The sequence below is a fragment of the Artemia sp. Qi Xiang Cuo genome, chromosome 8 (genome assembly GCF_049724085.1).
Source record: "Artemia sp. Qi Xiang Cuo chromosome 8, ASM4972408v1, whole genome shotgun sequence".
Lineage (NCBI taxonomy): Eukaryota > Metazoa > Arthropoda > Branchiopoda > Anostraca > Artemiidae > Artemia > Artemia sp. Qi Xiang Cuo.
In genome coordinates this window covers 52,087,291-52,231,469 of record NC_142801.1, presented here as the reverse complement: position 1 = coordinate 52,231,469, position 144,179 = coordinate 52,087,291, and the positions used below count along the sequence as shown (strand labels likewise).

The window sequence follows — 144,179 nt, the reverse complement described above, 5'->3', positions numbered from 1 at the left end:
ATACTATAACTTTTCCTATATTCTAAAGAAATTTTTTTTTATCTTCAAGGAAAATAATCTGTGGAAGCTTTTTATTTTCTCTGTAGAAATTAGAATTGAATTGTGTTTTATGCTAAAATTCAGAATAGAACTTGAATTTTTTTATCTTCTATGAAAAATTTGGAACAGTATTTAAAATTTTTTCATCTCTTTGAGAAAAATCTGAACTGAAGTGGAAACTTTTTATATTATTGTATTTTGGGAAAATAGAATTGATCAATAACTTATTTCATTTTCATTGAGAAAATTCAGAATCGAAGTTGAACTTTTCTTCTTCCGGGAAAATATTTGGAACAGAACTTTAAATTTTTTCATCTCTTTGAGAAAAGTCGGAATTGAATTTAAGAAAATTTTGAATTAAAGTGAAATTTTTTATCTTCATAGAAAATAATCTAAATCATAGTATAACTTTTCATATCTTCTACGGAAAAATTTAGAACGGAACTTTAAATTTTTTATGTCTTGGTGAACTTAAAACTGAAGTGTAATCTTTTTATTTTATCTGGAGAAATTATAATTGAATTATTTTATTTTTTAAAATTCAGAAGAGAACTTGAACTTTTCTATCTTCTAAGAAGAATTTGGAACAGTATTTTAAATTTTTTCATCTCTTTGAGAAAAATCTGAATTGAAGTGTAAAATTTTATATTATTTTGGGAAAATAGAATTGATCAATAACTTATTTTATTTTCATTGAGAAAATTCAGAATCGAAGTTGAACTTTTCTTCTTCCGGGAAAATATTTGGAACAGAACTTTAAATTTTTTCATCTCTTCGAGAAAGGTCGGAATTGAATTTAAGAAAATTTAGAATTAAAGTGGAGCTCCTTATCTTCATGGAAAATAATCTGTGGAAGCTTTTATTTTCTCTGAAGAAATTAGAATTGAATTGTGTTCTTTGGTAAAATTCAGAAGAGAACTTGAACTTTTCTATCTTCTATGACAAATTTGGAACAGTATTTAAAAATTTTTCATCTATTTGAGAAAAATCTGAACTTTAGTGGAAACTTTTTATATTATTTTGGGAAAATAGAATTGATCAATAACTTATTTCATTTTCATTGAGAAAATTCAGAATCGAAGTTGAACTTTTCTTCTTCCGGGAAAATATTTGGAACAGAACTTTAAATTTTTTCATCTCTTTGAGAAAGGTCGGAATTGAATTTAAGAAAATTTAGAATTAAAGTGAAACTTGTTATATTAATAGAAAATACTCACAATTATAGCATACCTTTTCCTACCTTCTACGGAAAAATTTACAAGTGAAATTTAAATTTTTCATGTCTCGGTGAACTTAAAACTGAAGTGGGAGCTTTTTATTTTATCTTGTGAAATTGGAATTGAATTATGTTCTTTGGTAAAATTCAGAAGAGAACTTGAATTTTTCTATATTCAATGAAAAATTTAGAACAGTATTTTAAATTTTTTCATCTGTTTGAGAAAAATCTGAATTGAAGTGGAAAATTTTACGTTATATTAGAAAAATAGAATTCATATGGGCACACACAAAAAAACTTACACACACAAAAAAACATAAACACACACAAAAAATTACACACACAAAAAAACTTAAACACACACAAAAACTTACACACACACACAAAAACTTACACACACACAAAAACTTACACACACACAAAAACTAAAACACACACATAAACTTACACACACACAAAAAAAAATACAAACACACACAAAAACTTAAACACACACAAAAAATAACACAAACAAAAAAAATTACACACACAAGAAAAAACTTACAAACACACAAAAACTTACACACACACAAAAACTTACACACAAAAAAAAACTTACACACACACAAAAAACTTACACACACAAAAAAAAATACACACACACAAAAAACTTAAACACAAACAAAAACTTACACAAACAAAAAAAACTTACACACACACAAAATCTTACACACACAAAAAAAACTAACACACACATAAAAAATAACACAAACACAAAAAAACTTACACAGACACACAAAAAAACTTACACACACACAAAAAACTTACACAAACATATAAACTAACACACACACAAAAACTAACACACACAAAAAAACTAAGACACACACACAAAAAAACTTACACACACACACAAAAACTTACACACAAACACAAAAAATGACACACACACAACAACTTACACTAACACAAAAACTTAAACACACACACAAACTTACACACACACACAAATTTACACAAAAACTTACACACACACAAAAAAACTTACACACACACAAAAACTTACACACACACAAAAAAATTAAAAAAAAAAAAAAACTAACAAACAAAAAGAATATTACACACAAACAAAAAAAATCACAAACACAAAAAAATATACACACAAAAACTAACACAAACAAAAAAAATAACAAACACACAAAAAATTTAACACACAAAAAAACTTACACACACACACAAAAAACTAACACACACAAAAAATTAAACACACACACAAAAAATTACACACACAAAAAAAATCAAAAACAAACAAAAAATAACACACACAAAAAATTACACACACACAATGACTTACACACACACACACACACACACAAAACTTACAAACACAAAAACTTACAAACACACAAAAACAATAACAAACACATAAAACTTACAAACACACAAATACTTCCAAACACATACAAAATAACACACACACAAAAAAACTTACACACACACACAAACAAAAACAAAAACACAAAAACATAATATCACAAAAAACAATACGAAGACAAAAAAAATTACACACACACACAAAAAATTACACACACACACAATAAAAATAACACACACAAAGAAAATTAGATACACAAAGAAAACTTACACACACACAAAAACTGACATACACACAAAAACTTACACACACACAAAAACTTACACACAAACAAAAAACTTACATACACAAAAAAAACTTACACACACACAAAACTTAAAAACACACAAAAAAATAACACAAAAAAAAAAACTAAAACAAAAACACAAAAAACTTACACACACACAAAACTTAAACACAAAAAAAAAATTTCAAACACACAAAAAATTACACACACACAAAAAAAAATACAAACACACACAAAAAATTACACACACACACAAAACTTACACACACACACACAAAAACTTATACACACACACAAACACTTACACACAGAAAAACTTACATATACATAAAAACTTACACAAAACTTACACACAAACAAAAAAACTTACACACACACAAAAACTTGCACACACACAAAAACTTACACACACTCACACACACACACAGAAACTTACACACACACAAAAACTTACAGACACACACAAAAAAAACTTACACACACAAAAAAACTTACGCACACACAAAAAAACTTACACACACACAAAAACTTACACACACACAAAAACTTACACACACACAAAAACTTACACACACACAAAGAGAAACTTACACACACAAACAAACTAACACAAACACACAGAGAAACTTACACACACATAAAAGCTTACACACACACAAAAACTAATACAAACCCAAAAACTTAAACACAAACATAACATAAATTACACACACACAAAAACATTAACACAAACAAAAAAAATTAATAAAAAACAAAATATTACACACACACAATTTCATACACACACACAAATACTTAATCAAAAACAAAATATTACCCACAAATACTTACACACAAAAAAAAACTTACAAACACAAAAAAAATTACAAGAAAACAAAAAAATACACACACACAAAAACTTACACACACACAAAAACATTCACACACAAAGAAAATTACACACACATAAAAACTTACACACACACAAAAACTTACACACACACAAAAACTTAAACACACAAAAAAACTTACACACAAACAAAAAAACTTACAAACACACAAACAAATACACAAAAAAAATATTACACACACACAAAAACTTACATACACACAAAATATTACACACACACAAAAACATACACACACACACAAAAAACTTCTATACACACAAAAAACATACACACACACAAAAACTGCCAGACACAAAAAAAACATACAAACACATAAAAACTTACACACAAAAAAACTTACACACACACAAAAACCTACACACACACACACACTTACACATACACAAAAAATAACACACATAAACTTACACACACACACAAAAACTTACACACAAAAACTAACACACACACACACAAACTTACACACATAAAACTTGCACACACAAAAACTTACACACACACACAAAAACTTAAACTCACACACAAAAACTTACACACACAAAAACTTACACAAACACAAAAAAACTGACACACACAAAAAATTACACGCACACATAAAAACAAGAACATACACACATAAACTTGCACAAACATAAAAACTTACACACACATAAAAACTTAAACACACACAAAAAATTACACACATAAAAACTTACACACACACAAAAAAAACTTACACACACACACAAAAACTTACACACACACAAAAACTTACACACACACACAAATTTACACACAGACAAAAACTTACACATACACAAAAACTTACCCACACACAAAAAAAAACTTAGACACACATAAAAACTTACACACACACACACAAAACTTACACACACATAAAAACATACACACACACACAGAAACTTACACACACACAAAAACACACACAAACACACACACACAAAAACTTACACACACAAAAAAAACTTACACACACAAAAACTTACAAACACAAACAAAAATATAGAAACACACAAAAACTTACACACATAAACTGACACACACAAAAACTTACACACACAAAAAAACTTACACACACACACACACACAAAAAAAACTTACACACACATAAAAACTTAAACACACAAAAAAAAACTTACACACACAAAAATACTAACACACACACACAAAAACTAACACACACACACAAAAACTTACACACACAGAAACTTACACACACACAACAACCAACACAAACACAAACAGAAACTTACAAACACATAAAAACTTACACACACAAAAACTTACAAACACACAAAAAACAAACACACAAAAATCAACATACACACACAAAATAATTACACACACACACAAAAAAATACACACACACACACACAAAAACTTGCACACACACAAAAACTTACACACATACAAAAAAAACTTACACACACATAAAAAACTTATAAAGTAAAGTTGTGTGTGAAAAGGATTGGTACTTCAACTTGTAAAATGCGTTTATGTAGGACATTAAGAAAATAATTGTTTCTGAAATGCCCGTTGAAAAGCATCGCTTGGTCTTTGATCGTTCAAAAATCTCTAAGGTAATGTTGTGTGTGAAAAGGTTGTGTACTTCAACTTGTAAATTGAGCGCAGAAGTGACATTAATAAAAGAACTGGCTCTGAAATGCCTTTGAAAAGTATTGCTTGCTGTTGGAGCATTCTAAAAAGCAGTATAGTAAAGTTGTGGGTGAAAAGGATGGGATACTTCAACTTGTAAAACGGGTTTAGGATGGACATTAAGAAAATAACTTGTTCTGAAAAGATATAATAAAGCCTTAAAATAGTATTAAAAATTGGGGACTCTGGGGCGTTGGGGACGCGAGGGGCCCTTTGGGGCGAGGGGGAACCTTTGCGGACGGGGGGCTTCTTTCAGGGTTGGGGTAGGGGGATCTGAGCCCTTTGGGGTTGGGGTAGAGGATCTCACGACACTGTTCAAATGGAACTTGTGTATTATAACGACCACAGAGTTTCACCCTCAAATCCTCTTCTAAAACCTCTTCTAAAATCATCTTTTAAAATGTCTCTAACTGTTTCGCTGAAATAATTCCCGAAAATGTCTAAAACGGTTTCGCCCAAATAACCCCTAAACGTAATTTCAGCGTGTTCCTTTTTTTGGCATCCCTGTGCTGTCACATTTCAAATTACTAGGAAACCCTTTCCCGCGCTAATCTCTTCATCTCTAAGATCAAAACATTCGCCCGGAAACAATTCTCCTGGAAGAACTCCAAAGACATTAATAAATATTCGCCTGGAAACAATTCTCCTTGGAAATACATCAAAGACATTAATAGACTTCGCCTGGAAACAATTTCTCGGAAACGTGTTCTCCCTGGGGATTCCATGCCCATATATGGTGTACTCGTGGGACTGACAGCACAGGTGTTCTCCCTAGGGACTCTATGCCCATATATGGTGTGGGATTGGGACTGACAGCACAGGTGTTCTCCCTAGGGACTCTATGCCCATATAAGGAGCCCTGTTCGCGAGTCAATAAGGCCTTTCTACTAATGAGAACATTTCATAACTTACATGCCTCTCCCCACGAACTGTGGGAGGTCACTTTACCCCTAAAGGCATAGTAATTGGGACTTTCAACTATGTTGGACAAAACGACTATCTCAAAATTTTTATCGGATAGCTTGGGGGAAAAGGAGCGTGGGAAGGGGGCTAGTTGCCTTCCCTCCAGTCTTTCTGGTCACTTAAAAAGGGCACTAGAATTTCCGTTACAACATACCCTCTTCTGATCTTTTAGGACCATTATTTCAATATGATCACCCTTGAAAGAAGAAATAAAGAAAATAGAAAAATAAACACGCATCCGTGATCTTTCTTCTGACAAAAAAAAAAATGCAAAATTCCACATTTTTGTGTATAGGAGCTTGAAACTTCTACAGTGGGGTTCTTTGATGTGCTGAATCTTATGGCGTGGTTTCAATTAAGATTCCTTGACTCTTAGGGATGTACCCCCTTTTTTTGAAAATCAGGGCAGTTTTCTCAGGCTCGTAACCTTTGATGGGGAACACTAAACTTGATCATTTGTATATTTATATAATTTATATAATTTATATAAACACAATTTATATAATTTATATAATTTATATTTGTATATTTATATAATTTATATACATTTGGAATCAGCATAATAAGCTGATTGTTTTGATGTATCTATTGATCAGGGGCGTCATTTAGGAGAGGCTGGATGGGGCTATAGCCCCCTTTGATTTTAGGAGGGGCCCCAAATCAGTAGTCACAAGTATATTGATTTGATCTTAAGTTAGACGAAATTGTGTTTTCAATTAAAACAAATTCGTTTCTAATAGAGGTGTACTTCACAACAATCTATTGTGAGCTTCATTCCCAAAGTAATATATTTGTTATTCCTATTTCATATTTCATGACACATTTTTATTGTCTTGTTGTAAAAGCCACGGTGCCCGAATTCCAGTACAATAAAACAAGAGGACCCAGAATCCGTAACAAAATTATAAATTTCAGTTACGCTATTCTGGGGCAGTGATCCCTTTTATATTGCGTAATATGTACTTTTTGTTCCCTTGAGCATGTTCTTGAATCTGTTCTGAATTGTGTTGAATTGTCCTGAAATATAGGTCTTTGACGATTAAGACAGTAAAAATCAGGACGTCAGACCAGTTATTTTTTTACGATTTCAGGAAAGATAAGAAATAAATTTATTATATAAAAGGACAATTGAAAGAATCGATAAAAATAATGAAGGACAGTACCTAATCTTGCATACCCAAGATTATAACAAAATGAAAATATGGAAAAAGTACAATAATAGGAATAATAGGACAGTTAAAAAGAAATTGTATACCAACAATCAAAGACCAATATTTCTACTTCACAATTGAAAGGCCTTATCAATGGGGGGGGAGGACTTGGCTTGATCCAACTTATGAAAAAGGAGAGAAAACATAAAAAAAAGAGACCTGCCAATTGGTGTCAATTCAAGAAAATTTTGGATGGGGTGGGGGTGAATTTACTGTTTGACACCTAGAAGGGCGGGGGGGCAAATTTGTTTTTTTTCCAATTTTTATATGAAAATATGAAGCCAGCGTCATAAGCAGCCACATTCAGGTATACAAGCTGGTATTAAAACAGTTGCACCACATGCAATTTACATTCACCGCCGTGCTCATAGACTCAGCCTTGTATTGGGTGATTGCATTTAGAACTTGAGACGAATGGCATTTTTCTTTTTCATTCTTCAAGAGCTGTATTGTTTTATCGCGAAGAGCAATATTCACTACCAACTGTTTATTAATACTCAGAAATCTGCTGGCATAACTGTTCTTCAGTTGAAGAAATCATCTTGCCTACTACAAAATTGGTATACTGATGTATATTGGTGACCAAAGTACTGAACAGATACAACTGTATTTTGGCTGTTTCATCAATTACCAAAACATTCTTCCGACGTGGGCTCAGGCCCAGTCTTCAGTCTTCAGATATTTGAATTTATATTTACACTCCATTTAGCGGAATTTTTTTTCCACAATATCTCTGTTTGAGCAGCTGCAGGTGGTAAAGTCTAGAGCTACTGGTCTTACTGCAGCTACGCGAGATAAAATTATCGACATGTACACTGAAAAAGCTTTTGATGTAATGTTTCATAAAGCAAAAGAATTTTCTCGCGAGTATTGCATCGCTGAAGACCTTTTACAAAATTTTCAGAATTCTGGTTCCTCATGAAAAAGACCAAAGCTTGCACAGTAAGTAGCTTCCAGCTTACCTGATTTTGTAACTGTGTCGACTTCGGGAAACAGTGACCATGCTGAAGTGAAATAATCAACTAAAGATGCTTTCAGAAGGGATTATTTTCTTGCGATAGACAGATTGTGCTGTAAGTTTGACAGCCGCTTCACGAATGCTCTTTTACTGTTAGAGTCAATATCTGCGTTAGATCTTGATCCGCCGCATTTTCTCAATACGAGCTGATTAGCTAGTCTAGCAGCGCATTACAAAGATGGTTGCATTGAAACAACACTGTTTGCCTTGAAAACAGATCTTGTGAGAAGATAAATCGACTCCTTAGGAAATTAAATTAAAAAAAAAGTTTTTTTAACTGAAAGTAAGAAGCGACATTAAAGCTTAAAACGAACAGAAATTATTCCGTATATGGAAGGGGCTGTCCCCTCCTCAATGCCTCGCTCTTTACGTTAAAGTTTTTTATTGTTTTAAAAATAGAGTTGTCAGAAAGAGTCTAAAATTAGCGTAAAGAGCGAGGCGTTGAGGAGGGGACAGCCCCTTTTATATACGGAATAATTTCTGTTCGTTTAGTGTTTTAATGTCACTCCTTACTTTCAGTTAAAAATAAATTTGTTTTTTTAAATTTAATTTTTGAAAAGTTTTTATTTAGCGCAAGTTTTGCTTTTTGCTCACCGTACATGAATAATTGAAATGAAATTTGCATATTAATTTTACTTTTTTTTTAGTTAGATGGCTTTCTCGAAAGTTGTTTAATTTTATTTAAGAACGTTTTTACTAGTAATAAATATACGTAACTTACGAGTTAACTTACGTAGCGAACTTCTATATTAATATATTTTTAATACGTATATTAGGAGGTCACCCCCTAGTCAATACCTCGCTCTTTACGCTAAAGTTCAAATTTTTTACCAATTCTTTAAGAATTATCCTTTAATCACAAAGGCCGCTTCATTAAAATAGACAGCTCCTATGAAAGTACTAAAAAATCTTTAGCATAAAGAACGAGGTATTGACTAGGGGGCGAACCCAATCATATACGTAATAACTTCTGTTCGTTTTAAGTTTTGATGTTGCTCCTTACTTTCAGTTGAAAAATTTGTTTTTATTTATTTAATTTCTGATCGTTTTTTAAATAATGCTGGGAAATCCGGTGCCCCCTTCATAGCAGTTTCCCTTCCCCGATGAGAAATTCCTCCATGGAAACATCCTCCCATGTAGCCCCCGACCAGCCCCCCCACTACCAGAAAAAATCCCCCCTGAAAACGTCTGTATACATCCCAATAACCAATACTAGCCTATATGTAAACGTTGGGTAAAGTTCATAACCTGCTGCCCTTCCCTCGGGGACTGTGGGGGACTAAGTCATCCTCAAAGACATAGTTACTGTATTTTCGACCATGCTGAACAAAATGGCTATCTCAAAATTTTGATTGGGTGACTTTGGGAAAAAATGAGCGTGGGAGGAGGCCTAATTGCCCTCTATTTTTTTAATTACTTAAAAGGGGCACTTTATCTTTTAATTCCCGTTCGAATGAGCCCTCCCGCGATATTCTAGTACCACTAGATCAATACGATCAGCCCTGGAGAAAAAAAAAAAAAAAAAAAAAAAAAAAAAAAAAAAAACACGCATCCGTGATCTTTCTTCTGGCAAAAAACACAAAATTCCACATTTTAACAGATAGGAGCTTGAAACCTCTACAGCAGGGTTCTCTGATACGCCGAATCTGATCGTGTGGTATTCATGAAGGTTCTATAACTTTTATGGGGCGTTTCTCCCTTTTTTCGAAGATAAGGCAAATATTCTCAGGTGCGTATCTTTTGACGGGTAAAACTAAACTTTTGATGAAATTTATATATTTGAGCTTAGCATAGAAATCTTATTCTTTTGATGTATCTATTGGTTTCAAAATTCCGTTTATAGAGTTTCGGTTACTATTGAGCCGGGTCGCTCCTTACTTTCCATTCGATACCACGAACTGTTTGATCGGCCAAAATATCTCTTAGAACTTTAATGTTGATAGCATATTCTGAAGTTTTGAAAATGATACAAATCTTCATTGCTCTGCCTATCACAACGGATTGTAATGAGATTCTTTTCTAAATTAAGCGTGATTAAAATCTATTTAAGATCAACAATGGGGGACGAAAGGCTCAGGGATCTGACGTTGAGTCACCATCTAATGGTTCTATTACAATGATTAAATAAAAAAAACAAGTTTTTTTTCAACTGAAAGTAAGGAGCAACAATAAAACTTAAAACGAACAGAAATGATTCCATATTTGAGGCGAAAACCCCCTCCCCAAACCATCAATCTTCACCCTAAAGTTTTTTAGTACCTTTTTCCTGTTTTAATGAAACGGCTCTTGTATTTCAGGAGTCGTTCTCAGAGATTTGGGACAAAAAGTCAAACTTCAGCGTAAAGAGTGAGATATCGAGGAGGGGAAAGCCCTCTCATATACGAAAAACTCTATTAGTTTTAATTTTTAATGTTGCTGCTTACTTCCAGTTGAAGAAAAACTTTTTTTGTTTAATTTCTGATCGCTATTCAAATCATGCCTGGAAATCTGGGGAGGGGTCCTGAGGTACATAGGAGGGGGTAGCCCACCTAATAATTAGAATAATTTCTGTTTGTTTTAAGGTTCAATGTTGCTCCTAACCTTCAGTTAAAAAAAATTCTTTAATTTCTGATTTTTTTTAAATAATGCCGGGAAATATGACTCACCCTTCACCGAGAACTTCCTCCAAGGAAAGCTCTTCCTGTGTAAAACCACCCCTCAGAAAATTCCCCTGGACAATTCCCTCTTCGCTGAAAATCCCTCCGGAAAATTTTCTCCGCACAATTCTGACTGGATAATTCTCCTTAGTCTACTTTCATTTGAAACAAAAATTGTTTTTATTTAATTTCTAATCGTTTTTCGATCATACTGGAAATCCCCCCTCTGCTGAAATTTTTCCGGGAAATCAATCCCCCCGCGCAATGGAAAGTATCTTCCTTGGATAATTCCTCCTTGGAGAATTTCCCTTGCGGGAATCCCCCCCCCCCACACAGACAAATCTCCCAGACTATTCCAACCTCACTGAAAATATCCTTCGGAACCTTCGCGCATGCAAGATTGAGTCGCTTAAGAGAAAGTAAGAAAAAAAAATTCATATAGAAAATCTGGCAAATTACCCCGGTGTAAAATTTCCCTTGGAAAGTCCAGCACCAGAAACTTCGTTCCTATGGAAAATTCTCCCCGTGAAGCCCCCCCCCCCAAAAAAAAAAATTGTCTGTTTACCTCACATCCCAATAACAAATACTATATGCAAACAATGGGCAAATTTCATAACTTACAGCTCTTTCCGCAGGGGCTGTAGGGGGTCATGTCATCCCAAAAGGCATAGCTGTTGGGCATTAAAACTATGCAGAAGAAAATAGCTATCTCATAACTTATATCGGTTGACTTTGGGATAAAAAGGGGCGTGGGAGGGGGATTAGTTGCCCTCCGATATTTTGGCTACTTAAAAATGGTTAATGTAATTTTTTATTTCTTTTCGAATAAGCCCTCTCCCGATCGTCTAGGACCATTCGTTTGATACAACTATCCTTTGGAAAAGCAAACAAACAAACAAAAAGACAAAAAATCCTGATCAAAAAGACAAAAAATAAAGGATCCTACATTTTTGAAAATGAGAGATGGAAACCTCTACATTAGGGTTCTCTTGTAGGGTGCTACAGTAGAGTACGCTGAACCTGGAGAGCTGATTTTTATTAAGATTCCTTGACTTCCTCTTGATGTTTCCCCCTTTTTTTGAAAATCAGGCAAATTTTCTCCGAGTTGTACCTTTGATGGTAACATTAAACTTAATGAATTTTATTTCAAATCAGCATTAAAAGCCAATTTTTTGATGTATCTATTGTATCCATTTCTTAGAGTTTCGGTTACATATGGCCGAGTCGCTCCTTCTTGCACTTTTCGTTACTACAAACTATTTGATAATAATAACAAAAACCCACAATAATTGAGTAAAACAAAGGAATTTAACAATATTAAATATTATAATTTTAATAATGATTAAGACAAAAACTAGTTTTGTTAACTTGAAGTAAAGACCAACATTAAAACTAAAAAAGAACAGAAAGTATTCTGTATGTAAAGGGTTTGCCCCCACTTTAATACCTTGCTCTTCACGCTAAAGTTTTAGCAGTTTTAAAAAAGCTTCCTATTCTAATTAAACAGCCTTCTGTTACAGGAACTGTTGTTAAGAAATTTGGAAAAACAGTCAAACTTCAGCGTAAAGAGCAAGATACTGAGGATAGGGGCAACCCTTTCATATACGGAATAATTTCTGTTCGTTTTAAGTTTTGATGTAGCTCCTTACTTTAAGTTTAAAAAATTTGATTTCTAGAGGTTTTCCAAATAATGCCAGTAAATTTGGCTCACCCTCCGTGAAAAATTGCCTTCCCTCACGGGAAAATCTTCCGTGGAAAGTTCCTCCCATGTAAAATACACCCCACCCGTAGAATTCACTTTGGATAATCCCATTCTGGCTGAAAATCTCCCCTTCCCCCCCGTAAAATTTCATGCGGACTATTTAGCCTGGAAAATTCTCCTTAGCATACTTTCATTTTAAAAAGACTTTAATTTGTAATCGTTTTTCTGATCACTCCGGAAATGTTTTCCCAGGAATCTGAATCCGTAAAATTTTTTTCCCGGAAAATCTCTACATGCAAAACTGAATTGGCAAAGAGAAAGTAAGACAAATAAAAATAATTATATACAGAAATTCTTTTAATTACACCCAGCATGAAATTTCCCCTCGAAAGCTCACCCCCCAAATATTTCCCTTCCAACGGAAAATTCCCCCCATGGAAACCCACCAAAAGCACAAAATCCCCCCCCCCCAAAAAAAAGATGCATGTATACTTCCCAATAACAAGTAATATATGCAAACAATGAACAAATTTCATAACTTACAGGCTTTTCCCAGAGGTGGTGGGGTCATGATACCCCAAAAGGCATAGCTATTGGACCTTCTTGAATTTTCTCAGGCTCGTAGCTTTTGATGGGTAACGCTAAACTTAATGAATCTTATATATTTGGAATCAACATAATAAGCCAATTCTTTTATGCATCCAATGATATCAAAATTCTGTGTTTAAGAGTTTCGGTTACTATTGAGCCGAGTCGCTTCAAGCAGGCTATTACGAGACTACAGTGTTTTTTTTTTTTTTTTATGAAAAAGAGGAAAAACATACAAATCGATAGAAAGTAGAAAAGAAAATTTGCGTAGAGCAATGCATGACAACAAAAACAGGCAAATCGTAGGAAAATTCCGACAAAATTACAATGGCGTCAACACGGGAAGGGTAGCAGGGGTTGTCCTATGCCATCTAGATTTTATGCCCTACCCCCAAAGATTGAGGTATTTTCGTTGAAAATACCTTATTTAGTATTTTCATTGAAAGTTGCTATAGCCTACGTTTGCCCCTCTAGATCTTGAAAAATATAACCCCCTCTAAAATTTCAGTAATATGATGCAATGATAAATCACAACCCTGATGAACAAAGTTGTGATTAAATCACAAATAATGATTGACTAACACCGAACTTTAGCAAAATAGTAATCGTTGTAACAGTTGCATTAACAATTAGAATAATAGATCAACAATTCAGGTAAGGAAAATTATATGAATGTTAGTATTTGTCACTACTTTCTACTTACTAAAGTCTAAATAAAGAAGGGATTTCCGTCGCTGGGTACCCTTAAAACTTACTTGATAGCAATGACATATAAATTATAGCTAAGATTTTAACAAATACATTTATTTCAAGTCCCTTTATTAGTTAACATAAACCTGCTAGTAATTTCATCTACAGGTTTTATTAGACAGACGATGAAAGGATAAAAGAAAAGTGACTTGCGTAACCAGCCATGTTGTAAAACTTGTGCTGATGTACTCGTTTTTCCACTTCATTATTGACAATAAATATTTTGTTAAAGTACATATTTTGCCAATGATTTACCATTTACTTTTTTGCAACAATGATGAAGAAATTAAGTCCTCCTTTTTCAAGGCCAAACACCTTTTTGGTAAGGGAGAGGGGATACTGCTTTATAAAACATTTCCAGGAATGGAGTTGCAAAAAAAAAAATTCAGAAAAAATTCGTAGTTTTCTAAATGTTCCTCTAATTTCCTTGTTATGTGTATTTTGGGTTTTCCTGGAAACGGGCCTGCTTCATTGCTCATAGGTGGGGTCGAAGTCATTCTAATATGGATGATCGCCTCTGCATTCCGTGGGCCTGCCAACGTAAACATAAGTTATCTTTTTGGACCTTTTTATTATTTTTTTGGATCATCGTTTTCTTAATGGCGGAGTTCAAGAAGGGGGACTTTGTTGCTATGAAGATCACACAAGAATTTGAGCTTTTCGACATTTTAAGAATTTTTTACCACCAGAATCTTCGTCAAGTTCAAAGGCTTTTGTATATACCTCACTTGAACTTACTTGATCTTGAATAACTCGGTCCGTTACTTTGGACGGGAGCCAGAGGAAAATTTTATTGGTAGATCGTAAGACAAAGCTCAAAGCTCAGCTACCTGGTGACTAGACACCATTTATCCAAGGTTCAAATGGAGCCATTAAATGAAATTTAGCTTGAGACCGCGCGTGAAAGGACCAAGAACACCTGCATCTAAGGTTTTGAGATGGTGGAAACCATGTGATGGAAAAGTAAGAAAAAGCAATGCCAATTTTCATGCAGAAAGAAATACATCTTGAATTAAGGTGAGTTTCGTGATTATTAAGCGAAAGGGATGACGATTGTCTTTTGAACACTGGCAATGCTTCCATAAGTGTTCTAAAGCCAACAAAAAATTCTCGTCGTTCATCCAGCCAGACGGTCTGGGAGGCCATGGAAGCCAGGTGGATCTCATTGTATTATCTCATGCTTGAATTTTTTCGTGGGAAAATAAAAACCAGCCTGAGGTAATAGACCATCCCCTGGCCATCACCCTATGTTCAGTGTTGCTAAATTTTGAAGAAAACGCCCGTCGCCGATCGCAATGTTGCCGTGATTACAGTGTTGCAGTGATTACGGTTTGGCCAAATTTTGTCTCCTATAATCTAAAGAACTATTAAAAATAATTTAACACAATTACTTCAGAACAGGGAAGATTCTAAGGAGTCAGACACTATTTTTAGGGACTAAACTATATCTCTTTGAATAGTAGCTCATTTTAAAGTGTTATAAATGGGTTAGAAGTGACCTAAAGCGTCATAAAAGACCTAAGGTGCTTATTAGTGATCTAAAATGTTTATAAGTGATATAAGGGATTTAGAAGTGACCTAAAGTGCTTATGACTGATCTAAAGCGTTTATAAGTGATATAAAGGGTTTAGAAGTGTTCTAAAGAGTTTTAAAAGACCTAAAGCGCTTATGAGCGAAGTGCTTATGAGTGATCTAAAATATTTATAAGTGATATAAAAGGGTTAGAAGTGACCTAAAGCGTTATAAAAGACTTAATGTGTTTGTGAGCTAAAGTGTTTAGAAGTGATCTAAAAAATTATAAAAGACACAAAGTGCTTATGAACGATCTAAAACAGTTTAGAATTGACCTAAAGCGTTATAAAAGACCTAAAGCGCTTATGAGTCGTCTGAATCGTTTAAAAGTGATATAAAAGGATTAGAAGTGAATAAAAGCATCATAGAAGCGACCTAAAGACCTAAAGTGTATATGAGCGATCTAAAGCTTTTATAAGTGATATAAAGGTTTTAGTAGTGACCTATAGTGCTTTTGAGTGATCTGAAGCGTTTATAAGTGACACAAAGTGTTTACAAGTGACCTAAAGCGTTATTAAAGACCTAAAACGCTTATGAGCGATCTAAAGCGTTTATAAGTTGTATAAAGGGATTAGAAGGGATTTAAAGCGTTATAAAAGACCTAAAGTACTTATAAGCGATCTCTTTCTCTCTCTCTGTCTCTTGCTATCACTCTCTCTCCCTCTCTCCCACTATCTCTCTCTCTCACTATCTATCTCTTTTTCACTGTCTCACACTCTCTCTCTATTTCTCTCTCTTTCTTTCTATCTCTTTCGCTCTCTCTCTCCCCCTCTCTCTCTATCCATTTATCTATTTATCTCTCTCTCTCTCACTATCTCTCTTTAAAACTGTTAAGCACACTTATAAACCCTTTATATCACTTATAAACGCTTTAGATCACTCACAAGCACTTTAAGTCTTTAATAACACTTTAGATTGTAAGATTGCCCTAATTTTAGGACTAGAAACTCAATCTGATTGTTGCTCTAAGCAGGCTCTGGGTGAACTTATCTCTCTAAACTTTCCTTCTGAGCGTTTTTAAATTCTATTTATAAATCTTTCTTTCCAGAGATCTTAAAGTAACAATCAGTCAATTGGTAACGTGATAAACTGAGGCGATTTAGTTCTTTCGTACTCAAAAATCAGGTGATAACTAAACTTTATTATTAAATTCGATAAAAAATGACAAATGTTGTAGTTCTACTTATTATAAACCCTTCCAATAGCTCTCTTCAGGGTTGGCTAATCTTATATTGTGTGTGTGTCCGTCATCCAGTAGGTTTCCTTTATTATCCACACCGTTCACCGAGAAAAAAGAATTTTCTTGTTTAGGGCTACCGAAGATTTCTTATTGAACAAGTTGCACTTGAATAGCTAGTTAAGGCTTGGATCCTGGGGTATTAAAATCCTTTACTAAATTGGTTAAAGACACTAAATTGGAAAAGGGTATAGCCTACAACCAACAATTTCTACTCCCTGTTTTGAGTTTTGCGCCTTAAACCTTATGTTATTCTAAGTTGGTTCCACTAATTATGTGCTTCTGGGAAGGCACACTTGAGTTCTTAAATTTTATTAATCGCAAAGTATTTTTATCCTTAACAGACTAGGCCTTAACTAAAAATGGAAATATAAAGATGAAACTATGAAGTCTTCAACCGAAATGAAATAAAAATATAACAAGAATCTTGAGTTATTTACCAGGATGATCTCCGCCGTTTGCTATAATCTAATAAATTTTAATTAGATCACGTATCTATTAATTAATCAGAATATATCTGAAAACTATCTTAAATTATCCGAGAGAACTCAACGCTCTAATAAACCAAATGGGTAAGTTCCCAAAAGGGAAAATACACCTCTGACTAAAGTTAGGGCCAAAGAGGGTAACTCAAAGGATTTAATAAACAACTTAATCCAACACAGAAATAGGGTTTTCTCGATTTAGTCAAAAGTGACGAAAAGGTTTAATATTATTATTTTAACTTTACATTTAAATAAACTGAGACAAGGCAGGTACTTGCTGTAATTAGTTAAAAAGGCTACATAATTTCGGAGACCATTTAAGCAAATTTGAAATAGTCACTTTATTTCTGATCTATTGGAGCAAAGGGGATTCCAACTTTTACTGAAATTGAGTTACTAAACTGATACAAAAATAAGGCCACCTTACGGTCTACCCCACTTTAAATCTTAGCATAATTTTTTTTTTCAAAGTTATAAAAGAAAAGAAACACAAACTCACTAGGAATAATTGTAATTCAATTTCTCCTTGTTCTATTTCTGCTTGGAACCCCCGAGACGTTTGGTCTCGATAATCTGTCCAGAATTTTTAATTTTTTTTAATATCAGTCCTACTTAAAGGAGTCCTATTATAGATATAAAGAGTGGAATATTGAAAGTCAATGTCCAATATGTTGTTACATGTTTCCATTTTTTCTTCTTGCAAGGAAACTCGTATTTGCCTCAGTTCATCCAGGCCAATGGTTGAACTAAACCTATTCTGAAATTAAATAGAAAGTAAATATTCAATTTTGTCTACCTAATGTAGTAGAGTTTTTGCGAAGTTCTCAATCACAATCCTTATGAGTTTGTGCGGATATTTTTAACCTACGGTTTCTTTCCCTGTAGTTTTCGCGGTATCCGAAATCAAACCCTGCCCCTGTGCTGCAAAACAGAGACCAATAACTCTACGATTACTTTAAGGTTAAAATTGAGCATCAAGTTTAATAAAAAGAAACACATTAATTGACCTATATGAACAACTGAATTTTAATTTTATTATTTGGGCTAATTTCAACATTTTTTCACAATTTTGTGGAGTGACCATTCAATGCGAAGTTTTAAGGCAGATATTTTTAAAATTAGAAGAGACGGAAGCTTAGTAGCTTTAGTCCTTTATGCTTAATTAGGCAAAGTTATAGAGGACTAGTAAAGGTAGAAAAACACTTAATGACAAATTGGTATTTATACAAGCTTTTCAAACTATGCTACAGGAGTTTCAGTTTTTCGCTTCTGTAATTCCAGCGTGGTGTTAAATCAAGGAAAATCGTCGCTCAGTCATAAGTCTTGCCTGTTATTGACATTTATGACTGTACTGTGCCGAGGATATTATAAATATTATTCCAAATTGTAAGTGAACTCGCGAAAGAGTATTTAAAGGTGTAAAAAAATTCTCTAACAATGTAAGATTTAAAAAGCCAAGCGCAGAAAACGAATACATCCTAAGAGAAAAAATATTGTACCAGTTCTCTATTTTAAAGAATGCGATGTATTGAGGACCGAAAATAGAATTTTGAACCTTCCGAAAATTCTGAACTCAACTTTTTTTGTCGGAGACAGAAAAATCACAAATTATTACCAGTTTAAGTTGGTGTGCGGCTACATTACAAGGAGTTCTTTTATATAATTTCTGTAATCCGTATCCTATATTTGACGGATATTCGCCTATGGGTATTGTGTTCTAATCTCAGCAATATTCTAAATTTTATGGGCAGTGCGTTTACTCTCATCAATGCTTTTTAGATGGTGCTACTACTATATTTTTAACAATGTGCATTGTAATTTATCTAAGGTCTTGACAGCTATCATTTGTGCCCCTAAATAAAGGCCTGAATGTATGACATGGATGACTCCATTAGCTAGTTTTCCTTTGTAAAATGATCTTACAGTGATATGTCTGTTTTCTTTGTCGGAATCCCTTATTGCTTACAACAAGCCATCCACAGGAACCAAATGGAGATCGCCTAACCTTTTTAAAAGGATTCTAACAAAAAAGGACTCTTTCCTTACCCAAATTAAAGATTTCTTGTTCCAAGCACTACCTAAAATGTCAAATCTCGGAATTTTTTCGATATCCTGCGGCTCACCCCTCTTGGCGTCTAGGTCTGTGGGTGTGTCAGACCCATCCCATTTATCTTTACCAGCAACTCCTTCCTGAGTGCTTGTTTTCGCAAATTCTACCAGCCGAACTTGTCTTTCTCTCTGTGATTCACCCCTCTCAGTGTCTAGATCCGTGGCTGTTTCAAATCCAATCCTATCCTCCATGCCAGCATTCCTTCCCGAATGCTGGTCTTTACAACCAGAAAGTTTCTTCCACAGGATTCAGTTTCATTCCCCTCTAAAACTGCCCCACCTTTGGTTTCACACGTGTTTGGACCGACTGTTCCTACTCCAACCTCACCCAGTTTGCCATGAATAGATTCAGAGGTCAAGTATATATTCCTGCCAAGCCCGTTCCCTCTCATAGAAGGAAGATCTCCTTCAGTAGTCTTATTTCCGAATACACCCTTTCTGATGTTTTGTTCGCCACGGGAATGCTTGAACTAAGTAATATTGACCCTCCCAGTCAACCCAGTCTGGCTACACTCTTTCTTCGTACCCTCCTTAAGCTTCTCATTTTTCATAAGCATCTTGGACAGCTTTTAAGCTTACTGGTGCATTTTCTAATTTCACTATTTTCATTACTTCTACTCCAATCTCTCGACCTTCTGTTTGGAGTTTTTCTCTTTCCTCCTTACTTATACAAAAAAAAAAAAAAAAAAATCAAAGACTCGTAAGAAAAAAAGAAAAAAATAAATAAATACAAGTAAACACTGTCAAAATTACTACTCAAATCAACACCATTCCAAACTTACTACTCAAATGAACACTGTTTATGTAAACCTTTACGTCACTGCTAGGCCAGAAAACAAGCGCCAGACAACTGAACACACATTTTCTTGGGAGGTAAAGAGGACTAAATTGGACAAAAATTATAAATTTTATTTACCCCCCCCCCTTAAACGAAAGTTGCAACGAACTTAAGTACCGCTGACACCAGTTGTAATATTGCCCTACTTTTAGGACTAGAAACTCAGTCTGATTGTTGGTCTAAGCAGGCTCTGGATGAACTTATACCTCTACACTTTCCTTCTGAACGTTTTTAGTTTCTATTTATAAGTCTTTCTTCCCAGAGATCTTAAAATAACAATCAGTAAATTGGTAGCGTGATAAACTGAGGCGATTTAGTTCTTTCGTACTCAAAAATCAGGTGATAACTAAACTTTATTATTAAATTAAGTAAAAAGAAGAAACGTTGTGATTATCATTATTAAAGCCCTTCTAATAGCTCTCTTCAGGGTTGGCTAATCTTATATTGTTTGAGTGTGTCCGTCGTCCAGGAGGTTTCCTTTATTATCCACACCGTTCACAAAGAAAAAGGATTATTTTTAAGTTAAGGGCTATCGAATATTTCTAATTGAAAGAGTTACACTTGAGTAGCTAGTCAAGGTTTGGGTCCTGGGGAATTAAAATCTTTTAATTCAAATTATTGCTTCTAAGGTTAGCCAAAACTCGGAATACTCATACTTGATTAGATACTAATTTATCAGTTTTACCCATAACGAGGTAAGTTCTAATTTATTTCTTTTAAAAAGATTTCGTGTTTTTTGGACCTTTGATAAACTTTAACTTCAACAGGGAAAACCCTTGATTGAATTTCCCTAGACAGAAAGGACTTAAAATTCTTAGTTTGATAATATTATTCTTCTTTTTTCCTAGCCTCTCTGTATAACAGCGAGACCAACTATCTGTATCTAGAGTTAGCACAGGATTAACGAAATGAAAGAACGGCCAAAAAGGGGAATAAGGTTCTCTTCCGTATACCGTCGGAGAATCCATAACGAGGTAAGAAAAATTATTGTCTAGGGAACTCCAATTTCTGCGTGTGATCTACTTTATAAATACTGTGTCTTAGTTCCGTGAAACACTAAACTGAGAAAAGATATACAACCAACAATTTCTACTCCCTACTTTGAGTTTCCCGCCTTAAACCTTATGTTATTCTATTTTGGTTCACTAATTATATGCTTTTGGGGAGGCACACTTGAGTTCTTAAAATTTGTTAATCGCAAAGTATTTTTATCATTTACAGACTAGGCCTTAACTAAAAATGGGAATATAAAGACGAAACTATGAAACCCTCAACCAAAATGAAATAAAAATTTAACAAGAATCTTGAGCTATTTACAAGAGCGATTTCCACCGTTTGCTATAATCTAATCAATTTTAATTTATTCATACGCCCTTTTGACAACCTGCATGCTCATAGTGAGTTTTGGTTCAGTTTAACGTCTCCCTTAACAATTCCTGAAAAATTCACCTTAATTACCTTAACCTCAGTAATAGTATTAGTTGTATTAGAAGTAGCAGGAGTATACACTAAGGTATTTTTGGTCAGTCCAACATCCCCCTTAGGATGCCTTGAAACTCAAAATAATACTCTAGGCCCGTCCTGGGATGTGGTTCATACACCCTTTTGATAGCCTGCATGCAAACAGTAAGTTTTGACTTAGTTCAACATACCCCTCAGCATTACCTGAAAGTTTCATCATAATACCTTTAGCCTTAGCTGTAATAGAGGCAGTAATAACACTAGTATCATCAGCTGTATGTACATAGGGCCTTTTCGTTAGTTCTACATCCCCTTCATCATTTCAACTTAATACTCTAAACTGTTCCTGAGATATTGTTGATGTACCGTTTTTAACTTGCATTCACATAGTGTGTTTTAATTTGGTTCATCTTCCACCTCAACCTTCCCTTTAAATTTTCACCTTAATACAGTTAGCCTTAGTAGTAGTAGTCGTCGTAGTGGAAGTAGCAGTTCCAGTAGTAATAGTAGCAGCACGCACATATATTTTTTTGGTCTGTTGAACATTCATTCGACCCTGAAAGTCTCATCTGAATACCCAAAGCTGTTCCTGAGATACTGCTTAAACGTCCCTTTAACAATCATTGAGCAAACAGTATTTTGATTTTGTTACACTCCCCTCAACACTACCTGAAAGCTTCACCTTTCAGGTGAAGGTTCCGTTTCTGAAGACACAGGATCTAACATGCCTCCCTTTCCTAGCGAAAAATCCAATGTGTAAACAATGGGTAAATCGTTTAACTTAAAGCCCTTGCACCCAGGGCAATGGGGGTCATGCCATCCACAAAGGCACAGTTATAGGGCCTTTCAATTATGCTTAACAAAATGACTATCTCAAAATTTTGATCAGTTGTCTTTGGGGGACGGTGACAAAACAGAGAATGTGAGGAGAGCTTGACTGTTAAAAAGGGCACTAGAGCTTTGAATTTCCAATCGAATGAGCCCCTTCCGAAGTTTCTACGACAACTCCTTTCAAAAATTTCGTGGTAAGGAACGGTAAGTTAGGAGCGATGCGGCTCAATAGTAACAAGAACTACAAGAAACAGAGTCTTAATAACAATAGATACATCAAAAGATTCGAATTTTGATGCTTATTTAAAATATATAAAATTCATCAAGTTTAATGTTACCCATCATAATTTACAAGCCTGAGAAAATTTGCCCGATTTTTGAAAGGCGGAAAGACCACAAAACATCAAGTAATCTTAATGAAACTCACACCCTCTGATTTAGCATATCAGAAAGCCTTACTGTAGAAGAGAATTACGGGGGAGGGTCTTTCCGTGGAAGAACGAAATTTCCCATGGAGAGGGAGCCGGATTTCTGGGCATTAAAACTTAAAACCAACAGAAACTATTACATATATGAGGGGGCTGCCCCCTCCTCAATACCTCACTCTTTACGCTAAAATTTTTCTATATTTTTTAAAAACGTTTATTATTCTAATTAAACGGCCCTTGTGTTTCAGGAGTCATTCTTAAATAATTGGAACAAAAAGTTGAACTTCAGCGTAGAGAGTAAGGTATCGAGGAGGGGAAACCCCCTCATTTACGTAATAATTTTTGTTCGTTTAAAGTTTTAATGTTACTCCTTGCTTTCAGTTAAAAAACTTGTTTTTTTTCATTTTGATCATACAAATTGCCTTGGTGAAATAAAAAAAAAAAAAAAAAAAATTACCCTTAGAACCCACTTCGCTTTTTACATAGGCAGAACTCTTCTTGCTTAAATATTAATCTTTGCATTTTCGTTCTTAATCGTAGTTTTACCTAGAAAAGAACAGAAATTAAGAACCTTTCTTAGACTTAAGTCATAAGAATACACTCTATTCCATATTGCCCCTTTTCTATATAATATGGAACTTCAGTTTGGTTTTAGATATTATTTGCAAATATGACAGTCCTTAGAGTCCTGTCTGTAAAATACAAATGCTTAGTATTTAATTATTCCACGTTAGTTATTATCAGACGCAAGTTCCTCCGGAGCCATTCGTGGCGAATAGGGCGTCGACAAAGCCACTTGGATCGTATCAAAGCAATGCTTATGTGACGACATCTTCCCATTCAGGTACTAATGAGGTCTGAGCCATCCTCAGATCTCGGTCAGAAGCTCACCGCAAGGTTTTCATTGGACGACTTGTCTTCTTCTGCCGTCTTGTTTCCAACTGTACACTGACCGAGGAAGAGTACGGAGTACATGTCTTAAATATGTCCACCTCTTGTTCCTGGTAACAACAGAAATAAGAAGCTGGCCCGTTCTACATGGGATTTCAGAGTTACTGACTCTCTGTTGACTCTGCTATTATTAGTGTTGTATTATATTTGAAAAGAAGGAACACCGCTGTCTTGAGATGTAAGATTTTATAACACTAGGAAGAACAATGAAGATTTACAGAACAGGTTTTCACTGACAGTTTAAGTTGAAGCAAATGTTCAAAAGTGGCTGAAATTTTTTGACAGAATAATCAAAAGTTCATTGAGCGGATCAACCAAAGTACAAAATTCACAGCATATCTCATTTTGATTAGCACACTTTGGGTAATTAACAAAAAGAAATATTATTGTTCGTTATATCGTGTGAGTACTTTCCATTTTTTTGCTGCCTTAATTCACAGACAAAATCAGGTTTCAAAAAGGAGGGAGTATTGGCTGTTTTTTTCTGGCATACGCTGGTATAATTGGCTTACAAAATACGTCACAAAGCTAAATCAATGCGCACTTTCTACCACAGAATTTTAGGAGAGTAATTTCTCTTTGTCTCAGCTTGAAAGCGACAAAACAAGAGACGGTGGCTGGCAGAGCCAAACTTCACGCCATACCCGATTCAACTCCACGAAATTTTCGGTTACCTCCAAAGCTGAAAAGGTAAAAAAAGAAAAGTATTTCGGATCGGTTTATGACAAATAAAAGGCTTCAAAAGAAAAACGAACATTAACATGGGCTGGGAAAATTTTAGATTTTTTTCCCTGTTTCAAATAAAATTTACGTGCATTAGTTTATCATTATTTTTGTATTTAATCTAAAGTTCCTCACCTTTTCGACAAGACAGTGGCGTTAGTTAATGAATATTGTAGGGGAGGGGGGGGGGGTGGTGCAAAATGTATTATTAAATATATAGGGGGAGGGGGAATTTTTCGCGTTTTCAATTTTTCAAGGAAAATACCAAAAGAATTTCTTCAATAGCCCCCTCCCCCCAAAAAAAGTATTAGTTTTAAATAAAGAGGGGGGGGGGCGAAGGAGAAACAGGTCCAATTGACGCCACTGAGACAGAATATAAACAATAGAAGCACAAAGATTTTAAAATATGTCAGAGATGTCCCTGGTGATTTCTTGGTGAGATCGCAAATCCGTAGCTTTAAACAGGGTGTGATCGGTTAGTTGTATTCACCTTAGTGATACAACGTTGCACGGATTTTGTAGCAGTACGATTATTTTCAACAATATTTCGTTTTGTTTTTGTTTTGTATTTAATATCGTTCACCTATGTTGCAGCATTTTAATGATTACCATATAAGCCGACTTATCGTAGTCGATTCCGTAACCCCGATTTCCTCAAAGTGGTATTCGACTCAAAAAGCGGACTAGTAAATTTTCTGCACAATGCAACCTGTTCGTGAAAACTTACTTTAGGCATACATCAAAAACTTTCTAGTTAATTTTATTATACCAATTAATCAGCAAAAGGACAACGAATTCCGACCCTACCGTTTTATATCACACAATATATACAATATTATAAAATATTTACAGATAAACGAAGAATCACAAAGCTCAACATATATATTCATATCACAAATCCAATCAACAGTTTTAAATAATAATCTTGACACATATAAAAAGGAATGACCTTTAAGGGTTTGGGTTAAATATTTAATGCTAAGTAGATTTCTCACGGGATTAAGAAAAATATTGAAGCAGAGTTAGCCCCCCCCCCCCCTAAAAAAAAGTGACTTCAATAAATAGGACTCTTCCAGGATTGCCACCATCAATTTTTAACCATAAAATTCGGTAATATTTTTTTTCACGCACTTACAATATTACAAAGCAGTTCAAAAATCATTCAGACAGTACTTGATATACGACAAAAACTGTCCGAAAAAAAAATCCCGGGGGGCAACCCTGCACTCTTAATAACTACAGTACAACATAACCCTTTAAAACTCAACTCTAAAGACTAAGGGACACTATCAAAATCAAAACCTAAACAGATACTCGAGAGAAAGCGCTATCAAGCGGCTCAGTTTGGGCATAACGGTTTACTGTTACAGGAGTACTCACTTTAACCTTAGACTGAAGGGGGAGGGGGAGATTTTATGGACAAAATATAACCAAAACCATGAAATTTTCGTAAAACTTCTTTGGACCGATCTTAAAGGAGACTTCCCAGATCGGCCTTACTCCTGAAGTTAAAATCCTCCCGTTAAAACTTATTTAAACAGTCCCAAGTGAAATTTACCACTAAGTTAATAAATGAAAGAGAAAACAGATTGCCAATAGCACAACTTACGAAGCATTAAAATTCAGTATTATGGTTGCATCTAGTTTCAACTGAAAAATTTCAGTTGACTTGCATGTAGAGCTGTTGTGATAAGACAAAATGACAGTAGTTATCAAGAAACCCTTTTATGATAGCAGACTATCTTTGTTTTTTCCTGTTACTTCTTTCCTTTTTAAATCTTCAACAAGCACCACGCCAAAACTAAAAATTGATGTTCGTAAGGTATCCCCTATATGATCGAACCCCAGGCAGAGACTGTTCGGGATTCAGCCGGCGTCTTGGCATAACTGTAGTACAACGATCATAATATTGGTCAAAATAAGCGGATACAAACAGAAAAAAGTATATATACCAGAAGTTTATAGTCTCACTTCCAAGGAGTAAAGAGTTTCCTCTGACATATAGGCCCAAAGACTTCAAGGCCGATCGGGGACCCTAATCATTACTAGAGAAATTAGGTTTAACGAAACCTCTTTTACTTTTTCATTAATTTATTCAGCCGAGTGCCGCTACGCGAAGCCTAACACTGGTGCTTTAGAACTCCATACGTCATAGCAAGCAATTGAAGATCAGCTTCTTCTAAGTTTCCCATAATCGTTGGCCAGTTAGGTACTTTTAAAAACAACAAAAAATGCATTATTGACAAATATAAATGAAGTTCTTAGTCACAAAGCTTTGCAAGATATTATTTGGCACTTCTCAACATAAATATGAAAAGACATTTTTAAAATCACAGGTTATCAAAGGCTTAAACACACTGGGCTATTCACTGCCGTTTTACTTGACATTTGGGACTGACTCATCAAAGGTGGAGGAGGGGGTGGTGGAGGTGCGGGAGTCCTTTTCATGCTCTGCTGAAGTTGTTGCGCTGAAAAATGAAATAATAAAATGCTCAAGGTGATAATGGATAGGAAATTCATAAGTCAAATAGGAAACATTCACAAGAAAATAAAGATAACGAATTCCAGCAAGCAAATCGCAGTTCTGCTCCGCTGAAAGCCTTCACCTTTTAATTTAACAAAGCACCCCGAATACCAACGTATTTTTCAATCCATTAGAGTTGAAGTCCAGGTTTCAATTACAGTAAATATTTAAAATTCTCACCTAAGATCTGAATCTTACAAGACACTTTTAAGCTTGATTTAAATCTGTTTATTTATTTTTTATTTTTTCGTTTTTCCTTTTGTAGTTTGCCATCTTACTTGCATTTTTCACTGGGTTGAGTCTTAACAATTTACTACTTTTCTTAACAGAAAAGTAATAGATTATAGCAGGGACAGCTTCAAAATACACAATAAGAAAACAAATTGAAATATTTTTCTTCTAAAAGCAGATACAATAGAAAGCCTTTTTTTTTTAATTTTTCAGAGCTAACGAACGAAAAAATAACAACTTAACATGGCTCGACGTTAGTCCAGTAAATCTACGGAAAAAATCGACGATCTGGGACAAAGTTGCAATATAAATGATGTTTACACCATTTTGTAGAGAAAAAAAAAATTCTGTACAATATGCCAAAAGTCCCCAAGAATCCCTTTGGTAGAGGAGAGTGATAAACGGAGGGAAATGGGAAAATCCAGGGGAAAACTAGAAAATTTACGACCGGTAGTTTTTGATTCTGAGAATGGCATTCCTGATGCTCTTGGGTCCAAAAAGATCGAATATACGTTTTTTTTTTTTATGTAATAAGTCGCTCCCCCGTTTCCCCACTCACAGGGGGAAAAGAAAGGGTAAATAAAGATCCTGTACAACAGTATGCAAGACTTGTTTTCTGGGGTTTCCCAGTACGAGAAGAATGAATATGCCACTCTGATTGCTCTGTCATTAGCCTTTCCTTCCGTTTTCCAGTTACTAGGGAAAATAGGGGGGAATCAAGATATCCTCTGAAGGGAAAATATAGTCAGACAGCTCTGCAGAATTTGGAAAGGAGACAAAAGTCTGTCCACTCGGTTTTAAGGCCCTTTAACACCTTTTTGACAAGAGTTTAATATTACATGACCTGGCGCTTCTCTCATCCTCTTATCTGGATATTTCTCACGACCTGGTAGATCCAACTGCTCAACCACTAGGGCAGGCCTGCTATCTCCAGCAGTTGCTCACTTCTCTGCAAGTCTACGTTAAAGTCAAGCTACATCAACAATCTGGTTCATCTTTTCTCATCCACCAGCTGAATAGGCTAAGCTTTTCTACTTCTTAATCGGAAGTGCTTAGATTCGAGCGTTCTACAGTAACTCATGGTACAGAATTTCCAGGGATGACTTCTAAAACTTTCATCCAGTTCATTGGGGACAATGTCGACCACAACATTTGTACTATCGACGGAAAACGTACTTTCCATGGGATGGGCATGATAGCTGCTGCCACACCAAGGCTACCCACATTTCCAATTATAATCCCAAGAGCAGGTTGGACAAGTGCCTGTCTTCTTCTAAAACAGAAGCCAACATGAGAACAGTCTAGTGTACAAACCCATCCCGACTATCACCTTCGACGACAAGATCGATGGCATTGACCTAATTTAGCATGCAAGCTGGATACATGACACGAAACGGGTCGGTTAGCGGTAAGGCTGTTTCAAGAGCCGTGAGGGCGCTCGAGCTTATGGATTCAGCAATGTAGATTATTCTCATTTGCAAATCGTATGGTTTCAAGTGCACAGACGACATACGTGCGAGTCATCCAGACTTTGCAGAAGCTTCGGCAATATGTATAGCTCTACTGAATGAGGAAGTAACCCTTGAAGACGCATCCAACGCAGACGTAGTGCGTCGAATCCAAACGCGAATGATGGAGTTTCAAGACACGCTGCAGAACAACAGGACTGCAAAAATATGGCTTCAGCATTCAAAAATTTTCCAATTGCTTAAGAAGGCCATCAGTGCAGAACGGACCGGAAACTGGGTGCATTATCTTCAAGGCCTCTCTGAGATGCTCCCTTATTTTGCAGCTGCAGGACACAACCTGTATACGAAGTTGGTGAGAATATTTCTTCAGCAAATGGAAGAGCTGAAAGAAAGTAATTAGAAGCTGTATAAAGACGTCTCAAATAGGATGTTTGTCATTCAAAGAAGCGATAGGTTTTGGGCTGGGCTCTCTCCCAACTTAGTAATTGAGCAAGTACTGATGAGGTCACTGAAAACAAGCATGGGACTCACGAGAGGAAATGAAATGAGTGAGACGCAAAGGTTGATCTGGACAATGTCAATGCCAGTACGAGCTGAAATTAATGAGCTTATGCAGTCACACACCAGCCTTGAGTACATGTCATCTGACCAGTACGTGTCTGCAAGACCAGATCGGATAGAAAGAGATAGAAAGGAAGTAAAGGCTTTAGTAGCTTTTTTACGCAGTCCTGTCCATACAATAACTGCACTCAATTGCGCAATATATTGAATGGTATGACAGCAGCAAGGGATGTCAACACGGATGTACCAAACGCGATAGGAAAATAAACTTTGAAGTCAATGGACGACGCCGATGTCGATCGCTACAACTTCAAGCGCAAAAGCAAAGTGATTACGATTGCCTACTAGGGCAACACTTCCGAAGCTGACGGTGAAGACATACAAATTGACTCAAGTCTTCTGTTCCGACGTCTTGCAGCAGTGGTAACTACAGCCGAAGGGGATATGGAAGAAATACTCAGATTCGAACTATCCAGCTATCCTACTGCCCTTTTCGAATCGTCAAGCCTGGCGAGACAGCTAGATAAAGCGGAGCAAGCGAAAGCCATTTGAAAATTAGCAAAGGCAGAATCTGTGAATGTCCTATCAAAAGAGCCGGAAAATACGTGATCGATGGTGGAAGGCCGCTCCAGCATATTTCATGGGAAACAGAAAACACTTTCGAACAGATTTGCAACAGTTACGTTTCATTCGTGACACAGAAGTATTCAAATACTTTCGTCGTCTTTGATGGTTACACTTCAGGTCCATCATACCAAAGATGTCCCCTAGCTTTCACACAGAGTTTGAAGGTGCAAAGGAAGAAGGAGGATTTATTGCGGAATCACAACAACAAGCAGAACATTATTCGAGCTATTGGTAAGAAGCTTGTCCAAGCCGGCATCACTGTCCTTCATGCAGAGAGAGATGCGGACGTTCTGATTGCATTAACATGTTTTAATGCGGCCAAGAAAAGGGTAACCGCAGTAGTCAGAAACGACACTGATTTATTGATAATTCTCCTCCATCACCTGCCCCCAAAAGCCAGGGATCTCTACTTCGAAACCAGTACCAAGTCAAGAGCGCTATTAAATACATATTGGCGCATCAACTTTATCAGAAGATGGCTGGAACAGGTTTGTCATTCTATTCTTGTTGACCACGCTTTTCATGGTTGCGACACGACGTCCCGTTTGTTTGGGACAGGAAACCAGGCTGTCCTGCCATTCCCGAAAAGCCATCAAGAATTTAGAAATAAATGCAAAGTATTCCTTAATCCGCGCTCTACGAAGGAAGAAGTTCAGCAAGCCGGTGAAAATATTTTGCTGTGTTTCTACAAGGCTAAGAAAGGGGAAGGTCTCAACAAAACTAGGTACGAGGTTTTTCTTAAAAAATTGAACAGCTCAAAGACATCAACTGTTGTGAACCCAGAGAGACTTTCACCAACTCCATCGGCTGTGAAATTTCATTCTTTCAGAGTCTTCTATCAGGTAATAGAATTGCGTAATACTGCGCCAGAACTCGACCCGAAAGACTGGGGATGGCGATTACGTAATGGACGCTTCACTCCAATCATGACAGATATCGGACCTACTCCGCCTCATCTGCTAAATGTGATTCGTTGCAGCTGCCTGCGTTCCAACTGTGACAGTTGACGCTGTAGTTGCCAAAAAAGGATTGCCTTGCACACTTGCTTGCAAAGACTGCCAAGGGATTACGTATTCCAATAAAGATGTTTTTGTTGATAACGATGAAGAAGACGATGTTTAATACAAATTCTTGATCTTATCCTGTTTAGTTCAATCAAAACTGTAATTATATATTTTGCTGTGATTACCGAAGTTAACTGATTTGTTTCATTTTTTACATTTAGTTTTGTCTTATGTTTCTATTATAATAGTCGAAGTAAATCTGCCCACGTATTCCGAAGGCCCGATGCACTGTCTCGCCTATGGTGAAACACTGCAGAAAAGCAAGATACGAATCTAATACCATGTTTTTTGAAATCAAGGTTTTGAGTAAAAAAACCTTGGGGGCAACATTTGACCAGCCATATCGCACAACTCTCGAGGATACTGTTTTCCCCCTCCCCCTTCCCCGCTAAAGGGGGAAGTCGAACCAAGTCCAGCGATAAAACAATATAACTTAATTTTTTCGAGTTCTCCGCGCAGAAAACGAGCAGACGTGAAATTTGAGCGTACAATAAATCTGTCCGTGAATTTTTCCAATTTCCCCCCCTTTCCCCCTGTTTTACCCTGTTCCACCATGGGGATTTTTGGGGACTTTTGATATGTTGTAAAGAAATTTTTTCTCTACAAGACGGTGTAAAAATCTTTCATATTGCAATTTTGTCCCAGAGTTTCGTAGATTTACTGGACTACGTCCAGACAAAACACACTAGCCAGATTTTTATGAATTTGGTAGATAGCTGAAGTTTTCCTTTGCTGATTTTTAAAATACAATAAGAGCTGGCCAAATCTTTTACATAACTCCTTGCTTGAAAAAGGGAGAGAGAGAGAGAGAGAGAGAGAGAGAGAGAGAGAGAGAGAGAGAGAGAGAGAGAGAGAGAGAGAGAGAGAGAGAGAGAGAGAGAGAGAGAGAGAGAGAGAGAGAGAGAGAGAGAGAGAGAGAGAGAGAGAGAGAGAGAGAGAGAGCAGCGCAATACCTAAGTAAAGGACGATGTTGACAGAATGTATTATTTATCTATCTTAGACTTTTTCTTAGACCAGGGCATTTCGTATCGAAGAAGTAGTCGTAGAAACTCCGAAAAGGGCTCATTTGCTTGAAAATTGGAACTGCTTTTGCCATTTTTAATAGCCGAAAGTGATTGAAAGGCAACTAACAACCCTTCCACGCCCACCATTTTCCCAAACACATCCAATCAAATTTTTGATGTAGTCATTTTATTTGACGTAGTTGAAAGTTTTTGAAATTTTGTCTTTGAGAATTACCCCCCTCCCCTAGGACCCTGGGTTGTAAGTTATGCCCTGGGGTCATATAAGGTTTTTGTAGAAAGCGTTGTCGTAGAAACTTCAAAAAGGACTCAATCGATTGAAAATTGAGCTAAAATATTATTTTCAAATAGAAAATAAGGAGCGAAAATCGATTAGCTTTGAAACAGGAATGGACAGAAGTGAGAAGTTGCTTATTAGGTCTGTAAAATAGAGGGAGCAAAAAGATTTGGTATAAAATAGCGGGAATCAAAGAACTAAGGGACAAGAAGAGGTAATGAAGCTTGTCCCAAAAAAACATTCAGATTTTTACTTTTTTGAGATAAACAGAATTCTTCAAGACACCTTTTTTCTTTTCCCCAAAAATTTCCTCATTAGTTTCCAAATAAGGATTCGAGATTTCCAAGCTCCTTATCTTATAATATTCTTCGTCTGGCAAACAAAAAATAAATTCATTAGCACCAAGTCAATTTCGTCTCAGGCTAGATTCAACCAGAATAGTAAAAAAAGAAGATAAACATAAAAAGTAGTATGAAAACAAATGGTAGGGAATCCAAACTTCTTCTTAAGATCTGACCAAATGCGGAACATCTAGCCAAAACGACCAAGCGACGTCACAAGACGATACTTTGGATGGTATGTATGATTGAACGCGAAATTATCAGAAGTCCCATTAAAAATTTGTCAAACAAACCCTTCAGGGGTGGCAATGAGGAGGGGGTATGCCCCTTCCCAGATTTTTTACCTTCACCCTATTTTGAGAAACACCTTTTTGACGTTTTCACTGAAAAATGTTTTTTTTTGCACTTTCATTGAAAAAAAACTGCCAAAAAATAGCAAAACTGCATTCTCCTAGATTTTGATAAATACACCCCCCCCCCTAATTTCCGTGAATTGACACCACTGAAACCCTTCGAATGCTTATCCAAAACAGACTTACAATACTCAATTTTTACCATTGAGCAAGAAAGAAGCTTTCATCAATTTGACACACAATTTTGCCAGTTTGTTTCCAAATAGTAGGGAACCGAATGTTCACCCAAAGGAAAAAAATATTGCATCGGGCGAGGTCTCATCTGCCAACCGAAATGGAATTCAACCATTATCAGAATCTAGCCTTATTTTCACAATATTATAGAAGGACTACTGGCTTCCATTATCAAGTGTCTTCTTCTTCATAGTGAAAAATTGAAGAAGTCATTTGATAGCGACAATTAAAGGGCCTTGTTGAAATACTGCAAAATTAAGAAGAAGCCAGGGTACACTTAAAAAACATAGAAAATCAAAAAAGTTCTAATTTTCACTAATTTTCAAAGTTAAAAGTTGTATTTTTCTGCAAGACACTCTATAGAGTTGGTTTAACCAAAATTTTTGTTTGGCTTTTTGCCATTCATATCTTAAAAATTAAGGCTCTTACGCCAATGCGCTTTTCTCGAGAAAATTTTATTCCTAAGATTTGACAAGGAAAGGTCTGTAAAACTTAGAGTATACCTGAAGTGAAATGCTATAATTGGGTATATGGTGTAAAACATTGTCCTAAGGTAATCTCTGAGCTAAAGGCGCTGAAATTTTTTTTTGTCCAATCATAGCTAGTTTTCCCATTCCTCTTTAGAGTATATACGTTTTAAAAAATTGAGTAGTGAATGAAAAGCTATTGAATTCTTAAAGAAGAATCTTTCTAGCTTTCGAGAGAACTTCAAAACCATTCTGTTTTAAGGATGACGACCAAGGCCGTATTCCGGATTTTTTTTTTCTAAGGAGACTTTACAAAAGGATTTTTTCAGGGGGGGGGGGTACACAAAAAACCCTCGAAAAACGCCTAAAAAATTGGGCTATATTCATTTTTGTTTTGTTTTTACGAGTCGGGAAAATATTTCGGATGGGTTGAGGGTTCAAATCCCCTAACCCCCCCCCCCCTGGATACGGCCTTGATGACGACAGATTGTTGATATTTGAATTTGGCTGCAGTATAAACTGCTTGGTGAATCCTGTTTTATTAGAAAGCTATCAAATGAAAAGAAAGCCTTTCTAAATATCAGCCAAGTTTGACTTTAAATTAAATATAACAGAAGAAAAATAAAAATTGAATGTAAATTTTCTTATTGTAGCATTTCACATAGTGACATCACTATCCGAGGAAACAAAACATCTCAACAATATTCACCCTTTGCGTAATTCAGATTTTTTAGAACAACAAAAAATGTAAACAAAAGAAAAAAGTGGCATAGCCTAAAAGAAAGGACCCACTAGACCTTCTAGCATTGCTAAGAAAAGCCGTAGAAGCCACTGTCTAGTAATATTTTTTTAAGAATCGCAATTCTCATCAAACTTTTGGCTCAAAAGATACACTTAAAAACTGCTTCCAAAGAAAACAAATTCAAAAGTTACCACAAAAGAAAGAAATTCAGCTTTTGATAGAATAGAATAGCAAAAAAAAAAATAATAAAGTTTCTTCTATTGGCATAATCAGGGAGACTAAGAATTTAGACCCCTCCCACTTAAAATTAACGACTTGTCACAGCATAAAGTCTTCTGAGGCCAACACAGCACAGCCAAGCTGTATCAGTTCCATGGTAATATTAACCTTGGAGGGTCGCAACTCTTTGAGTCCCTTGCGACAGGCAGGTACGGTTTCGAAGACACAATTTTTGCAAAGTCTCTCACCCTTTCAACGATGTCGAGAATTACATGGATAGGCATGCCATTTTTTGTTTTAAGTTGACACTTATCTTGACTAAATCCTTCATAACTATATTTCACTTTTGCTTATTACCTCACCTTCCCTCCATCGGCCAGACCCAAGCATACCCATCGTGCTCTGGGGTAGTATAAAATTGATTATCGCCGGGGGATCTAAATATTGTTGAAATAGACTAACAAATGAAAATGCAAAATAAAGCATTGAATAAATGTAGTTCATTACTTACAAAGTTCAGCAATGTATGGAACTGGATTCGTAGGACGATACGGCCGATAAGCAAGACAAAACTCACTGCAAACTAAAGGCAAGAAAATCAAAAAGGCGAAAAAGCTCAATGGTCCCAAAGTATCGAAGGTACTGTATTAATTGAAATGAACCATTCATGAGGAACACAAAATTGACTTATTGACAAAATCTTGACCGAACAAAACTTTCTTGGGGGTTTATCTTCAAATTCTCATATTAAGACTGCATTTTCAAGACCTTAAATCCAGGCCGAATTTCCCTCGTGGGTATTTTTAATTAACTTTTCTTGGGAATTGACATGATACCTTCAGGTTTTGGAAGCCATCAGCCGGAATCATCAGCACAGTTGAAGTTGGGGAATATTTTCTTTTTGCCGTGCTCTTTTGGCAAAATGTTTAAAGTCTAACCATGGCGATTGAGGTGAAGAACTCTCGTTTAAGATGAAGAACTGACCATTTTAGTTTTGAATAGTTTTCTTACATTAAGATGTTTTAAAGTTGAGTCAGCGCCATGATTAGCGACGTAAACAGGGCAAAGAAGACCTCGGAGCTACCCCCGGAAAAAAAATCTCCCGAAATTTCTGTGCACTTTTATTTACATTATAAAGAATTTTTTTTTGTACCATTGCCGGGTCAAGACAAGGATCTTTCTAGATCTGGGATCAGAAAGGAATAATTTTCATATTACTCAGAAGATATGCTTATTCTATTTTAACATTTAATAAAAGTAGAAACGTTTTCAAGATATTTTTGTTTCTCCTCATGGATAATTCATTAAAATCGTACCTATGATGAGCAATCACATAATTATCGAAAACAAAATACAAAACCCAAGCAAGCAACGCATACAGCTAGCCTAAGCCCCGTTGCTAATTTACCTTTCCAGAAATAGCCATGCATAGAAATATACTCCAGTTACGCTACAGCTGAAATCAAAAAGACACAAGCTAATTAATAAGTCTATTTTTATTTATCTATTATAATCCATGATTTCATTATCCGATCTCCTACATGCAGCAGTAATTATCTTTTTTGTGCAAATGAATATACATTGAATTAACGGGTCACACCGCAATATGCAAAGTTTCAAAGTATAATTAAATAGTTTTATAACAAAATTTTTTTAGGCAATAGAGCCTATGCATAAAAAATATATTTTTTATTGGAGGTTTCTGATATAATATTTTATATCGTTTTACCGGACATTTTTTTCGCAGAATCCCCCAGTGATAATGCTACCACGAAATAGCTAGGAAGACCTTTATACTTTAAAATAAAATTTTCAAACATACTTTTTCTATAAGCCTTAAATAAACGATGCAACAACTCTCCAAATTTTACTTCAATTTTTAAACATACAATTTTCTATAGACCTCAAAGAAATGACACATCAATTCTGCAACTTTTTACTAGAACTTTTAAACATACTTGTTTCATAAACCTTAAGGAAACGATAAAAGTTTCTGCAAAGAAAATTTTTAAATAAATTTTTCTACAAATAATTTCTCAGCTTTCTGCAGCAATTTTAAAAACTGCTAATAATTTTTTTTCAAACTTTTTTTAAAGTCATATTAAAATATTTCTACTTGAAGTCAATTTCATTCCAGGGATGGTTAAATTTCATTCCAGGCAAATTAGCTAAAATTAGGGTGATTTTTTGCCTGGGTCCCTAGCATTAAACCCATTTTTTATATTCCTTTAGACAACAAAAAACTATAAAAATGATTCAAATCTTTGAGAAAAAGTAAAACAAACTATAATATTCTTCTTTTTTTTGCAATGTTTTCTTATTATAAGTGCAGCCATCCTACCCAAGCAAGAATTAGGTTAATTATTGCCAAAATATGCAGTCCTTAATGCTAGATCCGATATTCTAATCCAGTACTTAAATTGCGAAATTGGCCTTTATTTAGGACCAAAATTGGGATACGGTTCAATTCGACTAAATAAACTTGAATACCGACCTATGCTCTTATACAGGTCTTAGGCCACTATAACCCACTGGAGTCCATTACAGGCCTTATTAGATTATTCAATAGAGTTAGGTCACTAAAAAAGCTTCAGATCAAAACGGAGTCAAAGCTCGCATGGAAGTGAAACACTGCTCCTAGTTTGTAAGTTGGGTTCTGTAGGTTCATGCTTCACCTCAAGATCTTGAAATTCTAAACATTTCTTTTATTTCCAATTATTCCTTTAATCCTTTTATTCCAATTATTTGCTTCTTTTTTTCAAATTTTGCCCCCTATCTAGAATAAAACATTGTAAAACAAGACCAAAAAAGGATAAAACGCTTTCAGAAAGCCCTGTTTATCATTATAGCTTTTTATCAAAGATCGTTTTGCTCTGAAAAAATCGTTTACGAAAAAAGATCGTTTACTCTGAAAACAAAATTTCCGTTGAAATGTTTTTTCACTAGTGAAAATAAAGCCACAGAAACCCGTGTTTTCACTAATAATAATAATAATACAAAAAAAAAAAAGATTGATTGATTTTGTGAACGCTGTACTACAGTGATCCAAACAGGCTGATTAAACCCGGGGAACCGAGATAAAATCGCTACTTGGGATTCGATCGAGGTCAGGTCCTCACAAGCAAAGCAAGGTACCTTACATACGATAATAAATTCTCCGTTTTGGCCCCAAATCATTCATACAATGGGTAGCCTGCATATTCCATGTTGATATTTTCCTTCTCTTATTTTAATAATTGAACCAGTTTTAATCAGTCTACCTGCATTTACTTTGATATAAAAAGCGAGGCTCCGAGAATAATCCAGACGACAATATATACCTAAGTAATTTTGGTATGTACAATAAAGATTCGATCAGAGACACAAGGTATATGGTACAGAATTATGTGCGACTGAGAAATTTTTTGATAACCGTAAATTTGGTGCCTGTATTCGTCTATCTTCATTTTCATCCGACGTTTTATGATTATAGTATTATTTTATTACTAAAGTATCATTATTATTATTTGTCTTTTCGGGGGGGGGGGGGGGTGGGGGAGGGGGGTTACTCAGATTTTTTTTGGAGGGGGAGGGGGTTACTCAGATTTTTTTGGAGGGGGGGGGGTTTACACAAAAAAACTAAAAGAACACATAAAAAAATTGTTTATATACATTTTTGTTACGTTTTTACGAGTCAGACAAACATTTCGAAGGAGGGGGAGGGGGGGGGCGGGTGATGAGTACTATCACTCATTAACGTTGCTTGTTAAAAGCATGCTTATTTAGAACATTTCATCTTCAAAGAATAAATTCAAAATAATTAAAAATAACTTGTGAAATAATATTTTTTCTTGCTATTATTAATCAATTATGAGAATTTAATAAGTTGCGATTAACAAACATGAACTGATCGCCTGATAAACGTGGCAACTCTGTCTTCCAATACACCGTATCATCATTATCAATAACTTCAATATACGCCTAATATCTAGCCCCTGTTTTTAACACTGCAGTATAGGCCAGTTTGACATCTGTATATTATATACCTCTTATTTTTGGTTTCGATGTAACAAATCGAAAAGATTAAAACACGATTAAAGCCGTTTCAGATCAACAGATAGCACAACCAAGTCAGTTTCGTGAATATGTCTACTTTGAGGGTCGCCTCATAAATTGATTCAATCATTCAGACCAACTAATAATAATTAATAAGGTGTCTAATTAATTATAACTATATTTTTTTTAAATATTCTTTTCATAAAATATTTTTCACCCCAGCCATTTCAATAACATTTAGATACAAAGTTTTATGATCAGGACTGTAAAAAAAAGACAAAATATTAGAAACAAATTCTTTATTAGTGCATTATATAGTATTGTTTGAGTTACTCTATTTACTAGGTTTACTTACAAAAATGTCTCATTTCAAATTAAAAACTGCTTCAGGTGCTAAAGTGGAATATTCTATTTAGTTTAAATATTAAAACTTAGTTAAAAAAAAAACTTAAATCATAATTTGAAGATATGAAAATCTTGGACTCCCAAATAATTTCTGTCATGATACCTGTCATGGTACACGCCGATAGCGGCCCCGGAGAAAATGTTCTAAATAGGAATCTCATATAATATAGACATATCCCATTACCTTCAAGTTAACTCAAATAATGCGCCAAGTCTCATAAGCTTTAAATAGCATTATCGTAGCATCACCAACCCCTTTAATGTACTATCACTCATTTTAAATTCTCAATTTTACTGAATTTTTTTTTAGTCTAATAATAAAATAGTCTTATTAGTTTGAAAGGGTAAATAGCATTTCTAAACCTTGTATGGTGCCCACTCTGTGATGGTACTGAAGGTATATCACCAATGGTGAAGCTTGTCAGGCATTATCCTATTTAAATATTATGTCTTTGTCCTTCTCCCTAGAAACATTAAATCTCTCTAGGGTCGACATTAAAAAAAAGGTGATCTGGCCCAAATATATATTTTTTTTTAGAATTTTATGCTTTTTCTAAAGCAGTTAAAAGAATATATATATATATATATATATATATATATATATATATATATATATACATATATATAAATTTACGGCGAGGCAAAAAGTCCATTTCCACCGAAGGGTACTCCAACGGCCAGTATTAGTCTAAATGACTTTGGTAAATACGTTTAAGTTCCGAAGTGTCAAAACGTAGAAGATACGTGTATATAACATCCCATTCTTTTTATATTTTCTTTAAATATAATGTATGAAAAGGAACGTCTTCACCATTCCCATTATGACCCCGACAAAACGAAAATCGAAAATGTTTGTTTTAGATCTCTTGAAAGATATAGATTTATGTGGGAGTCTGAACTTATAAATGAGAGAGACTAAATTGATCCCAACACTGATAATTGAACTGTTAATTAACTAATTGAGATTACTTTATTGTTTAATGAACTAAAGCAAGTTTGTATTTGACTATCTTATTCCAGCTCTATCTCTATTGCCACATTTTTTTTCTTTTCTCGTAATTTAAATATCTTCAAATAAGGAAGATTCTAATACCAAAGTTAGAATATTTCTCATCTAGAAATAACAACAGTGACCATTAGAATTTGAAAATGCTCACTGAACACATTGCAAATGAAAAAAACATTTCACATGGGATTAGAAAGTAAAAACTGGATTTTTATATATCATACAGAATCCTAATTATCTTTTTCATCTATAAAGCTTTCAAAAGAATGAATAGAGAGCATCTTCTTTTCTTCCCAAATAGTGACTAGAATTCCAATGGAAAGCAAATTTTTTCTAAAGCCATGCAATAGTCTCTAAAACAAGTAAAATAGAAGAGAGTATGCCAATCTTACCAGTTTTGCTCGGATAAACTTTTTGACAGTTGGTATACGGTTCTGGAGCAGGAAGAATTGTCAGTGGCCTGAAACGCCCAGCAAATATACTTTCAAAATCGTCTGAAAAACAACCGATATTCATTATAAATTTTGTGAGTTAGGGTTATCCTGAAAAAAAAAAAACTTAAAGGCCACCAATGGGTAAAACTAGACCGGAAAACCAAAGTAGATGTCGATATCCTATGGACAGAGTGTACAATGGGTTAGAGACGGATATTTATTGCAGAAAAAGCTTCTTCGGGCCATGGAAAAAAAAACACTTAGCCACACAATAACAGTCCATAACAATGATAATATCACACACCCATAATAATAATAAAAACCTCACTAACTTTAATCAAATCAAAATTTATCAAAAATTATTCTCTATGTGCCATACTCTCTCGGACAAAGTCACCCAACATTTTAAAATCATAAACATTTCTAGTTTTTTTTTAAAACCAATCCAGCCCTCCAAAATATGTTGAAAACGCGTCACTACTCACTACATTAACTCCTTACATGTGCCTACAACTCCTTACATGTACACAGGACACAGACAAGGACCACTTTAAATCTTACAATTCCCAACATATTGCCTCCTCTCACTAATACAAGACGTATACTAGATATATAGTTATTGCAACAAAAGCCTCTTTGGGTCACGGCAGAAACCAGAAAAAAAACAACAACAATCCAACAAACGCTCACGGGCATAGTAGAAACACACCTAACAATAGCAATATCTTAATATAATAATAACACAGAAATAACGATAGCAATAACAAAAACACACATAATAAGACAAATAATACCTAAATAACACACAATTCTCATACGCAACAACAATAATAGTGTTATTATTTGACATTAGATAATATGATATATTACAACATTAGAGCCTTAGTGGGCCATGATTAACAAAAATAATACAAATTAGAAAAACAACTCAGAAAAAAATACACTTCGCCACCATTATGTATATACTTATCACTTCAAACATTCATTTCTTATCCCACCTACCGTCCAAACTCCATAAATCTCTCTCTGTTTTGCATGGCTAGGCGGACGTACCTCCCGAAATTCTTAGCATCCACTTTACAATTACTTTTTAAAATTCCCACCATTCAATCCTTCTCTTTTACCCCAATCTCAAAAATTTCTACCCTCAAATTCTTCAATTCCTTACAATTGCTCATAAAATGATCTAAATATTCGTTTTCTCCGCATCTCGGGCAAAAATACGGACCCTTCCGCGACTTAAACCTTCCGAAATACTTCCCTCTTTCACCAAAAGGCATATAATTACCCTTTAAAATAATACTCCTCCCCCTCCACGTGTACACCGAGAGTACTAGTACCTAAGCTGAATATATTGAATGAACGAATGAATGGATTTTATTTTCCACTGATAAGGCATGATGTCACTAGCGGAGTAATAAATAAAATCAAACAAACTATCATTAAAAAAGGCGAATTCTGTTCAAAAGTAAAAGACACCAGGAGATTGTTTAAAATAGGATCACTTTGTGTCAATTCTAGTCAAAGATACTTTATATAAGATGCGCTATTCCTGGCTCATAGAGTAGGCCGGAAAACTGTGAGATTATATGTATAATACTACCATGATATTTCTAAAGACAATATATATGAAGTTATATTGAAATTAAGAAAAAATATTAGTCACAATTTTAAAAATTGAATTTTGCAATTCGCCAAAACTGCAAACTGAACATCTATATCGTTTTTTATTTTTTTTTATTTTTATAAAAGATACAAGCTTTATTACTGCTAAAACTATTTCTACATTAATAAAGTTAGATTCGGTTATATATAAATATATATATATATATATATATATATATATATATATATATATATATATATATATATATATATATATATATATATATATATAGCAAAGCTGGCTCAATGCCAAGCCTTCCTCCACTCACTCGGACCTTCCGCCCTCGCTTTGTTTGGAACGATGTAAAATGACGAACGAAATGGGAAAACATTCTTTTGTAAGTTTTACCATGAAGGGATTCTACGCCCAAACCACAATACTACATAAGGTTTTATAGAGTAGGGATTATCACAAAAACACTGCAATAGGAGTATAGGGTAAACAATTATAAAACTACAAGAAAACTGTCCAGGTGGAATCCAGAAAAATCTACTTAAAAACTAAAAAAAAAACTACATTTTTAGAGGCTAGAAATTTAGCGGTGGTTAACATACATCATTCAAGGGCTATGCCCCCAAAACCAAAGCCTGCACAAGGTTTTACATTATGTAAAGTCTTCGTAATTATCGTGCAAACCGTAAGGGAAATTGGCTATAGAGTCAAACAAAGGGGAAATGTATTCTAAATTACGGGCAAAATCAAATGAAAAAAAAACACCAATAAAAACTTACAGGCACGCTCAGCAAAAGAAGAAGAGGCGTAATGTCCTTGGCTTTCACTGGGAACACATGGTGGGGGGTAATTAGGCGGGCCAATGGAAAAAAATGAACTAAGTTCCCTATTGTTTTTACATACATAGTCACAAGGGAGACTTTTAATACTAAGATTCGAAGTGCTTTCGTAGAGACTGCCTTGATTGGATCGAACAGAACTATATAAAATTTTATGCCTTGTAATGTGATTATATGATCTTGGTAAGCTCAAATCAGAAATTTCAGATAGTCTTCTTTTTTTGATTTTTAAAGTTCGACTAGAAGTGGTAAAGGATGGTTTAACACGAGTGTAAATGGGTTCAGGAAATGAGAAGGAGGTATCAGTGAAGGAGGATAGAGTTGGGGTTCTTCCACCAGCTATCTCTAGCATATGAGGCAGCATGCATGAATAAAATAAAATATAATGAAAATACAGCAGTTAAATGCAACAACTTGTTTTACTGAACAAAAATAGAATTTTACATTCTTACACAGCCTTCCCCTTACACAGCCATCCCGAAAACTAACCAAGCAAAGTAGCAAACACCAGGTGAATTGCTATGTAATTTCTAAACCCTTCAAACAAAAATGTCATAACCATACGTTGACACAAAAATCATTCATTGACGCTTTGGTATGGTCATTTCTAGATAGCCCTGTATGTACTTCACACTAATAATATAAAATCATTCTGTAAAGCCTCGTCTTGATTGATATCATTCACCCTGGCAGCAGCAGGGCTGGCTTTGATTCGACAGGCAATCATAGCCGGTTGTCCAAAAATGATCCGCCTCCAAAAAATGCTGCTGACAGGGTGAATGATGTCAATGAAGACGAGGCTTAAAACAGGCTTGTATCTGCATCAAATGAAGGGTTAAAATAGAATCACTACGTTTTCATATTTTTACCTACCCTTTTTTATATAACAATTTATGTAAGTTATTATAAAGATTGGTTGGAAATACGGCAACCCCTCCCCCTTCATGTTTCCTCACATGTTCAGATACGAGTAAAAAAAACAACATTATTCAAGAATAAAAACTAAAAAGTTTTAAATTTCTTTAGCATTCTTTCATTTTGTAAATACAACAATACGAATACTATACTTTATAAAAAAAAAGGTTCACAGAAATAGGTACGAACTGGCCACGCCTCTCTGTTAGTATCCATCAAAGCATAAATATCCCTCAACGAAATATATTTGTTGAAGGTCTTTTGTCTTAAGAAAACCTTCTTAAGGACATATCCAACCGAAACTCTAAGAAACTGAATTTTGATAGCAATATACACATTGAAAAAAAAAATCCAAATATCCAGAATTCATCAATCTTAAATATACTAATTAAAAGTTATTAGCATAAAAAATATGTGTCTTTTTAGGAAAAAGGAAGAAAAATGTGTGCTGTTGATGAAGATTATACTACTAAATCCAACATATTTAGCCTTAGTGTAGAAGTTTCAAGCTCATATCTTCAAAAAAAAAAAAAAAAAAAAAAAAAAAATTTATTTCCAGAGAAGGGTGTTTTTTTTCAGGGATTGTAGTATAGAACCAGTGGTCCAGTAGTAGCGATAGTATACACTGAGACAGAAATCTGAAATCTCTAATTCATAAGACGTTCAAGTTACCAAAAAGTGTCAACTTTACCAGTGAACATAAAATACTACAGATAATTTCGATGCATTCCTAATAGGAACAGTTTATTTTGCGTTTTGAGAGGAAAGTAGTACAAAAATAATCATCTTTACTGTGTTATATAAGATTCGAGCAACTATGAAAGCTTAAAAAATTTATTATTTAAATCTTCCTATATTTTACAGGATAATTCGCTTTTGGGCCATAAATCAGTGACTAAAGAAAAGGATACCTAAATTTAAGATATGTTTCAGATATTCGACATACTGATACATCAAATCTAAATTCCTTAATTAGGAATTATTACAAGTTATTGTGATTTCTAACGGCTGAAGGAGGATCCTTTCCTAATTTCTAGTGGCTAAAGGAGGAGGATCGTCTTTGTTATTTGAAGGAGGCTGAAGGAGCTCTAGGTTTTACTGAAACACTATTGACTGGTCGATTGATTGCCATTATCAGTTTCATGTCAATTTTCCTTTAAATTGCGCCATAAATTAACATAATATGTTGTATCATTAAATATTGTGTAGATATTTTCTATAAGTTGCGAATTCTACGGAAGTTCATCATCTTATGTTTTTTTTTGTTTTTTTTTACAACAGGCATCACAAAATTATTCCTGTAATTTTTTTTTCACCAGACGATGTTGGCGTATTATACTGAAGATACAGCTCTAGGCAAGCTTTCTACATTAAAAAAGTCCAGCAACTTTAAGGGCTAGATAAACCCCCTTAAAGTCAAAGAATCTTAATGAAAATCACACCATCAGATTGAGTGTATCAGAAAACCCTACCGTAGAGGTTTTAAGCTCCCATCTTCAAAATGTAGAATTTTGTATTTTTGCCAGAAGAAAGATCACGAATGCGAGTGAGGAATGGGAGAAGAGAACTCGAGTTAAGTTTTCAAATCGAAGAAACATGGCATTTTGAATTTGAATAATTCCATTTTTTGTTTGTGAAGACAAGCCTTCACAAAGGCGTTCACACAATGACAAATCAAACCCAAGTTCCTTAATTAGGAAGGATTCCAAGTTATTGTGATTTCTAATGGCTGAAGGAGGATCCTCTCCTAATTTCTAATGGCTAAAGGAGGAGGATCGTCTTTGTTATCTGAAGGAGGCTGAAGGAGTTCTAGGTTTTACTTACTATTGACTGGTCGATTGATTGTCATTATTAGTTTCATGTCAATTTTCCTTTAAATTGTGCCATAAATTAACATAATTTGTTGTATCATTAAATTTTGTGTAGGTTTTTTACGTAGTACCGAGTTCTATGGAAGTTTAACATCTCATGGTTTTGTTTTTGACAACAGGCATCACAAAATTATTCCTGTATTTTTTTTTTCACGAGATATTGTTGGCGTATTCTACTATAGATACAGCTCTAGGCAAGCTTTCTACTTTAAAAAAGTCCAGCAACATTAAGGGCTACATGACCCGGCACAAAAAAAAAAAAACAAAACCACCACACAAACAAAAAAAAAAACACACACACACACAAAAGATAAACACGATTTTTATTTTTATTTTGGTGGTTTCTTTACTTATTTTTGTTACTGATGGCAACCATGGTCGAACAAAATCCAGGAAATCGGAATATTCACATACAAACTCAAGACAAATGAAAATAGCTTATATATCTGGTATTATCTTAGTAAAAGCTCTATCTATTTGTCTTTACTTTTAATCGCATGATATTTAAGCCAGTATTTCGAGGATAATGAGACCTTTTAACTATCATATTGTTTATCTCATTCATTATTTATTTTTGAAAAATCAAGATTTTCAGAAAATTGTCGTGCTATGCTATGTTTATAAATACCTCTTGAAGACGTTCCACTATTTAAAGATGTCGAAGAATTCGTACTTCTCATTGAGGAATTTCTTGTGGGAGGGGCTGGAGGCTGTTGATTCGGAGCAGGAGGCTGAAAAAGGATAAACTAATTCACTTAATGCTAGTAAACGGAAACACCGAAGAAATCAACCAGGCTCAAAAACCCGTCTGAAGAAAGACAGGAATTTCCATCAAATTAGTCTGAATTATACACCTCCTGCCAGAAAATTCTTATATTTTTAGCGTAACATGAACTTTTCTACATTGACCTATAAACAAACTTATGGCCCCCCCCCCAAAAAAAAAATGTTCCGTATGGATCTTTGAAAGGATAAATCCTAGAAAATGCGGAAGACTTTCTACCCAAAGCGTATAGGAACCTTATTCGACTGGAAACTGGGCGTAGTATTGACAAGAGCGCCATCATCAGCGCCATCTACCATTTGGCGACTCGACCTAAAACAGCAGCTTACTTATCTGTTCCGGTACTTTAAAAAGGAGGCCAGGCTAAAGAAAGTGAAATTCTGTTCAGAATAGACCTACAAGCTTAAATTCAACTAGCCTACTTCATCTGCCTAGATTTTCCCAAGCTCGCCTAGGTCTACTTTTTGAAGAATGGATTCTGAATATTTATAATTTTAGGAAATAAAAACTGCTCATTTATTATCAGTTACAAAGAAATCTCAGCTTCAATCCTATTACACTTTAGATCAATTATACCCAAAATCCAATTTCGCTTAACATTTTCTACTGTTTCAACGAAATCGCCAGATACTACACTGTAAGTAGTGCTAATAGTTGTCTAAACCTACTTTCTCATGTTAAATTGCCAAAGAAAGTTTTCAACTTTCTTCGCTTCTACCTTTAAATCATAAGTAAAATTATTTTCGCTTAAGTTGTTTCTGTAGAATACCTCCTCCTTATGCTGGAGTATATCTGTGTATGACAGATCCTTAGGAAAAAAGCAAATCAAATTAAGCACAGTTGTCAAACAGGAAATACAAACCCGACGTGAAATTAAATCACAGTAAGAGAATTCCAGATCCTTTTCTTAAAGTATAGAAATGAGCATCAGTGAATTTCTTCCCTTATGAATTTTTCGGAAAACCTATAGGAGATATATTACTACTTAATCTGATTAACAAAGATAGACAATTTAGCAATAAATAAACAATAATTGAGGTAGAAAAACGAATAATTAACCAGCCCTTTGGCATACCTTTTTGCATTTTCTCTGAAGACTACGAGGATATTTAAAATTAGGAGTCAACGTTGCCAAGAATAGCCAGTATTGACCCGCAAAATTCCTCCAAACACCATGGGATATGGACTCTTTAAATTTGGGAGCCAACGGTGGTTCCCAGAGAAAAATTACAAATGCTATTTATCAATTCTGGCTTTGACCATTTGTCAGGACAGTATTTTCAATTTGACGGACCAATGTAAAATCACCAAAGCTTATTTTCTTGCTAGTCTTGACTACTAACGAGCTTGAAGTAGACTTATTTTTCTTCCTAACGATAGATTTCTTGATTCTTTCAGCTTAACAAATATTGCATCAGCGTCAAAGTTTTTTTCCTTCTACACTTCCCTGTGTCCTTTTATACTAATGCTTTCTCCTTTTCTTCTTCTTCTTTTCTTCCCATGCCCCCTCTCTCTCTCTCATTTTTTTGTAATGTACCCTCCTCTCCTTTTTAAGGTTTATGTCCAAGACGAAATAACATAAAAGGAAATAAAAAGGAACTTCTATGGCGAGATTTCTGGTGGAGGGTATATAGAGGATATGCCACAGCCCCTTGGCAGCTTTTTATCAAATAAACCAGTACTCCTCAGAGTTCAAATATGGTCTTTTGACATTGAAGACCCACTCCTCCCCAAATCCCTCACTGGCTGAGGCACAGCTTAGTACTGTACTATTTTTCCTTAGATTCAAATAAATCTTCCAAGCGAAAATAAAAAAAAAAAAAAAATCCAGCCAAGAAACACGACCTCGGGAATTTCCTGAAAAGAATTCGCTCAGAAATAAGAAAAATGAAAGAAATCCAATTTTTCTTTCAAAATAAGGAGAGAAAAGATTCTCCCTTTTCTTTTTGAAAACTTCCTAGACATTACGTGCCTGCATTAGGAATTAATATCCAAGATGAGTTAAAAGCTAAAAGGGATCCACGCAAAAAATAAACACTTTTCAACTTAGGTGTAGGTAAATACCTTACATATTTCCTTCTAAGCTTTCACTTTAAAGCTGAAGCTACAAACAACTGACAAGCTTTCTACTCTTGCCAATTAAATCCATAAAAACAAGCGTCTTTTCAAAGGCCGTATCCAGAGGAAAGGTGGTTCAGGATTCGAACCTCTCCCCCCCCCCCAAGATTTTTGAGCGACTCGTAAAAACATAACAAAAATGAGTATAAAAAAATTTTGATGCGCTTTAAATGTTTTCTTTGCAGACCCCCCCCCCAAACAAAAATTCTGGATACACCCTTAGTCTTCTCAATAAATAGATTGCGTTCCTATAATGAGTATTTTTCACCACTCTTCTAACGTTAGTTATCAGCGCAAAAAAATGTAAAGTATAAACAAATAGTATAAACATAGTATAAACAAATTACAAACTGACTAATTACCAATGACTAATTAAATTTATTTTAATTAACATATTTTTAAAGTTTTTTTTTACTGAATTTTAACTAAATTCCCATTTGCACACTGGGGATCGAGCCCAGCTCGCCAATCAAAGATGCTAACTGTGGACAAAATTGAATACTTAAGGAAGTAGTTTTTGTAACAGGTTGTCACTAAAATCCCAGAAGAACAATCGACCAGTCTGTTTGTGTTTTTTTTTTAATATTTTTCTGTTAGTCCTGTAAGGCTAGGAGAGGGTCATCGTGCCTTTGTCCCACTCCAAGAAGGTACTTTCTGGAAAATGTTTCAGGGAAACAGCACTGCAACATAAAACCATTATATTCCATAAATAGCATACATATCCAAAATCATTGTGACATAAAGATATAAATTGTATAAAACTTACCACAAAATTCGGAGGTAATCTGGGCGGAGGAGGAGCGGGCCCTGTTCTATGCGGAGGAGGTGGTGGAACACTACTAGGTGGCGGAGGAGGTGCAACAGATGGAGGAACAATCCTCTGAGGTGGAGGTGGCGGTTTCACTGTAGGATGCTTGACCATAGCCCCAGGCGATCTATGGGCGGGAGGAGGGGGAGCTGGGTTAAGCTGGAATGCACTTCGTGGTAAGGTACCAAATTTACTTGCAGAGGTCCTTGTAGTTTTCACAGGACTTGTTTCACCACTCGTCTCACTTGAAGTGTCTTCAATACTATTTTGTCTATTTGTTTGTCGCATGCTTTGAGCCCTATTGACTGAGGACTGGCGTGTTGCTGATGGTTTTTTTTCCGATTTTAAACTTAAATCATTGGACTTGTGTAAAAATGAAGTCTGGGTTACGTTAGAAATTGCTAAATCATCTTGACTAGGCTTTCGGGGTAGAACCGGCTTCGAACTGACAGGGGGTTTGGTCGGCAATGGTGGACCTACAATGAAAGTATCTTTTAAATAAACAATGCTATCAAAGCTAAGCACATTCAGCTTTAACTTTATCCAAAAAGAAATAACAATAAGATTAAAGATTATTCAATAAAATTTCAGTTTAGTATAACATTTTCGGGAAGAAGACAATTGTGTTAAAATCCTAATATCATGAATTTTGGTGAAATTAAATGGACTATTAGTTTTTCTCTTGATTATTCAATTATAGAAGTTTCACTAATTACAAACGTTTTCTTTAGTACAATTTTTCCTCTTTCATAGTTTAGACGTTTAAATGAAGTTCGCTATTTCTGCTTCTTCTTGAGGGTGTAAATAAATCTTAGTTACGAATTAGAATGAGTGAAAGAGTACATTCGCAGTGGTTAATGGTGACGTAAATCACATAAAGAAAAAAACAAACAATAAAAGTAAGCTAAGAAACATGCGCAAAATTTATAATTAGAAAATTAATTAAAGAGCGATCAACAACTGATAATCAAAGTATGTGGCCACTGATTTGTAATCAAGACATAAATCTAATCATTAAGGAATTATTTTTCAGAGCAGGGCCTTTCAAATCTATTCGAGTATGAAAAACAGATACTTTTGGTGTTCATTAAGCCAGATTAGTTTGATGTTACAGAAATATGAGGTGGAAGCCTAGAATTAGGGCTGTTGAGAAGGAAGCATGTTAAGAAAACAATTTTTACTTCATAATATGCAGAATAATGGTAGTTAACACATTCTTTACTGCGATCCCACTATACTTTACCCCCAACTCCCCTAATATGCAATTATATAGACAAATTATATATTTCCCATGTGTTTTCTATTTCTTGATTTCGTCAGTTTTGATACCATTTACGGGTAGATGGATTGAAACAAGAGAGATGCATCGAAAAATGCATGGAAAAATATATAATTTGGCTATATATTTGCATATTAAGGGATTTGGGGGTAAAGAATAGAGGAATTGGGATCAAATATGTTAACTAAAATTTTTCAGCATACTATGAAGTAAGGATTGTTTTCTTAATATGTTTCTTTCTCAACAGCCCCGATTCTAGGCTTTTACCCCAAATTTGGTATCTAAATGAAAATCCGATAACTCTTCTATTAATAAATAAATTGCACGTCCGTTATGTACAAGCAATCTTATAAATCCAACTGTTATTCTTAAGCACATTTTTTTTTCTTTTTGTATATTCTTTGAAAAAAAAACAAAAAAAAAACAAGACAGGCCCCCATGTGAATCTTGTCCTTACGATTATTTAACCTTCTGAGTAGATATTCGAATTATGAGCCACTGAAGAAAATTCAGAATGAAAAATGTTTCCAGACTGTGAGCGATTTGTCCACTGTGTTCTGCCCATCGAACAATTGGACTGAGCATATCCTTGTCTAGTGCAGTCGGCTCGGGCATTTTGGGAATATTTATTCGATACTAGGGATGGCAAGCTACTTCTTGAGTTTTTTGGTGCAATAGCTCCTAGAAATCTAATTGACTTGCTTTCGGATAATGATCCAATATCTAAGTGCCTCCGCAAGCTAAAACAATATTTAAGCTTTTCTTCAAATCAACTGAAAAAAAAATCCACTCTTTTAAGCCCCTTTAAAAATACTTAAAGTTACAACCTTGGAAAGATTCCCCCTATTCTTCGCCCTTTTCTTTTGCTCCTTCGGTTTCTCTTTAAACATCTACTCTTATGTATTCACTCCATTCTTATCAAATCAAGCAGCCAGGAATCATTTTTGGGCCAAAAGCGATAGTTTTTTGGTAACTATGTTTGTCCTTAGTTTTCCAAGAGTTAATAATATAACAGTCAATTCCTGTTTGAAATTACGTTGCCTTAATAATCCCAGGTTCCTTATCTACCTATTATCCATGATCAACCGATTAATATGGATTCGCAATTTGAAGACTACTAACGACGTTTTACTGCTACTACTTCAACTACGAACAAATCATCTAAGCACTAAAGCCTCATTCACAACGTGGATTAGCTAACACTGAACCAATTCACAATAAACAATATGTCCATTTAGTCACATCTCTAATATCAAAGAATTTCTTTTGATTGGTTGGCTGCTATACATTCCTAAGCGAATGGGCCCATAGGACAGAAACTTGGCATACCTAATCCTCTCTGGCAAAAAGAGGAGATCAACATGCAGCTCTTTGATGAACTGCTAAGAGCATGTGTGACGCTCTCTAGAAGGAGTTTGTCCTGTGTCATTTCGTTTTTTGAGGACCACCCTTTTGTCTTTGCGACAGAAATTGGTTGGAGGTGGAGGGGCGTTTTCTGGAGGAGAGTTATATGAGGAACCTAACCTGAAAAATTAGACATGCAAAAACTTATAATAAACCATTAAACCATTTGTCTTTTCTTTTCTGTCCCTATTCAGTGATTTTTTTTTTGCCATTTTCTAATACCAGTCAATAACTGATCAACCGATTAATATGGATTCACATTTGAAGACTGATAACGACGTTTTACTGCTACTACTTCAACTAAGAACAAGTCATCGAAGCTCTAAAGCCTCATTCACAACGTGGCCTAGCTAACACTGAACCAATTCACAATAAACAATATCTGATTGGTTAATTAGGACAGATAGTTTTTCCTTTATATTCATATGGCTGTACAGCAAGTTTTTATTCTTTACAGGTGCTAGTCTTAAATACATCAAATAAGTTGAACTCTAAAGTAGACACTAGCTGTGTTGGTCCTGGAATTTAAACTTATTTAAAATAATTGGGTCGGGGTACTTGTACTTAAAACAGTGACAGGATGTTCGATCCAAAACGGCACCAAGAATACGCTGCATCAAGTTCTACGACTGTCTTCAGTCTGCTGTTTGGGAGGCGGATGATTTCCAACCATGGATTTGTTCAATTCACTTCTGTGTTTCCGGAATCCTTCCAAAGGCTCGGGGTCTTTCTTCATTCTGGCATGCCAGAATTCAGTTTGATCTTTTTGTTTTTTTACCACTAGGAAAGAAGCTTAAATTGGAGGTACTGGCGGGCCAGGTTCTCGCTTTGGTACCGCATAACTTACCCATACTATCTGATCCTTCTACTGTTGACGATAGAAGACAATAAATACTTCTGATAGCACTTTTGAAGTAGGTGCTCGTTACTTATTATTTGGCTACTGGCTATTATTTGGCTTGAGGCGGATGGCTCTTAGGAACTCCCGTTCAAGGACCTCGAGTGAGTATTCTTCTTCTGCCTTTCGCGGCCAGCTTTCACATCTATATAGCAAAATATAGAGAAAACACGCGGCATAGATTGGGACAGTCTTGGGTCGGGGGTAATGTAAATCTTGTCGTTCGTTAAATCTCGTTATGAATGAAGGACCACCGAGGACTATGCACGCTTGCAGTATTCAATTTCAAACATCCGGCATCGATTTACAGACAACTAGTTCAGGCATTAATACTTTGAAGGACCCATAAAAGGTAAAAAGCCAGTCATATGCTTTAGATCATACTAACCTGTCCTTGATCTGACATTACCATTGCTACTTGTTGGTACATTTGCAGATATACCGGGACTAGATTTTGGAGGCTGTGGAGGAGGCCCTCTATCCATACTCCTATTTAACAGTTGTTCCAGTGAAGGCTTTTTTGAAAAAGATGGCGGCATCGGCGCAGCATGCTTACTTGCCTTGCTGATAGAATTAGGTTGAACCTAGAATTAAATTTTTTTTTTCTTTACAGATACTCAAAAAAAAATCTATAAACCTTCCATAAAAGTTAGATCTCTGGGCTGATGCCAAATCGTTTAAGTTATTAAAAAAAAAAAGAGTTAAGAAGGTACAAAAAGAAGGTACATTTCCGGTTCTGATAGCAATAAACCAACCACACAAGAAAAATAAAATCCCGATTGTTGCTCGCTTATGCGGTTAACATTTAGTTTTGACTTAGAAAAATTAGCTTCTAAAAAAATTTAGCATTCCATGACCTTTTTTTTGTTTTTATCATTTAGATCATTAATTCTTAACTCACTAGGAATAAAAAGGAACAGGATGATTGATTATAGCCAGGCACTTTAGGTTAGCTCATATTAACCATGGGAAGTGAACACAGGTCCAAACATTAGCGAAGATATCAAGATGACTTTTTCCGAAGGAGGAGGGGTCAAAACATTAAAACAATACCCTTTTAGATTAAAATTTTCCCAGGGAGGAGTCCTTCAGACCAAACTATTGTTTTTACAAGTCCACATTTTTAAAACCTGGGGGCAGAGATTAATATTAAAGGGTCAGTCAAGTGCTTTGAGGCTCAAGCAGGGCCGTATCCAGGGGAGGGTAGCCGGTTTGGATCTTCCCTCACCCGAAATTTTTGTCCGACTTGTACAAAAGTAACAAAAATGCATGTAAAAAGTTTTTGTCCCCCCCCCCAATAAAAAGTCCTGGATATGGTTCTGGGCTTAAGCATCACATACTGCAAAAATAGCAGTCAATGATATTTGGTATATCATCCTGAATGCGAAATCTAAGAAAATCTTTATTATTATCATTCCAAAACTATTTATGCTGTTGTCATTGGTCTACAATATAAATTCATTATTTACAATTTTTAATTAAAATAAAAATGCATTCAACGAACTTTTGAAATGATAACTATAAGTTTATTTTCGTGTCAATTGGGTGACAATGTTTATCAATTTACTTGGAATACTCCAAAACTGGATTCAACCGATTTGGCTTCTGAAAGGCTCATAAATGATGTTGATTAATAAGTATCCTGTCTGTTGGTTTCATTTGTTTAATTGCCTAATCATAATTTAATATACCATTCTGGCGCACTTAAAAACTAACACACACAAAATAAGTTTGTAACTTATTTAACTTTGAATTTAAGAGCTAAAAAGATCAAAACAGTAGGCTATCTGAGATGAGCCAATAATATTAGCCCTTTGCAAGTCAAAATAATTAGCTATCGTTTTGTCTATTCTTACGGAAATTCCCAAATAATGCGGGTTAATATATGAAAAAAGGCCGTTAAACAATTATAAAAACTTTTAGAAGCTAATTTGACTAGCTAATACTGGCAGTTTACTATACATGATATACATTTTGCTAAAGCACAAACATAACAAGAGTTTTATAAACTTATGTCTAAGATTTGAATTTAGGGCTGTGGGCACTATAAGTGTAACTGAATTAAAAATCATTCAAAGCAACAAGAATAAGCTATTACAATATTAAAAAAAAAAACATTGAAATATATACAGAGTGTCCTAAGTGGCAGAAGTGGTTATCTTCAAAGTAATACATTGGACCAAAACAACGTCCTTTTTAGTAGTGACTGGGGTCAAGGGGTAAGATGGTGATATGATTCGCAGGGTTACCCCCTCAAGGGGGTATCCGAGGGGATTTCAAATAGCAAATCGGGTAGCATAGTAAATATGCCGAATATGACAAGAAAAAGATGTAAGGTTGTCTTAAAACGCAGTGAAATAGCAGCCAAAAAGTGAGTGAAGTATTCATATAATAAAACAAATCTTCATAATAAAATTGTTAAAATGCTAATACCTTCAAAATACAAAATATTTGGAATTTACATAGGAGAATTTATTCGATTTGAAAAAGTTTTCCAGGTTATTCTCGACTTTTCCCCCTAACTGCAGATACACATCTTCGGCCTCTTCACAACTGCAGTTTCTCATTGCATAAAAATATTGGGTACTGTTGCATAATGTGGGCACTGCTATATACTAACGAGAGACGAAACCTGCCAAACGGGTTATTTGCAAGAGACTGCTATAGAGAAATGTAATGCAAAGCGTGGTTTTCATTGCGTTTACGATATTTAAACTGTTGTTTTTTGGGGTTTAGGAGGGTGAAAAGGTACCTAGGTTAGGTTGGGTTGCATATTTAATATATGCTATGCTTTATCCCCCCCCCCCAACCCCCCGACCACCCCTAATGTGCAAATATACACCCCAAATTTGTTTATAAACTATTATATAATTTGTTTATAATCCTATTTTATTTTACTTCATTAGGATTAACCAAACTTGACTTCTTTGGCAGTGCCCGCATTATGCAACAGTACCAAATATTGTAATGGCCAGTTGTTGTTTTTTAACTTAACAAGTAGTGAATCCACTTTTTGGCATATATCCACTTTATGGCTTGGTTTCGTTGAATTTCTATAGTCATTCAATTCAGTTTGGGTGCGTAGAACTTTTTTCTCGATGTTGAACGGGGCCGTAATTCTCATTCGCACAATACATCAATCTCACTATTTTGGATCATCATACTTATTAAATGGCGACGGAGTCTTGAAAACTGGACCACTACTCTCAAATTAGAACCAATATTCTTGACAATTTCGATTCACTGGGTAAATAAACACATTCTTTCTTACTTATCTCAGTCAGTTCTTTATATTTTGCAATATTGCCTTGCTTTCATATAAAATGAAAGCATGGCTTTAAATGGATATACTATTTTGGCTAAGGATTTAGTCGTATTGAACATGGAATGCAGCGAAAAAGCAGGTATAGGCAAAAGTAAGCAAAATATAGAACATCTAGAAGGAATTGATCGATTTATTAGGCAGAATTACTTCAAAAGTACTATTTATGTCAGTGCATATACTTTAATTCAAAATATTAGTAATTAAATAATAAGGATAGGTAATAAGGTAGGCAATCAAAGGTTAATTTTGCTTGCAGGATTGAGATTAGATGTTATATATATATAAAAAAAAAAAAAAAAAAAAAAAAAAAAAAAAAAAACTGAAGAATTACGCTGAGTAACATCTGGAGGAAAAATGATTTCCCTTCCTGGAGCGGTTATAATTTGCTTATTTTGAGTGAGAAAAGTGCGATGTATGTATATTTTTATTAAATATTTAATATATAAAGGTGGTTAGGGGTTAGGCTAGGTTAGGTATTTAATATAATGCATTTTACGCGGCCTGCTTTCCACAATTCTTTGTCGTAGTTTCCAAGTTTTTTCTAAATATTATATTATCATCATACTCTGGAATATTTCATAAGGATTAACCTAATTTCATCTATTGGGTGTGTTCCATTTAATGGACAATTAACCTTTTCCCAATTACTTTCTGAACACATTTTTGTTCATTGTTATGAAGAAAGTACTTGACCTCGACGAATAAAATTTTCAAAGCTTTTCACGAGTTGATACTGGAATTGATTCCTAAAAGTCTCTTTTACATAGCACACTTACTTCCTTTGAAATATTAAGCTACTACTGATTTGCAATAAGAAGGAGAGGGAATGGAGGGGGAGGGGTGAAATTATTCCTTTATTATAAGTTGATGGACTCAAAGACCACAAAATGAAAAACTTGGCTAGGCTCTCTATTTTGGATCGCCATCATTTTGCTTTTTTACTATACTTTCCCATAAGCTGTGTTACTACCTACTATAAAACCTATCCACACACAAAAATGGCTACATAAAATCTAGGCTACTATAATAATATTAGCACAAATGCCTCACCATGTTAATGAGGTTAATGAGGCTGGTTAATGAGGATTACCTGCAAATAAGCAGTTTTGCTGTAATTCCATTAATTTTAACGTTGGCTTGATAATTCAGTTCAGTTCTTAGTCCTTTTAGGATTCACTGACTCCTTCATACGAGTGTCTGTTTGTTCTAAGTTTGACAAACCTTTATATCGGCTCATCTAAGGTTTTAATATCACTCTTTACTTTTCTTAAAAAAAATTTATTCTAAAATGATTTTAAACTTAATTTCACAAATGAGTTATGGTATCTTACTATTGTCGAAGTGAATTTTCTTGAAGTAAGGGTTTATCCGCAGTCTTTCTAATTAATCCAGTGTATTAATCAGTATGTTTGCTGCCTTGGCGAGGGAAAAGAATCTAGCGGAGAAAGTAATACTGTTGCCATTTCAGACGAGAGCCACCGTAAATTAATGTCATCTCATTTCCAAGGATCCCAGATAAAGCTGGTTGAAGCCATCAGTGGCGAAGGAGGAGGCGAGAATAATTGGTACTGTTTTACTTAATGGTACGCACCGCTATAGAGTCTGGTAAATTTTTACCAAATCATATTTTATTTCTGATGTAAATTTTATTTCTGATGTAAATGGGAGGTAAGTTTAACCTTACCAACACCCCCCACCCCTAATGTGCAAATATATACCCTGAATTGGTATATATAGGGGTGGGGGCTAAAATTCATTTCCGACAAAAATAATTTTATATTTGGAAAGAGCATAAAAAAGGCATCGAGTGCTATATTCACTTTATTCGTAAGTCAATAATATGATTTGGTAAAAATTTACCTAGACTCTATCAGAGAAACTAGTCAAGCGGGAGAGACAGATACCTGGTTATAATGGTTTATGACACAAATTTGGGCTATATATTTGCATATTCGGGGGGGGGGTAAAGCGTAGCATATATTAAATACGTAACCTAACCTTGGTATCTTTTTCCCTCCCTAAACCCCAAAAAACAACAGTTTAAATATTGTAAATTCAATGAGAAGCCACGTTTTGCGATCAATTTAGATAGTAATTACCCGCTTTATGGGTAGTTGAGAAAAGGATTTTAGTGACAAACAAATGGCATTTAATCATTTGATTAAATACAATCACACAATTTAGAGCTTTTGAGTCCATGGTACTTAGTTCTAAGCCATGTGTTAGTTGTAAGGTAAGAATATAAGGTAAAAGTACTTTTTTAACATTCAAATTAAGCTTTATTTCATCAAGATATAATTATAAAGTCTCTAAGTAAGGAGCCATTATTAAGTTCTGTAGTAAGAATAGTACCATGTTCTAACCTTAGGATACTCCTGTCATTTGGGACTTAAAGCAATTTTGCCTCTTGGAACCTTAAACGAGTTCTTCCTGTTAACTTAATGAGAAACTTAACCTCTGCACTAACCTTATTTATGCCATTGTCGTTTAACGAGGGTTTTATGCCGGGGGGACTAAACCTTGTGTGATCTAATCTCCCAGGTACTGGTCGACAATTATCTGTCTCAGTTATCGAATTGCTTTCCTGCTTCGGCACTGGTGCTGGAAAAAAAAAATTTGCATTTACAGACAATATTCTAAATAAGTAAGTTCGCAACAATTACTCCAATATTTTTTTTTATATTAAGTTATTAGAATGTATGCTAGACTAAGAAAATAAGATTGATTTTGCTTAGTAGTATTTAGAGACAAAAAAAAAAAAAAAAAAAAAAAAAAAAAAAAAAAAAATCCTGAATTACTATTATTTTGGTTAGAAACAAATTTCCGATATTCCCAAACATTCGTCACAACCTCAATACCTACTGTAAAAATTGTTTTGTCTGCATTCTTAGCAGGAAAAAATCATCTACGAACGTGGAAACGTATTTCAGTTGAGAGTACTGCTCTAGGGAGCAGGTAAATAAACGCAAAATCCAAACAGGTCTTATTACTAATATTGTCATCATTTATTTGAAAACTCGTCATGCAGAACAAAAAGACGGAGAACTCCATGAAATTTTTTTTCTAGTTCATGGACCATCACGGGTCCATGAACTAGAAAAAAAAAAAAAAATCGATCCTATGCCACATAATTAAATAATCCGACTAAGAAAAATAATACATTTACTCAACGTCAATCCAAACGAATCCAACCAACCTTAGGGTAATTCTTAGAATTAAAAATCCAAGAGTTTATATTTTAATTCTTCCATCGTAAACTCAAAGGTAAGAAAAAAATAATTATAGGATTGTACGACTTTTGTATGCTTAAATTTTTTTCCTATAATCTATAGATTTCGGTCGTAAAATCAAGATCAGGGTCGTAAACGACCCTGAGGTCCTAAAGCCTCAGGGAAACCGCAGGAGAGGTCAACCAAAAACACCTTGCGTCCCAGATATAGACAGGACCTGTCCAACATTTACACGACGATACAATCTCAATGGGAAGATGTTATGACGGTTACGCACATGTGGGATGACTGGCGGCTCTCCGTGGATGCCCTGGGTGCCTCTGGCGGCACAGGAGGATGTAAGGTCTAAGGTAAGGTAAAATCAAGGTAGTGCAATTACGATGCAACGGTAGCCAATCGTTCAATTCGATCGGTAGCCGATTCATTGAGCTGTCACGGAGCACAAGTCACTTACTATAACGTCGAATTAAGCATATTTGGACAAATGTTTGCGTTAAAAAAAGGAGACAAAACTGAACTAAAAAATACACATAAAATAATCTCGGAATATGATAGGCACCCATACATAAATAATAAAAATAATATTATTTCGATATAGAACCTTATTCTTATATAGAAACTTTTCTAATCGGTCCTTAAGGATAGTCATTACAGGAATCTACGGCAAAGACAATATACATGAACTATACTAACCAATTCCTCTTGCTCCGATTGGCCGCAATTTTGGCATTCCACCAGCAAAAAGACCTCCTAGTTGCTGAGCAGGATTTGAGGTTGGCCCGTTGGATTGAAGTACCCCCACTGGTCCATTATTTGAGGACATATTTGCCTTCTCTGGTAATAAATGAACTGTTTAGCAGAATATACTTTTTAACTATAGAATAAATATTATTCTCCAATTTATACAAAGAAATAAGGAAACAAAGAAAGCTAAAAGAAACAAAAAAGAAGGAAACCTAGAAAAGAAAGAAAGTTGAAGGAAAAAAAGCTACAAAGAAATAAGTTAAACACCAGGAAAGAGAAAGAAATATGAAGAGAAGAAAACGTGACAGTTATCGCAGAAACTTAAAAATCACTATATAAATTAAAGAAATTCTCATCAACCGAACACTAGAATATTGACAACAATAAAGGATACTAAATTTTGGTTCATTTATAACAAGAAAGGCTCACAAGTAAAATTTAAAATAAATCAGGTCTGTTTTGGGGAAAATTTTGAAGTAGCAATGCTTCTCAGCATATTCACAGACGATTGCACCATGTGGCCGTGCAATTGGCATATACTGTACAAACTTTCTGAATTTTTAGGCCATCAAGTAACTCCATTTTAAAGTTTATTTGTAAGACTCCATCATGTTTGCAATTACACGAAAGCTAAGACATGGGCTAATTAACCAAAATTTAACTTGTTTTTAGACTGCACTCTTTGGTTTACGAATTTTAAGGCATAAGTAAGTGTTCAGAGCCTTCCACTTTTTGACAGACTTCGATAATAATAGTTAAACAGGTGTAGATGCCATAATGGCTGAAGCTAACAAGTCATTTAACCAATGAAAACATTCAATTTCAATTTTTAGCAAATTGGGTTGGATACATTATCCAGTTTTAAGGTAATCCTAATTCCAGAAAAACCTAGAAAGTTTTTGACTAGACTCCAGAAAATAACTAGAGTAGATACAGATCCAGGAAGCGTCTTTGGTTTGGAAGAAAAGAATGCTAACGGGATTTGGAAACGTGATTCTGGTGACTGTTGGTAGTGGACCCTCGTAATTTGATATAGAGACCTTAGATCAGCTTTGAATAAAGACCCATTTTATCACGAATCTTTCCGATTCTACGAATATGTATGTTAGGTTGCCTGTATCTTATTATTATTATTTTTGTGTTTTCAATAATGACAGAATTTATTCCTACAAGGGATGCAAGAAACATTGAAGGAATTTGATATGAAAAAACACTTGCTATAGCATGCTAAAAATTTTCCGAAAACTCATTATTTGAACACAAAAACTACCATATTTTAAGTTCAAATATTACCTCTCTAAGACATGTTATTGAAGTAAAACAAAGAAAAGGCCTACTTTAGATCAGTAATTTATTATAAACAGTATTTAAAAGCAAAAAAAAAATTACGCGTCATTCAATTAATATTAGCCTATCGGCAGTAGCAGAATACTGTTTATTTGCAGCGAGAAATTTATATGATTCTGTAAGACTTCCAAGAATCAGGATTCTGAGCCTACACTACCTGACTTATCCGAGTTTTTTTTTGTAAAATTGATGGTGTCCGATCAAAACAATGCTAGAAAGCTGGAAGAATATTAATATTGCCAGTAAAATTATCCTTATTAATCTTTACAATTTCCTTAAAATTAATCCTTATATTATCCTTATAATTTCCAAGAAACTCGATTCTGTGCCAGAATCTCTATCTATTCAACCAAGTCTCTTTATAAACGATTGTATCCGATTAAAAACGTTAAAAACCAGAAAGAACTTTAATCTTAGTTATCTAAAAGGCCTCCAATACGACTCAAAAGTACAAGCGAAAAAAAATGTTATTAGCTTTCGCCCATACACTTCCAAACAATCGTACCTACAGAAAATTAATTGCCTTAGTAATAATAGAGAAATAAAAATTTCTCAAGCTGAATAAGAAGAGTCCGAGAGTAATCAGGATTGTTAAGGGCCAAAAAAGGAACACAGACACTACAATTTCAAAACTTGAACTGTATTTCAACAGACCAGAAAAAAAGGGTGGGTGGGCGTGTTTGTGAGGAGAGTTTAAGAATACAATAAAACATCTATATTTTAGTGTAGCTATACATATATATCTGAACATACGTGCTATACACATACATGTAGCTATACATATACATGAACATATATCAGATATATATATATACATATATCTGAACATATATTTCTTTGCTGTCTTAAAATTACTGGTAGCCATAAGTGGCCTTATTAAATAATTTTAGGATGTAACAAATCAAGGCGTAAAGAAATATCGACAAATGCCCCTATCATCTAGGGCTCACAATGCAGCATTCTTTTTTTTACGAAATCACAACCCTTTTGGGATTCAATTTAAATCCTAAATAGGGCGCACAAGCGTAAATAAACACACTATTGGGGAACAAAACACATACTGTCAATCAAAGGTGCACTCCTATCGTTTGTTTCTACTTTCCGCAATCGAGCTCCAGTTCGAATGTTAGACAGTAATTGAGTACGATCCACACCACCATTCTTTGCATTGGTTGATTTTCCTCCTAAAAGTCCAGGACCAGGAGGTGGGGGTGGTCCTGGAGGAGGTGGAGGCCCAGGAGGTGGAGGAGGCATCACCACAACTTAAAACCTGCAGTAAACAATGCTAATTAGCGTCTTAGATGTATGCTACAAGGTTAAATACCCAAAAACGAGTGGACGCTATAAATATTGACTGGTTGTGAGTTGTCAATAACAACTTCATCTTTACGCATCGCTTAAAAATTTTAGTAGAATCAAAAGAAAGAGAGAAAGAATAAAAGATAGAAAAGAGAAAGAGAGAAAAAATAAGGGAGAAAGGGAGATTTCTATAAAGGACAAATTCAGTATTTGGGACGTCAATTCTTTTATTTAGCATGAGCTTATAAAAACAAATATGTTTACTGCTTGGTAGATCTCGACCACTATCAAAGAGGTTAAACCCTGGGTAAAAAAAAGCTTACATTCCAGCTAAATATATATAGGCCTATATATATATATATTTTCGAAAAGCAAAGAAAATAATACTTGGGAGTATAGTCTCAGACATCGAAAGTGATTCTGAAACTATCTTAGGGAATTTAGTGAGTTCTTTCGAAGGTTCTGTCAAGTGAGGAGTTGATAGTTTCAGCTTTTTTTTAATTTAACCGTATGTCACATTGTTATAAACATTTACTTAACTAAGCTAAGGTTTTACCTTTCTTTTCAATCGAGATTAAAATAACAGGGGTATACTTGTTCAGGCATCTAATTTAAAATTCATTAACCGAAAATAGGACCTTTCGACAATATCATATTTTAGCATCAATTGTCACATTTTCAAATAATTTGGATACAGTATTTGACGAGCTGAGCTGAGACAGATTCCCTTTTTAAAGTCTTTCAAGTTGGAATTCAGCATATTCATCTAGATACTCAGGTGACTTCTCAGAGGTTATTAAGGTTGTTAGCTATTCGTTAGGAGAAAATTATCGAGAGACAGATAAAAATAATACCGCACGTTCAGAAATTTTCAAATAAATTTTACCAAATAATTAAGTAAAAAGTGTTTCCTCTATATTAGATTTAGACTCTATATTAGACACAAGATTTTTCCTCTATATTAATAGATATTTCTCTATATTAATAGATAGAATTTGGAGCCCTAATAAATGCATGCAATACTGGTAGAATATTATAACGATTGTGGTAGGCTTTAAATATCGAGGTGGTCGTAATTTTGACTTCGTGTCAAATGATTTTAAATTTTTGATTACTATGGGCTAATTTTCGTCATTTTCTAGGTTGAAGCAAATGGTGCAGCCGCGATGATTCTGGACTCTGTGAAAGTCTTTTTACTTAAGGATCCTTATTGGTAGACAAATTAAAGAAATAGTTAAACTCAACATCGAACATGCTACTAAAAATATCCACCAAGCTTATGCCTCTCTGGCCGCTACGACGATCCAGTTGAATAGGACTCACCGAACAAAGCCTTTTCAGAGCATTTGCTGTAACCCCTCTACTTGGCCTCTTTCCTGTGCTGCCTTTCTCCTCTGGTCATGAAAAGCTACAAATACCTAGGTTTTTGTAAAGCTTGCGAAGCAATAGCTAAGCTTACCATCAAGGACCCGAAATGTGCTTCTTTACAGAATATATACACTGTTGTAATTAAAAAAAATTGTCAAAGGTTTTTTTTAAATGAAGTTGCGGATTCGCGCCATCTTTGGGCTTAGTTATTTCTGTTTCATTGTAAGTGTTGTCTTTTTTTCTTCTTACTAATCAAACTAATCATACTCCACCAAAAGGTTTCGGCCCTCTTTGTTTTTGATGGGTAACCAATAAACTGATTGAATGACTGACTTGTTAAAAGGAAACTTCGCTAGTGAGTTAATATTTGAAAGAAAACACGGTTCGTTTCATGTGCCGCCCCTTTCTTAAATAACAAACAATAAATAGCTATCGTATTATCACCTTTAGGATTAACTAAGCACAGAAACTACTTTATTATAAGAAAAAATATGTCAACAAGCCTCTTTTTAATCCTCTATATAATCACCATTTAGTTTATAGTAAATATAACACTAGCAAAAAGAGCAAAAAAGAAGCAAAATTAGCATTGGGAAGGCGGAATGATCCAATGATACAATTTTGTTTATTGTCAAACCTAAAGGTCTGACAATAAATATTGTACATCTTGTGAATAGCAACAATATTGTATAAAAATATTGTATTGTATAAGATAGGGTATATATTATACATAAAAAGATAATAGTTATTTGATATACGAGACCTAAAGGTGGTATTCGACATTTTGAAGCTTGTCAAATTATTGCCAAAAACCGTTTGCAAAGCTGCTCTCAAAGAAAACATTAGTAAACGGCTTTTGGTAATTATTTCTAAAGTATGAACAAGCCATGTGCAATCTTTAAATGTGGCAGCAATATTATTACGTCATATAACAACATTTTCCACGACTAAGGCAATGAAGAGTGGGCTTGATGTAGTTTTTAGGGTAGAGACGACAAACAAAATTACTCAAAGCAAACATGGGAATACCCTAGCATTTTTGAGGGATCTGTAGAATTTCCAAGGAATGGGGCTTGATGCTTTAAAAAGATGGATTTTTATGCGAAAACGGTGAATTTTCATGCATCTTTAACGTGTTCTTTTCAGTATTTTCCGAGGGGGAAACTCCCCGCCAATGTTCAGATTTATAGTTTAGATCTCTCATTCAACCATTCAAGTTATAATTTCCCCAGAAAAAATGGTGCCTTAAAATCCTTTTTTTTTGCATTCCCCCCCCCCACCCACAAAAAAGCCTCTGATCCTCCTTTCCCTCAGGATCGGATAGAATATCTATATATATCCTCTGTTTAAACATAAGATCAATCTATTGACTTTTACAGTTGATAAACTGTAATTAACCCTTTATTATGGGACCCATTATTTCTTTTTCCATTGCCTCAAACCTTCCGTAGTTACGATTTATAATGAAACTATATTGCCACTCTTAATATTTACATTAGCTCTACCATCTATAACCAGCTAAAATTCCAAGTTTTAAAAAGAGATATATATTTATAGAACAAAGTTCAATTGCAGACAAGTACTAATGAAGGCAAATCCTTCATTCTCGCAAAATCCTTTTAAGAGATGCTAGTTGAAGACCCACATGTGAATAAAGATATTCAATACACCTAGACAGCTATAAAAATCAATACAAAAGATTTTTATTAATGAGCCACTGTATTTTTAATTCTCATTGACTATATACTAATACAAATAGACAGATCCTATAAGAACGGTTCCAGAAGGACCTGCTGCACAGAAATGCGCTTCATTAAGAGGACATCAAAGAGCGTTAAATAGGGTTCTCGCACGAACTGAAGTTACTCGTTTAATTTGTGAATTCAAGATTTCCTCTTCAAAATATCTTGTGAATTCCTCATTAATATTCTTGTCCTCATTTATAATCTCCACTCCTATTAACTTGGTTTCCATTTCAGTTTACTCTTTTCTCCTTTTTTCTTCTTTCTTTTTACTATTACCCACCAATCATATTTGAGCTGACTTTATGTGTCAGTGTATGTTTTATATCATTTTCGTTTTTTCATATTGTTCAGCTCTTTACTGTATTTACCTCTTTACATTTTATTCACATAGTTGAAAGTTTTGGAAATTAGGACTTTAAGGATGACAACCCCTCCCCCCACAGCCCTCAGGGCAAGGGTTGTAAGTTATGCCCAGGGGGCCCATAAAGTGTTTATTGAAAGCGTTGTCGTAGAAACTTCAAAGGGCTCATTCAATTGGGAGTTGAAAAGGCTAGTGCCTTTTTTAAGAGTTGAAAGTGATTGGATAGCGACTAACGCCCCTCTCAAGCCCACCATTTTCCCCAACACATCCAATCAAAATTTTGAGATATCCAATTGTTCAACGTAGTAGAAAGTTCTGAAAACTAGGTCTTTTAGGACGGTAAGTTATGCCCTGGGGGCATATAAGGTTTATATAGAAAGTTGTTGTAAAAATTTCAAAAAGGGCTCATTTGATTGAAAATTGCCCTTTTTCACAGGCAGCGCAATCGCGGTGCCTAAGTAAAGAACGATGTTGGCACAATGTATTATTTTTTTTCATACCAGGGCACTTCGTGTCGAAGGAGTTGTCGTAGAAACTTCGAAAAGGGCTCATTCGATTGGAAATTGGAATGACTAGTGTCCTTTTTAATAGTCGAAAGTGATTGGAAGGCAGTTAACACCCCTTCTGCCCACCATTTCCCCAAACACATCCAATTTAAATTTTGAGACAGCCAATTTGTCCCACGACGTTCAAAGTTCAGGAAATTACACTTTTGAGCAGGACACTCCCCCCACAGTCTTCAGGGCAAGGGTTATAAGCTATGCCCTGGTGGAATATAAGGTTTTTATTGAAATCTTTGTCGTAGAAACTTGAAAAAGGGTTCATTCGATTTGAAATTCAAAGGGCTAGCGCCCTTTTTAATAGTCGAGAGTGATTTGAGGGCAAATAACCCCCCTCTCACGCCCACCTTTTCCCTAAACACATCCAATCAAAATTTTTAGATATCCATTTTATTCAACGTAGTTGAAAGTTTTGGAAATTAGGTCTTTAAGGATGACAACCCCTCCCCCCACAGCCCTCGGGGCAAGGGTTGTAAGTTATGCCCTGGGGACCCATAAAGTTTTTATTGAAAGCGTTGTCGTAGAAACTTCAAAGGGCTCATTCAATTGGAAATTGAAAAGGCTAGTGCCTTTTTTAAGAGTTGAAAGTGATTGGATAGCGACTAACGCCCCTCTCAAGCCCACCATTTTCCCAAACACATCCAATCAAAATTTTGAGATATCCAAACTATTCAACGTAGTTGAAAGTTCTGGAAATTAGGTCTTTTAGGATGATAAGCCCCCTCAGAGCCCTCAGTACAAGGGTTGTAAGTTATGCCCTGGGGGCATATAAGGTTTATATAGAAACGTGTTGTAAAAATTTCAAAAAGGGCTCATTTGATTGGAAATTGAAATTGCCCCTTTTCATAGGCAGCGCAGTCGCGGTACCTAAGTAAAGAACGATGTTGGCACAATGTATTATTTATTTTTTTGCTTTTGGTTTTACCATACCTGGGCACTTCGTATCGAAGGAGTTGTCGTAGAAACTTCGAAAAGGGCTTATTCGATTGGAAATTGGAGTGGCTAGTGCCCTTTTTAATAGTCGAAAGTGATTGGAGGGCAACGAGACCCCCCGCCCATCATTCCCCCAAACACATCCAATCAAAATTTTGAGATAGCCATTTTGTTCAGCGTAGTTGATTTCCAGATAGAAAATATATTTTTGGGGAGGACACTCCCCCACAACCCTCAGAGCAAGAGTTTTAAGTTATGCCCTGGGGGCATATAAGAACAATGTTGGCACAATGTATTATTTATTTTTTTGCTTTTGGTTTTACCATACCTGGGCACTTCGTATCGAAGGAGTTGTCGTAGAAACTTCGAAAAGGGCTCATTCGATTGGAAATTGGAGTGGCTAGTGCCCTTTTTAATAGTCGAAAGTGATTGGAGGGCAACGAGACCACCCTCCCATCATTCCCCCAAACACATCCAATCAAAATTTTGAGATAGCCATTTTGTTCAGCGTAGTTGATTTCCAGATAGAAAATATGTTTTTGAGGAGGACACTCCCCCACAACCCTCAGGGCAAGAGTTTTAAGTTCTGCCCTGGGGGCATATAAGAACAATGTTGGCACAATGTATTATTTATTTTTCCTTTAGAGCAGGTCACTTCGTATCGAAGAAGTTGTCGTAGAAACTTCGAAAAGAGCTCATTCAGTTGGAAACTGGAGTGGCTTGTGCCCTTTTGAATTGTAGAAAGTGATTAGAAGGAGACTAACACCCCTTCCACGACCACTATTTCCCGAAACACATACAATCAAAATTTTGATGTAGCCATTTTGTTCAGCGTAGTTGATTTCCAAATAGAAATTATGTTTTTGAGGAGGACCCCCCCAGAACCCTCAGGGCAAGTGTGGTAAGTTATGCCCTGGGGGCATATAAGGTTTTTATAGAAGGTGTTGTCATAGAAACTTCAAAAAAGGCTCATTCTATTCGAAATTCAAAGGGCTAGTGCCCTTTTTAATAGTCGAAAGTGATTGGACGGCAACTAACCCCCTCTCATGCCACCTTTTCCCCAAACACATCCAATGAAAAATTTTGAGATAACCATTTTATTCAACGTAGTTTTAAGTTCTGGAGATTAGATCCTTGAGGATGACAACCCCCCAAAGCCCTCAGGGCAAGGGTTGTAAATTATGCCTTGGGGGCATATAAGGTTTTTATAGAACGCGTTGTCATAGAAACTTCAAAAAGGGCTCATTCGATTGGAAATTGAAACGGCTAGTGCCCTTTTTAATAGTTAAAAGTGATTGGAAGGCAACTAACACCCCTTCCACGCCCACCATTTCCCCAAACATATACAATCAAAATTTTGATAACCATTTTGTTCCACGCAGTTTAAAGTTCAGGAAAGTATACCTTTGAGCAGAACACTTCCCCCACTGTCTTCAGGGCAAGGGTTATAAGTTATGCCCTGGGGCATTAAAGTTTTTATTGAAATCTTTGTCGTAGAAACTTGAAAAAGGGCTCATTCGATTGGAAATTCAAAGTTCTAGTGCCTTTTTTAATAGTCGAAAGTGATTTGACAGCAACTAACCTCCCTCGCTCACGCCCACCTTTTTCCCAAACACATTCAATCAAAATTTTAGATAGCCATTTTGTTCAGCGTAGTTGATTTCCAGATAGAAATCATGTTTTTGAGAAGAAAACTCCCCCACAGTCCTCAGGGCAAGGTTTATAAGTTATGCCCTGGGGGTATATAAGGTTTTCATAGAACGAGTTGTCACAGAAACTTCAAAAAGGGCTCATTCGATTGAAAATTGAAATTGCTAGTGACCTTTTTAATAGTCGAAAGTGTTTGGAAGGAAACTAACACCCCTTCCACGCCAACCAATCTCCAAACACATCTGTTAAAAATTTCGAGATAGCCATTTTGTTCCTTGCAGTTGTAAGTTCAGGAAATTATACCTTTGAGCAGGACACTCCCCACAGAGTCTTTAGGGCAAGGGTTATAAGTTATGCCCTGGAGGCATATAAGGTTTTTATTGAAATCTTTGTCGTAGAAACTTGAAAAAGGGCTCATTCGAATGGAAATTCAAAGGGCTAGTGCCCTTTTTAATAGTAGAAAGTGACTTGAGGGCAGCTAGCCCCCCTCTCACGCCCACCTTTTCCCCAAACGCATCCAATTAAAATTTTTAGATGACCATTTTGTTTCACGCAGTTTAAAGTTCAGGAAATTATACCTTTGAGCAGGACATTCCCACTACTGTCTTTAGGGCAAGGGTTATAAGTTATGCCCTGGAGGCATATAAGTTTCTATTGAAATTTTTTTCGTAGAAACTTGAAAAAGAGCTCTTTCGATTGGAAATTTAAAGGGCTAGTGCCCTTTTTAATAGTCGAAAGTGTTTTGAGGGCAACAGCCCCCCCCCCACACCCACCTTTTCCCCAAACACATCCAATCAAAATTTTTAGATAGCTATTTTATTCAACGTAGTTGAAATTTTGGAAATTAGGTCTTTAAGGATGACAACTCCTCCCCCACACAGCCTTCGGGGCAAGGGTTGGAAGATATGCCCTGGGGACATGTAAGGTTTTTGTAGAAAGCGAAGTTGTAGGAACTTCAAAAAGGGCTCATTCAATTGGAAATTGAAAGGGCTAGTGCCCTTTTAATAGTCGAAAGTGATTGAAGGGCAACTAACCCCCCTCTCGCGCACACCATTTCCCCAAACACATCTAATCAAAATGTTAGGATATCCATTTTGCTCAACGTAGTCGAAAGTTCTGGAAATTAGGTCTTTTAGGATGATAGCCCCCTCTGAGCCCTCAGTGCAAGGGTTGTAAGTTATGACCTGAGGGCATATAAGGTTTATATAAAAAAGGTTGTTGTAGAAATTTCAAAAAGGTTCATTTGTTTGGAAATAGAAATTGCCCCTTTTAATAATCGAAAGTGAGTGGAGAGTAATTGACCCCTCCCTTACGCCCACCACTTCCCCAAACACATTCAATCGAAGTTTAGAGATAGCCATTTTGTTCAAAGTAGTTGAAAGTTCTGTAAATTATGTATTTAAGGAAGACAAACCCCCCAGAGCCCCCAGGGCAAAGGTTTTAAGTTATGCCCTGGGCCCTGGGGTATATAAAGTTTTAAGTTATGCCCTGTGGCATATAAGGTTTTTATAGATAGAGTTGTCATAAAAACTTCAAAAAGGGCTCATTCAATTGGAAATTGAGAGGGCTAGTGCCCTTTTTAATGGTCGAACGTGATTGGAAGGTAACTAACCGCCCCTCACGCGCACCATTCCCCCAAACACATCCAATCAAAATTTTCAGATAGCCATTTTGTTCAACGTAGTAGAAAGTTCTGGAAATTAGGTCTTTGAGGATGACAACCCCAAGCCTTCAGGGCAAGCGTTGTAAGTTATGTCCTGGGGGTATATAAGGTTTCTATTGAAAGCGCTGTCGTAGAAACTTCAAAAGGGCTTATTTGATTGGAAATTGAAAGGGCTAGTGCCTTTTTTAATAGTTGAAAGTGATGGGAGAGCGACAAACGATCTCCCATAATTTGCCCTTTACTCAAAAAAATACAAATGAATGTGCATTGTCAGTTTAATATACATATACTGATATTTAGTAATCAAAATCTTTATATTATTTGATTTTTTAAAGTTATAAAAGTAAAAACCTTTATATTTTTTTCAGTTAAGTGCAAATTATGTTCTGGCCTTGGGAAGGCATAGGGGTTTTGAGCCCAACTTATGTTAATTTCTGATCGTTTTGAGTTTGACTCGGTTATTCATTGTAATCTCTGTTCGTTTTTGGTTTCATTTATTTATCGATGCTGATCTGCGGTAGTTTCACGCTTGGTAGATTATTTGATTTTATTTTTGCTCATTTTTTGTTTAATGGAGTTCTTTACTTTTCTTTGAAAAACTTATTTTGTGGAAAGTTTTTTTTTTCAATTAACACCACAATCAAAGGTAACAAATAGTATACAAAACTTCTAGTAGAATACAAAAATCTATTCAAACATTTCCTTAACACTTTGTCAGAAACTATTGAACTGGGACAAAATGTAAAATTAATTCCTAGAGAGAGTTCCAGTTCCAAACCGAAAAGTTATAGAAAATAAACAAAGCAAGAAGACAGGACAAGACAGCTACAAGTTTTGCTTTCACCATAAACATATTTTCCACTTCTAACCTTTACTCCAGCGACGTAAAATAACAATTTTAAACTTGTTATTACAGGAATTGGCTAAACACAGTTGAAAGCGGGCTCCAAGTATTTTATCCAACAAAATTATTATTTCAGAATTTATTCACATACTTATTAGATACATGCTAAAACCGAAAATTTGGGACTTACGACATTTCTAATCACCAAGTACAGGGATCTGTCATCCGCTATTCCCCAAAAACTATAGAAAACTATGGATATGAAGCTAATCCAAGAAGATGAAATAGGATAACTTATGCGGTAACGCCTACAAAATATTAACTTCAATAATTGAAAATTACAAGCGTCCATTTTTCATATTCTGAAGAGAAACGCCTAGTTAAAGATTAGTGAAATTTCAAACAACTTTAGCGATTGTGCCAAGGAACATAAAAACCATTCATACTTCCCTTTTGAACTTAAAAAGATAAATTTTCAGAACTTTGTAAAAATAGACATTCTTAAAGACACCATAAGGATCATGCAAAGGGAAAGCTGCCCTAACTGACACATAAGAAGACACACAAGAAGAGCAGAAATTTGTGATATTTGATAAAAATACGACTTCTCTGTCAAAAATTTATGAGTTTGTCCCCCAGCCCCTTATCAGTTTGCTCACTCAGCAAGCATACAGGGTTTTGATACCTGCCTCTCAAATTTCGAGATTTTTTTCATATCGTTTCTTATATATTTTGATACAATTCACCTTTTCTGTGTTTCATTTTGTAATTGCACTTGCTCAAGAATACTGTTATCCCCCAACCAAAAACCAATCTTCAGGGCTGTGTAAGGCAAAGCGCACCAATATTTTTGTTCTATTCTTAAGCGTAATTAGAATGGCTTAGCGAAGAACAGAGGTATCAATGACTTTTTCCTCATTAAACATAATCCTGATCCAACTTTTTTTGAACTAGCTCTATTCTGTCCGACAATATTCTGTCCTTTTAGAAGCCTGGGCACCAAATTTATGAGGCATACTCAAGTATGTGGCATACAAAAGATAGAAGAATTCTCAAGCAGTGAGAATTTTCCTTAATGAGACTTTTCCTCTTTTACGTGTTCAATGCTCGAGTACGCCTATCCTGTTTGGCATCCTGGCATCTCCGAAAAATTATCGGATGGAATTTATTTTCAAGACCAGTACGTCTTTTTCGTTCGTTTTTTTTCTTATGTCAATGATACAAATAACAAAAGGCAAAACAACGGTTAATTATTTTAAGACAGCGAAATTTTTTTTCTAAATGATCATTTCGGTTCTATATCTAAGACCACATCAGCAAAGCAGAGATAAGACTTACAATAAATACGTTACTATTAAAACTAACATTAAAATAGTCCTAGTATTATCACTTCAAGGAAGTCCAACCTACTTTGCTGATGACGGCTTTTAGATATAGAGCCGAAATATTCATTGAGAAAAAAAAAATTACAATCTTAAAAAATCCTTCGTTGTTTTTAGCTTTTGTTATTTGTATTATGGAAAGGCAGTGTAGTCTTTGTCTTTATTTATATCAACGGATATCAATTTAGAAAGAACCTGATGTTGAGCTCGAAGAAAATTAGTAGTCATCTGAAATAATAGTTTACCGTTTTGCTCAGACACCCTTGTAATGGTATAGTGGAGCTAACCGTTCCTACCGATCGGGGGATTTCAGGTCCAATCCTGCCCGTCGCGAGGGAATATATGTAATGGATTTGTGTTAGTAATGCTAATTTTTTGGGCGTCCTAGCCGAGTGGATTGGTGCGCTAGATTTAGGATTCGAGTGTTCGAGAGGTTCGAGGGTTCGAATCCTAGTGTATCCAGTTATTTGGTTTGTGACGGGGGTCAGCGGCGTGATTCTGTAAGCTCAGTCAGAGTCGACCCAGCTCGAAGTGGGTACCTGGAGAAATCTGGGGAAGGTAAACAGGAAGGGTATGCGAAAGCACAGGATGGTTGGCCCCCAGCCGCCCATTGCACCTTCTGGTTGAAGGGCCAAGAAACGTAGATCAGCACCACCGGTAGGGACTGTAAGGTCCAATGCCGTATTCTTTAACTTCTTTTTGCTCAGACATTATTTTTTTTTTCAAGCAGCCTTGATATTCATAATGATGAGAATAACATAAAATCTTCGGTCGAGTTTCTAAACTCCGAAGTTTAAGAGTTATCTTTCATACAAACGATAATGTATCTAGACCAGGCTTGCCACCACGATCAGTTCTTAAAGTGACAACTGCCCAAATTTGGCGTGCTACACAGCGATTTTCGGTGCTATAGTAAAAAAAATTGACTATAATAGTGCCAAACTAGCACTTTCGTGCTTAACCCTAGCCCACGCTATAGCGCTCCACATAATAAAATAGTGCTAAAATAGCACTTTCGTCGTACAGGTGGAAACCCTGATCTAGACCATTTTTAATTTCTCCACAATAAAAAAACGTTATATTTCACAAATAAAACCCTCTTTTCAATATTTGTATTTTTTAATTTCATTCAATGTAAAAAGTGACAAAATTACGCTTCTATCTTCTACTTCGAGTATCCACGACAATGAAAATAAAACTATTTGAACTGATTACGTGGAAATTTACACAACCATATATACCTTGAAATATAGGGAAAAATCGTGAATTCAATTTTAATGAAAAACTCCATAATTATGTAGTTGTTCGGTTTTTAGTAGGAGCAGACGCCAAAAAAGGCAAAAATCAGCAAAAAAGCTAAGAACAAATACCACCACATGGCTTGAAAAGATGTAACTCATTTGAAGGTGCAGTTGTCTTTGGAAATCAGTAGATTATTAATGCTTTGAACTTTTACGGACGAAAAACTGTGTCAAATTTAATTCATTAACTTCCCTATATACTTTCACGGTTCAACGTGACAACACTGTCGAGAATATGGTAACACCTTGAAAACTATTCTTTTGTCACCGACATTAAGAGTGACCATTTTGTCACTTGCAGACTTTAAAAGTCTGCAAAGACCTTTGCGAAAACTTCAGGTTTTGCCTAAGAACCTTGGATGGTATTCCCCTTAGCCCGAAGCTGTCCCTGCTTTTTTTCTTTTCTATTTTTTTTTTCTTTTTTTAAATCCCTGTTTGTTATTATTTAGGTATGTAAATGTTTCAATTTATATAGTTCAACAATGGTCTTATTTGTTCTTTAAAAAGGTAGGTAAAATATTAATTTAAAAAGTGTAACTTAACTTCAACGTAAAAAATGAGGATTGGGCCTTGAACATATGAAATCCCACCCACATTTAGGGTGGGTTTGTGTTCGTCTTCAGGTTTTGAGTTGTTCTTTATTTATTTTTTTTTTCAAAATAGATTATAATATTAAAATATACAAAAAAAATTTCTAATGCACATGTTAAATTCTTCTTCTTTTCTTTCTTTTATCCAGCGTTCTTTGGTCGAGTTGCTCTTTATTATCGTGTTCATTTTTTTTCTGTTCAGTTGAAAGGGACTGTTGCCCCCTCCACTCCCACTGTTTGCGCTGAAGCTCTACTTACGCTTCAGCTAAAAGGATGGTGAGTGATGGGGCGGCAGCCTACTCATATATTGATGTTCTTTTAAGTTTTAATGTCGCTATTTTTGGCACTTGTCTGTTATCCAGAACACACTAAGAAGTTTGCTTTCTTTGATCTGAGTAAACCAGTTCTTCTCTCGCATTCGGTTATAAATTAGCTTATTCTTTCATGAAATAAACTACGATGCAGGTATATTTTAAATAAATATTTAATATATAGAGGTCGTTAGGTTACGTATTTAACATACTGTGTTATGGGCAGCCTGCTTTCCATATTTCTTTGTTGTAATTTCCATAATTTTGTTACTAAAGTATTGTATTTCCATCACATTTTGGTATATTTCATTATGACTAAACTAACTTCACTACTTAAGTGGGTTCTGGACAACAGAAAAGTACCCTATTTTCTTTCAGCAAAATTTTATTTTAGACTTTCAATTACAATTGACGCTTAAAAAGTTTCCTAAAAACGAAGAGAGTGCGATAGAGGTGGAGTGAGTCGTAGGTAAATGAAGTATCAACTTCATTAAAAAGTTTCCTAAAAACGAAGAGAGTGCGTTAGAGAAGGAGTAAGTCGTAGGTAAATGAAGTATCAACTTCATTAAAAAGTTTCCTAAAAACGAAGAGAGCGCGGTGGAGGAGGAGTAAGTCGTAGAGAAATAAAGTATCAACTTCATTAAAAAGTTCCCTAAAAACGAAGAGAGCGTTGGAGGAGGAGTAATTCGTAGGTAAATGAAGTATCAACTTCATTAAAAAGTTTCCTAAAAACGAAGAGAGTGCGGTGGAGGAGGAGTAAGTCGTAGGTAAATAAAGTATCAACTTCATTAAAAAGTTTCCTAAAAACGAAGAGAGTGCGTTAGAGAAGGAGTAAGTCGTAGGTAAATGAAGTATCAACTTCACTACAAAGTTTCCTAAAAACGAAGAGAGCGCGGTGGAGGAGGAGTAAGTCGTAGAGAAATAAAGTATCAACTTCATTAAAAAGTTCCCTAAAAACGAAGAGAGCGTTGGAGGAGGAGTAATTCGTAGGTAAATGAAGTATCAACTTCATTAAAAAGTTTCCTAAAAACGAAGAGAGTGCGGTGGAGGAGGAGTAAGTCGTAGGTAAATAAAGTATCAACTTCATTAAAAAGTTCCCTAAAAACGAAGAGAGCGTTGGAGGAGGAGTATTTCGTAGGTAATGAAGTATCCACTTCATTAAAAAGTTCCCTAAAAAGAAGAGAGTGCGGTGAATGAGGAGTAAGTCGTAGGTAAATGAAGTACCAACTTCACTAAAAAGTTTCCTAAAAACGAAGAGAGTGCGGTGAAGGAGGAGTAAGTCGTAGGTAAATGAAGTACCAACTTCATTAAAAAGTTTCCTAAAAACGAAGAGAGTGCGGTGGAGGAGGAGTAAGTCGTAGGTAAATAAAGTATCAACTTCATTAATAAGTTTCCTAAAAACGAAGAGAGTGCGGTGGAGGAGGAGTAAGTCGTAGGTAAATGAAATATAAACTTTGTTACATGAAGGGCATCCTCGACCTTTCGAACGCGATAACTACATAATCAATTTTCGCAAGCAAAATAAATAAGTTATACTGAATTTGAAGCTAAATAGTTCTGATTCGTCTTTATTTTTGTTATCCATAATTGGTCATTGACGGGGTTTAGCAAATACGTATAATAGCCTGAATTGGAGGCTGTTTTGTACAAAATAAGCGCGCTTTTCTCAGTATAATTTTTAATTAGTTATAATTTCTAAGTACTTGTTGCAACCCAGCCTAGAACCACTTAAACATCCCTACACCTTACTCAGCTATTCTGCCGAACATATATTGCGTCATGTCTGACACACAAACAAATTCTATAAATTAAATAGATAAGAGTTTACGCCAAGAGCCAAAATGTATTCGATTGAACGATACATATTAGGCAACTTTCAATTTTATTACCGGATTTGGGAAGTGCAGTTCAAATGGGACACTTAAATTTTAAGCAAAAATTATAGGTTGTTATGGATAAGAAGAGCATGGTCAAGGTTCCCCTGTAACTTTATCCTCCTCCCCCCCCCCGGTAAAAAATATCAAATACTTGCACTTAGCTGTTTAATGGTTAAAAGATAACTTTCTGCGGCTGGACCCCTCTCCACCCAAATACTGGCCACAGGCCTATCCACTCCTTTCGATACGATGCCTTTGCGGTAATTGTCAGTCACAAAAACTTAGGTAAATAAAATAGGTAAATCTATTTTTATCTTTTATTTAAAAAAAGGATATATAATCTTAAAAGATTACACCTTAAATTTTAACTCGTGCTTTTTTATACTACCCACTAAATCCGAACTGCAGCTTATCAAAGCTTTAGCAATGTTTAGACTTCATCCGAGTTTGAAAGAAAAAACTATATGCTTGATGTTTAGGTACTTTTCAGTTATCTCGACCACACTCTTAATCTGATCTTAATCTGAGTTCTTAATCTGAGTAAAACTGGTTTTCTCGGTCTGCATTTGGAGATAACTAGCTTAGTCTCAGTGAGATAAACTACTATACAGGTATATTTTAACTAAATATTTAATATACAGAATTGGTTGAGTTAGGTATTTAAAACAATGCGTTCTAGGCGGCCTGCTTTCCATAATTCTCTGTTGCTGTTTTCATAATCTTGTTTCTAAAGTATTATATTTTCATCATATTTTGGCATATTTCATAACGATTAATGTAACTTCACTTCTTGAGTGTGGTCCGGATAACTGACTAGTACCAAAGTATAATCACCTACGGAACAAGTACTGACAAAACCTATCCTCTCCACACAAAAAAAGTGAACCTTTGTATACCTATGTGAACCTGGCAACTAAAACCCGTAATTATACAATTCATCCCAGTCACTCGGTATTTTGACTCGGAGCGATTAAGTATTACAGCACTTTGCGGCTAGAGGCGCTGAGGTACGCAGGGTCGCTTTTGGAGAGTTTTGTTAGTACTTGTTCCGTAGGTGATTATACTTTGACTAGTACCCATGTCTTTTTTATAGAACAGAGGTCACGGGTGACAAAATCCAGAACTGGGCGTTGCATACAAAGTATGGGGCATTGAAACGCTACGATACTTCTCGGAAGTATCCGTGCTTCTGCATCGATATTTGCATGTAGTAAGGCAATACGAAGCTAGGAGCTGTAACCGACAAATATTTCATATTTCCAAATATTAATGTGAACAGTATTTTTTTTGTGAAGTTTTATTTGTGAACAGCAGTTTAATATTAATTAGCACACCAAAAGAATTAAATTTTTATCCTGAATCCAATTATATAAAATTCATTAAGATTAATGTTACCCATCAAAAGCTACGAGCCTGAGAAAACTTGCCTGATTTTCGGAAAAGAAGGGGACATCCCTAAAAAGTGAAGCGATGTTAACGAAAATCAGAGCATCAGATTCGGCCCGTCAAAGAACCCTACTGTAGAAGTTTCAAGCTCCAATCTAAAAAAGGAGAATTCGTTTATTTTTTGGCCAAGAGAAAGATCACGGATACGTGATTTTTTTTTTCTTTTCAGGGATGAGCATATCAAACCAATGGTCCTAGAAGATTAGAAGAAGGTTCATTCAAATGGAAATGGTAAGTTTTAGAGCCATTTATAAGTAACCACAAAAATTAGGGGGTTAGTAGCCCTTCCCGCTCCTACACCCCTTTTTCTCCAAGGATATTCGATCCAAATTTTGAGATTGGCATTTGTTTCAACGTAGTTGAAAGGCCCAATAACTATGCCTTTGGGGATGACATGATTCCCTCCCCCCCCAAACCCTATAATTTCATTGCAAATAATTGAAGTTCACAGTGAAAAGTCCTTTTAAGAGCTATTCTTGTGACGGAGACGGTCCAGATTTTATTAGCACAAACTAGATCTCCCTTATTGAATGGTACAAATTTGAATCATAGAAGCTTATTTCTTTGTATTTTCCATAATTTCAGTGCAAAGACTTAGAGCTCATAGTGTAAAGTCCAATTAAGTTATTTTGTGATCTTGTCATTGAGATGGCTCGTTTCTTTGAGTCAGGACTAGACCTCCCCGATTGAATGGTATACATTTGAATCATAGAAACATGTTCTTTATATCTTCTATAATTTTGTTGCAAAATAAATAATGGAAAAACGTATCAAAATTTTGAGATATCCATTTATTTCAGCGTAGTTGAAAGGCCCAATAACTATACCTCTGGAAATGACCTGACCCCCCCAGCCCCTGGGAAAAGGCAGTAAGTTATGGAATTTACCACGGGTTTACATATATAATTTGTTATTGGGGAATATGGAGAATCTTTTGGGGTGGAGTGGGGGGTCCGCAGGGTTTTGTTTTCTATAAGGAGGCTTTCCCGTGGGGAAGAAAGCTTCCGGTGGAATTTTCCAAAGTAAATTTTGCACAAGGGGGGGGGGGCCTGCTGTGATTTGTAAAACAGTCATATATAAAACAAAACAAAAACAAGTTTTAGCGCTAAAGTTTGACCATTTGTCTCAATTCTTTAAGGACGACTCATGAAACACAGGGACCTTTGAATTTGAATGAGAATAAGTTTTAAAGAATTTTAAGACTTTAGAATAGAGAGGGAGGGTTGGGGAAGGGGTAGTCCCCCTCATATACAGAAATTTCTGTTTGCTTAAGTTTTAATGTTGCTCCTTACTATCAGTTGAAAAAAACTTTTTTTTCCAAACAAATGAAACCATTGTTGGAAAATTTCAAGCGCAATATTCAAAAACTAGATGAAGCAAGCAAAACAGGATGACTAATTCAAGAATTCTATATTTCTTGCATTTAGAATATCCTTAGTATATATTTTTTCTGCCTTGAGATCCTCTTTGCCCCACCCCCCAGAAAACAGTTTATGTTAGCAAACAATACTATTTCCACTGTCCTAAAAAAAAACAACTAACAATTGAAAAGCGGAAAACAGCCAAAAATCTCCATCATAGGGACTATAAAAACACTTAACCTATGAAATGGCAACTCATTAATAAGAATGGACTTATTGGAAATTAACTAATTTGAATTTTCAAATGATGCATCATAGTTGGAAAATTCTTAAAAATATTTTCGGAAGAATTTTTACCAATAATTTTGTTGAGATCGTTCTTCGGGAGGAAACCTTTGCGAAGTTCAAAAGTCAGGCAATCTACCAAAACAAAATGGATAAACTGGTACTGCCCCTAGGAGGGAAACCTTCCATTCTTACGGGTTGACCCTCTTTCACTGTTCTCTCATTTATTTTATTTCTTTCTATTAAAATACCTATATTAAAGTTGCGGTCTGAATTAAATGAGCTCAAACAGAGAGTGATAACTGTGTAAATATCAGATGGGGCAACAGGTTGGCGGCCAAGGTTCGATTTTATTAGAACACCCTCAGAGAAAACCCCCTTTCAGAGAGGTATACGAGACAGAAACGGCTAAGAGCGACTAACATAGTAGTTAACAAACTCAGCACATGATTGAGAGGTCGTCATCAAACTTCAGAAATCGAGAATTGTTCTTAATAGAATATCATTACAGAATTTTACTTTATATAATTAGTAAGTATCCGTAGCTCTCAAAGCTGTTCTCAAGTTTTATTCTTCAAGGAAATTTGTATTTCCTTGTAGATGACCAACCTTCTCCTCCTTCTCATCTAGTATCTCCTCCTTTTCCTTCAACTGACGGAAACAAGTTTTCCTTCAAAGAAAGGAAACAAGTTTCAGGGCTACCTGCAATTTCAGCGCATCGCAAAATTGCCCCCTCCCCTCCTTTCCCTAACAAAAATGGTCTGCGTGTTTTTGCTTAATAACTCTAATTCCTTCTGCATCAGCAATTGAGTATAACATTGAGCTGAAACATTTATATTTATTATTAGACTGTTAAAATACAACTTATAGTTTTAGTCAGTTAAAGGCATACTTGTAAATAGATCTTTACATAAACAGTGTTGTAAATATTTTTACTGTAGTAAATTGCAATCAGACATAATCTTGAGTTAAAATTTGGAACTAATGAGAAAACAGTGATTTAAAAATGGCCATAAAAAAGATGGTCATAGTCTTCTTTTGCGAATACTTTTCTTTTGCGAAGAAAATGAATTGATTCGCTCAGAAGATAAAATTATTAAGTTTTAATAAATTCATTAAGACTAAATTTATTATTTTTAACTTTTTTTTATTATCTTAACTTTTTTGGGGGATTTTAGTGTGAAAGCATTTGAGTGGCTCTTAATTTTTGTACAATCACAAAAGTTCCAAAAAAAACTATAGATTACAAATAACAAAAAAAACAAACAAATATTAGACTTTTAGAAGTCATTTTAATTAAATCTATGTTTAAATAATTTCTTTGACCACTGTCTTTCGATTTATGACTAGAACAAAATGAAAATATTGGTAACAGGTTATACTTTTCTAAGACAACGAATGATGATAGAAATATAACAATAAACCTTTTTTTTATACAAATAATAATGAACGTTCGCAGGGCGGGTCGACCAGGCTAAAAGGACCCACACGAGCATAAAAAACGTAACAACCAAATTTGATTGTATCGATTAGTGCCGTAAAAGTGGTAGGCTGTAGATACGCCTTAACTTACATCGTCGTCCGCAACAACAAAAATAACTAAGGATGATCCAGGTCATTTTCAAACAGTTCGTGGTAGCGAACTGTAAGTAAGGAGCGACCCGGCTCAATAGTAACCGAAACTCTAAAAAACGTAATTTTGATACCAACAGATACATCAAAAGAAATAGATTTTCATGCTCACTTAAAATATATAACCTTTCATCAAGTTTAGTCTTACCCATTAAAAAACCATTTAGTCTTACCCTGAGAAAATTTCTTCAAAAAAAGGACGAAACACCCCCTAAAAAACATAGAACCTTAATGAAAATCACACCATCTTATTCAAAACCCTGCTGTAGAGGTTCCAAGCTCCTGTCATAGGCAGCGCAATCGCGCTGCCTAAGTGAAGAACGATGTTGCCACAATGTATTTTTTTTTCCATACCAGGGCACTTCGTATCGAAGGAGTTGTCGTAGAAACTTCAAAAAGGGCTCATTCGATTGAAAATTGCAGTGGCTAGTGCCCTTTTTCATAGTTGAAAGTGATTGGAGGGCAACTAGCCCCCCCCCCCCCCCCCCACGCTCATCATTCCCCCAAGCACATCTAATAAAAATTTTGAGATAGCCATCTTGTTCAGCGTAATTGATTTCCAGATAGAAAATGAGATTTTGAGGAGGACACTCCCCCACAACCCTCACGGCAAGGGTTTTAAGTTATGCCCTAGGGGCATATAAGAACGATGTTGGCACAATGTATTATTTATTAATTTTTTCCTTTAGAGCAGCAGGGTACTTCGTATCGAAGAAGTTGTCGTAAAAACTTCGAAAAGTGCTCATTCAATTGGAAATTGGAGTTGCTTGTGCCCCTTTTAATAGTCAAAAGTGATTGGAAGGCGACTAACACCCCTTCCACGCTCACCATTTCCCGAAGCACACCAAATCAAAATTTTGAGATAGCCATTTTGTTCGGCGTAGTTGATTTCCAGATAGAAATTATATTTCTGAGGAGGATACTCCCCCATAGCCCTCAGGGCAAGCGTTGTAAGCCATGCCCTGGGGGCATATAGGGTTTTTATAGAAGGCGTTGCCGTAAAAGGCCCATTCGATTGGAAATTCAAAGGGTTACTGCCCTTTTTAATAGTAGAAAGTGATTGGAGGGCAACTAACCCCCCTCTCACGCCCACCTTTTCCCCAAACACATCCAATCAAAATTTTGAGATAGCCATTTAATTCAACGTCGTTTTAAGTTCTGGAAATTAGGTTTTTGAGGATAACACCCCCCACCCCCGCCCACAGAGCAAGGGGTGTAAGTTATACCCTGGGGGCATATAAGGTTTTTATAGAACGCGTTGTCGTAGAAACTTCAAAAAAGGGCTCATTCGATTGGAAATTGAAATGGCTAGAGCCCCTTTTAATAGTCGAGAGTGATTGGAAGGCAAATAATACCCTTTCCACGCCCACCATTTCCCCAAACACATCCAATAAAAATTTTGAGATAGCCATTTTGTTCCACGCAGTTCAAAGTTTAGGAAATTATATTTTTTGAGCAGGACACTCCCCCCCACAGTCTCCAGGGCAAGGGTCAAGTTATGCCCTGTAAGCATATAAGCTTATTGTTGAAATCTTTGTCGTAGAAACTAGAAAAAAGGGTTCATTCGATTGAAAATTCAAAGGGCTAGTGCCCTTTTTATTAGTCGAAAGTGATTTGAGGGCAACTAGCCCCCCTCTCACGCCCATTTTTTCCCCAAACACATCGAATCAAAATTTTTAAATAGCCATTTTATTCAACGCAGTTGAAAGTTTGGAAATTAGGTCTTTAAGGATGACAACCCCTCCCCCCCCCCAGCACTCAGGGCAACGGTTGTAAGTTATGCCTGGGGGCATATAAGGTTTATATTGAAAGCATTATTGTAGAAACTTCAAAAGGGCTCATTCAATTGGAAAGGGCTAGTGCCTTTTTTAATAGTTGAAAGTGATTAGAGAGCGACTAACGCCCCTCTCATGCCTACCATTTTCCCAAACACATCCAATCAAAATTATAAGATATCCATTTTGTTTAACGTAGTTGAAAGTTCTTGAAATTAGGTCTTTTAGGTTTATAACCCCCTCAGAGCCCTCAGTGCAAGGGTTGTAAGTTATGCCCTGGGGGCATGTAAAGTTTATATAGAAAGTTGTTGTAGAAATTTCAAAAAGGGCTCATTTGATTGGAAATTGAAATTGCCCTTTTTAATAGTCGAAAGTGACTGGAGAGCAATTAACCTCCCTCTTACGCCCACCACTTTCCCAAACACATTCAATCTAAGTCTAGAGATAGCCATTTTGTTCAACGTTGCTGAAAGTTCTGGAAATTATGTATTTAAGGATGGCAAACCCCCCAGAGCCCCAAGGGCAAAGGTTGTAAGTTATGCCATGGGGACATATAAGGTTTTTATAGAGTTGTCGTAAAACTTCAAAAGGGGCTCACTCAATTAGAAATTGAGAGGGCTAGTGCCCTTTTTAATAGTCGAACGTCATTGGAGGATAACTAAACCCCCTCTCCCGCCCACCAGTCCTCAAAACACATCCACTCAAAATTTTCAGATAGCCATTTTGTTCAACATAGTAGAAAGTTCTGGAAATTAGTTCTGTGAGGATGACAACCCCCCAGCCCTCAGGGCAAGGTTTGTAAGTTATGCCCTGGGGGGCATGTAAGTTTTTTATTGAAAGTTTTGTCGTAGAAACTTCAAAAGGGCTCATTTGATTGGAAATTGAAAGGGCTAGTGCCATTTTTAATAGTTGTAAGGGATTGGAGAGTCCACCTTCACTCTCACGCCCACCATTTTCCCAAACATATCCAATCAAAATTTTGAGATAGCCATTTTGTTTAACGTAGTTGAATGTACTGGAAATTAGGTCTTAGAGGATGACAACAACCCTAAGAGCCCTTAGGGTAAGGGTTGTAATTTATGCCCTGGGGGCATATAAGGTGTTTATAGAAAGCGTTGTTATTTCAAAAAGGGCTTATTTGATTGGAAATCAAAAGGCAAAGTACCCTTTTTAATAGTTGAAAGGGATTGGAAGGCTTGACATTTTTATAGTAAAGTTCGATGTGGGTATAATGTATTATTTTTTGTTGTTGTTGTTGTTTAGACCAAGGCACTTCGTATCGAAACCCTTATGCCTTCCCAAGGTCAGAACAAAATTTGCACTTTACTGAAAAAAATACAAATGAATTTGCATTATCAGTTTAATATACATATACTGATATTTAGTAATCAAAATGTTAATGTTATTTGATTTACTAAAGTTATAAAAGTAAAAACAATAGATATTTTTTCAGTAAAGTGCAAATTTTGTTCTGGCCTTGGGAAGACATAGGGGTTTTGCGCCCAACTTATGTTAATATTTGCTCGTTTTGAGTTTGACTCGGTTATTTATAGTAATTTCTGTTCGTTTTGGGTTTATTTATTTATCGATGCTGATTTGTGGTAGTTTCACGCTTGGTAGATTATTTAATTTTATTTTTGCTCATTTTTTGTTTAATGGAGTTCTTTACTTTTCTTTGAAAAAATTATTTTGTGGAAAAGGTTTTTTCAATTAATCTGCAAAAATGTGGAATTTTGTATTTTTTGCCAGAAAAAAGATCACGGATGCGTGTTTATTTGTTTTTTTGTTTCTTTTCCCCAGGGGTAATCGTATCGACCCAGTGGTCCTATAATATCGCAGGAGGGCTCATTTGAACGGAAATTTAATGTTCTAGTGCTCTTTTTAAGAGACCAAAAAATGGAGGGTAACTAGGCCCCCTCCCACGCTCATTTTTCCCATAGTCACCCGATGAAAATTTTGAGATGGCCATTTTGTTCAGCATGGTCAAAAATATAATAACTATGTCTTTGAGGATGATTTAATCCCCCACAGTCCCCGGAGGAAGGGCTGCTAGTTATGAACTTTCCAATGTTTACATAAAGTATTGGTTATTGGGAAGTATACAGGTTTTCAGGGGGAATTTTTTCTGGTCGTGTGGGAGCGGGGGGAGTTGGGCCGGGGGTTACGTGGAAGGATCTTTCCATGGAGGAAGTTTTCATGGGGGAAGGAACTTTGCTATGAAGGGGGCACCAGATTTCCCATCATTATTTAAAAAACAATCAGAAATTAAATAAAAAAAGTTTTTCAACTGAAAGTAAGGAGCAACATCAAAACTTAAAACGAACAGAAATTATTACGTATATGATTGGGTTCGCCCCTTAGTCAATACCTAGCTCTTTACTCAAAAGTTTTTTCAGTACTTGCATAAGAGCCATTTATTCTAATTAACGGTCTTTGTGATTTAGGGGTCATTTTTTAAGAATTGGAACAAAAATCGAACTTTAGCGTAAAGAGCGAGGTATTGACTAGGGGTCGAACCCCTAATATACGTAATAAAAACGTTCGTAAATAAAATTAAACAACTTTTGAAAAAGCCATTTAACCGAAAAAAGCAAAATTATTATGCAAATTTCGTTTTAATTATGCATTGATTCAAAAACCTTCAGAAATTAAATAAAAAAAACAAGTTTTTTTTAACTGAAAGTAAGGAGCGACATTAAAACTTAAAACTGACAGAAATTATTCCGTATATGAAAGGGGCTCCTCAACGCCTTGCTCTTTACGCTAAAGTTTGACTCTTTCTCACAACTCTATTTTTTAAAACAATAAAAAACTTTAGTGTTGAGGAGGGGACAGCCCCTTTCATATGGAATAATTTCTGTTCGTTTTAAGTTTTAATGTCGCTTCTTACTTTCAGTTAAAAAAAGAACTTTTTTTGATTTAATTGTGTCATGAATCGACACAATAAGATTTGTTGCAAGGTTTTGTGGGATCGTTGGGGTTCCCCTGGCCCGGTTGACATGCCCTTCAGATGTTTGCTATGTATTGTATGAAAAATTCTTTTCTTTTAACGTTTATTTCTTCTTAAAGGTTTTATCCGCTTAAAATGAAAAATTCTCAAAATGATAACAAATTTATTAAAATCACCTGTTGTTAAACTTTCTTTTTCAGTGTCTGAGGTCTTGTGCATAATATACAAAGGTACAGGCATGTAAGAAGCAGGATTTTTTTTCGGGGGGGGGGGGGTCAATATTAAAATATATTTAATAGTTTGAATAAGAAGTACCTATAAATTAGGAGAAATATAGAATTTCGGGCCTCAAGGCACCATCGCGTACTTTTTGATGTTTCATCTATCCTTATTCCGGACTAAAAACGCATGATTACAATTAAATTTGTGTGATACTTTGTAGACAAAATTAATTAATCAGCATTAACGTTTTATAGTGAATACGATTAGGCTAAAAGTGCCAATCTTTATGATCCAGGAAACAGCTAATTAAATGTTTCCCATCCAAAAATCGAAATCTGCTATATATTATGAGTAAATAACAAAACAAGTTTCACTTTTGTTAAGACATATTTTGCTCCAGTGGATTGCTTTCTTTTACTGTCATGATTAAAATGGTGGTTTTAGGGGGGACATACGTGGCACTTTCCCCAGGCACAGAAATTTTAGGGGCGCAAAATTTCAAGTTAATAATCAACGGTTATAATCATTTTGTAATTTTGAAATTATATTTTTTTTTTAAATAAAGTAGGGGGTGCAGTTAATAAATGAAAATAATTATTAAATAATTAATTAAGTATGAAGTAAAAACAAATTGAAAATAATTAAATAATAATAATTAAATTAACATATTAAATAATTAAAATTAATTTTTAATTAATTAATAAATTGAACAAATGTTGTTAATAAATGAAAGTTGTTAATAAATGAAAACTTTGCTAAAATTTGGCCTGGAAATTTTTAGGAGACAGGGGGGACGCTAATCAAGATTTTGCCCCGGGCGCAAGAGAGGCCAGAACCGCCACTGCATGATCAGCAATACTGCCGTGTAAAAACAAAGATGTCGTACTCCAAAGGTTAAGCATAAAACATCTAAGTAGTGTTCCACTGTCAGTAAAGAATTTGGGGCACATAATTCCTGTTAGCTCAGACTGAAACACAATCCATACTCATGCACTTAAGCAAACCATGAACTTTTCCCCCCACCAATCGCTTAGTAGGCTATATAAAGCCAAAATCAGCAACTTGTTTTTTTTTTTTTAACTGGATCCGTAGTTTGTTCTACGGACTAAATAAGACTCAATTGTTGAACGGTTCTTTTAAAACGTTAGTAATAAGAAGAAAAAAAATATCTATCGGTTATACCCACAGTACACATATCGCATATGTACCCACAGTAGATATATGTACTGTTACTGTGGTTAAACCTAACAAGTTTAAAGAGTACATGAATTATATGTCTACGAAGCATAAAAAACTGCATGCAAAAAAAAAGTCATTGTCACTTTTCTAGGGCAACAAGGAGGGTCCCTCAGGCTTCACTGAGTCTCGTTATATGATTTTGAATTGTAGGTAAGGAATATTTTCCCCTAGTCTCATATGGAAATTTATGATTCTATTTATAAAAAAGAATCTCTAAGATGAATAGCATACATTTGTGCCAAGAAAAACTAGCATGACAGAGGACTTAGTGATAAAGTTATTACTTATAGCTGGTCACAGCTGGAGGCCTCCTCAGCAAGAATCTCCAAGGAAAATGCTTAGGGATATATGTCGAATTAAGAAGCAAGTTTAAGAAAAGGCTTCTATGAACACCACCTGAAAATACATACTTCAATAAACAGAAATACACAGCTTTGAAAGTGGAATTCGCTCTCTGCAGCAACAAAAGGGATTGACGACTTTACCAACAGAGGTTCAATGTAGTATGTACTGCTAGGTAAGCAGGGGCGCATATTCACGGAAATGAAGGGGATGGGAATGTATTTTTCAAAATCAAAGGGAGGCAATTTTGTTGTTTTTTTCCTATTTTTATTCATGAAAATACCAAAAAAAGGTAGTTGTCAATGTAAACTCAAAAGTGTTCTTCACAATCTAAGGAGGGGTTAACCTCCCCCCCCCCCCGCAATTGGTGCACCTGTAACTAACACATCAGCTCCTGCAACTTTAAATCTCCACGACAAGTACATGTACGAAACTTTATTTCAAACGGGGGGGGGGGGGAGGGGGGATAAGAAAATCAAACGCAAAATTAAACAGATGAATCATGCTAAAAGTATAGGAAATTATGAAAAAATTCAAAAGTGGAGATGTGAGGGATGACAGAGAGAGTTAAGGCCCCAAGATACCACACTTCCCCTGCGTACGTGCTCGCTCCCAACCACCCCTCTCCCTGCATGCGTACTTGCTCCCGACCATATTTCCCCCGCGTACGTACTTGCTCCCAACCACCCCTCCCCATACATACGTGCTTAGGTTACGAAACCTTTGCTGGTAATAGGAATCTAGTCAGTTGCAATTGTCAATCTTATGAGCAATATCGAATTTGCAGAATTCTTGTCAGCTGAATGAGCTAACTAGTCTTGCAGCCGTTAATGGCTTCAGTATGTCGATCTTCAAACAGCCGTGATAAGCACATATGACCTCTCGTTATACCTCAGCCCAAGGGATGTGTGTCTGAAGCATAGTCCACGATTTAATACGCTCCTTCGGATCTTTATTTGCCGTGCGCTTTTTGTGGTAACTGCATATACACGTGACACCTCATACCATCTTTATCTATTTCTTTTATTGAAAATGACTTTTCACCTGCATATGATGCAGTTTTTAAGGTTGCCTTTTTTAGATACAAGGATAGATGCCATGGGTAATGCCGAATAGCTCATCGGTAATGCTCATCGGTGATACAAAACGAAGGCTCATTATCCAGCAAAAGACAGTGATTTTCACCCTTTTTCAATTTCATTTCTCTGAAGAGAACTTCTCTCCCGAAAAGCTAAACTATTATTTCGCAATGCTAAAAAATTTTGAAAATGTCACATCCGTCTTTTGTTTTTAGGCGCGACGACAGCTCAATGTCGTTTGTTTTGTTTTCGTTTTTCCAACTCAAGGAGTCGATGGACCTTATTCCGTGATTATATAAAAAAAAAACAACTTTTTTCAACTGAAAGTAAGGAGCAAAATTAAAACTTAAAACGAACATAAATTATTATGAATATGCGGGGGTTCGCCCCCTAGTCAATACCTCGATCTTTCCGCTAAAGTTCGAATTTTGTTCGAATCACAAATCCCTGAATCACAAAGGCCGTTTAATTAGAATAGATAGCTGAAAATGCCACATCCGTCTTTTGTTTTTAGGCGCGACGACACATCAATGTCGTTTGTTTTGTTTTCGTTTTTCCAACTCAAGGAGTCGATGGACCTTATTCCTTGATTATATAAAAAAAAACATTCTTTCAACTGAAAGTAAGGAGTAAAATTAAACCTTAAAACGAACAGAAATTATTACGTATATGCGGGGGTTCCGCTAAAGTTCGAATTTTGTTCGAATCACAAATCCCAGAATCACAAAGGCCGTTTAATTAGAATAGATAGCTCTTTTGAAAGTACTAAAAAAACCTTTAGCGTAAAGAGCAAGGTATTGACATGAGGGGCGAGCCCTCTCATATACGTAATAATTTCTGTTCATTTTAAGTTTTAATGTTGCTCCTTACTTTCAGTTGAAAAGAAAATTGTTTTTTTATTTAATTTTCGACCGTTTTTTAAATAATGCTGGGAAATCCGGCACCCCTTCATAGCAATGTCCCTTCCCCCAAGGAAACATCCTCCATGGAAAGATCCTCCCTCATAACCCCCTACTCTGACCTACCCCCCCCCCCCAGAAAAAGATCTCTTCCTGAAAACGTCAATACCTCGCTCTTTAAGCCAAAGCTTTTTAATACTTTCATAAGAGCTGTTTATTCTAATTAACTGCCTTTGTGATTAAGGGCCATTTTTAAAGAATTGGAACAAAACTCGAACTTTGGCGTAAAGAGCGAGGTATTTACTAGGGGGCGAAACCCCTAATATACGTAATAAGTTCTGTTCGTTTTAAGTTTTAATATTGCTCCTTACTTTCAGTTGAAAACACTTTCTTTTTTTATTTACTTTCTGGTCGTTTTTAAAATAATGCTGGGAAATCCGGCACCCCCTTCATAGAAATGTCCCTTCCCCCAACGAAACATCCTTCATGGAAAGATCCTCCCACGTAAGCTCCTCCTCCGACCCCTCCCCACCAGAAAAATCCCTCCTGAAAATGTCTGTATACTTCCCAATAACCAATACTATATGTAAACAATGGGCAAAGTTCAGAACTTGCAGCCCTTCCCCAGGGAACTGTGGGGGACTAAGTCATTCTCAAAGACGTATTTAGTAGATTTTCGACTATCCTAAAAAAAATGACTCTCAAAAACTTTGATTGGGTGACTTTGGGAAAAAATTAGCGCGGGAGGGGGCCAAGTTGCCCTCCAATTTTTTTGGCCACTTAAAAAGGGAACTAGAACTTTTAATTTCATTTCGAATGAGCCCTCTCACGATATTCTAGGACTACTGGATCGATACGATCACCCCTGGGAAAAAAATAAAATAAACACGCATCCGCGATCTTTCATCTGGCAAAAATACCAAATTCCACATTTTTGCAGATAGGAGCTTGAAACATCTACAGTGGGGTTTTCTGTTGCGCTGAATCTGATGGTTTGATTTTCATTAAGATTCTATCACTTTTAGGGGCTGTGTCCCTCTTTTTTGAAAAATAAGGCAAATTTTTTCAAGCTCGTAACTTTTGATGGGTTAACAGTTATTGTAGGTGGTTATATTAACAAGGTCATTGTCAAACTTTGCATTCTCGAAATAAGTCTTTTAGGCTGCATGGTAGGACATCTATAGAATCAATCAACTTGATCAGCTGAATGAACGAAGTAACTCACTTCGAGCCGTACAATACTTTGCACATCTGAAATGAGCTCTCGTAACTTAGCTGCTGCCGTAACTCACTTAGGAATTATACGTAGGGGAGAGTGGTAAATGCAGGGACGGGGTATAAGGTGGAACATAGTACCTATCTGCCATCTAGCATTCTTTTACAAATTCAATAAAGTCGCCTAGTATAGTTCATGCAATGGTGAACATGACAGTTTTCATCATTTTGGTAAGTTGCTTTTTTTGTTTTTGAGAAAATTGACGTCAAAGTTTCGGCTAATGCCCAACAAAAAATATTTGGGCAATAGTTTTTTGTGTTTTATTTGTTAATGGTTTGCAGAAACTGTGTGTGTAAGATAGCAAATAAAAACTAAAATATCAGGTCATGTTGTGTGACCATTTTGAGGAAAAACATGTAACAGTAAAAAAAATCGGACACAATTTGTAAGTAGAGGTCGCATGGTATATACTGGGACAAGGACAAGTGGTATGCAGTGGGACATGATATACCAGATGTTGGAACCTTTGGTTCTTGTTTTTAAGATAAAAGTTGTTTCTTTTTCTCTTTTTTGGTTCGTAATTATCCCCTTTCCTCTTTGTGACAATCTTTAATTTTCTCTTAGTAGCGGTAACACCATTTTCTTTTTCTTTTATTGTGTAGGCAGTTAAAGTCACAAATTGTAACTGCGTAGTCCTACGGGTGAATCAATTTTGATCAAAATTGACGAGGAGAGAAAAGGGCAATAAAGTTGATTCATTTGAGTTGATGTTGCAACCGGTGAGGGCTTGGATTGGCTGGAAATAGCATGTTTACGGATAGAATCCACCCACAGTCCATAGGCGGCTTGGCTGTTCTAGGGGCAAGGTTTCGTGATTATCTTCAGTTCTTATATTGAGTTCAGAGAATCGGCCTACAGTAAGAATTCTTTCTCTCTCTCTCTCTCTCTCTATCTCTCTCTCTCACTCTCTCTCTCTCTCTCTCTCTCTCTCTATCTCTCAATATCTCTCTACATCTTAAATTTTAGATTTGACATCAGAATAGAAGACATGCCACAATTTGCAAGAGCTAAGTGGGAGGAATATTCCAAATTGGTTGCTGAAACGAAAGTAGACCAGCATTTCATGATAAAAGCAGCTATTGTAGACCTAGAGGCTGGCTTACCAATTAGGGTAGTGGCAGAGAAACACGGAGTGTTAAGTTCAGCCCTTCATAGACACTACCAAGGGTATTCAAAACTCAGTGATGACGAAAAAGCGAATTAAAGTGGTGCCCCAAAGTTTAGATTATCTATTATTTTTACACCTGAAGTGGAAGCATCACTCTCTCAATACCTACTGTAAGTAAGCAGAATGAGCTATGGTCTGACCAGGCAAGACACCAGAACCCTTGCTTACAACTACGCTGTTGCAAACAACAAGACTATTCCAGATACCTGGACAGACTCCAAAGAAGCTGGCATAGACTGGTTAGCTGGATTTCGGGCTCCCAACCCAGAGCTTTCACTTAAAAAGCCAGAGACAACAAGTTTGGGGCATGCCACAAGCTATAACAAGCACAATGTACAGAAGGTTTCCTCCAACTTGCAGTCACTTTTGAAGAAAACTCCATTTACAGCAAGCAACATTTTCAACTATGATGAAAACTCAGTCACCACTGTTCATGTTCCTCCAAAAGTTTTCGAAGAGAAGGGTAAGAAAATAGTGGGCAAAGTAACCTCAGCTGAGCGTGGCGTGCTTGTGACTATGGTTGGAACCATCTCTGCCAGCGGGCAGTACCTTCCCCCTACCTTATATTCCCATGCTGGAGATTTCAACCTCACATGCTGACTGGTGCTCCTGCTAACTCTGCTGGAGGAGCTTTGCCTTCCGGATGGGTAAACCAAGAACTGTTTTTGGAATATCTCAAACATGTCAAGACTTACTCACATGCTTCCCCTGAAAGACCGGAGCTTCTGATAATAGACATCCACGAGTTCCACATTTGTTATGCTGTTGTGCATTTTGTGAAATAGTCTGATATCACTTTACTAACAATACTACCTCAGTGTAGTCACAGGTTCCAGCCATTGGATATTTGCATGTGTTTTCCCTTCAAATGCCTATACAACAAGGCTGTGGACAAATAAATGCTATTCAACCCAGGGAAGACCGTGACGTTATATAAGATTGCATCTGTTCTTGAACACAGCCTCTCCGTATCTTTCACGCCAAACAACAAAATGAGGGGCTTTAAAAAGGTAGGGCTTCGGCCCTATAACCCAAGCTTCGTTACAGAAAATGATTTTCTAACCTCTGCTGTAACTGACAGACCTGTGCCTGATGCTTTGGATTCACTTGAAACTGGAAACAACCTGGCCGAAAACCCCATTAAAAGTGGGCCTGAACAATCCTCTTCGCCTGCTTCAGTTGCTCTGATGCCAAAACAAGCTTGGCCATACCCTAAAGCCAAGTCACAGTGTACTGAGTTGCAGAAGTAGGAAAAGAGGCTCTAAAAAGATTCTTACTGACAGTCCTGTGAAAAGACAGATTGAAGAACGAGAAGCCAAAAGGAAACATAAGAAAGCACGGGGTGGTAAGGCTAGAGGAAAAGTTGGGACTGTTGGAATAGCTGGAAAACAAAAACAGAAAACAAAAAAAAAACTATTTGTAGATTCAGATGGAAGTGATGATGAAAAAATGATTCTTGAAGATGACAGTGGTATAGTGTCATCAGGGTGATGACACCTAGGTGAATCAAAGATGAAAATGAGAAAGAGGAAGAAGTCTTTGACAGTATCTCTACAGGAGATTTTGTTAAGTTGTTTACAAATGAGAGTATTTTCCTGGGTCTGTCCAAGAGAAAAACGAGAACAGTGTCAGAGTGAGTGTCATGTGCATGGCCGGTCTAAGAAAGAGGAAGGGGCCCGATCGAGATGACTCAATATTTCATACAAAGGAAGACATTTTGAAAAAGTTATCGCCTCCTACCCCAGCACTCAGTACAGCTTAAAGAGCAGCGTCATACTTTTTGTTTGCAGACAGGTAGTCTAGTCTTGTGCCTAAGATATTTCTACTTTTGAAGTTGAAGTTTTAATATAGTTTTTATATGATGAAAAGTTTTCTATCAATACATGAATCTTTTTACTATGTCCCAGAGTATACCACCTCGTGTTCCAAGATATACCACCCCCGGTACTTAGTGGGACAAATGGTATAAGCAGGGACACCCCTCGTTTTTTCTTCTAGCTATACAAGAAAATTTTGGAAAAGTCACAGTTTATGCTGCGGTTCTGGGGCTTTCTTTTGAGCCATAAACCATTTTTCTACTCCAATTTTAACCATACATTTTGGAGGTTTCCCAAAATCCGTCCATGCATATACCACTCTCCCCTATTTTTAATAGGCAGCGCAATAGCACTGCCTAAGTAAACCCCCCCACAGCCCTCAGGGTAAGGGCTGTAAGTTATGCCCTGGGGGAGCATACAAGGTTTTTATAAAAAAACGTTGTTGCACAAACTTCAAAAATGGCTCATTCGATTGGAAATTGAAAGGGCTAGTGCTATTTTTCATAGTCGAAAATGATTGAAGAGCAACTAATCCCCCTCTCACACCCACCATTTCTCCAAACACATTCAGTCAAAATTTTGAGATTGTCATTTTGTTTAACGTAGTTTAAAGTTCCGGGAATTAGGTCTTTGAGGATGACAATCCCCTCACAACCTTCAGGGCTAGGGTTCTAAGTTACGCCCTGGGGGCATATAAGGTTTTTAAATAGTTGAAAGTAATTGGAGGGCAACTAACCCCCCTCTTACGTCCACCATTTCCCCAAACACATGCAATCAAAATTTTGAGATACTTATTTTGTTCAACGTAGTTAAAAGTTCTGGAAATTAGGTCTTTTAGGATGCTAACCCTCTCAGAGCCCTCAGGGCAAGGGTTGTAAGTTATACCCTGAGGGCATATAAGGTTTTTATAGAAAGTGTTGTCATAGCAACTTCAAAAAAAAAGCTCATTTGATTGGAAATTGAAAGGGCTAGTGGCCTTTTTAATAGTCGAAAGTCATTGGAGAGCAACTAAACCCCCTCTCACGCCCAATTAAAATTTTGAGATAGGTATTTTCTTCAACGTAGTTGAAAGTTCTGGAAATTATGATTTTGAGGATGACAAACCCCTCAGGGCAAGGGTTGTAAGATATGCCCTGGGGGCATATAAGGTTTTTATAGAAAGGGTTTTCGTAGAGACTTCAAAAAGGGCTCATTCGATTGGAAATTGAAAGGGCTAGTGCCCTCTTTAATAGTCCAAAGTGATTGGAGGGCAACTAACTCCCTCTCACGCCCACCATTTCCCCAACACATCCAGTCAAAATTTTTAGATAGCCATTTTGTTCAACGTAGATGAAAGTTCTGGAAATTAGGCTAGTGCCCTTTTTAATAGTCAAAAGTGATTGGAGGAAAACTAACACCCCTCCCACGCCCACCATTTCCCCAAAAACATCCAATAAATCTTTTGAGATAGCCATTTTGTTCAACGTAGTTGAAAAGTCCGGAAATTATGTCTTTGAGGATGACACTCCTCCCACAGCCCTCAGCTCAAGGGTTGTAAGTTATGCCCTGGGGGCATATAAGGTTTTATAGAAAGCGTTGTCGTGGAAACTTCGAAAAGGGCTCATTCAATTGGAAATTGAAAGCGCTAGTCCCCTATTTAATAGTCGAACGTGAATGGAAGGCAACTAACGCCCCTCTCATGCCCACCATTTCATCAAACACATCCAATCAAAATTTTTAGATAGACATTTTGTTCAACGTAGTTGAAAGTTCTGGAAATTAGGTCTTTGCCAGCGTTGTCGTAGAAACTTCAAAAAGGAATCATTCAATTGGGAATTGAGGGGGCTAGTGTCCTTATTAATAGTAAAAAGCGATCGGTGGGCAAATGTCCCCCCCACGCCCATCCTTTCCCCAAAACACTTCCGATCAGCCTTTTAATACAGCAATTTTGTTAAACGTAGGTTGAAGGGTCCAGAAATTATATTTTTGAGTATGACAATCCCCCACAGTCCTCGGGGCTAAGGTTGTAAGTTGCGCCCTGAGGGCATATAATGTCTTATAGAAAGTGCTGTAGTAAAATCGACAAAAACTGCTCTTTCAATATGGAATTTAGACAACTATTAGTCTTTTTAATAGTCAAAAGTAGTAGGAGGCAGAATCGCCCCCCAGGCCCATCATTTCCTCAAACATTTCCGATCAACATTTTTATATGGCCATTTTGTTCAAAATAGTGAAAGGTCTGGAAATTATGCCTATGAGGATAGTTAAAAATGATGTCATGTGATGACTTTTATCATATCAAAGACCTTTTCATGATCCTTCAAACTCAAATTTGGCACTTCTGCTGTAATACCCACCATGCATGCGCATGCGCATTGGCATCGCATAAACGTACTAGTTCAATATAGCAATACTTGTGAGCTAAATTTTTAGAATGGCCGTGATACATGTGGACCACGTTCGCCACCCTGTAATACCTCATTGAATTTTGGGTTTTCTTTATATATCGTCAATTACCCCTTAGCCTGATTCCTTAATAGGAAAGTCATAAATCATGATGTGCAACTACTAAGAAATCACAATGAAATTTTTAAAAGTAAGGTAAGTGACAATATAAATACTCATTATAGGGAATTGGACGTTTTCTAGACAGGTCTTAGAAGGTTTAGTACTTGTATGATATAATCCGTACCACTCGAGAAGTGAAATTATGCAATTAGGGGGGGGGGGTGTAAAGTACATCAGCACATTAGGGGGGGGGGCTAAAGTACAGCGGTCTGCATGCAAAATGTGTTAGCAACAATCATTCTGCTACTATGAAGTAAGAATTGTTTTCTGACTTCACACTGTCGAAATACTTTACCCACACCCCCACCCCTAATATACAAATATATAACCAAAATTATACATTTCCCATCTATTCTGTCACTTCTCCTTGCCTTTTATTTCGTTGAGTTGAAAGAAACTAGCTAAAGAAACCGGTTTACAGTACGTCAATGCATGAACAACTTGAGCAGTAGGGGGTATATTATACAAGTACCGAATGTTTTTCTACTCTGATCAAAATGTTTGCTCTGTGCGAACCTTAGCAGCTCTGTACGGTTTTTGCACCCTTAGCGAAGTTGTTCTATTTCTAGCATGGTAGTACAGTCGAAATTAGACCCTAGTACGAAAAATAGAAAGCAATTTCATCAAGGTCTTTAGTTTATTACCTTAAACCCCAAACAAAAAGAAATCCATCCTATCAATTTCCTCTCAGTTTCAACAATTTAAACTGAACAACAAGCATTTGTCTAGGTTAGTTTTAGATAAGACAAACACATATCTTATCAATTAAGTAAAATACACGGAAGCATGCATCATTGGTAAGTTAAAGCGCAATAAAAAGCTACATCCCAGAAAAAAAAACAAGGGTAACTTACTAAGGGGCTTTGTGGACACCAAAAGTATGAACACACAAATTACATGCTTAAAAGTGCGGCCAAGGTTACTACTTCATGATTAATCACCACCTATAGCCATTTTTTATTCCTAACAGGTTGTTTCCTTTGAGCGTTTTCATCTAATTTTCGCATCTTTTTCCATTTTCTAGTAATACTTTAGGTATCACTTACAGCCTTAATATGTGCGTTTTAGGTTCCAGGATTTAAAGTTATTTTTCATACTACATCTAAAAGTATTTTTTCTAGTCTATAAGAATATTTTGGGTGGGGGAGGGGTGATGCTAACCCTGAGCATGGCCAGAGGCACAAAGTCAGAACACCAACGACAGGCAGTGTGCAACCCATTGCACCAAAAACCCACACAAGAGTATTTCAAACTTATCACTGGGCAAGGTAAGGTTTGTCCAATTAGCCGTTAAAACAAGGATTTCCTTTTAAGCTTATAAAACCCAAATATATTTGTGTTTCAGAATGACCCCTATAGATAAATGTAAATTAAAGAGCGACTAGTAATATAGCAATATAATTGTCAATGCGTAGTTGAAAGTAGTCACGAATCTTAAAATTTGAAGAACAAATCTTTCATAGTTAATGTACTAACGTTGACTTAGTAAAGAGCGAAATGCCTCAAGTGTATTTTTTCCTCTATCATTCGGTGCGGAAGGGGTGGTCGTAGAAAATTGGGAGGAGGCTCGTTAGTAGTAGTAAAGCATTAATAGATCCAACCAGTGATTGCGTAATATGCCTTACCACAGGCTAGGCATCTATATATTTGAACCCTACGCCTTAGGCATAGATATGTGTGTAAGTTTCGGATGAATTGGGGTTACCAGGGTCATTTGCAAAGAGGTACCGTTTCTATAGATGCTATAGTAATTTAAAATATCATGTGGAATTTGCTTGAAGGTATATACTTTGCGTACGTGCCCGTACCAAACAGGTTGGTTATAATCTGTTCTGCTTCAAGTTTTTTCTGGCACGATTAACTGAATTTCTATTTCATGATAAACAAGTTTTTTTTTTAGGTTACATCCGTGTTGGAAAAACCGGTGGATCTTTTTTAGAAGCTAATTATTTTTTGTATATATTCAAGTTTCAAATTAGATACCTCAACAGTTTGGAATAGTTTATTGAACATAACACAACTGACATTTTTAGTAATTACATAGAAAAAATGGATAATTCAAAGCAATTTCTGGTGAGTAAAAATTTTCTCATTATTAAAAAGAAATTGTCATTAAGTTAAGGAAGAAATTCTTTCCATACACTAGAACTAAAGGTACTTATATACTTAGAAGTCTATTGTTTTTAGGAGCTGAAACCTATAAATAATTCTCATATATGTTGAAGCTTACGGTGGCTTTTTTTTTTTTTTATGTGTTTTTTTTAAAATAATTACATGCCAGTCTTCATTTAATGTTTTATTTTTATCATGATCAGTTAACCTTTTTAGGTATGTTTTTGAAAAAAAGTGCTTAGCTCTATTGAAAAAAAAAAATTTTTTGAAATAATTTAAATGCCTAACATAAAATGAATTATTTTCACAAACCTAAAATTCATTTTTTTTTTAAAGTAAGTGGACAAATGCAATACCCCCCCTTATTAAAATATGGCACGATATAGCGAAGGTGTACTAATGCAAGCTACAAGACCTTAAGTTATCAAATTCTCTACTAGAACTACACAAGACCAGCCACTGCATGCGAATCTTTTAATGACAGGGACCTCTGACCCCCGTGTTAGCTCCATATCAGCTGGAAGGAACTTGAAAAGGGAGTGGACTGCCTTATATAATGCCTCAGCTCAACCTACTGAAGATTGTGACCTTAACCCCCCTCAAGTATTACAAAGGAGTTCAGATATAGAAGTCCAATCTGAATTTGTAAGTATATACATATTTTTTTTGTTTCTATCCCTATTTTCAAAAAATAAGTTAAATTTTCTCAGGGGCATACCGTTTTAAAAAATTAAAATTTTTTTTTAAGATATTTAATTTTATTTCATTAAAAAAATTAGCGATATATATAAAGTAATGATTATCATGCATTTATATAAAAAAAAAAAAAACATTACATATAAAATTATAAAAAATTTGCTTTATAATAAAATATACATCTTAGACAAAAAAACTAAAATTTTGAAAAAAAAAACGAAATTTAAAACAATTGCTCCTATACAGTTAACGCACACTATTAGACTGGTATTTTCGTGCCTAATACATTTGAATACATCCGCTATACTTGATCAGATCTATCATCGCCTTTCAATCCGATATGAATTCTAAGTAGGGTCGCATGCAAATTGGTCTTTAAATAGCAAGATGTATATCTTCAATAAGCAATTTACACAGGGAAAAAGGTTTTTTTTTGATAATTTCCAAATATGTCTTCGCGGTAATGTTGAGAAACATTATTTGGGTGAAGCCGGTTTTGATCGTTTCATTGAAACACTTAGGTGTTTACGAGAAAGAAGTTGAGGTTGTTCTATTTGAATAGTGGTGTGAAGTCCACTACCCCATCCCCCTACCTCGACAGGGTATCGATCCTCCGCCATCGAAGTAAGCCCCCGGGTCCCAAGGGGCATCCCCGGGAGAGGGGGAGGGGGGGGAGGGTTCTCCAAAATGACTATCCAACATTTTAATTTCGCTTTAACTTTTGGTATGGATGGAGAAAAGAGTTCTTCTCTCTCTTACAAGCATTTATTTAGCCCAGGTCAACTTCAAACAAACCCGTTGGCAAAAGACACAGGAAAATACTGATGATTGAGAAGGTAGCATCATCAACCACCGCCATATGAGGTTTATACTTTTAAAAGATACAAAGTTAAAAATTTGAAGCTAGCTTCAGCAGGAGATTAGGATAGTAGTGGTGACAAATTCGATATAATTAGCAATTGCCCCCCCTATATTTGAAAATATAACATGTTTTTGTATTTATATTTTTAAAAAAAATAAAAAGTTAAATATTCGAAACTATACTCAGAAGGAGCTTAGGATAGTAGTGTGGCCAAGTGCCCCCCCTAATTTTGAAAAAAAATAAAATTTTGCTAAATTTATAATTTTTAAATAAAAAAATTAAAATTTTTTAAGCTTTCTTAAGCCTTAGCGTATTTTTTATTGGTTTAAACTTTTGTAAAAAGGGTCACTTTCCCAAAAATTTAAAAAAAAAAAAAAAAAATTAATAATACCTTTTTTTGGAAATAAAAATTTTAAAAATAAAAAAGTTAGAAAGTAGATCATATATTAAGACGGTTGTTAGGAAATTAGTGGTGAAAATTGAGAAATAAGTTGAAATTCACCCCTATTTTTGAAAAAATTACTTTTTTTGTCTTTTATTCTTTTTAAATATACAAAGTTCAATATTTGAAGCTATCGTCAGCATGAGCTTAGGATAGTAGTGGTGACAATTTAGATATAAGGGGCAATTGCCCCCTATTTAAAAAAAAAAAAAAATACCTTTTTTTTTGTCATTTATACTTTAAAAAAATACAAATTTCAATATTAGAAGCTATCTTCAGCAGGAGCTAAGGATAGTAGTGGTGACAATTGAGATATAAGGGGCAATTAACTTTTTTTTCTTCTTCTTTTAATTGTTCAGGTGGTGCTGGTAGTGATAGTGTGACAAAGACTATGCGAAATTGACAAAGTTTATTAACTATAAAAAAAATTTACATAAAAAATAAAACTTTTTTTTTCTATAGATTAAAAATATAGCACCACCACCAGCGACACCATTGAGTGATGAAGCAACTATATTTACAGGACCAATTCTCACACCGCCAGCAGAGTTCGAGGATGAACCTACATTGCTCCTAGAGACTATGGAGTGGGAAAGTGGTTTCCTTAACGATGTTTTTGGGGAAATGGCCATCCTGGATGACTTAAGCTGTGATATTGACATGTTTGAGGATCCGGGGTGGACAGATAGATTCATGCGCGAATATTTAGATGATGATGTTACAAGTAAATCTGAACCGGGTCCTCATAACGTAATTCCGTTAGAGGACAATACAGGCTGGCTTGACCAATTGTCCCCAAACACATTGGAATATGTGCTGGAGGACCTCATGCCACATCCCCCCAATATGATTGAACAGACTGGGAGTGGTGTTGTTGATAATTCTCTGTCACCCCCCACCGCTCTACCTAATGCTATAGATAGAAGTAGTAGTAATACAACAGCAACAGTCTCCCCTCTTCCGGATTTTTTTCTCTCCAACTCTGCCTTGCATCACACATTAGTCTACAGCGCCAAATTCGGTGACCCTTTCAACTCTCTAGTGTCGGGGGATATAATAACAGATCCCCTGGCCATTACACATTCATATACTGATAAGATTCGAGCCATTCTTGACCAGCAACTGGGGGGGGGGGGGGTGGGGGTCAGTTTAAAAGCATCAATAGCACTAAAAATATTTTTTTTAAATGAAAGTGCGGGTGAGATGTATTCGAAATACTTGCACACAGAGATGTTGGCAATACACCCGAATTTATCAAATTATGGGGAGTTTTTTATAAATTGGGATAATATTATTAAAAGTATGTGGTAGACTTATAACGAGGGGGGTCGTGGATCTGTGGTTTTATTTATTGAAAGTTTAAATGTTAACATTTGTAGGTTTAAAAAGGATTTTATTGTAAGAGGGGGGACGGGGAATATTGAATTAAAATATCATTCAGATTTAGAGGGGTGTCAGGGGGTACGACGAATCTGTTTCGATACGAGGCTGCAGTGTTTCAAGTATGCGTTTTTAATTTCAGCATACAGACCACTTCAAAAAGATGCATCTAAGAAAAAGTTGGACAAACTGGCAGTTAATAGTTGGGAGGGTTCAAAGTTCCCCAAAGTAAATTTTAATTGTTTGAATGGTCAATATCCCGTGACACTAAAAGGAATAGATATTTTTGAGTTGGCTAATGCACATTTAAAGATTGGTGTCACGGTGTTAAAGTATGAAACAGAATTTGAAGAGGGTCAGTGTTCCGATAAGAAGGGTGTATTATTTCCAGTGCGAGCTCCTTCAATTGAATCAGTAGAATATTGGGTGTGGCTTCTATACACCCCACCCACAGACTCCGATTCAATTGGTCATTTCAGTCCGATTACGGATATTAGTAGGGTTTTATGCGTGGGTAAAAAGGGAAAAGGTCTTTGTTATTACTGTCCAACATGCCGCTCAAGATTTTGCTCTGATTTAAAGTGAAAGCATCACATGAAACACTGTAAACGACATGGATATCAGGCTGTGGAGACGGTGAGCAGAGATAGAGCGATCTTACTTTTTAAAAATTTTCAAAACACGCTCCTGCAGATCAATAAGATCGCTTTAGACTGCGAGGCTTAGCTGACAGTCTTTTGCAATCCATCAAATTCAAATCGTGTTAAAATACATGAAGCCATAGGGATCTCTTACGCTCACGCACAACGAGATTCCAATAATACCATGCAAGTGTTGGAGGTAGGGGAGATGTTGAGTGACGGTGAAGACTGCATGCGCTCGGCATTGGTCAGTCTAGTCAAAACAGCGACCAGTGCAAGTTCACGCCTTCGTTATACAAACTATCCTATGGTCCTATCACCAGATGACATAGTGGCAATTAAAAATCGTAAAATGTGCTGAGGTTGCAAGGGGGAATTTGATGATGGTGTTGGGACTGGAGGGAGGAGGACCGTGATCGACCATGATCATTTGTGGCTGGAAATGACATCGGGAGGGAGTAACTCTATAGGGGTATCACACCAGTCATGTACTTTAAACGTTAGACAACAATATTTCGTACCTGTTTTTACACACAATTCCAATTAAGACTTAAAATTTGTTCTTCTGGCGTTTGCCAACATTGGCAAGGGAGGAGGTGTAGATAACACATGAATAGATTGTTATATGTCATATAAAATCATAACAAAATAATCAGAGAAGCTAATGATTATATAATACTAGTGGAAAAAAGTTTAACATTACAATACTTGACTTAATAAAATCCGTATTATAGACTCTTTAAGATTCTTACACAAATCTTTAAGTCAATTGATTCAGTTACATAAAAGTGACAATTTTGATAGCTTCCCCCTCCTCAAACAGAGCTTCCCCGATTATGAAATGTATGATTTATTAACGTGTAAGGGTATATATCCAAATGATTATTACAACTCTGGCTCGAGACTGAATGAGGTGTCACTACCGTCCTTTGAAGCTTACGACAATTCTCTTACTGAGAGTGAGTGCACCACTATCGAATACGATTTGCTAATAGGGTTTGGGCAACGGGTGGATGTAAAAATGGGCGGGATTATTGTAAACTATATTGGCCAGTGACGTACTCACTCTTCTGGATATTGTGTGCAAAAATACGGATAAAATCTATGGGGAATTTGGGTTGGATTTAGGTTATTATTTTTCCACTCCCCAGTTGGTGATGGACTTGATACTTAAAATCAGCAATGAATAAATAGGTCTGATCACTGAAGTGGATAAGAATATGTTTGTAGAGATATAGTGGAGGGGTGGCTGTGATTTTCATTGGGATCGTATTATGAAAACTGATCCAACTGGTCAGCCTACCGATGAAAAGTCAGACACAGTTTGTACTCATATGAATTTCCTTTACCTATTGGCAATATCTCACAACTGTTTGCCGTGTGGCACTTATAAATCGCCTAACAATCCATGTGCCTCGAATTTCCCTGACATTGCCAGTGTTGAGGAGAATGGGGCACAGGGATGGTTTTTTGAAATTGATTTTGAAATAACCATGGAAATCCATGACTCGGTAAAAGACTTTGTTTTTCCGTGCATAAATAGACCGGTGGGAAGGGACTCTCTGAGCCCCTACAATTTATCATTAGTAGAGGACGGGAGTATGCACTGGGTACCTTCAAAACAAAAACTTATTGCCGACCTCAACCCAACGCATAATATTGTTGGTCATCACGTGCTATTGAAATGGATGGTATCCAGTGGTTGTAAAGTCACGAAGATCCAGTGAACCCTCCAATGTTATCAAAAACCTTACACGAAAACATTTATTGACACCTTTGTCAGTAAACATTCACAAGAAAAAGCAAAGGTTGAAAAAGAAGTCTATAGAATAATTTTGAATTTAGCTTTTGGTTAAATGTGCATGAGCGTACGACACAAAAGTCAATTTGACATTTCAACCAACCCCATAGATTATGCTCGAATCATTGAGGATCCAAACTTCACATAGTTTACAATCATAGACTCCAATATGGTTCTCCTACATCGCAAAAAAAGAAACATTGTATTAAATAAAAATATTGCGGGCGGAAGTGCAATAACTGAAATATCCAGGAAACTCATGTTGTCATTTTATTATAATGTATGCAAGTTACAGTGGCAGATTGAGTGACAAGTTCAAGTGTACTACGGGGACACTGATTCACTCCTGTTAAAAGTCAAAACTTAAAATCTTTTGAATGATTTGGAAAATGGCGTGTACATTAGCTCACGACTGGACTACACTAATTGGGACGAATCCCTCTACCCAGAGCTAGTGAAACGCCGTGCCCCAAATCAATTGTTAATTCTAAAATCTGAAACGGGTAGCGATCTGATATCCAGTGTTGTGTTTCCTGGTCCGAAGGTATACTGTGTGGAAACGTACAGCAAAGATATCAAAATAGTTTGTAAGGGGGTAACTACGCAAGTTTTAAAAAATAATTTCTATATTAGTGTGTATAAAAACTGTGTAGAACTTAGTCTAGTGCAAAGGGCTAAAGTATTGGTTATTCGCTATTTACAATTTAAAATCTACACAGTTAGAGTTGAGAAAAACGCCGTGTCTGTCATATTTTAAATATTATATTTACTTGTGTATGGTTTGACTTTACGACAAACCTTACTATTTATAATTAACGCCATATTTGTAGTTAATTATTAAAGAACAAAAAAATTAAAAAAAAATATAAAAAAAACTCACTAAAAAAAAAAAAGTGTACAGGTTTTGGGAGGTTGGTTTGGGTCATTAGGTTTTTTTTTTTTAAATTCTTTTTTTTCTCTTTCACCCTAAATTTTATAGTGGGGGGGGTGGGGGGGGTGTGGGTGGTTTGGGTTTGTGTTTGTGTGTGTTGGAACGGCATATAATTATACATTTTTTATGGCCAGCCCCGGCCGGGCCCCGCCCCAGCGGGCCCCCGGCCCCGCGTGCTGCCCGCCCCGCCCCCGACCGCCCCAGCAGCCGCCCCCGGGGGGAGGGGGGCCCCCAAAATTTAAAAGGTTGTAAGTAAAAGTGTATGATATTTCAAGGGCACATTAGTCCAATAAATTTTTTATTTTTTATAAATAAATAAACAGAAAAAAAAAGTTTATTTATTTAAGTGTTTGTTTTTGTTTTCTATTTTTTATTTAAATTTGGTATTTTTTTTTTATAAATAAATTAAAAAAAAAGTGTATTTTTTTTTATTCATTTTTAATGTGCATTTTTAAATGTAGTATTTTTTTTATTTAAAGTATTTTCACCTTTTTTATTTATATAATAAAATAAAATATTATTACTTATTCTTCTTCTTCTCGTTATTATTCTTGAGCGGAGTAGTAGTAATAGGGAAATTATTTAGTCATTAGACAACTATAGTCTACAGTTAGTTTTCCAGGTTAATTGTTGAAGGGAACATGTATCAATTTAAAACACCATTCAGATCGTTTCTGTGTGGAACGTCAATGTCGGGCAAGACAAAACTCTTAACTAAAATTATTAAAATTTGTGATAAAATTTTTGTGTAAAAGCCGAAAAAAATATACTATGGCTATATTATTTTGAAGGAGTCATATGATAAAATAAAAGAGAGTGCTGCTACGACAGGGTTGGTGCAGATACACTTCATACAGGGACTTGATGTTTTCAGCATTATTGAACCAAATTCTTGGTTGATCATTGACGATCTGGCTGAATCTATTGAACAATGGTCCCATGAAATGCTACAACTCGTCGCTGTTTACTCTCATCATTAACAGATTTCCGTTAATCTGGTTCAACACAATCTCTTTCATCAGAGCAAATGTATACAAACACTTGCATTGAACTGTACCTACTCTCTCATCTACAGAGTTGTTCGTGATTCTAGCTCGCGATTAACTCTCAATAAACAAATCTACCCGGGAGCCCCCATATTTCTGCTCTCAGCATACAATCATGCAACTAATAAACCCAACGGCTACATCCTATTGGATCTTAATCAAAATACCCCCTAGGATCTGCGTGTAGTCACAGATATTTTTGACAATGAAATTACAGTATATCTCCTCGTGAACACTAAAAAGACCTATTAGTTGCTATCATGACACTGAAGAAACTACATGAAAATAGACATTTGTTTTCAGTTCTAAGCACTTCAAGACCTCCGCTCAGGAAAGCAATACTCAAACACGGTATTGACAACAATTTCATTAATCTAATATCCGAACTTTGTTTAAATTTGACCGAGGGTAATGTTCAAGTGCCAGAAGTAGTTAAGCAGCAGGCAAAGCAACATCGTTCCATTATACGTACATTGGTATCTAAAAAGAAAGGAGATAATTTTACAAGGAAACGACTTCTTCCGGCGGACGGTAGCTTTTTCACACTTTTACTGCCAATAATTGCAGGACTTGTAAACAGTTTTCTCTAAAGAGATAGAGAGAGAGAATGGCAAAACCCTATAAATTGACGCCAATAGAACTCGCTCTCTCACCCATCGAACACTTTGAGAACAATCTGAGTACATTCCTTGACAATGAGAATATTGAGGATGATAAAAAATTGCTTTTACTTCAAGATGCACTTCGTCGAGTGGACAAACACAGGTCCTATCGCTCGAAGCCCACTGCTGCTGCTGCCGATCCCAAAAAAGAATCATCTCCTCAGGATTCTGCTGCTGGAACACAATTGAAGAAGGAGGAATTGGATTCGATTGTAATTAAATTTGTAAATATATGCCCCCAAAAAAATGGTGAAAAAAGAACACGACTCCTAGCCTATCTCTTGGAAAGTGATCATATTCAAGTTGAGAGCAATGGGGCAAGGATTATAATTCAGGGCAAGAGCTATAATCTACATGATTTAATCTATGATATGGTTACAAATCGTAAAGGACTTTTATCATTTGACAGTCATCTATACAACTTTCTAAATACATTAAACTTCTCCAAAAGTCTTATTAGCAATAGACAAATTCTAAAAAAAATTAAATCAACATGCATCATCGTCATCATCGTCATCAACAACAACATTAAGATAATTCAAATTTGAACTTGAAGAATAAGATTTTAAATAAATTTTGGAAAATACTGGTACACAACTGATATATAGACAAAAGCGACGACGCCCTAGTTAATCGTCATCACCACCACCATCAATGGCCCGTATACAATAGTGTAGAGGTCGTTACACAACGGGTTTACGTTGAAAATGGTTGAAGTTCTGAAAGGTGTTTATGAAAATAGTGGTGAGGCGGGGAGTTTAAGTTCCCCCACAACTCTTTCCAAAGTCACTGGTGTTCGCACTAAAAATGTACAATACTATCTACAGAATGAAACAAGTTACACTCTGCATAGAAATCATATACTTCGTGCAAATCAATATCGAAAAACTAAAGCCTCTTACCCATTGCATATAATGAAAGCAGATCTCCTGACTCTAGATGAACTTCAACGGCGTCACAATACACCGTACAAGTACATTCTACTTGCAATCAGTGTTTATAGTCGTTATGCATATGCAATTCCATTGCGATCAAAGAGAGGTGTTGAAGTTGCTCAGGCCATTGAAAGTATTCTCCAACAGGATTCATATAAAAAAATTCAAACGGATCGCGGTAGTGAATTTGTTAATCCTCATGTTGCAAAAGTACTAGAAAAATATAGTACACTGCTCTATCATCGTCACAGTCCTATAAAGGCTGCATTGGCCGAACGATTGATATGAACTATTCGACTTTTAATTTCAAGATATTGTACATTGAAAAATACATCGGCTTTTATTCGTGATCTTGATAAAATCATGTTGATTTATAATCAACGACCTCATCAATCATTGTCCAACTCTACGCCAACGGACGTTCATCAGTCGGTTCATGATACAATTGACACCTTTCTTAAACAGTAGTCCAATGAATCGTCGGCTGTCAAGAAGAAGAAGAAGAAAAAAAAATTCAATGTTGGTGATACGGTTCGAATTAATAGAACAACTACTGTTTTTGAAAAGGGGAATTACTTGTGGACCACCGAAATTTTTAAAGTGACAAAAATCCTAGACACTACACCCCTCACTTATCGTTTGCGTGACACCACAGATGAGGAGAGTCTCGGCGGCTTTTATTCATATGAACTAAAAAAATTTAAAAATATCAGTGAAATCTATCAAATTTAAAATGCATTACAGACACGTAGTCGCAGGTGTAAGAAACCTGTACGTGGTCAGGGGCGATGATACAACTCTGATTTTGATTCTTGCGTTAGTGTTAAAAATATTGACAATACCAACTGATTTTCATGTAACTTTCATGTCCAACTTTTCCGATACTTTCTACAGCGACTTAAATACTACAAGTGATTTTTGGACAAAACTCTCCCCCACCGACAAATTTGAAGGTGCATATGAAGTGGCCCTTGTCGACTGTATCCTCAAAAATATCTATGACATCCTGAGGAAGGATCGTAAATATGAAATAAAAATACGACCGTTTGAATTCGGTGATGAAGGTGCAATGGCAACTTTTGACTCTAATCAGTACCCTATTGCTAACATCCCCTACAGGGAATACAATAACATGCAAGAACTGTGTCGAGTTATCAACAAAAAATGGCAAGTCGAAAAAAAGGCAGTTTCACTTTCAATTACTCGACGGAACAAAGGAGAATTTATGTTACCAACCCATTTGAGAATGAAATAATTTTCCTCAACGAGACTTTACGTGAGGTTCTTGGTTTTAAAAAACGTATTATTAAGACAGAAAATTTCAGTGGTAGTGACCATGTTATCTATGCAGACTATGCACCCAGCTTCTCCACGGACACTTGTATATTTCTCTACGCTTCATTTGTGGAAACATCTCGGGTTGGTAATTCAAATGTTCACCTCCTACGAGTTCTTGACCGAAAAACCAATCTAGAACATGTTCACCACTACAATATAAAGCATCTTCAGTATAGTCCCGTAAACTCTTACTATCTGGAACTCTGTCAGTTAACACTAAGAACTTAATTATTTGATCAAATAGAAATTTAAAACTGACTAGCAGTGATTACATGTCATTTTCGACCCATTGACAACGACGGTACAATCACCTAAAAAATGAGCAATAGAAGAATTCCATTTGTCTGTCACGATATTGATTGCTATGTTGATTTTTTGATTACACGTAATATAAGCAATGTATTGGAATACTACAATGGGACTAATAATATGTCTGGCTATTGTATCGGTAAATGGTTTGCTTAGCTATGTCGTTCAGAACTACCACTTGCCAGAAAATATATTGTGTCTGCTGCTTCAAATTTGGCAGACTCAACGCTACAGGGCTGATATTTCAAGGAGAATTTCAACGAGAGTGTTAAAGAAAATATTAGATCTTCAGCAAGAGCCGTTGGTGAACAATTAAAATCTAGACAAAATGGGGAGGGATTGAAAAGGATGCGTTCGCGTCATTCACTCATCAGTCTCCAGCCAGGCAGGAATCAAAGGACATCAACAAGGACTTTGAGAAATAAAACAACAAACTCCAATAGGCAACATAAGACGAACAAGAAAAAGAAGACAAGGTATCGATCAAAGAATGATTTCTTCTCTTAAGATGACATCTCACCCACAAGACTCATATCAATCAATTACATACTCATTGAATTTGTTAAATGCTGAAAATGTTGATGTCAGCGTCAGGTATGGTTACTATGAACAGTTTCACCCCCAACAACCTCTTTCAGAAAATATACACTTTCAAATATTTTCCAATGAAGACTATTTCATTGATTTGTCGTCAACATTTATTGATCTAAATGTTGTGGTGAAGAAAAAGTCAGATAATACAACTCCAAATGCCGGCGATGGTCTCTCTCCTATGAAAACTGTATTCTACACAACCTATTCAAACAAATTAATGTATTTATTAATGGAACATTGGTGAGCACTAGCAATAATTTATCCAACTCTGCAAGCTACATACAATTTATGATGATGACACCAAAGGCGTACAAGGAGATGAGAGGACAATCGCTGGGCTATGAATATCGAACAGGTGTTGATACTGACGGTGAGTTGACCACTGCAGTGACCCAGGAGTATCATCTAGTTGGAAAATTAAATCATGAGATATTCAATATATCCCAATGGTTACCTCCCAATGTCAAGATTGACATAAAGTTAAAGATGGCTCCATCGAATTTCATTCTGAGAAAAACACTTCCTGCAGCACCCGATGCAAATGTTATTATCACATCGGCAATTCTCCACGTCCGAAAACAACAAGTTATGAGCTCTGTTGCAGTGGCAGTGGAAAAGCTAAGAGCCAAAGGTAACAATATCAAACTTCTTGTCCCCCATACAATCACCAATCAACGTCACATTGCCACCGGTTCTCGTAGCTATAGCGATTCATCGTTTATCAATCGAGAAATCCCATCAAAATTGGCTTTGGCCTTTGTGAAGAGTGGCAGTGCCGTTGGATCCTGGACTGAATATCCCCATGATTTTAATTTTTTCGGTCTATCTAGTCTTGTGTGCAAAGTGAATGGTATTCCACTGTACACTCTATTATTTGACAAAAAATCCTATAGAACTCTGTATGAGTTGACCATGCAATCCCTAGATCATGACTCTCAACTATTTGAAAATGGAATAACCGAATCAATGTTTTTAAAAAATCATGGGGTTATTGTTTTGGATTTGTCAGGCACCCAGGATACGACCTTAGTACGAACAGGGAATGTACGTTTAGAGTGTACATTTGCCAATGCTCTGACTGAGAGTATCACGCTAATATCACTGAGTCACTTTGAAACCTATTGGGAAATCACGCCCGACGGCAGTGTTCTACTAGACCTAGCACCATGAACACAAACCAAATAATCGACGTATTTAGTATGGATCCATACATGTCCCAGTACAAGTCCTATTGCATACCATCCGACTTCATTGAAAAAATTCCAAGTGTTAACAATACCCTGATCATTGTTAATAGCAGTCCATCGACTTTGAACACCGGTCATTGGCTAAGCATCTTTCAAACATCGACGGATATTGAATTTTTTGATCCTCTTGGCCTATCGTATAAATTCTACGCTCCATACATCAGCAACTTTATTGAAAGCAGTGGGAAAACCATTATTCAAAATCAACGAAGAGTACAAGATTTAACGACTAGGACATGTGGCTTTCATGCACTACTCTTTTTCATGTTCAGATGTCGTGGCTACACCTACAAGCAGTTTCTCAACATCTACGTTGACCTACCTAAATTTACCGACTTTATTGTGTATAAAATAATTAAAATTTTATTTAATTTTTATTTTAGTGCCCTAATAATAAATTTTTATAATTATTTTTTTTAATTTTTTTATTAATAAAAAAAAATTCTAAAAATGATAAAAAAACGACTTTTCTACTCTTTAGATTTCATCCACTACTAGGTATTTGTCGACAACAACTAGTGCGGGTAGATTATCTGAATTCACAGTGTACTGATTCTGATGTACTGCAATGTCAGGGTCACATTTTCTACAGTAGAGCGTGACTTCACTCTTGTCATATCTCTTTGTATAGTCAATGATACTATTCACATTCATTCTATAGAATTCACATGTTTCAATTTGCCTATTTGAAGCAATTTCACAAACAGTGTCCTCAAGTGTCGAATCACATTCCGTCACAGCCAAATAAAAATCAGTGGGCTTATAATCATAACACACAGTGTCTTCACAACGATGACGTAGAAACCATATTCTTTTGTTGTTCCAACAGTTGAATCGTTGACCCAGTTCCTCCTCCCAAAACAATCTGAAACCACGACGATACCAATCTCGTAGCAATAAACTAAAATCACGGTTAGGATTCTTTCCAATCATACCGGGATATGTATTCTCCCACTGCTTACATTTATCATAATGACAATTGGAGCATAGGTGGCCTCTAGGATGAGAGTCACACACCTCTTCAAGACAGGAATTACAAACTTTAATTTTTATAGCATATCCTCTATGCTATTTACACGGGTTGCATAATCTACACTTTTCATCATACTCCTCAATCATTGTGCAATTCTCACATGATGACCAACTGCCCAGTGAGTACATACATAACGGACATGTATGGAACATTATGTCAAGTGTTGTCGCTCTCACTGCCACAATGAAACTGAGCTAGCAACAAAAAAAATTGTCTGAGAGAGAGAGAGAGGAGTAAGTCATCCTTGAGCACCATCTTTCTTATGAAAAAAAGTCCTAAATTTCTAAACTAATGTTTAAAAGCATATCCACAATATCATTTTGTCGTGTCGTGATCAATATATCAATAAACTGTGTATATGCATTTGGACCACGATGTAGAAGCTTCATACAATATTCTAATGATGGAGAATCAGTTTTCATTATATCGACAAGCATTCCTCGAGAAAATATCTTCCTTTAAATAGACAACTCTAGAAAATCATCATCTAGAATCAAACGTTTTTCCATAAGAACTAGATTCCTCATGATTCGCTCTTTCTCGAATCTATCCATTTTTTTTTAGTCCTAACTCTCTCACAATCAACTTCAGACTAATCAGAATTTATCTTTTCTACTCTAGAAAATATACGCATGTCTACTATAGAAAAAAAAAATACCATTGATTTAGAAACATTTGTATTGAACATAATTACAATAATAATAATATTCACTGATGCATTTTGTTCTCATCAATATGTTTCGATAGGACATCTAATGCTGACCGAAGTTTATTTATATGGAGAATATTCACTTTTCCAGCAAAACATCGTTGCTCCTCCTGCTTAAATTTGCTTAATGATATCACATATCTTGCATACATAATGTCACATTCAAGACATAGTCTACACCCAGCGGTTATTTCCACAGCTACATTAGGTACTCGTATATCGTTGCTGCTGCTGCTGCTGTCGGTTCCATCATTAATCTCCAAAAGTGTAAATTCACCATTCATTTTTTATCCACTAATATCCTCTCAAATAAACTATTCTCTTTGAATTCAATTCTCTTACTAATATGAAATACAATGAAAATTACTCCTTATATCCGAACCCAACTACTAATCAAGTAGTTAGTGTGACCGTCGCTCTCACTCTCTGGCTCTCCTCCAAAAATGGGTGTCATAATAGAAAACATGTCTACCAACCCATGTAGAGTTCATTGTAATAGGCAAATGACCCTGCTAACCGTCCAATGCATTGAAAACCTAAACACATATCCATGCCTTCAGGCGTAGGGTTCAAATATATAGATGCCTGGCCCGTGGTAAGGCTTATTACGCAATCACTGGTCGGATCTATTAATGCTTTACTACTCTCGTTAGACTGGACACTGAAAGTTATAGTGCCATTTTTAAAAGTTGATAAGAGGTTGGATCAAAACTAACCCCTTCTAACACCCATTTTCCTTTCAGACACCCCCGTTCCATTTGATCAAAATTTTCAGATTGTCATTTTCTCAGGATAGTCGCAAAGACCATTAAATATGCCTCTGAGGATTGCATGACCGAAGCTGCCCCAGGGGTAAGGTCTAAATTATGCAGACTGCCAATTGTTGACAGACATGCCTAATCACTGCTGTTGCTAGCCTGAGCTATGTATATTTATTATTTCGTATATCTGGGGGGTTGCCCCCTCCTCAACACTTCGCTTTTCACGCTAAAGTTCTTTGGTACTTTTAAAAGAGTTTCTTATTCTAATTAAGCGGCCCTTGTGTTTCACTAGTCGTTCTTAAAAAGTCGGGAAATAAAGTCAAATTTTCGCGTAAAGAGCAAGGCATTGAGCTGGGGGCAATCCTCCTAATATACGCATTTCTGTTCGTTTTATGTTTTAATGTTGGTCTTTACTATCATTTGAAAAAACTTGTTTTGTTTTTGTTTCTGGTCGTTTTTCAAGTACTGCCGGTAAATCAAGCTTCCCTCCATGGAAAATTCCCTCCCCCATGGAAAATTCATCAAACTAAAGTTCTGCTCACGTAAAATATCCCCCACCGGCCCCGCTGGAGAATACCTACCCGGACAATTCCATCCTCACTGAAAATCCTCTCGGGAAATGTCTCTCGGACATTTTCAAATCCCGTCGGATATCCCCCTCCTTGGAAAATTTTCCTCGGAATTGCCTTCACCTCCAGTGTATTATTTTACGTCAAGATCGAAGTTATACCTCATTTTTCTCCAAAAAAAAATTCGAAAATAGCCAGGTATTAAACAGGTAACCTCTCGATTCACAGGCAAAGGCTCTACCACAGGGTTATGAGCTATACACAGCTAATTACGAATACTATATGTGAACGATATGGTCAAATTTCACAACTTACAGCCCATCTCCAGGGGCAGCGAGGGATCATGTTATCCTCCAAGGCATATTTATTGGATGAAACAGCTATTCTGAACAAAATGGCTATCTCAAAATTTTGGTCAGACGACATTGGGGGAGGTGGGCTGGAGGAGGGGGCTAACTACCTTCAAACCTTTTTGGTGACTTAAAAAAGAAACTAGTACTTTTAATTTCCGTGTTCCTAAGCTGATCTTCTGAGACCATTTGGTTTGATACGTTTCCCTTATATTACCATAATTGTGTAGCTTTCAGCCCTTTCCCCAGAGAATATGGAGGGTCATATTATCGCCAAAGGCATAGTTGATTGACCTTTGAACAATGCTTAAAAAATCGCTATCTCAAAGTTTTTATTGGACGACTTTGAGGGGATGGAGGTGGGCTAGCTACGCCCCATCTTTTTCATCACTTCAAAAGGGTACTAGAACTTTTAATTTCCGTTCAAATGAGCTCTCTGCCAATCTTCTAGGATCATTAGTTCGATAAGATATCTTCTGGAGAAAAAAAAACAGCAAATAAACATGCATCCATGATCGACTACTACTACTAATACTAACTAATTACCGCAACACCAAGCCGCCTGAGGCCAACACAGTTAAGCACGCTTCTCTTCCATCCCAATCTATTCAAAGCCTCCCTAATTGCACCCTCCCAGGAAGTTCCCATTGCCCTTAAATCTTTCTTCACGACATACTCCCACCACAACGGTGGACGACCAGCTTTCCGTTTAGCCCTTGACGGTTGGCCAACATGGACAATCTTTGGCAATCTGTCATCCTTCATCTGCAGAACGTGCCCTAGCCATCTCAACCTTGCTTTCATTATAGCCCTATAAAGCTGGATTGAATCCCACTTTTCGTACAGCCCACTGTTGGAAATACGGTCAGTCAGCCGGGTACCCAGAACAATCCGTAGGCAATTTTTCTAGAAAACATCTAGCAAATCTTCATTCGCTTTTCAAAGCATAATCTTGATTATCAGACTTATGTTCTTATTCTTCCGAATTTTTTTAAACTGTGAACACCCTAAGCCTTGGCTATTCTACTTTTAACATCGTCACTGCTCCCATCGTCTTTACTAATAATAATACTAAGGTAAGTGAAGCTGTCCACCCCAACATTTAAGTCTTCTTAACATTTATTTTCAAGCCTATTCTAGCACGTTGAACTCGCAAAACCTCTAAAAGTTCATTCATTTTGCTCAACCTTTCATTTAGGATGCTTAAATCATCAATATAATCTAAGTCCAGGAGAGTTTTTCCTCCCCATTTGATTCCATGGTCTCCCATTGCCTTTCCTGCGCTACTTAAGACAAAATCCATCAAAATGATCTATATAAAGGCGGATAGAGCACAACCCTGCTTAACTCCTGATTTAATACGAGACCAGCTGCTAACCTCATTTCCTACCTTAACCACGGCAGTGTTATTCTTGTGTCTATCACTAATCACTTTAATGTATTTGTCTGGTATACCATACAAGGATGAAACCTTTGCTAAAGCTCCTCTATCAACAGAATTGAACGCTTGCTCATAATCTATAAAACTGAGGACCAAAGATGTTTGATAACTCAGGTACTTCTCAATAATAAACCTAAGAGTGAAAATTTGGTAGACATATTTGCTACCTTTTCTAAAATCACACTGTTCTTCTCTTAATACTTTGTCTATGGCATCTCTTAGTCTAAAAAGTATCATATTACTAAGTAATTTACTACCTATAGAGACCAGACTAATGCCTAGATAATTACCACACCCAATCTTATCACCTTTCTTACACAGTGGTTTAATTAAGGTTTTCCTAAAATAGCTAGATACTTCCCCATTTCAAAAATCATATTCCTAATCTTCAGTAACCTATTTCTAATCTCAGAGCCGCCATATTTAAGAAACTCATTTGCCACACTACCAGCACCTGGAGCCTAATTATCTTTTAATCTTTTTAATACTGTCGCTAATCCTTCCTTACAAAACAAGTGTTCCTTCGCATCCAAGGTATTACAAACTTTTTCATTTTCCTCTATATCTTTTCCTGCAACTCTATCTAGGTTTTGCATATTCTCAAAATGTTCTGCCCATCTGTCTTAAACTCTTTCCTTATCCGAAGTCCGACACGATATTTTTTTGTATCAATTGTGGCCTTGTTCCTATCTTCAAACTGGACAAATCAAGATTGCCTACTCCCTCTCGATTTATTAGCATGCCAGTACAATATTTTACTATTATGCTGTCTAGCTGCATCTTCGAAATCCTCGGCAATGTAAGAAACTCATATACCACACTATCAGCACCTGGAGCCTTATTATCATTTAATCTTTTTAGTACTGTCGCTAATCCTTCCTTATAAAACAAATCTTCCTTCACATCCAAGGTATCACAAACTTTTTCATTTTCCTCTATATTTTTTCCTGCAACTCTATCCACAGGGTTTGTCCGGAAAGTAATAGGACTGATTTTCTTCCCCTGCGACTGTACTTCGGAGCGTGCGTGCACCGACTGGATTTGGTAGAGGGCTAACCCAGCTAACGAACGAGCGGTTGGTCAGTTGTCTCCGAGCACATGGAGAGTCAGTACATGCATTTTTGCGTGACGTGTTTTCTGTGTGTGATGCAAGTCAAAAATGCAGCGTTCTTTGGACCAAAGATACGCAACTAAATTATATGTGAAACTCGGTAAATCTGTGACAGAGATGTCTGAAATGATCAAGCAGGCTTACCCAGATGTTGCTTTAGCAAGAAGTGGTATGTTTTGGAGGCACCAGGCCTTTTTGGAGGGCCGGAAAGAGATCGCCGATAAAGACCGTGCTAGAAGACCTTCGGCTTCAGCAAACACCGACAATGTTACTCGTGTACGCAAAGTTTTGAACTCAGACCGTCGACTTAGTATTCTTTTAATTGCCCAAATGTTAAATTTACAAAATCTGTCATTCATGACATTGTGACGGTGCATTTGAACATGCGCAAGGTGTGCGCGAAGATGCTCCCAAAGTGCTCACTGATGACCAGGAATTGCGGCAAATGGAAGTGTGCCAAGAAAATTTGAACATTTGTAAAAGTGACCCCCAATTTTCGAATAACGTAATTTACAGGTGACAAGTCCTGGATCTTTGAGCGTGATACTAAGACAAAGAGGCAATCTTCTGAGTGGCACAAGTCGGCGTCTCCCTGCCAAAAAAAGGCAAGAATGAGCAAATCCAAAGTGAAAACAATGCTCATTGTCTTTTTTGACATCAAAGGCATCATCCACCATGACTTTGCTCCTGCTTGATAAATTGTAAACGTCAAGTTTTATGTGGAAGCGCTCAAAATACTCAAACGAAAGGTCAATTGGGTCCAACAAGACCTCGCAGTAGACTGGAAGTTGCACCACGACAACGCCCCGGCTCACACCGCCTTTCTCTTGAATAACTACCTGACAGAGGCCAGCATCCCAAAGCTTGCGTAGCCTCCCTACAGCCCATATGTGGCCTTCCTCGGACTTTTTAATGTTTCCTCGCCCCAAAAGGCTGATGAAAGACAAGCATTTTGAGGCGACAAAAAGGATCCAAGCAGCATAAACCATGGCTCTCAAGGTTATAATTTTATCCATGGCCTCCACTTCATACCTCCTTAGTTCATATTTTAATGCTTTCTCCACTGTTTTAACATTCCTTTTGTTTTCACATGATGTTTCTGTCAGATAATCTATGTCTAGTCACAGCCAGACAACTTTCAACCTGACTGGTACAGAAAGCAACATACATTGACTTCGCAAATGCAGCGTGGAGGTGGTTTGGGAGGAATGAGTGCCTGATAGGGTTGTTTTTTAATCTTGATTTTATTATCCCAAAATACAATGAATTTAGTGGTTCGTGGCAGAAAAGGATTTGTAGCAACCTAGAGAGCTTAGATAGAATGAGACTAACTATCCTTTGTCAAGAATTGTAAAGGTAAAACAGGTATTTCTGAATTGAGAAAATAAGCCTTATCTTTAACAGATTTAGATAGCTGCTTCTTTGAATGGGATCAAGATACTAGTGGATGTTTGCACCAAGACAAAAACTTCTCTTCTTTTAAGACTTTGTTGTTGACAGAATCAACTAATAGAGCTCCCTAGTCAGTAATAAATTGTTTGCCCTGTATTAGAATGCCGAGATGAACATTCAATTGATTAGGTGGATTATTTCCCTACAAGGCAAGAGTCTGTGCACACCCCCTTCCTATTTAATTGAACAATAGTCTGATATCCAGAATATATGATAAATGTTACTTCTCCCCTACCATCTCATTTACAGTGAGAATGCTGCAATCTTCTGCTTATATATTATTATTTTTAGGAACTGAGTTCCACAAGAAACAGTTCTGACACTGCTAATTTTTAACATGTACATGGCAATGTCACCACGGTTTCCAGAAAAAGATGACTATCTATTCTTAAAACTCAAAGATTAGTTCTCTAGCATAGTGACAAAGCTTTTCAAAGGCTTAATTTGCCTTAAAGTAGAGATTAGCATGAGTGTTTCATTTCCACTGAGCAGGACTAATTAAATGGCACTAGAGTTTGTACAAAGATATTCCACCAAGTGCATTCAAGAAATTAAGGACATTGATCATTCAATGCATCTTGAAAGATTCAAATTTCCAAACTTTTGATACAGAAGAAAAAAGGAAGATATATTTATTGTTTATGAGCAATTGAACTCTGGATAATCCCCCTAACAACTGGACAAGGTTGCCAGGAAGACCAGTAGAGCATTTTGTAGCTGGAAGACCAGTTGAGCTTTTTTTTTTGTTTTTTTTTGCATCATTTCTTAAGCTTTTTATTTTAAAGATTTTGATTTTCCTAGGCTTAAGAAGGTAATACCCCTCCTCTATTTTGAAAACCAACGGGTAGAAAATTCCTAAATGAAAATGAATTCAAGTTTTTCTAAAATAATATTTAATTTAGGGCACATAAATTGGGTTTACCCTCATTTTGTTTATTTATAATGAATAAGCTTTGATTTGCTTAGGGTCAAAGACAGGGGCCAATATGGGCCCAATCCCCTGACACTTCAAACTTCTTTGAATTTCTGGACACACCCTAATCAAATTATCTAGCTTTTTTTTTACAAAAATTTATTCATTTATGACTTGCAATTTATTTTTTTTATTATATACATAATTTTATATATATATATATATATATATATATATATATATATATATATATATATATATATATATATATATATATATATATATATATATATATATATATATATATATATATATATATATATATATATATATATATATATATATATATATATATATATATATATATATATATATATATATATATATATATATATATATATATATATATATATATATATATATATATATATATATATATATATATATATATATATATATATATATATATATATATATATATATATATATATATATATATATATATATATAATATAAAAAAACTGAATTGGAAGTCATAAATGAGTTGTTGTTTTTTTCCTGGGAAGGGAGAGAACAATTGCAAAAAAAAAAATGCTTACATAATACTTACACAAAATGTTCATTAAAAGAGAATAGGCATATGTAAATAAACTGATATGCTGCATGAGAAGGGCTAGTCAAATACCAATTTGTCACTCAACCATAAACAATTCACAACGAAATTAATCACTGTAATTAAGATCTATATTCCTTTTTTTTTTCCCTGCTGTGTAACCAGTAAAACTACAATAACAGTATCATATCCAAACCTGTTTTTTCCCAGCCTTTGGGTAGTTTTGCATGATGTCAACTATAATGTGCCATAAAATATGTAAAACATCAGTATAATACTGGTAAAATACCCAAAATACCCAATTTCACCATTTACACCACCACTAGCATCTGCAGGTTTACCTCAATTGGAGGATATGCTACTCTGGGTCTGAACAATAAAAGTGCTATGGCCCAATGTGTTCCAAATTTGTCTCAAATGTAGTTGCACCCTAAAATTTAGTGTTAATACAGGCAAATTGCTGCTTTTGAAGATAACTAGATACCACTATAGGTACAACTACTTAAGACTGCAGCTTCAATTGGCTTTATGTTGGTATTTGGGATGCTACCAAAGTATGCCAGACCCTTGGCATAATTAAGCATACACTACATAGCCTGTCACCCAAAATTATGGCTAAGCTGTACAAGGGTCTTGTGTAACCATAGCTTGAATTTGGGATGTATGTTGCTATACCCTTGAAGAGCACTGATCAGCAGAAAATAGAGTCTGTCCAAAGACAGGTGATAAAAGTTGTTTATGGAAGCAAGAATCTTAACTATCCATCTTGATTGAATAGCCTAAAGCTCTTGACACTTATACAAAGACACCAGAAAGAAGGTGTCATAATGACTTGTATGTTTTTGAATTCCAACCTGTCCTGTCAAAAGTCCTTTCAACTCAATGAAAACTTCAGGACAAGAGGACACAGTAAGAAGTAATCCCAAAAAAGAGCATATACCAGAGGCCAAAACTAATACTTCTCCAATAGAGTGATAGCTCATTGGAACAACCTTCCTGCTGTCACCACCCCCTATGTGGACACACTTAAGATTACTGTCAATAAGAGCTGGTCCATTAGAACATCAAAAAAGATTCCATTGATTCCCCAACACCACTGACAAGCAACTCTAAGGATTATTCCTTATTCTGCTGGACAATGTAATTTAAGATAAAAAAAAATCTGACAAATTTTCTTCAATGTTTTAGAAATAATCATAAGCTTGGTAATCAGACTTTCAGAGATTTTCAGGGTTGGAGCTGATTCTTGAAAGTTTTTTTTTCAAATGGCTCTGATACCACTTTACTTTAGGCCCCCTTCTGAAATAAATGCTGTCATAGCGAAATTCTGACATTATTATGCTTGGAAAATGTTTATTAAGCCTTATGGATTTTCTAATGTGCTTCCCGTTTAATTGAATCCCAGGCAACCCTCCATAACCCCCCGGTTTTCTCATTTTATATGTCCAAATTTTGTTTTACCCTTATTTCTTTCAGTCAGCCCATAATGCTATATAAAAAACAGCAAACTCGGTAACTATTTGAGAATAATTTGATTCATTTGCTAGTTGGAAGATATATATACACTATTTAATTCTCTTTTCTATCTTCTTTCCAAATATAACTATCACTACCGCCCCTTCCTTCTCAGGATAGATATAGCCCTAGGCTATATAAGTAAGTTTTCTGATTTAGTTTGGCTTTTGAAAGTAGTATAGGAGAGCTGGTCTTCTGAAGACCAGCTCTGATGCACCATAAAAACAAAAGAGTAGTACAATTTTAACCCAATAGGTTTTCTTTCTAAGTGTAATATTTGAACTCTGACAATGCACCTATCCCCCCTCCCCTCCCCTAATGGTCCCAAATATAGCCTTAAATAATACATTTCTCTATTGTTTTTCTTCCCTTGACATGTTATACCAAATATTATACTTGAAAAGAGTGTAAATCAAACAGTTCGTGGTAACGAACTGTAAGCAAGGAGTGACCCAGCTCAATAGTAACCAAAACTCTAAAAAAACAAAATTGTATCTATTGATACCAATAGATACATCAAAAGAATCAGATTATTATGCTGATTTCAAATATATAAGTTTCATCAAGTTTAGTCTTACCCATCAAAAGTTACATGCCTGAGAAAAGTTGCCTTATTTTCGAAAAAAGGGGAAAACAACCCCTAAAAGTCATAGAACTTTAATGAAAATCACACCATCAGATTCAGCATATCAAAGAACTCTACTATAGAAGTTTCAAGCTCTTATCTGCAAAATGTGGAATTTTGTATTTTTGCCAGAAGAGAAATCACAGATGTGTTTTGTTTTATTATGTTTTTTTTAGGGTTGATTGTATAGATCCACTAGTCCTAGAATATCGGGAAAGGGGTCATTTGAACGGAAATTAACGGTTCTAGTGCTTTTTTTAATTGACCAAAAATATTGGAGGGCAGCTTGACCCCCTCCTACACTCATTTTTTTCCTGAAGTCACCCAATCAAAATTTTGAGATAGCCATTTTGTTCAGCATAGTTGAAAATCTAATAAATGTCTTTGAGGCTGACATAATCTCCCACAGTTCCCGGGGGAACGGCTTCAAGTTATGAACTTTGCCCATAGTTTACATATAGTATAGGTTATTGGGAAGTATACAGACGTTTTCAGGGGGGGGATCTTTTTCTGGTGGGGGGAGGTCAGAGTAGGGGGTTATGAGGGAGGATATTTCCATGGAGAATGGTTCCTTGGGGGAAAGGACTTTTCTATGAAGGAGGTGCCGGATTTCCCAGCATTATTTAAAAAACGATCGGAAATTAAATAAAAAACAAGTTTTTTTTCAACTGAAAGTAAGGAGCAACATTGAAACTTAAAACGAACAGAAATTATTACGTATATGAGGGGGCTCGCCCCCCATGTCAATACCTTGCTCTTTACGCTAAAGTTTTTTTTAGTACTTTCAAAAGAGCTATCTATTCTAATTAACCGGCCTTTGTGATTGAAGGATCTATGATTTAAACAAAATTCGAACTTCAGCATGAAGGGTGAGGCATTGACTAGGGGGACGAACTCCCTAATAAACGTAATAAAAACATACGAATATAGAAGTCTGTTACGTAAGTTAATTCGTAAGTTACGTCAGAACCAAACTTCGAAAAAGCCATTTAGCCAAAAAAAAAGTAAATTTAATATGCAAATTTCGTTTTAATTATTCATGTACGGTGAGCCAAAATCAAAGCTGCATTAATTCAAAAACGTTCAGAAATTAAATTTAAAAAACAAGTTTTTTTTTTAACTGAAAATAAGGAGCGACATTAAAACTTAAAACGAACAGAAATTATTACATATATGAAAGGGGCTGTCCCTTCCTCAACACCTCGCTCTTTTATGCTAAAGTTTGACTCTGTCTCACAACTTTATTTTTTAACACAATAAAAAAAACTTTAGCATAAAGAGCAAGGTGTTGAGGAGGGGACAGCCCCTTTCATATACGGAATAATTTCTGTTTGTTTTAAGTTTTAATGCTGCTCCTTACTTTCAGTTAAAAACAAACTTGACTTTTTTATTTAATTAGGAAACAGAACAGCACAACTGTTTTGTTACTATACTATAATAATGACATTGTGAACCAACTGTTGACAAGAAATAAGCACACACAAAAATAATTGCAAATCAGCAAAACCAGAAAATTTTTATATAGGCCATAGCCATTTTTTTTTTTTTTTTTTTTTTATCTGGCCTCACTAAAGGAAGAAGAGACTGGGATGTAATTGCAATAGCAATGATTATCATATTTGAAAAGAACATTGAACAGGTAATCTAATATTATGTTTCATCTTTCCTAGTCTGGGCCTAGGCTATCTGAGGTAACACTGGAAAGTTACGGCTCTTCTGAAGGAAATATGTTAGTAAATAAACATAGCACCATTTTTTTGCTTTTTTCATGTTTTCTTTTCGATATGATAATTGTCACCCTGATAATGCACCCCCTCCCTCTCTCTCCTGGTGGTCTCCTATGCTATGCTAATAATACATTTTAACCATTATTTGAATCTTGTGAAACATCATGGGTTCTTTGTTAAAATTGGTTCCTGCATTTTCAACTTAATGAAATGCAGTTCTACCAGAGTGATAAAAATCAATTTATGGACACAAGTATTAGTAGAGATGATTTTAAAAAGTGCATACCAATGAAAGAAAATACAATAATGCAAATAATAGAACCATGTTGCATATAATAGGGTGACTTTTTTTTGTTTCAGTGGTTTCATTTAGTTTTGTATAGCCTACATCCTAAGGCTACAGGTGGGGCCATCAGGGGAAGGGGGACTGCATTATCAAGGTAACCACAATCCTATTGAAAAAGAGAAAAAAAAAAGAATTGGTAAAAGTCTATCATTGGGTTGTTGAAAAGGAAACATGTTAAAGAAATAATTCTTTCTTCATAATATTTAGAATAATTGTACTTAACAAATATTGACTACAGCTTCACTATACTTTACCCCTAGCCATCCTTAGGATTGGTGGTGCCCAGGGAAAACCTAACTATGTGTGTTTATGTTATTCAATAGTTCAATAAGTGCTTCATTGGGAAATTACCCTTTTAGCCCTCAAAGGGCTCCAATCAGCCCACAGTAACCAAAATCTTAAAAACCTGTTTCTAAAAAAAAACTGACTAGAGAGAAAAAATTGCCATTTGTAACTGATTAAGGACTTATAATTATTATTTTCCTCAGTCTTAATAGTAAAATGTTATTTTGGGTACTTATGTGTTATAGTGACCACACCAAGAAGTGAAGTTAGGTGAATCCTAATAAAATATACAAAACTACAATGAGAATATAATACTTTTGTAACAAAATTAAGGAAAATACAGCAGAGAATTATGGAAAACAGGTCACCCAGAACGCACTGATTCTGTTGAATTCGGTTGAAGAAAGCTCTGTCTTCTGTCATTGCTCCCTCCAAGACCCAAAAAGCCGCGCCAAAATAAAAATTGGTGGCGGTGCACTGTCAATTGATTGGTGTTTGTTCTATTTTTAGAGTTTTTTTGGCTACTTTTAAAAAGTTTTGAAAACTTAATTGGTATAAATTTTTATCATAATTCAGTCAGCAATTTCTTTTCAGCTTCATTACCATGACCAAACCTTGGGCAAAATAAGGACAAGACATCAATCTTAACTTCTCAAAAACATTCTTTCAATCCAAATAATCAACAGAAAGACCTTAAACTGCTGGATAATTTGAATGAATCTGACAAAATAGGTAATTTAAAATTTAATAAAGATTAAGCTCTAAAACTTGAATTAAATAAATTTACTTGCACCATAAATCCATGGCTAATTTATGAAACATCAATGAAATCTGACGTGTATATCTTACTTTATGTTTGAATTTCCTGGTCTTGCAAACTGCATTCCACTTCTTTGACTACCCTTAACCCCTCACTCTCTATGCTACAGAAGCTATTATTTCTCATTGCTTCAATATTGAATCCTCTCAAGTGATAAAATAAAAGTTTTAAATTAAATATTTTAACCAACTTCTTTGAGAATGAAAGAGCTTATTTATTATCCTTCCTATCTCAGCAATTAAGGTACTGTGGTCGTGGACATACTTGAACATGGCGGGTAAGCATATCAAACAATCAAAGTTATACTTTAGTGTATAGCATTTAATATTTGATTATTTTTTTTTTTTTTTTACATAGCGAATTTTCAGAAAGTTAGCATGTCGTTTTTTAAGAACAGTTCGTTCCCAGGTTTTAGGAGAAAAAGAAGCAATATTTTGTAAAGAAAAGCTTTTATATGAAAAGAGGCATCATCTTATAAAGAAAAGCATCCTTTATAATTATATTATTGAATATATTATTAATATGTTCTTAAATTTTTAATTCTGGCCTTAAATTTCAGAATTTAATTTAAATTAAGTTTTTAATTTCCCATTTTGTCAATTCTCCAGCAGTTTAAGGAGCCAGAATTAAAAATTCAAAACACTTAGCTAGAAATAAACTCAAGAGCTTTCCTTTAAAGCTTTACCAAGCTTGCAGTTATCATGTATAAAAATAAGCATGTTTACATGGTGTGTAGCCAACATAGAATGCACAGCAGCGGCAATTGGTCCTGCATGACTTAAAACCCATTCTGCTGCAGCACTTGTTGCTGCCAACAATATAACTTTTCTTAACAAAGCTGCAATGCATGATATCTGAATAGAATATATTTTTCAGAAGGAAATGGTTTGATTGATTGCATCAACTAGGACAGGATCATCTCCTGGCATGGGCTGCCAAGGCCAGATATAAATCGACTTGACGCCAAATCACATCATCATTTTTATCCTGTTCTGCATCATCACTCTCACACATTTATCTGATCAAGCAGCTTCCTTCTTTTATGTATGATCATGAGGAGATTTAGAGTTTCTACTCTCCTGAGAAAATCCATTAGCCATATTAACACAACTGATTGGGGTAGTTGATCCACTGAGAGCACCAGAGATTACAGCCTCCTTTTCAAGCTTTTCGAGGGCCATCACCTCTTTCTACAAAAGAATTTCTACTGCACTAAAATGCCTAACACAAATTGAACTGGAGAAGCCTGGAGCATTGATTGGACAAATTTTGTTCACATTAGATGTGATAAAGTACCTTGTGTCAGTCTCTAGCACTAGAGTTTTAACCATTTTGAACAAGAATTCCCTTCTTGTCAGTGAACCATCAAGAAGGTTGAGATGGTCATCAATTTCTTCTATCTTGAATGTTTTCACACCATGAGATGGGAAGTGAAAGTCAAACTTATTTCTCATTTTTTCTTTCAGAAGCAAAATAAAGCTACTATCATGAGGTTGCTCCTCAAGGTGACCTTTGAAGAGGCCCCAACAGAGCTGAGCAATATTTAGAGTGGGAAAGAATTCTCCCTCAATGGCCTCAACTGTAGTAGAAAAATTTGACAGTACAGAGCAAAGGTCATGCATCAGTTCATATTCCTCATCATCTAGAACAAGGTCAGGTTTCCCAATTTTACACAAAACACTTGCCAGAGGGTCTTCGTATTGAATAATACTTTGCATCAAACTATAAGTTGCATTCCATCTTGTGGGCAAGTTTTGTTTTAAGGACCTGTATTGCTTATATTTTGGTAAAATAGGAGGCAGATGATCAGCAATCTGAAAAATTGGCAACTGAGCATCAGCATCAAGAACCTAATCTATATCACAAAATTTTTATAAGAATTCTTTTTTATCCTAAACTTGAATTTTTGAGAAGGTTATTTAAGACAAAGGCATATAAGTTTAGTTCTTCCCCTTTGTACATGCTTCCATGTATATATGTAAAAAAAAGCATGTGCATATGTAAAAACCTTGTTCTAAGGGTTTTGTAGAATAGCTACCTTTTTTGGATATGGTAAAGCATTTATAAATAAGGTATTTGAGGAATATCATGGCTAGTCAAACCTCATTTTAATTAGAAAATATTACATTGCAGTAAAGAAGACAGAAACAAGTGAATAATAAAGTAAAGTCCATAGTTGATGAGTAGATACAAAAATATTTTGAAAGGATCCAAAATTTTTGCATGTACTGTTAAATATTAGATTTTGCATTATATTTGCTTCTCAATGGTCTCCCAGTGGCATGCCACCATCAACTGTATCAGTGGTGGTGTCAGCGCTCTGAAGCCTTTTTAGTGGTGGTGTGCTGAAAGATTTTTGGTACAGTGCTGCTTGTTTTTGGTGCAGCTTTGGGGACTATTACCTCCTGTCACATGTGCTCTGCTAGATATGATTTCAAATGATGGCAGGCTGTACCTTGGTCCTGATTGTTCCTCTGCTTTGTAGAACCTCATATTTTCTCTACTTGTTGAGTAGATAAACTGGTTTCTGGGTTAAATAAATTGTTAGTGTGGTTAACAGTCAAGTTTGTGAAACTTGCTTGCTCCAGCTCAGCTCTAATGTAGTCCCTCCAAAAATTGAAAATGATTATTGATCCAGGCTTAATGTCTAGCCAAATTTGTTGGAGTAAGGTTTCTGCTTTTTGGTTAAGGGACTTCCACTAAAAATTTGCCACCAGTTGAGACCAAGGTTTCATCTGTTTCCACTATATGGCCAATTCCTCCAATTTTCCTACAGCTTTTCTGTTGCAAAGAAAAGCAGCACACTTTACAGAGGTAATTAATCTAAGTTATAACAGTTGTGTCACAAAGGCCTAGCTCTTGTTCACACCAGGCTACAGATATTTTAGATCCAGCTTATATGCATATGTTAGTGTAAATCTTGTTAAAACCAATTTTCCCATAAATTGAATCAGCAGTGACAAAATCAAGAATCAATAAACCCATGGAAAATATATTTGGATAAGGTGAGAAAAAATAGGTTAGCTTCAAATTGAATTTGCCTACTCCATATATTAGACTATGAAATAACAAATTGTTTTGTAAACATGTTTATTTCTCAACAGCCCTAATTCTAGGGATAAGGTTTATATTAAAAGACTATTCAGGCAGCTAAGAAATAAACTTACCTCTAAAGTCAGAATTGCATCCTGAATCCAAATTTGACAATCATTTGTGTAGGAAATGAACTTTGCCCCCACCCCTATATATACCATTCATGGCATATATTTGCACCTAAGGGAGGTGGGGGTAAAGTTCATTTCTTATGCAAATGAACATTAAATTTGGATTCAAAATGCAATTCTGATTATAGAGGTAATTCTGAACTTTACCCCCCCCCCCCCCTGTAATGTGCAAACATATACCCTGTATTAGCATATAGCCTATAGGGGTGGTGGTAAAGTTAATTTCTGATGTAAATGGATGTTAAATTTGGATTCAGGATGCAATTCTGACTATAGAGGTAAATTTATTTCTTAGCCACCTGAATAGTCTGTTAAAATAAACCTTACCAAATTCTCAACTTATACCAAGAGTTTGGTAAATTTTTGGCAGTTCCCATTATTGACTTACAAATAAAGTGAACATACCACTTGATGCCTTTTTTATGCTCTTTACAAGCATAATAATTGCTTCTATTATATTTGCACATTAGGGGAGTGGAGTGGGTAAATTTGAATTTCTAATAGAAGCAATTATTATATTTGTAAAGAGCATAAAAAAGACATTGAGTGGTTTGTTCACTTTATTTTTAAGTCAATAATATGAACTGCCAAAAATTACCAAGAATTTAATGGTAGCCTGTTAGGTTATGCTAACCTAGCCTACTTGAATTTTACCAATAGGCTAGGCTATGTTTCTTTCAGCCCCAACTCTCCAGTTTTATCCTGTCTGAGTTTTTTAAAGCAACCTGAACTGCAATTTATACTGACAATTTGATCTCAATTATGGTACATAGGCTATTTCTTCTAATAATAGGCCTAGGTTTGGTAAAATTCTACTTTAGTTACTTTTGGCTATCTTGGAAAGGGGTTGGGTTAGGAAAATGAAACTTTCAGGGATGGATCTACATGCTAAGGTATGTCCTGTGAAGGTACTTTGAAGTACCTACCTCCACTCCTTCCCCCCTCTATATAATTGTAAATTACTGCACATTACTAGTTGTTTTAGCTCACATTTCATCCTATATTACTATCATAATTATAAATCACTAGAATTTTGGAAAATTTTGAGTTTGGGGGGAAGGTGGATTTCAAGAACATCTTCCCATAACATAATTTGTCCTCTAAAGTTGATTCTGATGTTTGTAGCATTCTATGTCTTAGTACTTTAGAAATATTTAAAAAAGCTTCTAAAGTATAATTTTGAGTTTGGGGGGAAGGGGGATTTCAAAAACATCTTCCCATAACATAATTTGTCCTCTGAAGTCAATTCTGATCTTTGTAGTGCTCTATCTATTAGTGCTTTAGAAATATTTAAAAAGCTTCTTAAGTAGAATTTTTGAAATTTTTGAGTTTTGGGGAGGGGGGATTTCAAAAACATCTTCCCATGACATAACTTGTCTTTTAAAGTCAATTCTGATGTTTGTAGCCCTCTCTCAATTAGTGCTTTAGAAATATTTAAAAAGCTTCTAAAGTAGAATTTTGGGTAAAGTTCTACCAAATCATATTATTGAGTTATGAATAAAGTGAATACACCATTTGATGCCTTTTTTTTATGCTTATTACGAATATAATAATAATTTCTATCAGAAGTGAATTTCAGCCCCCCTAGATATACCTAACCCAACATCACCTAACCCTGAATTGGCATATATAAGGGGGGGCTGAAATTCATTTCTGATAGAAATGATTATTATATTTGTAATCAGCATAAAAAAAGGCATCAAATGGTGTATTCACTTTAGTCCTAACTCAATAATATGATTTGGTAGAACTTTACCAAATTTTAGAAAATTTTGAGTTTGGGGGGAAGGGGGATTTTAAAAACCTCTTCCCTTCATGAGTGCACGGACCTATAAAAATAAAAACATCTTCTCATAACATAATTTGTCCTCTAAAAACAATTTGGATTTTTTTACTGGTCTATCTCTTGTTAAATCCTTTCCCTAATTAATAAAGTTTAAATGGCTTATCAACACAGAGTTGCCTTCTACCCCATGGTGCCTGCATGCTACTGTTGAAGGGGGTTATGATAAGCAAAGTTGTGACATCACAAACGGGTTCAATAAGCAATGTCAGTTATATAGTAAATAAGTTAAATGGATTGTTAAATGAAACTAGGATTTTAGAATATATTTTAATGAACAAGGTTAAAAGCTGAAGTTGTGTAAGGTAAGCAGTGATTTATAATTATGATAAGTAATATAGGATGAAATGTGAGCTAAAACAACTAGTAATGTGCAGTAATTTACCATTATATAGAGGGGGGAAGGAGTGGAGGTAGGTACTTCAAAGTACCTTCCTGGGACATACCTTAGCATGTAGATCCATCCCTGAAAGTTTCATTTACCTAACCCTACCCCTTTCCAAGATAGCCAAAAGTAACCAAAGTAGAATTTTACCCTTTTGGCTATCTTGGAATATAGGATGAAATGTGAGCTAAAACAATTAGTAATGTGCAGTAATTTACAATTATATAGAGGGGGAAGGAGTGGAGGTAGGTACTTCAAAGTACCTTCCCAGGACATACCTTAGCATGTAGATTCATCCCTGAAAGTTTCATTTTCCTAACCCAACCCCTTTCCAAGATAGCCAAAAGTAACTAAAGTAGAATTTTACCGCCAAAAGTAACCAAAGTAGAATTTTACCCTAGGTTTAATGCAAGTTATACCTCATTTCATTTGTTCATTGATTTAGAGCTTCAATGTCTGATATAAAGTGACAATGGAATCTAGATTCTATCTTTGAAACGACATCTAAAATTTCAATAGCCTATAGTTGAAGTAGAAAAGTAAATGTCAAGATTTGGATAGGCTGTACTGCCAGAGTTCCAGTCATTTATCCAGAAAACTGACTTTTATCCAAGGATCTCTTCAAACGCTAAATAATGGAACGATTAGACTACTCACTATATGCAGAAATAACTATGAGTAAACTTGAAGACAAATTTAATGGAAATTGTCCATAACAACCCTCCCAGGTTCAAAAACACTTTGCCTTATTTTATCTTTCACTTCTTCGTCAGTCACCAAATCAGGTAAAAGGAAAATGCTCAAAATCTTGTTTGCCGGACAGAAGTTTTCAGAACCTCCCCAAAACCTAATGGTTTCACACTCGCTCGCCATAAGACCTCAACCCAGCACCGATTTATCGGTGGCGAACTGCCGCAGGACTGCTGGTACCAACGGTATAGAGGCATGATACCCGTCTGTCTATATTTAGCCTTGTTTTTTTGTAGTAATGAAGTTATTTGTTGATGCCGGTATCGTAAGTAACTATAAAAGTGGATCGATATTGATTTCTAACCAGAAAACGGGAATAAGAGAAAACAAACGGAGTAGGCTGCGACGTATGATATAGTTAAGAGGCGGGGGGAAGGAGTTTGAAATTTCACAAGATTTTCTTAATGAGCTTATTGTCTCACTTGCAGCAGTCCAATTAATTTCGTACAGCGAAGTTTGATATCTTTTTTTGATTTTATTCATCTATTAAGATTATTCACTTTTAAAATGTATCTCACGTCATGAGCCATAGCTGGTTATTCCCTCGGTCAATCCATGCCTGTGCTCTAGTTTCTAGCGTATTTTATTACAACACTATCGTTTTTAATCTTAATCTTGGTATTCAGGATTGCCACTATTTATCTTTTAAGTTACTGAGTATGCCGCGAAGGGGTAAAATATTTGGAATTCATAGGATTACAAAGTATCCTCTCCCATAAACGTTTCTTCCTTCATAAAATGACCTCATAGTGTCATGATACTATCGATCGATTCAATTTGTTTTCCTTTATCTTTTTTTTTTCATTCTCAGTATTTTTGGATGTTCCTTTGCTTGTTTAAAAAAAGAGCTGCTATTTTCACTCAAAGAAACAGTTAGACAAAAAAACTTTTGCCATCATATTGTCTTTTGGCACACGGTAACTTTGATGTGTGTAAAATATTTTTTTGATAAACCAAAATTTTTGTTTTTAAATGCGGATGAAAACTTTAATTCAGATCAATGATAGTAAGTTTAAAGTATTTCTAAGAACTCATAAATTAAAAGTATGTTCTTGAACTCTTACAACCAAGGCCATATTTTGTTTATTTTATTGATCGTTGTTAAACTTTGGATAGGAAACCTGAAATATGAAATAGGTCAAACCAATACAAAATTAAAAAAAATAATCTAGCGTTTTGATTCAGGTTTAGCTAAATTCTAATGGTGTACTTTCTGTTTTGATCTGACTTTTTTTTTTAGTAACTATAGGTTTTTATATTTCTTAATATTGGACGTGATCGTCTCTTACTAGATTGCTAGCTTCCGCTGCAACAAGGACTATATCGAACTGTCTTTTATAATATTTTCCTCGTTTTATACAGGCGAAATATCTGCGTCGTTTTGGTTTTTATCTTTTGTCTACCGGCCCTAATATAGTTTGTTTATTTCTCTATTGAGATTTCTCTATTTTTTCTTCAGTTTTCAAATAGTTCAAGAAATTTGAAAGAAACATGGAAACTGATAGAAGAAGTGACCGGTGGGAATGTTAAAATTGAAGAGGATGAAGCACAACTTGAAGGGTTCGCCCTAGATGATAAGTCTGGAATTGTAAGTAAGTTTGATTGTTTTTTCTCTAATATTAGTTGTAAAGTGCAAAATGGTGTAGGAAATAGATGTCAACAGGTTCAAGAACCCAATATATGTGATATATGTGATAATAGAGGTGAGAGTTTTGAATTAGCCTTTGATCCGTGTACAAGTGCAGAACTACTTAAAATAATAAAATCTATGAAATCAAATTCTGCGGGAGTGGACGGCTATTCTCTTTGAGCGTTTAAGGCAATAATGCATTGTTTTCTACCGTTTCTGTTTTTATTATAAACCTGTCGCTTGAAAAGGGTATTTTCCCTGATCAGCTAAAAGTTTTGAAAGTGATACCACTTCATAAAGGTGGCCCCAAAAATGAAATTGAGATGGAAATCGATTTTGATTCTTCCATTGTTTTCAAAATTATTTAACATCTTTCATTATTAACTTATCAAATCATAAAAAAACAGTTCGCTGAGTGAGGCCCAATTCGGATTTGCAGTTTTTCTTACAAAAATTGATTCTATTTTAAAAATAAATTTGTTTTAATTAAAAAATTTTTTTAATCCAATTAATTTCCTTTAAAAAGAGCCATTGAACAACTCTCTACGATGTTCCAGAGCCAAGCTATCTGTGGAAGAAAAAAAGAAAAAAAAATACCGTTTAGGCTGAATGCTGTAGTCGCTACCACTTTTCTTGATTTCCAAGCAGATATATCTCCCTTGCTGTTCAAGCTAAGGGACAGAAAGTTTCCTATATAGGGTTTTCGGACAAGGCGGTTCTAATGGTGTACTTTTTGTTTTGATCTGACTTTATTTTTAGGACCTATGGGTTATTATATTTCTTAACATTAGACGTGATCGTCTCTTACTAGGTTGCTAGCTATCGCTGCAACCCGGATTACACATCACTCTATGGTGCTCTGGCCACCCTCTAGCTCTGATAGAAAAAAGAACAAGGAAGGAAGATCAGTGCTACCGATGCAAAACAAGATTTTCTTTGTTGTTCAAGAAGGGGGACTGTAATTTCCCTATAATTTCCTGTATAAGGTTTTCAACCATGCTGATTTCAATGGTGCATCTGACGCGATTTTTGAGGGGTTTCAGGCTTTTTCCCGATAATACCTTAAATTTCTTTTCACAATAAACTTTTACTTTTATGACGAACCAAAATAATAGTCATCCTTCCTAGATCAGTGTCAGAAGGAAATTATTTTCACTAGGTAGCTTTTTTTTAAACGCGATTTTTATCTTTTGGTTGCTATGGGCTGTGGTTCGCTCTTTACTAGGTTTCTGCTGCCACTGCAACTTGATTTTCGAAAAAAGATGATGAAAGAACACTGATCAGTATGACCCCTAGACTTTTCTGGAGCCTGACGTCATCACCGTCATCATCATTTTCATTGCTGCTGTCGTCATTTCCGTCATTGGGGATTACAATTATCGTCCCTTTAATGAAATCCTTACTGAATTACAAAAAGGAAAACGCCTATGGCTTTTTCTTAATTGGTCAAGCAGTTCGGGGTAACGAACTGTATAGTAATTGGAATGGTAAGAGACGAATTGGCTACAACCTACGATTATGACATCATTGATCAATCTTTCACATGAAATTATAAACTTATTTTAGTTACTATGGGCTGGAAGTTTGTTCTTTACTATAAAAAAATGTAACCTCGTATTACGCCATATATACCACAAACCTTGTTGCATCACTTACTATGAGATAGAATTCGGTCTTTACTGTTTGAAAAAACTTTGGTTCCAGGAGACAAAAACATAACTATTTTAAAAATTTTGTGGTATTTTTCTAGTTTGAATTAAAAAATTATTATTATTGGTTAGAATCAGCATAAAAATTAGATTTTTTATGTATCTATTGGTACCAAAATACCGTTTTTTAGAGTTTTGGCTACTATTGAGACGAGTCGCTCTTACTATACATTTCGTTACCACGAACTGTTTGATTCTTTCTCCCTTGTATCGGGATTCTCCCTTGCATCGGTTACTATGAGATAGATTTTGGTCCTTCCTCTAATACAATTTAGTATAGGCAAGAGGTCGTTCTTTATTATAACTTTACTATAACAACCAGGATGACGTCAGTCACAACTTGGGTTTCTTTTTATGCTATATCATTTCAAACAGGAAAAAGCCTACGGCTTTTTCTTCTTTGAAATAGTAAGAGACGATCCTCAAGTAATCAAGTAGCTACCTAAGTCCAATGTATGCAGTGGTATGTTATTCCAATGATCGTATTTGAATGCAATTTTCTTGATTTTCAAGCCAACATATTTCCCTTGCTGTTCAAGCCAAGGGACTGAAAGTTTCCTATACAGGGTCTCGGACAAGGCGGTTCTAATTGTGTACTTTTTGTTTTGATCTGGCTCGTGTTTTAGGAACTATTAGTTTTTATATTTCGTAACATTGGACGTGATCGTCTCTTACTAGGTTGCTAGCTACCACTGCAACCCAGATTAGGTTGCTAGCTACCGCTGCAACCCGGATAATTGACAAACACCATTTATGATGAGCTATAATCGTCCTTTATGTAACTACACCTGGAACCACCATACATCAGTTAGTAAGGGAGAGAGATCGTTCTTTACTGTAATTCTAATGGTCTACTTTTTGTTTTGATCTGACTCTTTTTTTAAGAACTATGGGTTTTTATATTTCTTAACATTGGACGTGATCGTCTCTTACTAGGTTGCTAGCTACCGCTGCAACCCGGAAATTCTTTATTATAACTTTAAAATGAGTTATTAAGCGTAAACTCAACCATTAACCATTAATAATAACCTGGTTACAAACAGGAAAAAGCCTATGGCTTTTTCTCCTTTCAAATAGTAAGAGACGAACCTCAAACAATCAAGTGTCTAACTAGTTCTAATGTACACAATGGTTTGATATTCCATTGATAGTCTTTTAATTTCTTTTCAACACATTGTAAACAGTAACCTTTGATTACTGTAAGCATTATCTATGTAATGGTTCCTTACAACACTTCAGTTACTATGGACTAAAGATCGTTCTTTAATGTAATATTTTTGCAGTTTACATAATAATTTTAGTGATTAAGCCAAAAAAGAAAATTTTGGTTCCAGGAATTTCGGTTACTATTGAGACATGTAGCTATTATTACTATAGAGTTCAGTACCATGAACTGTTTGATTGCTTCAAAATTCAAATATCTTTGAAAAGACTGCAGTATGAAAATACATCAAAAATGTAGTTTTTTTGACAAAATTGATTCTACTTTAAAAAGTATTTTATTTTTAATTACAAAAAGCACTAGATGTTGCAATTTCCTTTAAAATGAGCTATTATACAGCTCTCTATGATTTTCCAGTGCCCAGCTAGCTGAGGAGGAAAATCAAGCGGAAAGAAAAAATATCCCGTTTGTGGAGAATAACGTGGTAAAAGTCAATTTTCTTTATTTTCAAGCCAATATATTGTCTTCGTTATTCCAATCAAAAGGCGGTAAGTTTCTTTTATGGAGTTTTCGGACAAGGCGGTTCGAGTGGTGTACTTTTTGTTTGGATCTGACTCTTGTTTTTGGAGTTGGAGGGTTTTATATTTCTTAAAATTGGAGGTGATCGTGTCTTACTAGGTTGCTAGTTACCGCTGCAACCCGGATTTATTGTAACAACCCGGAAAACCTTAACTATAATTAAGTGACGCATAAAATTTAGTATAGGTAAGAGGTGGTTCTTTATTATAAAATTACATAATCCCTATTTATGTTTAAGTTAACATGGGCAAGGTGTCGTTCTTTATTGTATGGGTTTTTATATTTCTTAACATTGGACGTGATCGTCTCTTACTAGGTTGCTAGCTACCGCTGCAACCCGGATTTAATCTGTAATTTTGAATACTTTTCGTGATCCTGGTAAAACATGCGTAAAATGTTTCTCAATTTACGAAGATCAGCCTGCATTTTTGCCATCTTCTTGTATTTCTGAATGTAATTTTTCCGTTTGTCCTTATGCGTTCTTCGGTACAACCTCGCAGAGAATTTAATTTTTTCATTATAGCTTTTGTCACCCCAGTATCTACCCATTATTCTGGTAGCAACTTTTTTCTTATGTTTGTTTCGGTAATCTTCATCATTATCATACCGTTCCCTTCTCTTTTGTCTAGCCTGCTCAATTGTTGCTTCTCTATAAAGTTTATCATTGTGATAACGCTCCTTGATCTTTTGTTTAGCCTGCTCAATTCTTGCTTCTCTGTAATGTTCATCATTACCATACCGTTCCTTGATCTTTTGTTTGGCTGTCTCAATTTTTGCATGTCTATAATCTTCATCATTGTGATAACGTTCCCTGCTCTTTTGTCTAGCCTGCTCAATTGTTGCTTCTCTATAAAGTTTATCATTGTGATAACGCTCCTTGATCTTTTGTTTAGCCTGCTCAATTCTTGCTTCTCTGTAATGTTCATCATTACCATACCGTTCCTTGATCTTTTGTTTGGCTGTCTCAATTTTTGCATGTCTATAATCTTCATCATTGTGATAACACATCTTGCTGTTTTGTTTTGCTCTCTCAATTATTACTTCTCGATACGCCTGGTCGGTTGAATACCTTTGTTTTGCTCTCTCAATTATTACTCCTCGATACACCTGGTCGGTTGAATACCTTTGCTTTTTTCTTTTAAAGTTACTATCTCTGTTGTTTGTGTAGTACTCTTTCTTCAACTTGCGTATAGCCTGCTTTGATCTAACCATTATTCTAATCAAGAATGAAAGAATTTTCAGTTTTGACTTTCCTTATATACTAATTATGACGTCACTCTATTCACGTCATAACTGTAATATAAAACTATGATGACGTTCATTATTTATCTAGTAGGGTTTCAGACAAAGTATTTCTAATGATGTACTTTTGTTTTGATCTGACTCTATTTTTAGGAGTTTTGGGTTTTTATATTTCTTAGCATTGGACTGATCGTCTATTACTAGGTTGCTAGCTACTGCTGCAACCCAAATTCACATATATATTTATTTATGAGAGGCAGCCTGGCCGAGTGGTCCAAGGCACTGGTGTTAGCCACCAGTCTCTTCAGAGGCGTGGGTTCAATTCTTACCGCTGGTATACGATTATGTTTGAAAGACTGCAGTGTGAAAAGACATCAAAATGCAGTTTTTGGTGGAAAAATTTATTCTCTTTTAGAAATAATTTATTTTAGTTACTATAGATTTTTAACCCAATTAATTTCCTTTAAAATGAGATATTTAACAACCCTCTACGATGTTCCAGTGCCAAGATATCTCTGTATAAAAAAAAAGAAAAAAAAATAAAAAAAAAAAGAAAAAAATATCCCGTTTAGGCAGAATGTTGTAGTAGCTGCCACTTTTCTTGATTTTAAAGCCAATATATTTCCCTTGCTGTTCAAGCCAAGGGACAGAAATTTTACTATGCAGGGGTTTCGGACAAGGCGGTTCTAATGGTGTACTTTTTGTTTTGATCTGACTCTTTTTTTTAAGAACTATGGGTTTTTATATTTCTTAACATTGGACGTGATCGTCTCTTACTAGGTTGCTAGCTACTGCTGCAACCCGGATATGGACTAAGGTTCGTTCTTTCATGTAAAACTAGCAAAACATTTTTTAAGCCTGATGAAGATTTAACTAATGTGTCAAAAGTAAGGTTGCAAGTCGACGATTTTGTTTTGGCCTTATTATAATTGGTATGGTGAAATAATAATACGTATATGGCTCTTAAATCATACTTCTTTATGGTTCAATATAGTCTAGTGGCTAGGATAGTTAACTTTCACTTAACAGGCTCGGGTTCGATTCCCGGGGTGGGAAAATTTTTAACTCTATAATCTTCGAACATTTGAACCTTTTATAATTTATAATGATGCATAATATAAATACTGTAATCTTAACTATAGTGAAGTTGCGTATGCAAGTTAGTATAGGGAAGAGTTCGATCTTTATTATAAATTTATGAGAGGCAGCCTGGCCGAGTGGTCCAAGGCACTGGTGTTAGCCACCAGTCTCTTCAGAGGCGTGGGTTCAATTCTTACCGCTGGTATACGATTATGTTTGAAAGACTGCAGTGTGAAAAGACATCAAAATGCAGTTTTTGGTGGAAAAATTTATTCTCTTTTAGAAATAATTTATTTTAGTTACTATAGATTTTTAACCCAATTAATTTCCTTTAAAATGAGCTATTGAACAACCCTCTACGATGTTCCAGTGCCAAACTATCTCTGGATACAAAAAAAGAAAAAAAAAGAAAAAAAAAGAAAAAAATATCCCGTTTAGGCAGAATGTTGTAGTAGCTGCCACTTTTCTTGATTTTCAAGCCAATATATTTCCCTTGCTGTTCAAGCCAAGGGACAGAAATTTTACTATGCAGAAGTTTCGGACAAGGCGGTTCTAATGGTGTACTTTTTGTTTTGATCTGACTCTTTTTTTAAGAACTATGGGTTTTTATATTTCTTAACATTGGACGTGATCGTCTCTTACTAGGTTGCTAGCTACCGCTGCAACCCGGATTATATACTAATTATGACGTCACTCTATTCACGTCATAGCTCTAATATAAAACTATGATGACGTTCATTATTTATCTAGTAGGGTTTCAGACAAGGTATTTCTAATGATGTACTTTGTTTTGATCTGACTCTATTTTTAGGAGTTTTGGGTTTTTATATTTCTTAGCATTGGACTGATCGTCTCTTACTAGGTTGCTAGCTACTGCTGCAACCCAAATTCACATATTTATTTATTTATGAGAGGCAGCCTGGCCGAGTGGTCCAAGGCACTGGTGTTAGCCACCAGTCTCTTCAGAGGCGTGGGTTCAATTCTTACCGCTGGTATACGATTATGTTTGAAAGACTGCAGTGTGAAAAGACATCAAAATGCAGTTTTTGGTGGAAAAATTTATTCTCTTTTAGAAATAATTTATTTTAGTTACTATAGATTTTTAACCCAATTAATTTCCTTTAAAATGAGCTATTGAACAACCCTCTACGATGTTCCAGTGCCAAGCTATCTCTGGATACAAAAAAAGAAAAAAAAAGAAAAAAAAAGAAAAAAATATCCCGTTTAGGCAGAATGTTGTAGTAGCTGCCACTTTTCTTGATTTTCAAGCCAATATATTTCCCTTGCTGTTCAAGCCAAGGGACAGAAATTTTACTATGCAGGGGTTTCGGACAAGGCGGTTCTAATGGTGTACTTTTTGTTTTGATCTGACTCTTTTTTTTAAGAACTATGGGTTTTTATATTTCTTAACATTGGACGTGATCGTCTCTTACTAGGTTGCTAGCTACCGCTGCAACCCGGAAAATAGGCTCGGGTTCGATTCCCGATGTGGGAAAATTTTTAACTCTATAATCTTCGAATATTTGAACCTTTTATAATTTATAATGATGTATAATATAAATACTGTAATCTTAACTATATTAACTATAGTGAAGTTGCGTATGCAAGTTAGTATAGGGAAGAGTTCGATCTTTATTATAATTATGTATTCATGAATGAGACCATTAACAGTTTTGACGTTTCTTATATAGTAATTATGACGTCACTGCATCAAAAATACAGTTTTTATTGGAAAAATTTATTCTCTTTTAGAAATAATTTATTTTAGTTACTATAGATTTTTAACCCAATTAATTTCCTTTAAAATGAGCTATTGAACAACCCTCTACGATGTTCCAGTGCCAAGCTATCTCTGGATACAAAAGAAAAAAAAAGAAAAAAAAAGAAAAAAATATCCCGTTTGGGGAGAATAACGTGGTTAAAGTCAATTTTCTTGATTTTCAAGCCAATATATTTCCCTTGCTGTTCAAGCCAAGGGACAGAAAGTTTCCTATACAGGGGTTTCGGACAAGGCGGTTCTAATGGTGTACTTTTTGTTTTGATCTGACTCCTTTTTTAGGAGCTATGGGTTTTTATATTTCTTAACATTGGACGTGATCGTCTCTTACTAGGTTGCTAGCTACCGCTGCAACCCGGATTATGTATTCATGAATAAGACCATTAACAGTTTTGACGTTTCTTATATAGTAATTATGACGTCACTGCATCAAAAATACAGTTTTTATTGGAAAAATTTATTCTCTTTTAGAAATAATTTATTTTATTTACTATAGATTTTTAACCCAATTAATTTCCTTTAAAATGAGCTATTGAACAACCCTCTACGATGTTCCAGTGCCAAGCTATCTCTGGATACAAAATAAAAAAAAAAGAAAAAAAAAAGAAAAAAATATCCCGTTTGGGGAGAATAACGTGGTTAAAGTCAATTTTCTTGATTTTCAAGCCAATATATTTCCCTTGCTGTTCAAGCCAAGGGACAGAAAGTTTCCTATACAGGGGTTTCGGACAAGGCGGTTCTAATGGTGTACTTTTTGTTTTGATCTGACTCCTTTTTTAGGAGCTATGGGTTTTTATATTTCTTAACATTGGACGTGATCGTCTCTTACTAGGTTGCTAGCTACCGCTGCAACCCGGACTAGGTTGTCCTATACCGCTGCAACCCGATTCTTTATTGTAATTATGTAACCCGGATTAAAAAATTATTATCATATATTATATGTAACTTTTATTTAATAAGTCTTCGATAGTCTAATGGTAAGTATGCCCACTTGTTACCTGGGAGAAGGGGGTTCGATTCCCCGTCGGGGAGAACTTTTAATATGTTCAATTAAAAGCACTATCTTTTCAATTTAAAATTTAAAAAAGAAACTTGTTTATTTACATTCTAGCTAAAATAATGAAGATAATATGAATGAACCACAGTGTTCAGTTTCTTTGGACTTGAGTTCGTTTTTTAACTATAAATACAAACAGGAAAAAGCCTATGGCTTTTTCTTCTTTTAAATAGTAAGAGACGAAATTCAAACAATCAAGTAGCTAACTAAGTCCAATGTATGGAATGGTTTGTTATTTCAGTGATCGTCGTTTAATGTAAAAATATAAATACAGTAATATTAATTATATAATAGACGAAACTCAAACAATCAAGTAGCTAACTAAGTCCAATGTATGGAATGGTTTGTTATTTCAGTGATCGTCTTTTAATGTAAATTTACTAACCTATACTATAGTTAAGTGGCCTATATAATTTAG

The 144,179-nt window shown here is 35.5% G+C and overlaps 1 protein-coding gene across 6 annotated transcripts; it reads right to left on the bottom strand.

The window, feature by feature from the left end:
* Positions 1-25,688: 25,688 nt before the first annotated feature.
* On the bottom strand, positions 25,689-133,527 carry LOC148949543 (uncharacterized). 6 transcript variants are annotated; one of them, XM_089093572.1, is made up of 10 exons: positions 133,433-133,527; positions 63,197-63,405; positions 60,738-60,878; positions 59,282-59,415; positions 53,878-54,073; positions 49,867-50,384; positions 46,827-46,929; positions 40,914-41,015; positions 35,587-35,658; positions 25,689-27,412 (listed from the first exon to the last, which is right to left on the bottom strand). In XM_089093572.1, exons 2-10 carry the CDS (start codon positions 63,387-63,389, stop codon positions 27,285-27,287), a joined length of 1,587 nt encoding a protein of 528 aa, XP_088949698.1. In that variant the 5' UTR covers positions 63,390-63,405; positions 133,433-133,527; the 3' UTR covers positions 25,689-27,284. The 6 variants fall into 6 exon arrangements, with proteins under 6 accessions (XP_088949698.1, XP_088949699.1, XP_088949701.1 ...); XM_089093573.1 differs by lacking the exon at positions 133,433-133,527 and adding an exon at positions 98,702-98,755; XM_089093575.1 differs by lacking the exon at positions 133,433-133,527 and adding an exon at positions 89,214-89,232.
* Between the last annotated feature and the right edge of the window lie 10,652 nt (positions 133,528-144,179).

Excerpts from the sequence above, each read along its gene's own strand:
- LOC148949543 (XM_089093572.1), bottom strand. The coding sequence starts at position 63,389 with ATGCCTCCTCCACCTCCTGGGCCTCCACCTCCTCCAGGACCACCCCCA. Across the intron at positions 54,074-59,281 it reads ACGACAATGGCATAAATAAG|GTTCAACCTAATTCTATCAG; the intron begins GTTAGTGCAGAG and ends ATTTAATTCTAG. Across the intron at positions 46,930-49,866 it reads GATTACCTCCGAATTTTGTG|CCTCCTGCTCCGAATCAACA; the intron begins GTAAGTTTTATA and ends ATCCTTTTTCAG.